This window comes from Staurois parvus, unplaced genomic scaffold (genome assembly GCF_062004578.1).
Source record: "Staurois parvus isolate SC_StPar_1 unplaced genomic scaffold, SC_StPar_1.0 ptg000169l, whole genome shotgun sequence".
In the NCBI taxonomy this organism is placed as follows: Eukaryota; Metazoa; Chordata; class Amphibia; order Anura; family Ranidae; genus Staurois; species Staurois parvus.
In genome coordinates, this window is record NW_028317965.1 from 1,998,798 (window position 1) to 2,142,976 (window position 144,179).

At 43.3% G+C, this 144,179-nt stretch overlaps 2 protein-coding genes across 4 annotated transcripts in view; one reads left to right on the forward strand and one right to left on the reverse strand.

Moving 5' to 3' along the window:
• Nucleotides 1-21,404: 21,404 nt before the first annotated feature.
• Nucleotides 21,405-114,005, forward strand: GTF2A1L (general transcription factor IIA subunit 1 like). Of its 2 annotated transcripts, XM_089676440.1 has the most exons (10): nucleotides 21,405-21,434; nucleotides 25,256-25,357; nucleotides 34,689-34,812; nucleotides 43,374-43,420; nucleotides 46,024-46,117; nucleotides 47,304-47,899; nucleotides 67,505-67,541; nucleotides 81,339-81,562; nucleotides 95,622-95,711; nucleotides 113,898-114,005. In XM_089676440.1, the coding sequence occupies exons 1-10, from the start codon at nucleotides 21,405-21,407 to the stop codon at nucleotides 114,003-114,005; spliced, it is 1,452 nt and encodes a 483-aa protein (XP_089532566.1). The 2 variants fall into 2 exon arrangements, with proteins under 2 accessions (XP_089532566.1, XP_089532565.1); XM_089676439.1 differs by lacking the exon at nucleotides 67,505-67,541 and having other exon boundaries at nucleotides 47,304-47,911; nucleotides 81,329-81,562.
• Nucleotides 114,006-131,147: 17,142 nt separating this feature from the next.
• Nucleotides 131,148-144,179, reverse strand: part of LHCGR (luteinizing hormone/choriogonadotropin receptor) — a 209,596-nt gene continuing 196,564 nt past the window's right edge. For both annotated transcript variants that reach the window (XM_089676442.1, XM_089676441.1), the window contains 2 exons: nucleotides 134,510-134,590; nucleotides 131,148-132,386 (listed from right to left, as the gene is read on the reverse strand). In XM_089676442.1, the coding sequence (XP_089532568.1) occupies nucleotides 131,255-132,386; nucleotides 134,510-134,590 (1,213 nt within the window). In that variant the 3' untranslated portion in view covers nucleotides 131,148-131,254. The remainder of the gene's footprint in view (nucleotides 132,387-134,509; nucleotides 134,591-144,179) is intronic.

Genomic DNA, 144,179 nt, shown 5'->3' on the forward strand with positions numbered 1-144,179 from the left:
GAAATCATGGCATTGATATTGACCAAGACCAAGAAACGTTTGCATACCCTGGCAAAAATCATGAAATCTTGGCATTGATATTGACCAAGACCAACACAAGTTTGCATACCCTGGCAGAAATCATGAAATCTTGGCATTGATATTGACCAAGACCAAGAAACGTTTGCATACCCTGGCAGAAATCATGAAATCTTGGCATTGATATTGACCAAGACCAAGAAACGTTTGCATACCCTGGCAGAAATCATGAAATCTTGGCATTAATATTGACCAAGACCAAGAAACGTTTGCATACCCTGGTAGAAATCATGAAATCTTGGTATTGATATTGACCAAGACCAAGAAATGTTTGCATACCCTGGCAGACATCATGAAATCTTGGCATTGATATTGACCAAGACCAAGAAACGTTTGCACATCCTGGCAGAAATCATGAAATCTTGGCATTGATATTGACCAAGAAACGTTTGCATACCCTGTCAGAAATCATGAAATCTTGGCATTGATATTGACCAAAACCAAGAAACGTTTGCATACCCTGGCAGAAATCATGAAATCTTGGCATTGATATTGACCAAGACCAAGAAATGTTTGCATACCCTGGCAGAAATAATGAAATCTTGGCATTGATATTGACCAAGACCAAGACAAGTTTGCATACCCTGGCAGAAATCATGAAATCTTGGCATTGATATTGACCAAGACCAAGAAACGTTTGCATACCCTGGCAGAAATCATGGAATCTTGGCATTGATATTGACCAAGACCAAGACACGTTTGCATACCCTGGCAGAAATCATGAAATCTTGGCATTAATATTGACCAAGACCAAGAAAGATTTCAGCCACAACTACCAGAAGAATTTTTTGGGATACAAAGAAAAACCAACAGTTAACCTCAGGAGAAATACAGGCTGCTCTGGATATAGATGGAGTGATTGTTTCAAGGACCCCAATACGATAATACTTGAACAACAATGAGCTGCCTCGCACCCACCATCTGGGCACACCTCCCCGTGGATTGGCTGGAGTGTGATAAAAGCCCAGCCTGAGCATTTAATGTCCCACCCTGAGCTATGGAAGGTTCTCAACAGAATCAGGGGGAATCAATGAAATCCTTATACTGTGAAGCTAGAACAGACCAAAGCAACATATCACAGCTGGTTACAGTGCAAGCCTCACTAAATTTACCTAGCATCCTTAGCCTAGGAGGGTGCTACATATTTATTCATTGTAATGGGTCCTGAAATAAATCCCTGTCATCCCTAAAATTATCCCCAAAGTGCTACCCTTACCATAGTTCATTGCTTTGGAACCTGGTCATCAAGTGCATTGTGATTGGCCAAAGCAATGCACCTAACCACAGGTGACAAGCCGAAACAGCTTCCTGACTCACTTGCTGACTCTACAATCCAATGGAGCTGCATATGTACAGTTGAGTTGGCAAACAACATGACCAAAGATGTTGCCATAATGCAGGTACCTGAGGGTAACCTTACGTTAAAAGGCCCCATGCAGTGAACAGATGGCAAGGTCCTCAGGCACAGGGGGTAGGGCTGGGGGTGATTGGTTATTTATGTAGGGACTTCTCTGGCCAAAGGTTAACTTTTCAATGACTGATTATTGGCTAAACATCCTGAAAAAACACTTTCTGCCAGAAAGTACGTTTACTTTAATGTTCCTGAGTCCTTTCTTTAGTTCAAGATGGCACTAGACACCTGTGGTCCAGTAGCAATGACAGTAGGCAATCACTATAGTTTGTTGTCAAGTAATCACTATGACAGTCAAAGTGGTTACAGAGAAAAAGCTGTTAATAAAACTTTTCTTTCTATCTATTCTTGTCAATCTCTCTCCTGTCAGATCAATTTTATCTGTGAAAAAAAGAGACAGCATGTACAGATAGATACCAACAAAACTGCATTTTATAAATATTTGAAACCCATTTTCTCATATAAAGGAAATAAAAAGAGGAGCCCAATCCATCATTTAAAAGTCAAGGTCAATTAGGTAGAACAATTTACAAAATGTTATACCTTCAAAACCCAAGCATACTAAAAAAAAAAATCAGTGTGGGTATCCTTTTTTAATACATGGATAGGAAATGCATCTGCTTACACAGGATATGAACAATGGCATAAAGCAAACAGGAAAACAATGTGAAGCATAATATATAATGCCTGGTTAACAATGTGATGTGTCGTAGATTCTCTAACTGCACTCATTAATTATCCTCATGTCCACTGCCCTTTCCAGCCGCCCAGAGCCTCTAGTAGTCTTGTCCTTTCTCTTGACCCAAGGCAGCAGATATTGACATTGAAAGATGGTGATACATTGGAAGGGCATTACCTTGGAAATTGAGCTTTTAATATTAAGGGTGGAACACATTTGAAATAATATTTTGCTGCTGAGCTGAAAAATTGTTTTTTTTTCAGACTGGTAAGACAAGACATATTGTAAAAACGAGGTTACCGTTTCTTATTTTATATAATTGGGGCTTAGACTATATCAGTGGCGGATTGAGAACTCATGGGGCCCCCGGGCAAAAGGGGATCATGGGGCCCCTGTGTCCTTGCCCACACTCAAAGCACACCCAAAAAAGCCTATAAAAAGGTACCAGGGGTATTTCATGAGGCCCCCTACTGACCCCGGGCCCTTGGGCAGTGCCCTAGTGCTCGAATGGTCAGTCCGCCCCTGGACTATACTGATACCAAGAGGACAATGAGATAACAAGAGTAGCCATGATTAAAATTAGAAAAGGAAGAAACAGCAATGTTTAATGAAGCTAAGAGAACCCGTTTTCACTATAGAAATAGTACCTTATCTTAAACACCAGCTGGACACGTTTTTGTGCACTTTTTTAAATTATATGGAGCACCCTTCTAGGTAGGTTCTAGGTTAGACAGATGTAGTCTTTAGCTCTCCTGTAATCAGTAGAGCTTCTTGTGTTTACTCTGGTCTGCTCTGTGTTTCGTGGGCTGTGAGTTTGACTGCTCACCCCTGTTTTTTGGATGGTTCTGAAAACTGGTGGGTTGGGACAATCAAATCAACAGTATGATTATTTACGTGATCCCAGCCAATCCCTGGGGGAGGGTGCCCAGATGGAGGCTGGGAGTGAGCATAAATGGTCTAAAGCATGGAGATGCTCGTTCTTGTTAGGAGGAGTGGATCCCAGTCTAACGTCCAGCTATGCTTCTTTACTTGTTCATCGAGGTCCTAGCTGTGCTAGACCTACTGTTCTACTGAACATTGCTGGAGCTGACTGAGGGATTTATATATAGGAATCTGGTGTGAAAAGTTCATGGGAGAAATGTCCAGCAGATATTGGAAGCATCCAACTACCCAGAGACATTTTTGAGTACAGACCAATATGTAAGATCCCTGTGACTGTGTGCTGTTGCTATCCCTCCTGTATCAAAGTCAGCTTGAGCCTAAAAATGGACATTTTCGACAGTGTCCTGTGTAGCTCAGCCCATTATTTGCTGCTGCAAGGACTGTGTTAGTAAACTCTCAGAAGGAGAAAGATGTCCTCAAGTTAAAACTCAAAATTTCTGGTGTATCCCATGGTTACCATGCACCCATTCAAGTTCATGTTTTCAATAAAGCTTCAAAAATGATACCGACAGACTAATCATTGAGCCATAAGAGTGACTGAGACGGTGTGCATGGTTGCTAGTGCACTTATTGGAGAAGGAACCTTGGGACCAAATAAACGAAGGTGTGGGGGGGGGGGTGAGCACTACATATAAAAATAAATTAAATAATACAAACTGTTACATTTAACACATTTCTGAGCATTTTATGTAAATTCTGAATTAAGTCTTCTCTAGGTTTGCTGGAGGTCTTGTAGAACACAATGGGCCCCATGACCTTAAAAACAACCAGGCAAAATTAATCATTTTATTCCAGTGGGGGCTACATGTAAAAGTAGACTTATCAGAGCAGCAATTAATTCAAGATCCATTGATGTGAAGTTCTATTAACACATTTTAACTGCATGCGTCACTCCTGTTAGTCTGACAAGATTACTCAATTCTAGATCATCTATATACATTGAAAGGATTACAGTGGTGGACTATATGGCAGATCCTTACTTCCTTTTGTTCTGATGACACTCATGTAGGTATTACAAGCTCTTTTAAAAACTAAAAAGTGGGATGATCTGCTGGTCACTATATCCACTGGACCAGTCTCAGCATTATAATAAGTAAAAAAAACCTGGAGCTTTTCCAAAGAAGACACTGATCAGCCATAACATTATGACCACCCACCGCCACCCCCCTCTGCCAATCCCTCCACTGGCTTCCGATTGCGCAACGGATCAAATTCAAAATCCTAACGCTGACGTACAAAGCTGTCCACCATACTGCCCCGAACTACATCACTGACCTAATATCCAAGTACCGCCCAGCACACACACTCCGCCCCTCACAAGACCTCCTTCTCTCTAGTTCCCTGGTCTCCTCCTCCCATTCCCGCCTCCAGGACTTCTCCAGGGTGTCACCCATCCTCTGGAACTCCCTGCCCAACCCATCAGATTATCAACTACTCTCCTCTCCTTTAGGTGCACCCTGAAAACCCACCTCTTCAGGGAAGCCTACCCCACCCCCTGCTAACTTGCTGACCTCCTCCACTCTTCCTAACACTCCATCCCCCACAGCTATCTCCTCCTGTGCCACCATCCCCTCCCTCCTAGATTGTAAGCTCGAAAGAGCAGGGCCCTCAATCCCCTCATGTTTTGCATTGTATTGGTATTGTTCTGTCACATGTTCTGTCCCCCTTTGTAATGTACAGCGCTGAGCGAACTATTGGCGCTTTATAAATACTGTATAATAATAATAGTAATGGCCACCCACCTAATATTGAATAGGTCCCACTTTTGTTGCACAAACAGCCCTGAACCATTGAGTAATGGACTCCATTAGACCTCTAAAGGTATGCTGTGGTGTCTGGCACCAAGTTGTCAGTAGTAGAGCCTTTAAGTCCAGTAAGTTGCGAGATGGGGTCTCCATGGATCGGAATTCCCATATTGCATCCTGGTGCCATCTCTTCCCCAGGTAAGTGACACACATGTACCCAGCCATCCACATGATGTAAAAGAAAATGTGATTAATCAGACCAGGCCACTGTCTTCCATCGCTCCGTGGGCCAGTTCCGATGCTCACATGCCCATTGTAGGTGCTTTGGGCTGTGGACACGGGTCAGCATGGGCACCCTGACCGGTTTATGGCTACACAGCCCCATACACAACAAACTGTGTTTCACTGTGTATTCTGACACCTATCTATCGGAACCAGGATGAACGTTTTCAGCAATATGAGCTACAGTAGCTTTCTCTCTACTGGATCAGACGAAGACTGGGCCAGCCTTCGCTCCCCACCTATATCAATGAAGTTTGGCTGCCCATGACCCCGTCATCAGTTTGCCATTTTTCCTTTCTTGGTCCACTTTTAGTAGGTCCTGACCATTTCAGATTGGGAACATCCATGAAGAGCTTAAAGTACAACTAAAGGCAAAGCTTTTTTCTTAGTTTTGGATAGAGTGGAGAGGGATTAGAACACTAGTCAGTTTTTATTGCTTTCTGTGTTTCCTTTCACCCCCTCTGTTTGTCCTGTTTACCAGTATCATTGAAAGTCAAAGTCAAAGAAAATCTTAAATTGTGAGTTGTTTCCAGAAAAGTACTAGAGGGGAAACCTTCCAAAGTGGGCACCAGTTATGGTGACCTGGGGGTCCCCAAGGAATTCTTTTAATTTGCAGGGATTTCCTCTTACTTCCTCTTTTGGTTATGGGACAGAAAGTGAAATCTCCCCAATGGGACACAGATGGCGAAAAATACTGACATGGGTTAAAATCTTCCCTTACTCTATCCAAAATGAAAGAAAATGCTGTAGGTTTTGGAGATGCTCTCACCCAGTAGTCTACACATTACAACGTGGCCCTTGTCAAATCTGCTCAAAATCTTACACTTGTCCATTGTTTTCTACTTTCAACCCATCATTTTCAGGAACAACATCTCACTTGCTCCATAATACAGTATATCCAACCCACTTTCAGGTGCCATCGTCACAATATAATCAATGTTATTCACCTTACCTATCGCTGGTCAGGATGTTTTGGCTGGGGATGTCATTAATCTGACCTTAAAAGGTAACTCCACTTTTGTGGGAAAAAATAGCAAATTAAAAAAATGTAATATAGCATATACCATTGAGACACAAGTCATATTGTAATTAAAATGATTAAAATAACCTTTCCTTTTCAATCTGCAGAACTTTATTTTCTGTAAAATGCAATGCAACATAACTGCCTGAAGGCTTTCTGTACACAGATGGTATACAGAACGCCCCCCAGATATGTGACTTCTTGCTTGTGTGATAGACTTACTGATTTTCTCAGAAGTCTGCACTAAGATACAAGTCAGATTTTGAGCATCACCTGCAACAAAAATTTAATTTTTGATGAGATACTCCCAAAGGGAAATCACATCTAAAGGGATGCAGACCCTGCCACTTTCCTCACCCTGCAGGTGCAGCAGCTGAATTCTAATTATAAAAACACCCCCATACAGATTCTTTCTGCACATGGACACAGACGAACAAACAGTTGTTCCTTCAGAATAACAAAAGGTAGAAATCGGCAGCAACGTTTGCTAAAATCCCTGCAATGTACATAGATCACCCCGAGGGGTCTGTCATTGGGTTATAATTCAATTGTATCTTCTGCGTGAACCAAATACACTGCAAGGATTACAATAATGGGATATACCTTTTGTTTTGTTAAAGTTTAAATAAACCGGCAAGCGATGTAATAGTACATGGATACTGTGTCTATGTATCACTTCAGTTGTATCCGACTCTCTGGGTCTATGGGCCAGCTCTCAGGGCACCATATCTGATGCACTTGAAAGCCTTATTCCATAGAATATTCTTACACATTTTTTATGAGGTAGATCCAGCAGCATATTTACCAAAGGCAGACAAGGTATTTGCCTAGGGCAGCAATTTTCGGAGGGCCATACCCCCTGGAAGAAGGACACACGTGGCAGGAACGAGGACCTGGTGAGGCTCTGTCATGGAATCCAAGGAGGCTGTGCGCTGCTGGAGGGTGTAAACTTCCCGCACAAGGATACACAAGGAGGGAAGACACTGGAGAGGTTGAGGTTAGTGCTTGACTAACTCTCTCTGTGGTGGATGGTGGAGAGTGGCGGTGGTGGGGGCCGGGGGGGGGGTTGGTTGGAGAATGGAGGGGCCTTTAGGGTAGGGGGTAGGGATGCTGGCACCCAATTTTAGTGTTGCCTAGGGCAGTTCAAGCACTAAATACACCACTGGATAGATCACCAGGTTTTCCCCCAACCATCCCCAATACTGACGGCAGAATTTGATAGTACATGTGCATAGTCAATAGATGGAAATTTTTGCAGCAGCCAACTAAGCCACCAATATGTTTTTAAAGTGTGGGAAGAAACTGCAGTACCTGATTAAGAAATCACTATCAACACAGGGAGAACATACAAACTCCATGCAGAATGCAATAGTAGGCACCACCAAAACCCATGGCACATCCTTATTCATATACTGACTTAGCTAGAAAGTCATTGCTTTAGCCCACCCCTTCCCCATTCCATGCCTCCCTCTTTGTCCAGCAATTTGGTGAGCAGCTTTATTGACCTGTAATTTATTGGAAGGGACCAGGCAAGCTCTGATGTTACCCAGAAGTGTTGGCGTTTGCCTTTGAGAACATCCTGGTACCTGTTCACTGGGTGGAATATTTTCATTTATTAGGAATGGTTGGTAGAGTAATTTAGGTCTGCCCTGTAGGCTAAACATGTCCAGCACCCCAGAAAGAGGATTTCAAGTATTTACGGCGATCTCAATAACTAAACATGCAGTTAGTGTAAAAACTACCAGCAATCTCCACTAACTTGTATGTCCTGCGCTGATTGACTCCTCCATTGCATTGTGAAAACAGGAGGTTGTCCACTCGGCATGCGCCCCACTCTGAGATTGCTGTGCATTTCCCCAATAAATGCAAAGCATTCTCTGATTGTATGAGTAGGACAGGTGGGGTAATGATATCAGGCTCTCCATCTCCTCCAATCACAAAATGTTTTGCATTCATCAACACCATGCAAAACAATCTTTGAATGGCCTCCATGCCAATTGGCTGACCATCTGTGTTCAGAATGCAGCAGGGCAGCCAGTTGGCACGGGACCCAGACGTTAGTGGAGATCATTGGAATAGGGGTGCCTACTACAGTGATTTCCAGCTTTTAGAGCACATGTGTCAAACACTAGGCTGCATCTGGCCAGCCAGGTCAATCCATGGGGCCCTCGCACCTCTCCTTTATATGCGGCATCCCCCTCATCTCCACCCGCACCTTCACCCAGCAGTCAGTGGCAGAGAGGAGGACAGAACTCCTCTGCCAGATCCTGTGCTTCTCCATGCAGCCTCAGAGAGGTTTGACTCTGCCCCCCACCCAAACCCCTGTCTCACCAGTTGGTAGCAGAAAGGAGGACAGAACTCCATCTACAGAACCTGCACCTCTCTGTGCAGCCGCAGCACCCACTTGTCTCTGCCTCCCCTGGTCTCAGCATTCAGCAGACTCTGGCAGCTTACTCCAACCCTCCTCTGGTCCTCCTCCAGACCCTGCATTTTCTGCTTCCCAGCTTCTTCCCGGCAGCAGCACATGGTGAGTGGGATGCACTGTGATGTGAGGAAGGGAGGGGGAACTCTTGACTTCTGATGGCGGAGGGCTCTTGACACCTGATGTGAGGGAGGTGTGGTGCTCTGGATATGTAGTTTCACAGATAGAACCTGGCCCTCTGAGGGCGACCATAATGCTGATGGGGCTCGTGGAGAAATTGAGTTTGGCACCCCTGTTCTAGAGGGATCCCACAGGTATGGTATATGCATAGTTACATTGGTCCAAGGTGGACCAATGTAACTAAAAATATCCAAACCTAGAATTCCTCATCAAATGAGTCCCTTTAAGCATACATAAAAGAAGCTTGGAGACAACAATCCTTCCAGCTGCAAAAACTTTATCATCAGTGGTGGAATTACCCCAATAGCAGGCATGCAGCTGCTACTATGCATTGGAGTGATTTGGGGGGCAGGCAATAATGCTCCACATGTAGCACCCTCCTAGTTAGGATGCTAGTAGGATAAGGTAAATTTAGCTTTTGGCTCCTCTGTAGCAAGTAGAGCAGAATATGATTGCTTTTTGCTTTTCTGGGTCCTGCTGGTCACAGTCTCCCCCTGTTTCTAGTAGGTTCTAGAATATAGTGGGTTGGGAGAGGCAAACCCTGGGCTGAATATTCATACAGCTTCAGCTAATTCCTGGTCAAGGGGATAACCAGCAGAGGGCTGAGGTGTGTATAAATAGTCTAGGGCCTGGAACTGCCTTAACAGGCTTACCTTACACCCCAACAAAGTTTAATCAGAATTAAACTTCAAAAAGACATTTGATGCCTGATTATTGTGTTAAGAGACTAGGAAACTGCTGTGTGCCTGGCTGCACACACATTCCAATCAGGAATAGAGTTTGGGACAAAAAGCGGAACCCGTGAAGGGTGAGTGCGCTACACAAATAATTATGCGTACTCCTAATGGCAACTGCAAAGTTGGGGCAATAGTTCACTAGGCAGAGCAGAGACATTGAGGTAGGACACCACCACCCAGGGGCATATTTTCCACAAAGGCAAACAAGGCATTTGCCTAGCGTGGCATTTTTCAGGGGGGAAGCACTGCATCCTGCAAGAAGAGACAGAAAGAAGGGACACACGTGACATGGGGACCAGGTGGGTTCCGAGAATAACTGTGGGCTGCTTGATGGTGTTTGCAGAGCCTGACCTTCATTCCTGGGGATGTCCGGAGCTGTGCAAGTGAGTGTCTTTCTCTCTCTTTCCAGGGGGGAGGATGGCTGTTGTATGGGGGGCAATGGTAGTGGAAGGTGGTGTTAGTTGGTGTCAGTTTCTCTTTGCAGGGGCAGAGGGGGGTTGGTGTTGGTCAGTGTCAATCTCTTTCCGTGGGGGGGGGAGAGGGGGGGTGGTGTTGGTCGGTGTCAGGCTCTCTCCATGGGGGTTGGGGGTGTTGGCTGGGTCAGTCTCTATCCGCAGGGGGGGAGGCGGGTTGGTGTTGGTCAGTGTCAATCTCTTTCCGCGGGGGGGAGAGGGGGGGTGGTGTTGGTCGGTGTCAGGCTTTCTCCATGAAGGGGGGGGGGGGGTGTTGGTCGGGTCAGTCTCTATCCGCAGGGGGGGAGGCGGGTTGGTGTTGGTCAGTGTCAATCTCTTTCCGCGAGGGGGAAAGGGGGTGGTGGTGTTGGCTGATGTCAGTCTCTTCCCGCGTGGGGGGATGGGGGTGTTCAGTGTCAGGCTCTCTCCATGGGGTAGAGGGGGTAGGTCAATTTTTGTGTTGGCTAGAAAAAACCTAAATACACCAATGCCACCACCCTCTCATTCATGAATTCACAAAAATGATGACTGTCAGGTTGCGGATTTATTGGGCACTGACTTATCTAAGGACGGTATATTGCTATTAAAAAGTTTACATTATTCTGTAACAAATACTTTGATCATATAAGACTTGAAAAAACGTTTGCTAATGTGTAGTGCAAATAAATTTACATAGAATTTTAGCTGAGGTTGGTAAAAGGCGAGTAAAAAAACGGACATAATAAGTTGTACATTAATAAAGTAAGTCTTTTAGGATTTAGCATTAGTGGCCATTTCAGTACAGATGAAAGACAAGCATTGCCAGACTCGTGTGCATTTGCTGATAACTTAGCAGAGACATACAGTATTAAAAGAAAATGTTTATTAAAAATTCTATATTTAACTCTCTAACAACTCCTGGTAGGGTCAGCATATTTTTCAAATGGAGGTATCAAAAGAGATGAAAGCACTTATACACCCACAACATGATATAAACAACACTAATTAAGAGCTTTCTTTAGAATCATGAAGCTTTCATTAGATAATGAAGGCAATATTGTGGTGTTAAATAGGGAAACATAGGGGAAAAAAAGGCCCTGTGTCCATTAAGCAGTGAAACAATCTAAAAATATTAGACTCCACTTTTTAAGTTGAACTTATGTAGGAAAAAATAAATTGTGAACAGGTAGACTGTGCAGTTCACTTCACATTCAGACATACTGCCTGTGAGCCAGAATGACTGCACATGTGCAGGAGTGATGTTATCCCATACCAGCCAATCAAGATGGCTGAAGACCGGGGGGATTTTAAAATACAAACATGTCATACCTACCTGTTCTCTGCTATGGTTTTGCATCCCCGATCCTCCTCTTCTGGGGTTCCCTGCTGGAGCTTCTTGCTTCTCCTGCCTTCCGAGTAATCCCATAGCATGCCACTTGTAGGCAGGTGCAGTCTGTTAACCCACTGTAGGGGGCACTCTAATGAGGTCTACTCCAGCATGGAGAGGAAGTTAGGGGAAACCTGGTTTCTCTATTGTTTCTTGGGTTATGGAGCAGAATGCTGACTGGCTACACTGCATCCATGATCACTGGCAGCCATCTTGGGTCAGCAGAGTCTTTAACCACTTGACCTCCAGAGGATTTACCCCCCATAATGACCAGGCCTCTTTTTGCTACTCGGCGCTGCACTAATTCAACTGATAATTGCGCGGTCATGCAATGCTGCATCCAAACAAAATTTACGTCCTTTTTTTTCACACAAATAGAGCTTTCTTTCGGTGTAATTTGATCACCTTTTTATTTTTCACGCTATAAACAAAAAAAGGCCAAAAATTTTGAAGAAAAACAATATTTTTTACTTTCAGATATAAAAAATATATAGTAAACTCAAAGTTGGTTATAAATTTAGGCCAAAATGTATTCTGCTACATGTTTTTGGTAAAAAAAAATCCCAATAAGTGTATATTGATTGCTTTGTGTGAAGTTATAGCGTCTACAAACTATGGTATAGATACTGCAATTTACGCCATTTTTCTGCTATACAGCACTGCGCTAGTTTAACGGACAATTGCGCGGTCATGCAATACGGTACATAAATGAAATTTACATCCTTTTTTTCCCCACAAATTGAGCTTTCTTTCGGTGGTATTTGATTGCCTGTACGGTTTTTATTTTTTGCGCTATAAAAAAAAAGGCTGACAATTTTGAGAAAAAAAAAACAATATTTTGGACTTTTTGCTATAAAATATGTCCAGTAAAAAAAAATGCAAAAATCAAATTTAGTCACAAATTTATGCCAAAATGCATTCTGCGACATGTCTTTGCTAAAAAAAAAACCCAATACGTGTCAATTAATTGGTTTACGTGAAAGTTATAGCCGTTACAAATGGCGGGAAAGATACTGGGATTTTTAGTTTTTTTTTTATACTAATAATGGTGGAGATCAGCAAATTATGGCGGTGATCAGGGACATATGGAAGCGACCAGCGACTTATGGCGAGACTGCGGGACTGAGGCGGACATTCTGACATTGGGGGGTACTGACTTGGGGTCACCGACATCCCCAAAAACACTAATACAGTGATCAGTGCGAAAAAAAAACACTGACACTGTACTAATGGCAATGGGGAGGAAGGGGTTAACTTTTTTTTGCAGGGAAGGGTTATAGGAGTGAGGGGAGTGTTTTACTAGGGGGCGGGGGGGGTGTACTGGGCGGGAGAAGGCTGATCGAGAGAGAGAAACTGTTCTTTCTCGATCAGCTCATCCTCGAGCTGACAGGGAAGTGACAGACAGCACAGCTACTGCAGCTGTGCTGTCTGTCACTGTTTGCCGCCGATCGCCGGGAAACAGCCGCTAAGGACCGGCTGTGACCCGGCGACTCACATCTGCGGCGGTGATCGGCGGGACAGATAGGGCGGCGGCGCGCCTCGCGCACGCCCCCTATTTGTTTACAAAATACACATCTTAAAACGTGGTTTTGCCTGCGAGTGCCGCCTTGCTGCCATATATGTACAGTGGCAGGGCGGCAAGTGGTTAAATGTCTCTGCCCCCAGGTTTTGGAGTGCTTTCGTGAAGTGGGTAGAGTAGAGAGTGGGACCCCGTCGTGGCAGGGAAAGGTTCCTGGCGAGAAAGGACAGGCTAGGGATCCGCTATCTTCAAGGAAGCCTTCCGTTTTGGGACCGGACCGTCCAGGTCACACTTCACATTCTGACACAGACACTGTCAGTGCATCTCTTCCTGCTGCATCTCTGCATTGACTGAACTGTGAGTGTTTTCCCCAAGCAGCGTTCTCCCGCTGGGGCGTTTGTATTTGGCATTCTCTTCAATACAAGTTCCAGGTTTTATTGCAACCGCCATACCACAATGCCCCTCTCCATATGCTTGTTATAGGTGGACTCATGTAGGCTCGATCCCAAGCCACATCTATTGACACACACAGTGTGGTTCTGCCCCCCACTCCATCGTTACTGGATTTGATTGACAGTAGCAGGAGCCAATGGCTCCCACAGCTGTCACTGAGCTCAGTGAGGATGAAGAGAGAGAGCAGCGCCACTGTTCTTGGGCACAGGGCTGGATCAAGATTAGGTAAGTATAAAAAGAGGCAGGCAGGAGCTGCACGTAAAAGGTTTTTTACCTTCAAGCGGAGTTCCACTCACCTGTCAAAAAATAAAAGTCAGCAGCTACAAAAACTGTAGCTGCGGACTTTTAAAAATCAGACACTTACCTGTCTCTCAGTCCCGTGGTGTGTCCCCCGCAGCCCGTTTCACCGGTCATCCTGTAGAAGGCCGGCATCTTCAGTGTGGGCACCCAGCTGTGACAGCTTGGGGCTTCACAGCTGGGTACCCACTGCACATGCGCGAGTAGCGCTGCGCTTCGTGAATGGTCCTGTAGTCTTCTGGGACCTGTCATGTGTCCCAAAAGACTACAGGGAGGGAGGGAGGACAACTTCCGCTTCCGGTCGCTTAGGCGATCGGACCGGAAGTGGGAGCGGGTACCTGTTAAATTCGGGTACCCGCTCCCCAAAGGTGCCAATCCTTAATGGGGAGCAGGGGAACAGTCCTTAAAGCGGAACTTCCCTTTTTGGGTGGCGCTACGCTTTAATGCAGAAAATGCATTAAAGCGGAACTTCACCCATAATGGGAAGTTCCACTTTTTGCATCCTCCCCCCTCCACTGCCTCATTTGGCATATTTGTTTTTTGGGGGGGGGGAGCAGGTACCTGATTTTGACATTTCCAGTCAGTTTGCTGCAATGATCTAAAATGCTGGCACCTGCAACCAAAGCCAATTGAAGAATCAGCTCGAGTGAGGACATCTCGGGATCCTTGCACAGGTAAGGGTCCGTATATTGACTTTTAATTTTTGGGGGAGAGACTGGAGCTCCTATTTAAGGTAAAAAACCTCTACAACCACTTTAGGATTCCACATGGACATGATTATGAGTTTGAAAGTTTTGGACAGAGTGGGAAAGGGTTAGAAAGGTTTAATTGCTACCTGTGGTCCCATTGGGTAAATTTGCCCTCTCTGTCCTGGTGACCATTGCTACTGAGAAAGAAAGTGCAAGGAAATAAAAAATTTTAGATGTTGCCAGAGCAAGAGGTGAGGATAAATGGACAAATGTTCCGGAGACAACTTTCTAATAGACTGTATTTGTAAGATAGCATCCGGTGAATGAACACAGAAGCGACGTGTATTACATCATTTCTGGGTTTGGGAGTCAATTTCCCCAGCTGATGTGGCCGAGGAAGAAGCTAATAGAGCACAATCGAGGGTCTAACAGATGCCTGATATCTCAGTAATGAGAACCTGTCATTTAAGAATGCTATCACATAGGGAGCTAGTTTCCCTCTATGTGATAGCAATACATTTAATTGTAAAAAAATAAAATAAAGTTTCTAAAAAAAAAAAAAAAACACAAAAAATTCCCCCACCCCCACGTATATGGGTATAAGAAAATAAACAAATGCAGCAGGTGGGTCCATTTACAAAACAATTACAGTACAAATGTTACATATCACCACAAACGTTTGTAGGGTCAAGTCGCCTTACACATGGGAACTCTCTCCCTGCTCTGTGCACACGGGGCATTTTAATAACGCTGGTAACCATAGCTGTGTAAAGTCACGTTAAAAAATGTACCTAACCAGCAATTGTCAGAGAACAGATCAGCATTGATCATTACAACAGTGCCACCCACCAGTGCCCATTAGTGTCACCCATCAGTGCCGTCAGTCAGTGCCCATCAGTGCTGCCTATCAGTGCAGCATCATCAGTGCAGCATAATCAGTGCTGCCTCATCAGTGCCGCCTATCAGTGATGCCTATCAATGCCCATCAGTGATGCCTATCCGTGCAGCCTCATCATCACACATCAATGAAGTAGAAAAATTACCTGTCTGCAAAATGCTATAATATAAACAAAGAAAAACCTTTTTTTTCAAATTTTTTGCTCTTTTTTGTTTATAGTGCAAAAAAATTAAACACCCAGTGATGGTTAAATACCATCAAAAGAAAGCTCTATCTGTGAGAAAAAAAAAAAAAAAATTTAATATGGGTACACTGTTGCATGACCATGCAATTGTCATTCAAAGTGCGACAGCGCTGAAAACTGAAAATTGGCCTGGGCCCACTAGGAAAGTGGTTAAATTTGTTTTTACATTTCTTAAGTTACTTCCTGGTTTCCATGCCTAGGCAAATACTGTCATACATCCCAGCAGTCTTTAGGAGGGGAGGGTTCTCAGCTCAGCCAATGCCTGAGCTAAGGGCAGATGGATTCCAGGAAGTAAATGCTATGTGAATCATCTATCCTTACTTAAGATGGCCACTACCAGAAATGCCAGGAGGTGTTTTTCAAAATTAATTCTGAGCAAAAAAAAGCACGGAGACATGGATGGATGGGGGAGTCTGCGTTATATTAACAATGAATTAAATAGCATTTTTTGTTTGTGGTGCTCAGATGCAGTGCAGTTCCAGTTTAACCAGCTGAGTTTATTAAAGAGATATTGAGGAGTGTAATGCTTCCCCACTGAGCCATCTTGGGGGTCATCGTCCACCTGTCATGGGCAAGGAGATGTTACATTTACATTAACCTGATCAAGTCCATTTAACAAAAAAGAAAAAAACAAAAACAACAACAACAATATGACAAAAAATATAACAAGATAAAGTATCCCCTGTAACACCTATCAGGTGACAGTAGGATAACTTCACAGATATTTAGCAGCTCACCTGAAGGTTTTTGCTTTGAGAATCTGTTCCAGCAAAGCCCACCATCTCACTAGCACATAAATAAAAGACCTCAGTGATAGAGAAAAAAAAAGTGACAGTATATCTAAAAGTAAAATTGCTTCAGTACAATGCCAGAGTCAGAGAAAAGGCTTTCTCGTGTCTGGAGGACGAGTAGTGGCAGTCATTTATCACAACCTGCCAAACTAGGCCAAATATAATGCACTGGCATCATACAAAAAATATCACTATTGATTCCTCTGTCACTGTTGGCTGCTGATAGATTTGAGGCGTCTCCGTGACCCAGTTATGTAGCTGGAAGGCATTGTTACAAGAGCTGAGCAGCATACAATGGCGTAAAACCCCTTCAGAGCACACGGAATAGAAGATAATACCTTAAAAAGGGCCGGTGGCCATATTGTAAACCGCACACCAGTATTAGCAGAAAAGATGGCCTCCATGTAAGAATCACACAACGCTGATGCAAGGAACGGAAAAAAACCTTCCAGGTACAATTGCAAGAAAAAGTATGTGAACCCCTTGGGATTACGTGGAGTTTTGCATGAATTGGGCATAAAATGTGCTCTGAACGTCAACTAAGTCACAACAATAGAAGAACACAGTCTGCTGAACATAATACTACACAAACATTAGATGTTGCCATGGTTTAATTGCACATAACATGTAAACATTCACAGTGCAGGGAGGAAAAAGTATGTGAACCTTTGGACTTAATAACTGGTTGACTGTCCTTTGGCAGCAATAACCTCAACTAAACATTTCCTGTAGTTGCAGATCAGACCTGCACAACAATCTGGAGTAATTTTGGACCACTCCTCTTCACAAAACTGTTTCAGTGTAGCAATATTCTTGGGATGTCTGGTGTGAATCGCTCTCTTAAGGTCATGCCACAGCATTTCAATCGTGTTGAGGTCAGGACTCTGACTGGGCCACTCCAGAAGGCGTATTCTGTGCTGTTGCAGCCATTGTTTTGTTGAATTACTTGTATGCTTTGGGTCATTGTCCTGTTGCATCACCCATCCTCTGCGGAGCTTCAGTTGGCGGACAGATGGTCGTACGTTTTCCTGCAAAATGTCTTGATAAACTCTGGAGTTCATTTTCCCATCAATGACAACAATCCGTCCAGGCCCTGAGGCAGCAAAGCAGCCCCAAACCATGATGCTCCCTCCGCCATGTTTTACAGTGGGGATGAGGTTTTGATGTTGGTGTGCTGTGCCTTTTTTTCTCCACACATAGTGTTGTGTGTTCTTCCCAAACAACTCAATCTTGGTTTCATCTGTCCACAGTATATTTTGCCAGTAGTGCTGTGGAACATCCAGGTGCTCTTTTGCAAACTTCAAATGTGCTGCAATATTCTTTTTGGACAGCAATGGCTTCCTCCGTGGTGTCCTCCCATCTACTCCATTCTTGTTTAATGTTTTCCTTATTGTAGATGTGTCAACAAAAATGTTAGCATGTGCCAGAGATTTCTGTAGGTCTTTAGCTGACACTCTGGGATTCTTCTTTACCTCATGCAGCATTCTGCGCTGTGTTCTTGCAGTCATTTTTACAGGACGACCACGCCTAGGGAGAGTAGCAACAGTGCTAAACTTTCTCCATTTGTAGACAGTCGGTCTTACCGTGGACACATGAACATCAAAGCTTTTGGAGATACTTTTGTAACCCTTTCCAGCGTCATGCAAGTCAACAATTCTTGATCGTAGGTCTTCTGAGAGCTCTTTTCTGCGAGGCATGGTTCACATCAGACAGTGCTTCTTGAAACCAGTAAACCCAAAACAGGTGTGTGTTTTTTAAGGGCAGGACAGCTGTCAGCAACACATCCAATATCATCACACTGATTGGAGTCAAGGTTGGCTCACTCCTGCCTCCAATTAGCTCTAGGAGAAATCATTAATCTAGGGCCTCACATACTTTTTCCTCCCTGCACTGTGAATGTTTACATGTAATGTGCAATTAAACCATGGCAACATCTAATGTTTGTGTAGTATTATGTTCAGCAGACTGTGTTCTTCTATTGTTGTGACTTAGATGACGTTCAGAGCACATTTTATGCCCAATTCATGCAAAACTCCACGTAATCCCAAGGGGTTCACATACTTTTTCTTGCAACTGTATTAATGAAGAGCGCATCCTTAACGTCCAGATTGGTGGTGCACCGAAATGAAAATTCAGAAATGCTATTTCCTGCTTGTGTGATTGACTCACTGATTTTCCCAGAGGTCTGCACTAAGATACAAATGAGATTTTGGGCATCCCCTGCAACAAAAATGTCATTTTGGTGAGATACTCCCAAAGAGTGATCACATCTAAAGGGATGCAGACCCTGCCACTTTCCTCATTGGAACCCTGCAAGTACAGCAGCTGATTTATAATTATAAAGTCACTCCCATTTAGATTCACTCTACAAACGAACAGCTATATTTTCAGAATAACAAAAGGTAGGAATCTGCAACAAAATTTGTTAAAATCTCTGCAAAGTACGTAGATCAGCCAGAGGGGAGTGTTTTCTTCTCTATAAAAATAGAGCTACTCTTTAACCGCTTCCCAACCGCCCTATTGCAGAACTACTGCTACAGGGTGGTACGGGTGCGCAAAATCATGTATATATACATGATTTTGTATTTCCGGGCAGGGGGTGCGCTTGCATCCTACCCGTGCTGCCATTGGCGGCTACAGCTATTGATCACCGGGTCCCGGATGGAGATTACCCGGCGATTGCTGAGGAACACTGACAGGGGAGAGGTCTGTATGTAAAGAATACAGATTTCTTCCCTGTCAGCACCAGCATGCTGCTTTGTATTGCTCTGCATAGCAGAACAATACAAAGCAGCATGCCTCTCTAGTAACACAGCACACAGTTAACCCTTTGATCGCTCCAGATGTTAACCCCTTCCTGCCCAGTGCCATCAGTATATATAGTGTCAGTGATTTTTAATAGCACTGATCACTGTATTAGTGTCACTGGAGATGTCAGTGGCAGTTAGTCAGTTCCCCCCCCCCCAGTGTCAGAATGCCCGCCGCAGTCCCGCAATAAGTCGCTGATCACCGCCATTACTAGTATAAAATAAAAATTAAAAAATTCCAGTATATATACCATCATTTGTAAACTCTATAACTTTCACGTAAACCAATTAATTTACACATATTGGGATTTTTTTTTTAGCAAAGACATATAGCAGAATACATTTTGGTCTAAATTTATGACGAAATTTGATTTTTAAAATTTTTTTACTGGATATGTTTTATAGCAAAAAGTCAAAAATATTGTTTTTTTTTCAAAATTGTTGGTCTTTTTTTGTTTATAGCGCAAAAAATAAAAATCGCAGAGGTGATCAAATACCACCGAAAAAAAGCTGCATTCGTGGGAAAAAAGAACAACTTTAATTTGGGTCCAGTGTTGCATGACCGCCCAATTGTCAGTTAAAGTAATGCAGCGCCGTATCGGAAAAAAATGACCTGGTCAGGAAGGGGGGTAAATCCTCAGAAGGGCAAGTGGTGAGCTCTGCGTATGATGTCATTGCATAGTCACATTGGCCCAGCTTGACTTTCTAATGATGACACAAGAGAAGAGTGCAGAGATGGAGTGGTGGCTTACACCGGACTTGATGGAGGAGTAACCAAGTTTTAAAAGACAACCCAGCTGTCAAGGTAAGGGCTTGTTAAAACTAGTGGCTGGGGGGCGTTAAAAACACACCGTCGACCCCCCTCTCTTCAGCCCCAAAGGCAGCAGACAGTGGTGGTCACACGCGGTGGTCGTGATGCAGCAAAAACTGTTTGGATATAAAGAGGAAGCACAAGCTCATTTTGCATGCTGGTTCACTGAGAACTATTCAGAGACTATATTTATTAGGGAGGGGCTTGATCTGCACAGAGCTGTACTGGAACGTGGTAAAACGCATGAAAAACGCATCAAAAGGGCACTGGACCCCAGTACAGCAAAAAAAGAAAAAGAAAAAAATAATAATCTGGAGCGCAGACGGAAACGCATCAAAACCGCGTTAAAAAACGTGCATGCAGAAATGCATCCTGAGTGAATCTGGAGTGCTTTTTTTTTCGTGTGAACTAGACCTGATCGGTACACATAAGCGTTCAGGCTATGTTTCTTTGGACGCAGTGCGTCCTATTGAGGTGGGTTTGGACTGCGAGCAAAGTGGGTCACTAGCCACATTTTCTAGAGAAAGGATGAGATTTCCAGCAACATTTGAAAGGAAAAGAAGAAACTGATGTGTGCGATGAATTTGGACTGGACCGGGAGTTCTGCTTATACATTGTGATCGATCACTAATTTACACTGCAGGGGCAGACTGACCATTTGGAAACTCGGGCACTGCCCGAGGGCCCGGGGTCAGTAGGGGGCCCCATGAGATGCCCCTGGTACCTTTTCATAGGCTTTTTTGAGTTTGGGCAAGGACACAGGGACCCCATGATCCCCTTTTGCCCGGGGGCCCCATGAGTTGTCAGTCCGCCCCTGTTACACAGCGAACGTTCGATCCATTCGCTGGATGGAGATTTTTTATTTATGTATTAATGTCATACATATCCATCAAACTTATGTAAAAAAGTACAAAATATAAATAAATAAATAAATACAAAACTCAACACAAAGGAAACTAAAAAGTCTCAACAGTCCCTGGGGGAAAAAAAACTCAAACACAGCCTGAACGGCTCATAAATAAAAGTCCATAACCTGAAAGGAAAATCTAAAGGTATATACAATATCTACAGTACAAGGCCTTTATGGCTGAGACCATATAATTAGGAGCCTTTATGGCTCTGATATAAACATAAACCATATTCAATTTCCATATTAAACCTGCCACTTACGGCCTATATGGCCTAAACTATTTACAATAATAACCTAACAACACTATTACACTGCAGAGGCGGACTGACCATTTGGAAACTCGGGCACTGCCCGAGGGCCCGGGGTCAGTAGGGGGCCCCATGAGATGCCCCTGGTACCTTTTCATAGGCTTTTTTGAGTTTGGGAAAGGACACAGGGACCCCATGATCCCCTTTTGCCCGGGGGCCCCATGAGTTGTCAGTCCGCCCCTGTTACACAGCGAACGTTCGATCCTTTCGCTGGATGGAACACACCCATCTAGAGGGAAGCTGGAGAAGCACCTTGCAGGCAACAGCGGGGTCATGTGACTTCACAGTCACGTGATGCAGGTAGTGAGGAGGAGCAGGTGGGACAGCTTGGCACGGCAGGTGATGGTGGATGGGGTTGAGTCATGGCTCACTCTGGTAATCCCAATCCTGTGGTGAGTACAAATACCATTGTAGCAGTTTAGTCTTTATGGGCTGCTGTATCAAAACTGGAGGGAGCATCCTGGAGCAGTTGCCCACAGCCACCAGATTGCACGGTCGATTTTTTTTTTTTGGCTATAGCTGCCGGCAGCTATCGTTGTGTTCTGCTGGCAAGAAAGGCTCCCTGCTGGCAGAAGAAAAAAATCTCTGCAGGAGGGATTCCCCTGTCAACACTTATGCAGGCCATAGATGGGGAGAAAAACGGCAGATTTTCGGCCGATTAACGAACTATCGGTCGGTCTAAAAAACTTACCTGACCACCAATTATTACGAAAATCGGCCGATTAATGAGTAACCTATAACGGGAAATGATGTCATTTTGTGGCCTTTGTGATCCTTTTTCGGAAAACGATCGTTCGTTTTTGACCATCAATGAGGATAAAGTCGGGCGTTTTTCGAAAATTTTCCAACATCACCGATAATCTGAAAGTCCAAAATACACGAAAAACGGCCGACAAAATCGTCCACTAACGATAAGATAATCGGCTGGTTTTATTTACGGACGAAAAATCGGCCGTTTTTCTCCCCATCTATGGCCTGCATTAGGCTCCATGCACACAAATGTTTTTAGTAAGCTCCTAGAAGATATTCTGAACATTTTTTTCTGCTAATAGCGTTCCCCTATGTGTCCATGCACACTGTTTTATGCTAGAAACTTTTTCAAGCTTCAGCATTTAGGAGCAGAAAAAAATGTTTTTGTAGAATTTGTGGGAGCGTTTTTATGATCGAGCATTTTTATTTTTCTTCATGTACTGTAAAAATGCTGATAAATGGTAATAACTACAAAACGGAAACGCTACTACAAGCCAGCAAAGAAAAAGCGATTATCAGATATTTTCATCCACCGCTAGTGTACATGAAGCCTGACTGTGTTGATGGGGGAATCTAGTGATTTTCTTTCCTTCCACCTGTGGTGAAAGGAAAGAAAACTGTATAATTCATGGCTTGCCTAAAGCCTGGTACACACAATAGAATATCGGATTAACAATCGTTCTTTTTTTTTTTTTTTCTTTTTTTTTTTGCATGCTAATTTTTACATAAAAAATGAATAGGTTGCTATAGTTATGAAAATTCTCGTAAGACAGAATACAACTTCTTGGGATGATGTCATGTATTGTATTGTAATGTATTCTTTCATTTCTGAGCGTGCACTCAAATTTTTTTTTTACGAATACTGTACTGGTTAAATGAAAAATGTTCATTCTTTTATGAGAAAAAAATTGTGTTTTTAACCTTCGGATAATTTTGCATGAACTGTCACGATCGGCTCTTAAAAAAAAAGTGTAGTAATGACCGGATTATCGGACGATCGCTCCAATAACGGGTTTTTTTTTGTCTGATTTTTTTCATTGTGTACTAGGTTTTACGCTCACCATACACCTTACAATCTGTTTCAGGTCTACAAATGCATACAGTTGTGCTAAAAAGTTTGCATACCCTGGCAGAAATTGTGAAATTTTGGCATTGATATTAAAATATGACTGATCATGCCAAAAAATGCTCTTTTTTTGAAGGATGATGATCATATAAAGCCATTTATTATCAAATAGTTGTTTGGCTCCTTTTTAAATCATAATGATAACAGAAATCACCCAAATGGCCCGGATCAAAAGTTTCCCTCCCCTGGAATGTTTGGCCTTGGTACAGACACACAAGCTGACACACACGGGTTAAAATGCCAATTAGAGGTTAATGTCCCACATCTGTGGCTTTTTAAATTGCAATTAGTGTCAGTGTATAAATAGTCAATGAGTTTGTTAGCTCTTACGTGGAAGCACTGACTAGGCACTGAGCCATGGGGATCAGAAAAGAACTGTGAAAAGTCCTGCGTAACAAGGTAATGGAACTTTATAAAGATGGAAAAGGACATAAAAAGATGTCCAAAGCCTTGAATATGCCAGTCATCCCTTCCACTAAGAAGTAGAAAATTCCGGGGCCTCTTGATGCCAAGTAGGAGTGCAGACACACAAGCCAAGAAGGAGTGCATGAAAAATGCATGTTGAGGAACGTTTTTCATGTACTCCCATTTAAAGTGTTACTAAATCCACAACAGTAAAACCAGTCTGTATATGCAGTAAAGCATGCTCACTGTGGAACCTAAGGGGTTAATCCTCTGTAAAAAGGCTGTTTGATCCTGACATTTCAGATCCTCCCATTCTGCTGACAGCACAGAGCTCTAGGAGTTGCTCTGCACATGTTCACTTTGGTGTATTGCTAGTAAGGTGTTGTTTTTTTTTTTTTCTTGGAAGAGTGCATGCGATCAGCACAGGGCCAATCAGAATTTCCAGACAGAGGGTCAGGGGTCCTGCAGTCTCATATGACTGTCAGAGGAGAATGAAAACCCCTCCTACAAGCTTTAAGCTGTGCTCAACTAGACACTGGTAGAAGTCACAAGCTTGTAATATACTGCTGATGAGAAAAGGTATTTAGCAGTTTATATTTGCTAAAATAATTGCATTTCCATGTTCTGTGTACTATGAGAGACCTGATATAGTGAATACAAGGTCCTGGGTTAGTAACATTTTAAGTCTACGGGGTGAAAAACCCTGGATTTTGCCCCAAAGGAGCTCATATACTTTTTCAAACTTTGCCACAATGCTCGAGTGTATTGAGGGCCTGTTGAGAATAATACGTTTCTTCGTCTTGAATTTCGAGAATCACATGTAAAAACACTCAGGCTTGAATGAGGGCTAAAATGGACATTTTAGTAAAATTGCTACTCAACCATGTGTTTTTACTGCCCTCCCAGCCACAAGTGTAAACTAGGTCTAAGCCTGGGTTTACATCAGTGCGGTCAGGTCAATCGCATGTGATTCGCACCGCACCACATTCCTGTACAAATTACATGTGATCTGCATGCGATGCAATTCACAGCGCACCTGCACCAAAAATGTGCAGGACCCTTTTTTTTAGGTCCGCACTAGAATTGGATCGTATGGGTATTCACACCTATGCGATCTGATTCTGCACATCGCACCGCGTTTTGCGGACCGCTTTCGGTGTGTTGTTAACTAAACATACACACCTGCAGCGGTTCGCATGAACGGGGCGCGATTTTGATGCGGTGTGGAATTCGCACTGAAAACGCTGCAAATTCCGCACCGCATCAGTGTGAACCCGGGCTTAAAGTTGATTTTCTTTTCTATCTCAGAAAGTTGGCAGACCCTCTGCTATAAAACCCTCTATAGACCTCATTCACATGAGCGGACTGATCCGTAGACCCATGTGAAAGGCCATTTTCAGACTGCGTTCCGAGTCCAGGGAGATCATACAGCTCCACCAATCACTCATTTCAACAGTGCATCCTATGTGGGTCCTTCCAGTGAACGGATCGGTACACTTGAGTGAATGTGGCCCTAAACGACAAAATAATTGGAATGTCTCTTTACCTTCCTAAATAAAACCACCTGGGTGTTGACTGTGAGCTCTGAATGGATTTCTTAGATATCAGGTGATTTTAATCAGAAAGACTATCAGAAGTTAATTCCATAATTTACAGGGCGGCTCTCATTGGAGGGACTGCATTTATTAACAGCGCTCATCAAAAATGTTTACTTGAAAAGTGCAAGAAGATTTTGCCTTAAATGTCAATCCTCGGATATGTTGATTGCTGTTTATTGAATTGGTAGGACAGTCTGAGCTCACGTTGGAAGGCACATTGCACAGGTATTCGTTTTATCATAAGTTAGCAGAATGCATACAGAGATGGAAAGGGGAGAACTTTCCCAGCAATGATTGACAGCCAATGCCGACTGACCTTTCTGTTCTTGCACAGCCAAAACTCTACAAGTCTATTATCGAAGATGTTATTGAAGGCGTAAGTGAACTTTTTGCTGAAGAAGGTGTTGATGAGCAGGTTCTTAAGGAGCTTCAGAGAGTAAGTGTCACTTTTTAGCTATTTGTTAAATGTTATGCTGTTTATCATGTCCATTCACAGTGATGGGTACGGTAAAGGGAACCCGTGAGCATGAAAAGGTGATCAATTTAAAGTGGTATGATTCTCTGAAAGCAAGCAGTCTAGGGCAGGGGCGGACTGACCATTTGGAAACTCGGGCACTGTCCCGAGGTCAGTAGGTGGCCCCATGAGATTCCCCTGGTACCTTTTTTCATAGGCTTTTTTGAGTTTGGGCAAGGACACAGGGCCCCCATGATCCCCTAATGCCTGGGGGCCCCATGAGTTGTCGGTCCGCCCCTGGTCTAGGGTAACTAAACATACAGTATAAAATAAAAACAGAAAAGATATGAGCGCTGGATAAACAACCAAAGAGCGACTAGCATGAAAGGCAAACACCAGGAGCCTCAAAAGAAAATGGTTCTTTGATACATACAGTATAAAATGTTTTTGGGAAGGCAGCTGCTGGTTGTGTCATGAGGAGGAAGGTGGGAAAGGATAGGGGTAAGGGTGTCCCAGAGACCAAATTGATGCCATCTTGGCATGCCTTATTGTTATTATTTCAGGTACTTATATAGCGCCGTCTATTTACGCAACGCTTTACATATATATTGTACATTCACATCAGTCCCTAACCCTCAAGGGGTGTACAATCTATGGTCCCTAACTCACATTCATACATACACATACTAGGGACAATTTAGACAGGAGCCAATTAACCTACCAGCATGTCTTTGGAGTGTGTGAGGAAACCGGAGTACCTGGAGGAACCCCATGCAGGCACAGGGAGAACATGCAAACTCTGTGCAGGTAGTGCCATAGTTGGGAATCGAACCTACGACCCGAGTACTGCCAGGCGGAAGTGCTTACCATTTAGCCACTGCTCTCCTGATATGCAAGGCAAAAGCGTATGTTCTCAACCTTTTGTCACTCAAGGCACCCTTTAAAATTAAGCAAATCTCAAGGCGCACCATTCTAAAATGTAAAAAAATCCCTAAACTAATAGTTTTAAAACATGCAGAAACATCTACACATGTAGCACGGCTGTAGCACTACCCTCTTAGGAGTTGCTGATGAATTGGGTCCCCTATAGTCCTGCACAGCCAGGAATCACATGTCTTCACACAGGCTTTCATCCAAAGTCAGAAACTTGAGCTTTGGTTTTTGTTGTTTATTGAAGGAATTTTGGACTTGAATAGGGTTAGGGGTGTACAGGATGCCCAAAGGTACTGACACACTGAGGACAACTCCCTGGAACTATTTACAAGCCTTCTCTGCAGCACAGTCTCTGTTGAAGAGCTAGCCAGTGTCTCCTTAATATACCACCCCAGATGAACTTTTCTTCTTCACCCAACAATCTGGAGGTATCCCTGAGCAGGGGATCCAGCTCCTGTCCCTTCAGGGAGGTGAACAGTCACAAGTAGGGGGCTAATCTGGTTTCCCACATAAATCCACAAAGTCAGCGATAAACCATGCATAAAAACATTAACTGCAATGTGCATAATTATACTATAACAAGTCTAGAATGTACTCTAGGAGAATGGCTAGGATCAGTGGTGTATTTAGATTTTGCGCTGCGCTAGGCAACACAAAAATGTTGGGGCCCCCCCCAATGAGAGAGCTAGAGTATTCAATAAGTGTATGTATGTATATATGATTCTCTCTCTCTCTTCCTCTCTCTCTTCCCCGCCCTCTCCCCCTCGCTCTCTCGCTTTCTCTCTCTCGCTCTCTCCCCCTCGCTTTCTCGCTCGCGCACTCTCTCGCTCGCGCTCTCTCTCTGTCACTCACGCGCTCTCTCTCGCGCTCTCTCTCGCGCTCTCTCTCGCGCTCTCTCTCTCTCGCGCTCTCTCTCTCTCGCTCTCTCTCTCTCGCGCTCTCTCTCTCTCGCGCTCGCTCGCGCTCTCTCTCGCGCTCTCGCTCGCGCTCTCTCTCGCTCGCGCTCTCTCTCGCGCTCTCTCTCTCTCGCGCTCTCTCTCTCTCGCGCTCTCTCTCTCTCGCGCTCTCTCTCTCTCGCGCTCTCTCTCTCTCGCGCTCTCTCTCTCGCGCTCGCGCTCGCCCTCTCTCTCGCGCTCGCCCTCTCTCTCGCGCTCGCCCTCTCTCTCTCTCGCTCGCCCTCTCTCTCTCTCGCTCGCCCTCTCTCTCTCTCGCTCGCCCTCTCTCTCTCTCGCTCGCCCTCTCTCTCTCTCGCTCGCCCTCTCTCTCTCGCTCGCCCTCTCTCTCTCTCGCTCGCGCTTTCGCTCGCGCTCTCCCTTGTGCTCCCTCGCTCTCCCTCGCTCTCCCTCGCTCTCCCTCGCTCTCCCTCGCTCTCCCTCGCTCTGGCTCTCTCGCTCTTTCGCTCTGGCTCTCTCGCTCTCTCTCTCCCTCTCTCCCTCTCTCGCTCTCGCGCTCTCGCTCTCTCGCTCTCTCGCTCTCGCTCTCTCGCTCTCTCGCTCTCGCTCTCTCGCTCTCTCGCTCTCTCGCTCTCTCTCGCTCTCTCGCTCTCTCTCGCTCTCTCGCTCTCTCTCGCTCTCTCTCGCTCTCTCTCGCTCTCTCTCGCTCTCTCTCGCTCTCTCTCGCTCTCTCTCGCTCTCTCTCGCTCTCTCTCGCTCTCTCTCGCTCTCTCTCCCTCGCTCTCTCTCTCTCCCTCGCTCTCTCTCTCTCCCTCGCTCTCTCTCTCTCCCTCGCTCTCTCTCTCTCCCTCGCTCTCTCTCTCTCCCTCGCTCTCTCTCTCTCCCTCGCTCTCTCTCGCTCCCTCGCTCTCTCTCGCTCCCTCGCTCTCTCTCTCTCCCTCGCTCTCTCTCTCTCCCTCGCTCTCTCTCCCTCGCTCTCTTCATTTCCCCTCTCTCTTCTCCCCCCCTCTCTCTTCTCCCCCCTCTCTCTTCTCCCCCCTCTCTCTTCTCCCCCCTCTCTCTTCTCCCCCCTCTCTCTCCCCCCCTCTCTCTCTCCCCCCCCTCTCTCTCTACCCCCCCTCTCTCTCTACCCCCCCTCTCTCTACCCCCCCTCTCTCTCTTCCCCCCCTCTCTCTCTTCCCCCCTCTCTCTCTTCCCCCCCTCTCTCTCTTCCCCCCCTCTCTCTCTTCCCCCCCTCTCTCTCTTCCCCCCCTCTCTCTCTTCCCCCCCTCTCTCTCTTCTCCCCCCTCTCCCCTCCCTCTCCCCTCTCCCCTCCCTCTCCCCTCTCCCCTCCCTCTCCCCTCTCTCCCCCCCTCTCTCCCCTCTCTCTCCCCCCTCTCTCTTCACCCCCTCTCTCCCTCTCTCTATTCCCGCCTCCCTCTTCCCCCCTCTTCCCCCCTCTCTCTTGCCCCCTCTCCCCCGCCTCTCTCTCTTGCCCCCTCTCCCCTCCCCCCCTCTCTCTTCCCCCCCCCTCTCTCTTCCCCCCCTCTCTCTTCCCCCCCTCTCTCTTCCCCCCCTCTCTCTTCCCCCCCTCTCTCTTCCCCCCCTCTCTCCCCCCCCTCTCTCTTTAGTTCAGAATCCTTAAATGTGTTCAGTTGCCTTTCTACTGATTTTTGTTTTGTGTTTGACTTGCCTTATCACAATAAACATACTCTAACATCCAGCAGTCTGCGGCCTATTTTCTGTGTACTGGTATAGAGTGGCAGCATGCTCTTTCCACCTGTGCACTCCAAGCTGGCCCAGGAGACTTCCAGATTGCCATTCAGCATCCCAGCTTTACTCCATCCATCATTGGAAGAACACTGGCAGATCCTGCAGGACAGGGGCAAGCTGTGGTGCCTCTTTTCATGATGAGTGATCTTCTTTATCCTGTGAGACTAAAGTCTGCTTTTCAAATTGCACTTAGTGGGCCCTTTCCCTTTTTTTTTCCCTTATCCTTAATTATGTTACTTGCCAGATGAGTGAGGGTATCAGTGCCCACTTGGCGTATCTCACTAAGGGCTCATTCACACTTGACTACTTTCTAACTCTTGCCAAATGCTCCTATAGCATTTGGCAGGCATTTGGGAAGCATTTTTAACGCTCCTCAAACGCTCCCCAAACACCCTACGCGCGTTTTTGAGGCATTTGATTGGCATTTGCCAAGCATTAAAACCGCACCACAAACGCCTATCATGAAATTTAATGGTATTAACGCTCCACAACTGCCCTGCAAACACCTAACAGGCGTTTGCGGAGCATCACCATAGACTTAAATGGGAGGCTTCAACTCCTCCTGACTCCACATGAGGCATCAATTTTGCTGCGACGCTAATGCTTCAGTGTGAACAGCACTGTGTGCTGCTATGTGTAGAATTTTCATAGGCGTTTGAGGAGCATTAAAAACGCTTCCCAAACGCCTAACACCTGCTAACAAAGCAGTGTGAACTTGGCCTAAAAGTGGACTTGCCCAAATAGACACAGCCCCTGTACAGCTGGGATTGTATATTCTGATCTCTTTCAGATTGCCAGTCCACACTTGACTCCTCCCCTCCTGGACATTTTCACCCAGAGAGGTGGGGAGGGATTCATCAGTAGCCGCAGGCAATTGATTCTTCTGAGATGCCTCCCTGACGATGGGCCCAACTTGCTATGAGCACATCTAAAATCTCTATATATTTTAATGCAAGGTTATTTTTTGCTAACTAGTCCTTGCCCTGTGCTCTGAAAAAAGACAATTCCTTTTCTGGAACGTCAAGCTATGTTTAAAAAAAAATTCTTCTGCAGGGAAAAAAGCTGCCTTGACACTTCAATAGCTTTTTACAGCTTCTGTGTGCCAAGAGAATTTTATATTGCAACTGACGTGGATTTCAACAGCTTTTTTTTTTTTTTTTTTTCCTGCTGGGTGAAAATGCGCTAAGTAATGTATTTGATGGCAGGAATCCTTTTGTGAGCACCTGAGCTTATTTAATAAAACAAAATGTAGTAACCCATAGAAACCATTCATCCAATCTTCTTTCATTGCTGTGCATTGAGGAAAGACGGATTCCGCTAGTATGTGGTTTACATCAGAAATGCTCTTTGCTCTGGTTTATTAACGAAACCAGCAGGTGGTGGAGCCTTCAACTACCTATATATAATGCCCTGCTGAGAGGTTGTGAGGCTCATGGGGTTGCCATTTAGAATTGTATCACGACTTGGCAGATATTGCAATCAAATTATGGTTCTCAAAAAGAAATGGTTGCTTGCATTTTTGTATCTTATGGTCCTGCTGTGGGCAAAATGCAAACATACACATGTAAAATCCACATCAAGCATCCATGTCAAGCATCCATGTCAATGCATGATACTTCATTCGCAGGTCTGAATGGGACATGCCCCCCTCCGATCTTCCAAGAATCCTGCAGTGATTTATGTGACTCTGAGTTATCCCCCATCCAGAATGGGTATCTTTTAAAGCTGAACTCAGGGAGCTGTTGGATGTACTGCTGGTTAATTGATGAGGGGATGCACTGAATACCTTCGCTGCCATTGTGCTATAGCTGGGTGTCCATTGAGTCCCTATACCCTTTTAAGGAGGGGTGGGCTCCCTTCAGGCCAGGGGTGTATTTACCACAAGGCATTTGCCTAGGGTGGCATTTTTCGGGGGGGGGGGGGCAGCACTGCCCCTTGGAAGAAGGAACACACATGGCATGGGGGCCTGGTGGGTTCCGAGAGATGTTGTGGGTTTCATGACAGTGTATGCACAGCCCGACTCTCGTTCCAGGGGATGTCTGGAGCTGTGAAGGTGAGTGTCTTTCTCTCTCTTGCCATGGGCATGGTGTGGGGGGCAGTGGTAGTGGAAGGCTTGGGTGGAGGGCAGGGATGCTCTTGGTCAATGTCAGGCTCTTTCTTTGGGGGGGGCACCAATTTTTGTGTTGCCTAGGGCAGCATAAAACTTAAGTACACCACTGCTCCAGGCATACCTGCCCTCAATATATCCATTATTATATATGTGCTCCAACTTTGGAAACTCTCAAAATGTATAGGGTTAGGACTGCAGTACACTGGGGTGCCGTGATGTGGCCTCTGCAGCTTACACATCTATATGCAAATGTATGCAAACTAAACCCCTGCTTTTACATTGAACTGTTTAGACAGGACAATTCGGTTTGTTGCAGGCTGGCTAGTAAGTGAGCTGGGAATTTTTCTTTGCTGGATTTTGGAACAGGTTTAGTGTCTGATTTATAAGGGGGCAGAAGGGGCTCCCCCTCTATAAAATAATAATTTAAAACAATATATAAAAAAAACAAACAAATATATCCTAAAAAAAAAAAAATACTTTGTTTTATTAAATGTATCTTTGGAAGGAATATTGTGCCTGGCATCAACTGTAAATGTTAAAACAGAATTTTAGCAGCTCAAGCAATCCATTCATAGTGTGATTACATACTATTAAGGACGGTAGCCTATGACTGCATATGTGTGCATGCATGACCTCAGAATGGCAATGTGTCATGCATTTTGAAAATGTGTGACATCGAAAATGGCATATGCATATATTCCTGCACTGGAAGATGGACTCTACAGAGGCTATATCCACATGTGGGATGCCTTTAAACAGTGCATGCCTTGCTGCCCTCATGGAAATCCAAATGTACTGCATGCAAAAGAAAAACAGAGGGCGCACGGGCCTAGCGCATTACCTCAAAAAACATTTATTGTATAAAAGAAGTGGCAATATACTCACAAAGGATAACAGTGTCAAGGGCACATCCTATAAAATACAGCTAGGTCCAGTCTCAGTGAATGATATCCATGATGGGATTCCTAGACCTCCAACTGGCTGACACGTTTCGAAGACTGGCTGTGAGGAAGAGGCCAGGAGCGGTGGCCATTTTGGTACCTGATATTATTATTTTCCACGTGGATTACTTTTGATTTATGTACAACTACTTTTAACAAATAAGTACTACACTATATGAGTACCTTTTGGCTCCTGTGGTTGAGCAATCTCCCCCAGATTTAAAGAGGCACGCACCACCGGTACTGTGAGGATGCTGGATTAACCCTTAGGCTGCTCTTCTACTCTTGCACCCAGATGTGACAGATTGTAACCAATACCTGTATACATTAAAGTTCTGGTGAATGCACACCCATCAGAAGTGGCGGATTACCTTGAAAGATACATGCACTACTGCACCTTGGTCACAGGATTGTATCGCATTTAAACTGAAGAAAAACTTCTGTTAAATTATCCTTTTTATTTGTTTTGAAATCGCAATGAATATTAAGGACATATATTCATTTATTTCACTTAATGCACATATTGCACTCATTAGCACTTTATATGTTGTGCACTTATCACTTTATAATTTGAATATATTGTTATATCTATCACGGCGCTGCACTTTTATATATTTTGAAAACGTCAATTAGGATCGTTGCCTATGCCCTATAGTGCTAGCAGCTACCTGGAATAATTGCTTTATATTTGCTTTTTATATGTATGCTCTTACTTGTATATTTTTTTGATATTTAATAATAAACCAGCATATGTCAAATAGACAAGTAAAGGGAGGAGGAGTAAGAGAGCTAATAGGTTGCCCCGCCAATATTTTTCGGTGTCAGACCATATCTATACTAATACATCCAACTAAAAATTTCCATTCTAACAATCTGGTCATCTGGTCCTGCAGGAGAGAGGAACAGCGCACTCAGAGTATAAGACTCCACCAGTGAGAACATAATGCATGAGTATAACATAAACAAATTGGTAAAGCGTCATCTTAGTCTCAAACCAAGGGGAAGAGACAGACAGATCAGGGAATATTCCCCTGCTATTAGGTGCAGAACCGTGTTCCTTTAAACATGCAAAAATGAAGGAGGCTTCGAGGTCTACCCTTATACTTCCACATATAGGTGTCCTTTTATCATGCAGCGGTAAATGACCGCTGCTCAGTTCTCTGGCATTCTCAGAGGAGACAGTTCTCCTCTGAATGCCTTTTTATGAAGCGGTGTAGATCGCTTCTCCTAATGAGGAGAGAAGCGATCTACAAACTCTTTGAAAGCTAGAAAACGACTGCTGTTTCTGTAATCTTGTGAGATTACAGTGAGAGATCAGTCAAACACAGTTTACTAAGCAGCGGTAAATGTCTGCTACCCCTCTCTGCCAATCCCTCCACTGGCTTCCAGTCACCCAACAAATAAAATTCAAAATGCTAACAACAACTTACAAAGCCATCCACAACTCTGCCCCCAGCTACATCACCAACCTGGTCTCAAAATACCAACCAAACCGCTCTCTTCGATCCTCCCAAGACCTTCTGCTCTCTAGTTCCTATGTCACCTCCTCCCATGCTCACCTCCAGGACTTCTCCCAAGCTTCTCCCATCCTATGGAACTACCTACCCCAATCTTTCCGGCTGTCTCCTAATCTATCCACCTTTAGACAATCCCTGAAAACCTTTCTCTTTAAAGAAGCCTATCCTGCTTCTACCCAGTAAACCACCATTTATTTCCTCCATCAGCTCATCCCCCACAGCTATTACCTTTTGTATCACTCAACCCTTCCTCCTAGATTGTAAGCTCTCAGGATCAGGGCCCTCTGTTTCCTCTTGTACCAAATTGTGTTGTAACTGTAATGTCTACCTTCATTTCGTAAAGCGCTGAGCAAACTGTTGGCGCTACATACATCCTGTATAATAATAATAAATTACCACTGCTTAGTTCAGCTCTAGGCTCTGGGCTGGAGAGTCTGGAGGGAGAACACAGATTGCCAGCGAAGGGCTGACATCGCTCCTTCATATACCGGCTGTCTGTGTGCTGAGATGATCAGCGGAGAACATTTTCTTTGCTGATCATCTCGATTTCCTAAACCACTAATGATCTGAGATCAGCAACGATCCTCGGGATTGCCACTGATCTCAGTTTCATATTAAAAGGACACCATAATCTTCAAATATTATGCACAAAAAAGAGAAAAACAAAGAGAAGAGGAAGGAAAGAGAAAAGAAGAAAATTGATCCTCTCATTCCCAGTCCCCAGTCACAGGATATCCCGGTGTCTAGGGGGCCTGAAGATATGCTATCCAAGGATTCCACACCCTTTCAAACCTGGCTTGTTTGTCTTTAAGGATGCTGGTCAATTGTTTCAGTAAGCAGAATTCAAGATATCTTGTGTTTTGACCAGGGCAATGTTAGTCACAGGAGATTTCCATGCTCACGTGAAGGTTATTTTAGCGGTGGGAGGCAATCAAATTTCAATCAAATAAAGTACATGTATTCATTGCATGGAAATTTTTGTTTTTGTAAATATTTCTGGGGATCCATAGCATGCATCATATTCCTAAAGGTGTCTGTGACATAAAAAAAGGTTAAGAACCACAGATCTAGTACAGCAACACTTTTAAAATTACCTTCTGCAATGCCTTATGTGAAAATACATTGTGGTAACAATGAAAGGCACTTTAATATTTTTTTTTTTTACAGTTATGGGAAACGAAAGTTATGCAGTCCAAAGCTACAGAGGGATTCTTCAGAGATCACTGTAACGTACCACAGTTTGTTCTTCAGTTGCCTCAGCATTTACATCAATCTCTTCATACATCAACAGGTTGGATGTTTAATTTGTTTTTCAAATTTCGGGTTTATGAATTAAAAAAAGTGTAAAAATTAGGCTTTGTACATGCATAATCTGTCAAAAATAAAATCTGTGTGGGAAGGTTTAAATGGAAACTGACGCTTTTTGATTTTCAGGGTATGTGCTTGACCATGCATTGTGGTGCACTTGGTGCTTTGCAACATGGGTGCATTGTGGAAGTAAGTTGGGGTCCATTAAAAATGAATGGCACTGCAGCACACCAACACACAAATGATGCACTGCAGCACATTTTGGTAATGCACATGTGTGAATGGGCCCTGATTGCATGAACGTGAAGCTGAGACCTTTCTTGAAGGTAACATCAGTGCTGTGGTAATAGTATGCACCTTAAAATTGTAAAATGAGGGTCTAGCTGTATATTTTTAAGCATACTTTGTTCTAATTAAAGGAATGTTCTCAAACATTCTAAGAAACCCAACAAAAGATTTATGTCAGATTAGAGCACATCTTTTCTGAAAGACACATAGGGCCCTATATAATTGAACTTAAAGAATATGTAAAACCAGCAGTTCATAATCCTGATAAGTGCCTACTGTACCATGTACTTGTATATCAACGGATCCTGTACTCGGGGCCGGTGCTAGACTATTTTGCTCCCAAGGCAAGATCAGCTACTTGGGGCCGCCCCCCCCCCCCCCAAAAAAAGAAACAGTGGAAAATATTAAATTAACAAAACATGCAAAAATAAGTGCCATAAGATGCCACTAGCACCAATATTAACCTCCTTAGCGGTATTCCCGAGTGTAGCTCGGGGTAAAGTCTCTGTACCAAAAGCGGTAACCCCGAGCTACACTCGGGCTTACCATGCGGCGTTGCTCAGGGATTCCCTGCAGCACTTGCCTTGTCCTGCGCTCCCACGATGTGTCCCCTGCAGCGTCCCCGGCCATCTCCGCCGGCCGATGCCGGCTTCCGTGTTCCGGTCCCTGTGACGTCGGGACGTATGGGCGCCGGAACCAGCGGCAAATTTGACATTTTTAAAAAATTTCATTTTTTTAAAAATGATTATTACATAGTAAAACATTGCTGTTTTCAATGCATTTCACATACATTTTGTCCCGAGTGCTTTGTCCTGTGCCCTGCCTGCATTTTGACTGTTCTTTCTGCCTGGAAACTGAGAAATGTCCATGGCGTCCAAAAAGCGTCCCTTTACGTCAAAAGCGGTTTTAGACCAGCTAGAGAACAGCGATAGTAAATCAGAACCACTTGCAGAATTGAGTGATAATGATTCGTGGGGAAATTCGTCATCAGACACTGATAACAATTTTGCGACTTTGCTCAGCGATGTGCAAATTTGCCTCTGTATTTCAAATTTCAGTATTTTTGGTTTGATTATATTATTGAATTAAATTTATTATTATTATATTATTTTTTATGATTATTTATTAAATTATAATTTATGATTTTGTGTTTCAAATTTTATCATACCCGGGATGTTTACTAGACTCTTGTTTGGACAGATTTCAGTGAGTTATTCCTAAAAATTACAGCCTACAATAAAACAACTACATATTTCCATGCAAAATAATGGTACCGCTTTCAGCACAAAAAATCGGAAATAATCATACCGCCAAGGAGGTTAAAGAAAAAAATCAGTGTAATGGATGGACTGTGACTGGCAGTGGCAGGGTGACAGTTGCAGTGAGTGGAGGATGATGGATCCACACTCTGACAGATCCCAGGCTGGCATTCCCCAAGCAATGAGGGGAGATAAAATGCTGTGACAGCAGGCAACTGAACTGAGTGATCCCACACAGTGACAGATCCGACACAACACACCACCACCAACACTGACACAGATCAGAAGGCACTAGAGCACAAGAGCAGGCTGTGGGATCATGATGATGTCATCACTCACGCATGGCACATATGGTAGGTGGCCGGCCGGGTCACACTAACATAGACACGAGACATCAAAGTCAGACATTACCTTCCTCCGCAGGCGCAGCTCCTCTTCAGCTGATGAATGATAAGAGGAGGGCTGGAACTCCAGTGATCAGCAGCCGCCAGCCTGCTTGCAGTAAGGGACTGCGCCTGAGAGGGTCACTGGAAGGAGCAACAGCTCAGCTGCTACACTGACCCCAGACACCCGGCATCTTCCTCTGTCCTTTCTTCCTCCCCTCTGCCGCCCTTCCCCTCAGCTGAAGGATCATTCATGACAAGGTGTCATTCCACAGAGAGAGTGCTAGCTTGTGTGGCGCCCAGGTGCCAGTGCTCCCTAGGCAGCTGCCTAGTTTGCCTAGTGGAAGCACCGGCCCTGCCTGTTCTCTTTGTATTGCTTCCTTTGTGTGAAATCCCTGGTGTTCCTGCCAGTCCCTCTGCTTTCCTATTACAAATTGACTACAGTTTACAGTGCAGCTGCACTCGTTTCCCCAGAGTTTAGTGAATGTGACAAAGCTTCGCCTTGGAATACCCAAGTAGGGGCCAGAAAAAAAACCAGCTTTTTTATTGCACGTGATTGGATGATGGAACTCAACAGAGCTTCACCACATTCACCAACCTCTGGGAAAAAAAAGTGCAAATGCATCTGAAAAGTGCACAATCTGTTTGCCTTTAGTAAATCAACCCCATGGTCTTCTTCCTCAGTTTTTGTAACTAGCCTAGTATATGTTGTTCCTTTCCCTAAGTGATCAACAGCTTCAGTTGCACTGTGGTGAAAAGTTAGACCAATGTCAAGCTTTGATTGGTCTAGAACTGAAAAGAGCCAAATATCCTACATTCCTGAGGATCCTAGATGTGCTGCAAGTAGTGGTAGTGATAAAGGTGAAGAATGCACAAAAGGTTCTTTTAGAACAGGGGTCCCCAAACTTTTTAAACAAAGGGCCAGTTTACTGCCTTTAAGACTTTAGAGGGGCCGCACTGTGACCATCAGGAGTAGAAAATGTCCCAGCATCAGTTGGAGTAAACAGTGCCTAATCCTTGGTGTCATTGGGAGGAATTGTGCCCCATCATTTGTGTAATTTGGCCCCATTGTTGGTGTCATTGGTAGGAGTAGTGCCCCTTCATTGGTGTCATTGATAGGAATAGTGCCCATCATTGGTGTGATTGGGAGGAATTGTGCCTCATCACTGGTGTAATTGGGAGGCACTGTGTCCCATCACTGGCTTCACTGGGAGGAATGGTGCCCCATCATTGGTGTCATTAGGCCCCATTGTTAGTGTCATTGGGAGGAATTGTGCCCCATCATTAGTGCTATTGGGCCCCATCATTAGTGCTATTGGGCCCCATCATTGGTGTCATTGGGAGGAACTATGCCCCATTAATGGTATCGGTAAATAAAATGGTGCCCCAAGGGCCATATAAAAGCAAACAAAGGGCCGCAGTTTGGAGACCACTATTTTAGAAGGATGGTAGGTGGGCAGACTACAACCTGCATAATCTGAGGATGGATTTCTTCATACTGCATCTACAAAAGAAGGTGCTTTACCACAGCCATAGGCATCACTTTAGCTGTCTTAGATGGAGCAATTTTCTTTCTTGAAGCCACGGGTTGCAGGAAAGAAAATTGTTAAATTCCCCCATCTTCACAGTCAGTGTTGATGGGGGAATCCCTCCCATGGAGCCATCATGCTCTCCTGCCGGGAGAACACAGTGATTACTGGTAGTGGATTTAATAGCCACTAGCATTAATTGTATGTAAAATCCGACAGGCTGGGTTTACCCAAGCTGCTTGCTATGGTGGCACTAGGCAGGAAGGAGGGACCAGGAGCCCTAGAAGAGGAGGATTGGGGCTGCTCTGTGCAAAACCACTGCACAGAGCAGGTAAGTACAACATGTTACTATCTGAATATTTTTTTTGTCTTGTTTTTGAAGTGTATCTACCATCATCCCCTGCTGCTGCACTCTATTTCTCTACTTTTCTCCCACTCAAAGTTAATTAAAAATGTGTTTTGTTCTCCAGGCTCTAGGTTACTTCAATACATTTTCTTTTTAATTTCCACTAAGAAAACATTGGCAACATTTACAAAAAATGTATACCTCCTACCCAAAAAACCCTTAAAGCACCTTTTTATATTTTAGAACATTTTAGATTCAGTTTTTTTTTTCCAGTTAGAATCATAAATCGTTAACAGCTGACATTTTTCATAACTCATTGTTAAAAATAATCACCCCCTCCCATTCTCTAGATGTAACTGTAAGAAAAACTGCTGGAATGAAGTTATAGGGTTAGGCTTAATGTCCTGTAATAGTATAAATAATTTTTAAGCAATGCTTTTTAATATCATTCAATAATTCATCAAAGCACATTTTGCTCTTTGTGGAGTCAAAAACAAACTGTGAAAACATTTTTCAGATTTATGGGGTTCATGCAAAGTGCAAAAATGGTTCATATGAACAGCTGTGTTCTTGTAAGATGCAAGTCATTGGAGAAAAAAATCAGAATGTTCAAAGTAAACCATTAATTTGGTTAAGATTTCCTAACTGAAATTCTATCATAACATTGCTTGATAATGAAAAGTATTCATTGTGCATTCAGATTTAATGAAAAGTATTACTTAAAATGTTGGTCTGTGTCCTGGTTTATTTCTGTGCAATGTGTCCAGCTTATGAACTTAAAACACTATCGTAAATTAACTTAAAAGCTCAATCACATGTTTTTTGGTTATGGGATTGGAGGGCAGTGTTCAGTGGCTCCTCATAAATTTTAGATTCTGTGGGAAGTTGTTGAACTAATCAGTTAAGAATAATTTCATAATCTACTATTTTTAAAGCTCAACATTAAGGCTTATCTCTGGTTCTGGCTACTGGTTAGGAATTGAATCTCAGTATCAGATTAATGGACCTTATTGCTGTTATGATAACATTTAGGCCTCATGCACACTTGACCTTTTTTTTTTCTTCCAATGAAAGCCTTTGCTTCAGGGGAGGAAAAAGACAGGATAAAAAATGTGCCTAAAGCCATGTTTTGCGTGCGTGTTCATGCACTTTTGGAGTTAATGCATTCTCTTGGCCAGAATATTGATTGATTCTGCCCAATATAATGAATTTATAAAGAGTAATAAGGGTTAAAATATATAAAGCGAGCGCTCCTTAAATGTAAATGAATAAATAAGCAGCTACAGCACTAGAGGAGATCACAACCGCCTCACGTCTAAATAATAAATATAAAGTGCAGCGCTAAAAATATCAAACCAATAGTTCGTTCTAAAAAGTTCATTCTAAAAAGTTCGTGCAATATTTCAATTGGTATAATGACAACCAGATAGTGGACACAGCTGTGAAAAATCCGTTAGAAATGACAGAAATGCGCACTCACCGACCGCGCATAGGAAATGCGCATATGTGTATTAAAATACGCAGGTGTCGTTTTCCCTCAAGAAGGGGTATCATCTGGGGTTACCAGACCAGCAGACACAACCTTCAGTGCATACTACACCCAGAGGAGGGAGCCTTCACCCGGTTGATTCACCTTGATCCTGAGGAGGTCCTCTGAGTCCAGCAGACCATCGCTTGATGATACCCCTTCTTGAGGGAAAACGACACCTGCGGATTTTAGTAATAAGGGTTGCTATAGGCACCACAGCATAGTAACACAGAACATTAGGGGGTAGTAGAAATGTGGACAATCACACAATATAATTAAAACTAGAAGTTTTTATTACAAAATCAATTCACTTAAAATCATTAAAACTACACAAAACACAGTATACAAAAGTGTGGCCTCCCTTTACCTAAAGCAGAACCACACAGCATCTGAGTACCACAAAACAAAATGCTATTGAATTAATTTCTAATATTCAAAGTAAACTTCCCCATCTATCCATGTCTCCATGCTTTATTTTGCTGAGAAATCACTTTGAAAAACACTGCCCTAGCATTTCTGGCCATGGCCATCTTCAGTAAGTGCAGATGACTCCTGAGATGTATGACATCATTTGCCTAAGCAAGAAACAAGGAAGTAACTGAAGAAAAACGTAAAAGAAAAATCGTTTCAAACGAGTAATTATGATATACGTTCCTATCTATGTACTAATGTTAGCAGAATAAGGATTAAAAATAGTCAATATTGATTGAGAGAGGAAAGTTCCACTTTAATATCCCCGAGGACAAGAACCCTACTGTTGGGTAATGACCTCAAATTGTACATTCAGATGATTCACAAATTGCTGGGGGTGTTTCCACTGTGGATGATACACCTAAACACATTCCGCTTCTTCAGGAGAGGTAGGGGAGCACTTACAACAAACTGGAATTAACAAGGAGACAAAATTAAATGACAAAATATATACAAACCTTTTGCCATTACTAACAAATTTAGCCGTACAAAGGCTCACCATACCAAAGGACGATCCACACACCAAAGAGGGTCATGTAGATGTACAATCTGAGGTCATTACCCAACAGTAGGGTGGGGATATTAAAGGATAAGTTTACCTTCGGGAACATTTTACATGTTCCACCCATTTTTAGGGTGGAACATGTAACCTGTTCCCACTCCTGCTGCAGCTTGGTGATCCGAACCCTTTCTGTGACAGCACTATGGGGAGAAGTTCCCCGTACCAGTTCTGTAAATGAATCCACTACAAGTATCGACACACTTTGCAGATGCCAGCTTGTAGTTTTCAATGAACTAACACGGCACTGTTGAGCACTATGGTAGTTCATTGATTCTTCCTGTCAGTGCGAAACTGTTTGCCTGTACAATGTCACTTTGGGTAGGGGGGCCATGGAACACAGCTCACTTTGGAGAGGTGGGGAGACCCCTGTCTAAGCTCCCCATATCCCTCTTATGTGTAACTCACCCTGTGCCTGTTAGGGGTACAGGGTGATCTGTCCTAATATTGTATGGGCTTTGTCTTAGACTGTGTAGACATGTTTAGGAGATAGGTGGGGTGGGGGTTGTTGATTGTTTAATGTTGTGTGGCTGCATTCCATTGTTCTATTGTTTGTCTGGCTTGGAGCAAACTATTATGGGATGTATGTGTTTGTGTATTAGCTTAGTGTGGGGGTGTCTCCAGCAGCCCTCCCTCCTGATGGGACTCTCTGCTGGTGTGAAGTTTGAATACCTGTGTGTCTCTTGTTACTAAATGTAGATTGCCCCGCCCTGTGTCATTATGCAGGGAGGGGGGATTGTCCCCTGAGTGTATATATCATGTATCTGTGTTCAAATAAACAAGTCTACTCTGGTTTACTTCAAAACTGGTGTCGTCTAGTCTTATATGGTCGGCTGTGGTGTCTGTTGTCGGTGTTCAGACGGGGAAGCGGTATTCTAACGGAAGTACTCAAGCGCAGTCTGGATCGGTTCTGTTACACAATGTTTGCCAGGTTCCTAATAAATAAATAAAAATAGTCAAATGCACATTTTTGTAACTGCAGAAAGATGTGCATTTTCTTTTTAAAGGTGAACTTTTTCTTTTAACCCCTTCCTCCCCAACCAATAGCAGATTGATGGCTGGGCAGGCCTCTCGTCCCTTGGGGTGTACGTCATATGACGACGTTCCACTTACGCCCCCTGGGGGCACACAGTGTGGCAATTGGTAGTGGGCTGTGTCCCTTGGACACAGCACATCTTCAATCAGGGCACAGAGCCAATGAAATTGACTCTTTACCATGTGATCGTCTGTGACCAATCACAGCCGATCACAACTGTAAACAAACAGCAGTAACTCACTGTTACCAGCGTTTCCTCCTCACACAATGATCCTGTTACCAGGACCCCAAACTCGCATGACAAGTGTGACTGGAGCCATATACTCTATAACTTTCACAAAGACTAAATAATATAAACTGATATGGGTTATTTTTACCAAAGAAATGTAGCAATAAAAAAAATTGGCCTAAACTTATGAAGCAAATTTATTTATTTGCAAACTTTTATAACGAAACTAAGAAAACCATGTTTTTCCACTTATATCTCAAAAAATAAAAACCAGTGGTGATTAAATACCACTAAAAGCTCTATTTGTGTGAAAAAAAATTATGAAAATCTTGTTTTGGTACAATGTAGCATAACTGAGTAATTGTTAGTGAAAGTGTGAGAGCGCTGAAAGCTGAAAATTGGCCTGGGCAGGAAGGGGGTAAAAGTGCCCGGTATGGAAGTGGTTAAGTAAATTGAGGCTGTGCTTTTGTATACTATATTTATTATGGGTTTAATTATTTTTAATTTGATTTTTTGGAATAAAAACATTTGTATTTAATTATATTGTGTGATTGTCTTGGCACCAAGAAAATCCCTCTAATGATCCATTAGAATGCATTAACACATTAACGCATTAGTGCATGGACACATAGGCTAACGTGGAGGGACATTTAGAGGCAGAAAAAGCAAACTTCCTAAAAGAGGCTTTTTTGATGCCCAGTGTCTATGAGAGCAAAATAGCATATAATGTACTTGTACATACAATACTTTCAGTATTTCTCAAGTAATCAGAAATAATTATGGAAAAAACTGTCAAATTTTTTTTTTTCTCGTTAAAGGGCCAAGTCAGCCACAATTGATAAAACACCTGTGTATATGTGTTTAAATAAAAAATTTTATTTTTCTACAAATATAATTATTTCTATTTATTTTTCAGTCCTTCAAGGAAATAGAAACATTTCAAATTTTACAGGAACAGACATGGTAGGTGGTATATTGCTGGGCGAAAAATTCTTATTTTCCAAGGTTATGACATGCAACATATTTGGCTGTTCTATAGCTATGTTAAGTATTTGGGACCCTTCCCATCAGTCTCTGTACTTTTACATGGTCTAAAAACTGAAATTTCTATACCAGTTAGGCTTTCATTTGTTGGTCACTCATCTAAATCAACTAGTCCATCTACCACTCTCTCTACAGGTTGAAAGTGCTGCTGTCCAAGGGTGGCTACGCTGGTCCTCCATACATACTGCACAGTGAGTGAATGTAGCCACCCTCAGACAGGAGGTGTGTTACTGACCCCACCACAAAAATAAAGAGAAAACCCTAGAAACAGAAAATTAATCCAGTCACAACATTAAAGGACTATTAAGCTGCAACATATTACATTTTGTTGTTGGTTTTATATACACTTTAAATTCAAAGTCTTGGCACTGCAGGACTACTGCTTGGTCTAGGACTAGGTCATTGTCTGACTCCACTTCTAATGTAATTCCATCAATGATAGATATTATTATTTAATTTTAGTGAAAAAAGATGTCCAGAATCCAAGGCTGCCTCCCCCTTTGGCAGGGCTGGATCTAGGGCGTTGCTAGAGTGGGCTGTGCTTGCCCAGATTTTAGTTGTGCCACCCAGGTCTCTGTGAATGCATCCACTGATCCATGAGCCAGTCTGATACAGACAGTTGAGGTAAGGAGGAACACTGATGGGGACAATCCATGTGAGGGGGCACCCTAATGGGTACAATCCATGTGAGGGGGCACCCTAATGGGTACAATCCATGTGAGGGGGCACCCTAATGGGGATTATCCATGTGAGGGGCACTGTGATGGGGACACCTGATGTAAGGGGGCACCCTAATGGGGATTATCCATTTGAGGGGCACTGTGATGGGGACACCTGATGTAAGGGGGCACTGTGATGATGACACCTGATGGGGAAAACTAATTATATGTAAGGGGGCACTTACATGGGGATAAATGATCATATGTAAGGGGGAACTCTGATGGGTACACTAATGTAAGGGGGTGCTTTGCTGAGGACACCTGATGTAAGGGAGCACTGTGATGATGACACCGGATGGGGAAAACTAATTATATGTAAGGAGGCACTCACATGGGGATAAATGATCATATGTAAGGGGGGACTCTGATGGGTACACTAATGTAAGGGGGTGCTTTGCTGAGGACACCTGATGTAAGGGAGCATTCTGATGGGGACACTGATGTAAGGGGGCACATTGATGGGAACACCAGATGTAAGGAGGTGCTCTGATAGGGATAAATGATCATATGTAAGGGGACATTCTGATGCAGACGCCTTATGTAAGGGGGCACTCTGATGGTGATCAGTAATCATACAGTTTGTAAGAGGAAATCTGGGGATGCCTGATGTAGGGGGGCACTCTGATGGTGATAAGTAATCATACAGTTTTTAAGGGGAAATCTGGGGACACTTGTGTAAGGGGGCACTCTGATGGGGACACCTGATGTAAGGAGGTACTCTGATACTCCTGTTGTAAAGGGGGGGCTTTGATGAGTACTCCTGATGTAAAGGCGGGGCTATGACGAAGACTCTTAATGTAAAGGGAGGCTCTGATAGGGACATCTGATATAAGGAGACACAGGTTCTGTTTAATCATCCTAATCTAATGACAGCCTAATACATACTAGGGTTTCTCAGGTCATGACACTGCATGAGGGATTGTCATTGACTCACACACGGTGTTAACATTATGCCCCCCCGCCCTTTTTTTTACTGCACTTCCAGATAAGATAGATTCAGCCCTGCCCCTTGATGACCTCCAGGTATCTTGTACGATCCAATGGGACTTCCCTATTGTACCACATAATATTATGTCACCCTTGTGATATCATTGACCTACTAGTGAAATGGTATACTACCTAATAAGACAGTATAGTAGGGAAGTTTATGTGGCACAAAGGACACATAGCTGGAAAACAATGGACTCAAATGGGAACAAAAGGGGAGACTTGCTGGTAAAATAGTCAAGCTTGGAAAATAATAATGTTTTTTGCCTTTTACAGTGGTTGACCAAACATGCAATATGTTTTTCTACATTTCACAAATCTGCAGCTTTATAAAGGGGAACATTTTTTTAAACCAGCAACTAGTGGGCATAATTACAAGACCGCTAGATGTGTAGACCTTTAAAGAACATGTGAGATGTGTAGACACCATCCCAACTGACATAAACACGAATTCCCCAATTACACATGTATACTTGTTTATGTAAATGAAGTTGAAAGAACGAGAAGACATCTCACAAAATCCTGGGGGAAACCACAGTGACTGGCTGGAAAGGTCAATTGAATGTTGTTTTCTTAAGATTAGTTGGAAGGACTTTCTGTTGTAGTTTGCTTTTGCTGGTAGACACGAGCATTGTTGCATGTTCATATTGGTGAAATGGAGTGATAATCTGAGCTGAGCTTGTGGTATTGAAGTATTTCATTTCAAAATAAAATGTTCTAAAATTTATCATTCGATTTAGGACACACTTATTTAATATCTGTATTGAAATTTGTTTAATCTGACTAACAGCCATAAACTCATTGATGTTTTTTCAGAATTCATCAGGGTCAAGCACTTCGTTTTCTTTACCCCATGGTATCACATATCCAATCCACCTACCAGCTGGGATGACCGTGCAAACTGCTTCTGGTAAGTTGGTCTTTTAAGATCAACAGCATATTTCATTTACTTGTGGAAAAGCCTACTACCCCCCTTCCCATGTGTGGTAGTATGGTCTGGAATAATTGTGGAAGATCCAGGATAGGTATCTCAGCCATACTGATCCATCACTCTCAAATATGGCTTATATGTATGAAATTACAGCAGGGGCGGACTGACCATTTGTAAACTCGGGCACTGCCCGAGGGCCCGGGGTCAGTAGGGGGCCCCGTGAGATGCCCCTGGTACCTTTTTCATAGGCTTTTTTGAGTTTGGGCAAGGACACAGGGGCCCCATGATCCCCTATTGCCCGGGGGCCCCATGAGTTGTCAGTCCACCCTTGAATTACAGTAATTCATTGTAGCACATCAAGTATGAAAAAAGCTTGTAGATTCATATAATTCTTTGCTTTTTCAGTAGGAACTACACTTCAAAGAGGCAAACCGAAAACCAAATTCAGTATTACTGAGAAAGTAATAGTGGTTTGCCATAGGTGGATGCAGACAACTATAAGAACTAGAGAGAGGATCTAACTAAAATATCTAAAAATGAAAGGCTGTACCGAAAGTAATGCAAAAGTGGGAATACGTTTTTTTGTTAACTTACATAGGTTGTTCAAATATCACATGTGGTAGAGTAATTCTTCCTCTTCTTCATTTTCATAGCAAGTAAATAATGAATTCCAAACAGAAGCAATACGCCACCATTGAGTTCTACTCCCTGACAATTCCTGTCAGTGGTCACAATCGAATATCTTGTCTTCAATGTTGGTTCCCCTTTTTAAACTTCTTCATCCATCTCTGCCCATCTATGTTGTCAACTACATAAACACTCTGTAGCCTTCTGTGGATATCAGACAGCCTGCAAACCTCCATCAAGAACTCAGTAACAACATGTTGCTTCTGCTTGGAATCCAATATTTATCTTCAACGAAAAAGAAGAAGAAGAGGGGTTACTATAGAGGAAGCGTTACTCCACCAACATGTGAAATTTGAACTCCCCATGTAAATTATTACAAATAATATGTTACATGTTACACCCTGAATATAAGTCTAATATGTTAGGAACTTATCCTTTAAACACAAAATTTGTTTAGCACCAGTTTCACATTTATGCAAGATGATGGCAATGACATAGCTTACTGCTAATAAACTTTTGTTTGTGTTCTGTAATCTAGGACAACTTTACAAAGTAACTGTGCCAGTAATGGTAACTCAAGCCCCTGGAGCACCAAGAATTCTTCAGCAGCCGGTTCAGCAGTACTTTCAGCACATCAGCCGTCCTCCCAAACCAGCTGCAAGCACCCAACTGGTTGGGGAGGTTCTAGGTGGGCACAAATGGCAGCAGCCACACGTGACTCAAGCAAACCAGTTTAATGAGGTCATCCGTACACATGAGGGCGAAAACACTTTGGATAATAATTTTGGAAATGCTAATGGAGGACCATTTATTCAGCAGACTGTTGATATGCAGAAGCAGCAACTTGTAAGTAATGTGCTTAATCAGCCATTGAATGGTTTAAAAGAAAATAATTGTAATGATATGCCACCACTGCTGTTTAGTCCCAAGCAGACGGAATTAACCTTGGCTGATAACTCTGAATCTTTGCTGAATAACTTAAACATGGCTCAGACAGTTCAAGGACAGCCAGACAATGACTGCACAAGCCTATTAAAATCACAGGTTGCTGATAATATCGTTGAGCTGATATTGCTGGATGACGAAGATGACAATGGGAATAAAAATCTACCACTGGACAACAACAACACAACCGTACCAGATAAGGTGAGTTGTCTGTCTTGAATGAACAAAGTCAAGTGAGGCTTCGTTTTTTTTATGCTTTTTTATTTTTGCTGCTTTTTTAGTCTGAATGTCAAGCATTGGTTACTTTAAAAAAGAGTCTATGTGGTTGGAAGTATTATTGTTATTATTATTATTATATTACAGGATTTATATAGCGCCAACAGTTTGCGCAGTGTTTTACCAAATGAAGGTAGACATTACAGTTACAATACAATTTGGTACAAGAGGAAACTGAGGTCCCTGCTCCTTAGAGCTTACAATCTAGGAGGAAGGGTTGAGTGATACAAAAGGTAATAGCTGTGGGGGGTGAGCTGATGGAGGAAATAAATGGTGGTTTACTAGGTAGAAGCAAGATAGGTTTCTTTAAAGAGAAAGGCTTGCAGGGATCGTCTAAAGGTGGATAGATTAGGAGACATCCGGACAGATTGGAGTAGGAAGTTCAATAGGATGGGAGAAGCTTGGGAGAAGTCCTGGAGGCGAGCATGGGAGGAGGTAACACAGGTACTAGAGAGCAGAAGGTCTTGGAAGGATCAAAGAGAGCGGTTTGGCTGATATTTTGAGACCAGGTTGGTGATGCAGCTGGGGGCAGAGTTGTGGATGGCTTTGTACATTGTTGTTAGTTTTTTGAATTTTGTTCGTTGGATGAGTGGAAGCCAGTGGAGGGATTGGCAGAGAGAGGTAGCAGACACTGAACGGTTGGTAAGGTGTAAAGTATGGTGTATTGTAGCCTATGTCCTAAGTGCTTCTTGGGTAGAACAATTATTCTACCACTAGGCTTGTGACAGAAAACCTGTGTACTCGGCAATCATTAGTAAAAGGCTTATGGATATCTAAACACAAGCATATCACATGAAACAAGTTCCAATAAAGGGAAAATGCATGGTTTGGCTCAATTTAATTTTAATATTAAAAGGATTGATTGAATTTACTACGCACTATCTTTGTTTAACAAAAAAAAAAATAAACACATGGCCTAGGATAGTTTTTTGGGTAGTGTGTACTGCTGAAATTTCCTTTTCGGCACACTATCTCTTACTGAAACCTCAGACAGAATTGTCACTTCTCTGAATAATTCACCTGTGTGTATACTTCTGCTTGAATGTAATGATTAGTCTTGAACCTTCATCATCTGTTGTTGCTCAGCAATGCAGCACTAGTCTCTAGCTGCAGCACACACTTGCCCTAAGCAGGAATGTTTAAGTAGACTGCTGGACATTCTGCCTGAAACTGATCAATAGATCTGTTTAATGTAAGAAAAATGGAAATTGAAGTACCACACCACTACTGAGAGGTTCAGATACAACTTTATTCCTGTAAGAGTCAGGGGAACATTACAAAAAAAATAATGGATTGTTCTCCCCACTTTTATTGGAATAAAGTTGTATCTGCACCTCTTGGCAGTAGTGGTGTGGCACTTCAATTTCTACTTTTCTTACATTAAACAGATCTATTGATCAGTTTCAGGCTGAATGTCCAGCAGTCTATTTAAATATTCCTGCTTAGGGAAATTTCTGTTTTTCTTACATTACACTACAGGTCAAGGAGACCATCGAGATCCTCCAAGGTATAGAAGCTGCCTGCCCAAGAACCAGATCATTTACACCAACATCAATACTTTAAGATTATTGCAAAAATTATGAGTGTGGCGCTAATTAGTATCTAATAGAACCGTAATACAATATATACTCAATCCCCAAAAAAAATCCAAGATACTCAATACATATACAGTGTCATGCATGTATTCCCTCATGGGGAATATCTCGTGCAAAAACGTGAAAATAAAGTAATATATACTATAATAACATATATACTAATAATAAACAGTGCCACACAAAAAGTGCACAAAGGCATGAACGATAGTTCAAATACGAGAAAAGTCCAAAGTAAATAATAATAATACTGATGATGCTGTGCTTAATGATGAACTTCACACTCCACTCTTCATGCAAAATTATGTGCAGTGTACGTGATTCACACGTGACAATCCTTAACAGCCAAAATGCCCCCTCACCTCCTTCCTTAGACCCCAAGGGGCCAGCACGCTTTCAGGATCACACGATCCTATCAGTATGGATCACTCTCTAGAAAATATCTTCCTCCTCCAGCGTCCACCAATTTAGCAGCCAGCTCCTCCCGGGGTCATAGTAAGACACAAGCAGAGACCCTCCATAGTGCAACCTGTAATTTTATTGGTAATAGGTATAAAAAGTAGATTTCCACTCACAAAACGATGAATCTTCCAGCCTCCTACCACATGCTATGGGTGTACTGCATGGGTAATACACAGGGTGTTCCAATATGGCCCCCACGCCGGAAATGACGTCACCGCGATTACCGGAAGCTCCTCCCCACGTACCGACTAGTTGCGTCACGCCCACTTCGTGACTTCATCAGGTGACCCTGAAGTCATCACGTTGTTATTTCAGTTGCCATTCATTGAACTTTCTGTCTGGAATAAGAACTTTGTATAAAATTACTTTGCCTAATTTGGCCTTTAGCCTGCTATCTCTGATATGGTTTGCTGTTTGCTCTGACCAGCTGTCTGAGGACCACTCTAACATCTGTTTCGCTTGGTAGTCTGCTGTCAGCCTGGTGACACTATGGGGTTGATTTACTAAAACTGGAGAGTGCAAAATCTGGTACAGCTGTGCATAATAGCCAATCAGCTTCTAAGTTCAGCTTTTTCCATTAGTCTTTGGTAAAAAAAAACTTGAATCTGATTGTTTTCTATGCAGAGCTGCACCAAATTTTGCACTCTCCAGTGTTAGTGAAAAAACCCTAGTGGGTCCATCAAAATCTGTGAAATTGATCCATGCAAACATACATTTTCCAGCAGTAGATAAGGAGAAACGTGAAAAGGCTCAAAGAGCTCCTCCTGTTGGCTGGATTTGAGGACCTCCTTGACTAAGCCCCATGGACATGGCAAAATGTGTTGGGGTGTGGCCTGGACAGAGCTGGGCTGAGGGTGCACTTACCATATGACTGTCAGGTGTTGCTGGCATGCTGCATCTGGGGGTTTCTTATCTTTTCATATTGTATGCATTGAGCTCAGATGGGCTCTTCCCCAGACAGCACCCTTAGTGCGAGTCCCTGGACTTGGACACAGGCACATGGCGTGGCACCCCCACTTTTTCTAAGCAGGTTCACAATATTTATATGCAATATTTCTTATTTACTTCACTAAAATAAAAAAGAAAAATGATTTTAAAATTATTTTTTTTTACCCCTGACCATAATAAAGAAAATATATCCGAAAGCACGATATATCCCCTAGAAAATCTAACATTTCCTGAAATATATCCGTTTCACTACAAACAACTGTTGATGATGAATCCAACTCATCTCATTCCCTAATCTTTTCATTATGTGATAGTCGTGGTACTGCCATTTAAATGCAATATACTGTATATATACAGAAGGCTGTGTAAATGTGAGGTTCCAGTTTTGTCTTGAATTCCTCAGCACATATATTGCAGAAAATGTTCCAATCTTTATGAAATGAGTAAATCCCATTAATTCAGTCTTGGTAATTGCCTGTTATCTCTGCTCCCAAATGTAGAAAAGCTGGGTAGCCTGTCATCAATAATATATAGATCCTGAAACCCAACACTTATGGGAGGCAGGTATTCCTATATACAGGCATAAACTTTTTGCTGACGACCTTAGTCCTGTGTGTGAAATCTATATACTGTTTATTGACTGTTTTATAAGCAGGTTGTTGGTTAAAATACTGCACCGACTATGAAACATTGTATATAATTAGGTTCTAAATCCAGCCATCTATCCAGTTCTCCGTCCCTATTGAATAGAATAGGTTTACAGAGAATAAAATTTCATGGGCAGGAGGATTTTAATAAGATCCCATGCAGTAAAGAAAACTAGGCATGTAGTTTTTAAAAGTTTGTATTCTCTATATATTTCATGTGTTTTGATATAGAGAAAACACGCACACACTTACTTTCCCCCACATTGTCATTTGCATACTTAAAAGTGTTACTAAACCCAGGACCTCTGGTCTTCCACAGAAGTACAATTATTTTATTAAATATAAACTGCAAAATACCTTTTCTCTTCAGAAGTTAGAGCAGTCTTGTGACTTCTATCAGTATCCAGCCCACCACTAGCTAAAGTTTGTAGGAGGAGTTTTCTTTCTGCTCTAGGAGGATGTAAATCCCCTGACCCTCTGTCTGGACAGTGCTGATTGGCCTTGTGCTGATCACATGCACTCTACGAAGAAAAAAATCCTTCCTCCCTATCAATAAACACCAAACCGAGCATGTGCATGCCTACGGTTCGGTCTGGAGATAAGAGGTGGTTGCTTGAAAAAGGGGAGGAACAGAGAAGAAATGATCAAACAGCCTTTTTACACAATGCGGAGGATTAACCCCTTAGGTTCCACAGTGAGTATAACAAGCATGCTTTACTGCATATACAGACTGATTTTACTGTTGTGGGTTTAGTAACACTTTAAAACTAACAGATGTATGAATCGACAAATCCGTTCTATACTTGCTTTGCATGTAAACTTATAAACTAATCTGGAAATCCTATTCTCACCTCCCCTGTCCTTCCCTTATCTACAACATCTACAGTCCATAGATGCCCATAATGCAATGGACTTAAAGCGGTAGTATTGTAAACCTCTGAAATGAAAAATGAACAAAGCACATTCTTCTATAGCATGTACTTGCCTCAGCCCAAAGCACTCAGTTTTATTTCTGTCTGCCCATTCCTCTGCTATCTGCATAATGAAGTTCTGACAGTCTATTCCGACAACAGACAATCCTGAGGGATAGAACCAGCCCCCCCCCTCCCCTGGCACACAGCATGTGAAACTGAAGTCCTCTTTCTGTTTGCTCCCCCCATTCCAGTGCCACAATATGGCACCTGCGCAGAAGATTGAAAGGGCTCCGCCTGGCATTTTGGTTCGGCCTTTTACACACATGTGCATACACCCTATACACACTGGATCATGTGCTCAGGGTTGGGGAACGTTTCAGATTTTGATCCTACAAAACCCGAAGATGTGCTGCAGGACTGTCAGGACCTGAAGCCCTGAGGTACATCTGCGCATGTGTTTAATCTTGGAGGGGTGCAGGGGTGGGGTGGAGGTCTCACATTCTCACTTAGAAGTCTCTTCTCCATCTACACCTCCTCCCTGGGCAAACTCATACAATCTCACGGCTTCAACTATCACCTCTATGCTGACGACACCCAAATCTACCTCTCCACCCCTCACCTCACCCCCACTATCTCCGCCCGCATCACTCACCTCCTAAATGACATCTCAGACTGGATGTCGCTACATTTCCTCAAGCTCAACCTCTCCAAAACCGAGCTCCTCATCTTTCCCCCTGCCAACACCCCCCCCATCCTATCCATCATCACCAACAACTCCACTATCACTCCCGCCCCGCAAGCCAAAGTCCTTGGCGTCATTCTTGACGCGAACCTCTCCCTCCAACCGCATGTCAAATCACTCACAAACACATGCAGGCTCCATCTTCGCAACATTGCCAAGATACGCTCCTTCCTCACCCCAGACACCACCAAACTTCTAGTACACTCCCTCATCATCTCACGCCTTGACTACTGCAACTGCCTCCTCACTGGCCTTCCCAAGTGCAGGCTCTCCCCGCTCCAGACCATCCTGAACTCAGCTGCCAGACTCATCCACCTCACCACCCGCTCCACCTCTGCCACCCCCCTCTGCCTCTCCCTCCACTGGCTCCCGATTGCCCAACGCATCAAATTTAAACTCCTAACCCTGAACTACAAAGCCGTTCACAACACTGCCCCTGACTACCTCACCAACCTGATCACCAAGTACCACCCTACCCGTACCCTTCGCTCCTCACAGGACCTCCTTCTATCCTGCTCCCTGGTCTCCTCCTCCCATGCACGACTGCAGGACTTCTCCAGGTCCTCCCCCATCCTCTGGAACTCACTGCCCCAATCCATCAGACTGTCGCCTTCCCTATTCACATTCAGGCGCTCCCTCAAAACCCATCTCTTCAGGGAAGCCTACCCCACCCTCACCTAACGGCCATCCTCCCTCATTCCTCCCACCACTTCATCCCCCTCAGCCACTTCCTACTGTACCTTTACCCCCTCCCTCCTAGATTGTAAGCTCGTAAGAGTAGGGCCCTCTTACCCCTCGTACGTTGTTTGTTGTTGTTTTACTGTGCCATGTATTGTCCCCCCTATTGTACAGCGCTGAGCAAACCCTTTGGCGCTATATAAACTCGTAGTAATAATAATAATAATAATAGAAGTCTTTGCAGCACACTTGATGTTCAAAATTAATTTAAAAAAGTATCCAGTTTAAAGAGAATGAATGGAGAGAAGGCAAGGCACGGGGGCGGACTGACCATTTGGAAACTCGGGCACTCCCCGGGGTCAGTAGGGGGCCCCATGAGATGCCCCTGGTACCTTTTTCATAGGCTTTTTTGAGTTTGGGCAAGGACACAGGGGCCCCATGATCCCCTATTGCCCGGGGGCCCCATGAGTTGTCAGTCCACCCCTGGCAAGGCATGAGGACATTAGGTTTAGGGTGAAGCTCCACATTTAAGCACATTTCTGCTACATATTTCCTTGAATCTACATGCTTAGGACAACTAGCTGTGTGTGAATGATGCCTTATGGCTCAGCGTTTCACAAAATGTTTAATCAACCTGGAATGAGGGCTATATCAGCTGTTAAATAAAGTGTACTCATTATCCTCTGTCTAGAGAACAAGGTTTTCCGTGCGGTTAACCTCGGTGTTCATTTGCTGCAACACAGGGAGGTTGTAACCTCTTTCAGCAAATCTCTCCCGTAACGTCATAATGTTTCTGATGTAGATCATCAGATGAGCTGAGGCATTTGACCCTGATAAAAAAAAAATGTAATTGTAAGGGAAATTGATTTTAATAGCGTATCCTCTCTATGGGTGATGGTATGTTAGCACAAGATGGGGATATGGAAAAGCCTATAGCATGCCTAGTACAGTGCAGCACAGTGGCTAAATGGTTAGCACTCCCGCCTGGCAGTACTCGGGTCATTGGTTCGTATCCCAACCACAGCACCTCCTGCCTGGAGTTTGCATGTTCGCCCTGTGCCTGCGTGAGTTTCCTCCGGGTGCTCCAGTTTCCTCCAACACTCCAAAGACATGCTGGTAGGTGAATTTGATCCTCTCTAAATTGGCCCTAGTATGTGTATGTATCAGGGGTGGACCGACCATTTGGAAACTCGGGCACTGCTTGAGGGCCCGGGGTCAGTTGGGGGCCCCATGAGATGCCCCTGGTACCTTTTTCATAGGCTTTTTTAAGTTTGGGCAGGGACACAGGGGCCCCATGATCCCCTATTGCTCGGGGGCCCCATGAGTTGTCAGTCCGCCCCTGGTATGTATGAATGTAAAGTTAGGGACCTTAGATTGTACACCCCTTGAGGGTTAGGGACCTTAGAATGTATGCTCCTCGGGGGGCGGGGACTAATGTGAATGTACAATATATATGTAAAGTGCTGTGTAAATTGACAGCACTATAGAAGTACCTGAAATAAATAAAAAATAAATAGTATTTCTGGTCTAGTCTAAAATATTCCTTGGTGAGCTCAGTTTGCAGAAGAGTCTTGAGACAATTGATTGGTATGTCCAGAGCTGATTGATCATTACCATCGCACACTCTGCGTGTCGAGATCATACCATCATCTATGAAATTGACCCATATCAGGACATAGCACACTGGTTTACAAAAAGGCCTCCTTCTATTCATGGTGGACCTTCAAATTCATTCTGTAGCTTTAGATGGTTTTTAATGGCCGGAAACATATCCTTGGGCCTGGTTATTAATCATATTTTTAGCTTCACCACCATAATTAGGAATGGTGTGGTGTAGCCCCTTTGGGATACATTTGTTTTTTTTAACAAATTAATGGAGGCTCTCAGGAGCCAATGGGTATGAGTAAAGTTTGGTATGCATGTTGTCCAGGGGCGGACTGACCATTCGAGCTCCTGGGCACTGCCCGGGGTCAGTAGGGGGCCCCATGAAATGCCCCTGGTACCTTCTTTTTTTTTTTTTTTTTTTTTTTATAGGCTTTCTTGGTTTGCTTTGAGTGTGGGCAAGGACACGGGCCCCGTGATCCCCTGTTGCCCGGGGGCCCCATGAGTTATCAGTCCGCTGCTGATGTTGTCAGATATTGACCAAGCAGTATGTTGATAGATAAGTAAACCCATAGTCCTTTACCAAACAGAAAACAGAACTTAAGCAGGATTATCTGATTTCAGAGCTCAACCATCTATAGATGAGTATTAGACACATTTGAGACCGCAGACTGGCTCACCAGGTCCCCTATGTGTCTCTAGTAAACATGTGCGATTCGTTTAGTTAGGAGTCAAAATTGGGACAAAATTTTCATTATTTGAAGAATCAGATGTATCCAAAGTTGGGGGGGTGCTAAAAACGCAACTGAAATGGGTGCATTTAAAGGCCCCTCCCCGCTTTGACTGCAGTTTTTAATGAGCTCTTAAAGTGACAATCTACTTTTTGGTCTGCAAAGACAGAACCGTAAGGGTTCATATACACTTCAGCTGCTAAACTGACGTTCAGGAGCTGTTGAGCGTTTTTTTCAGCAGCCCCTGAACTCTCCCTAATGTTTTCCTATGTGTCCGTGTACACATCGTCGTTTACAGGCAGTTGAGTTTACAGTCGTTTTTTTGAACGCACCAAACTTGCGTTCAGGAGTAGATTTTACCGGCGTTTCAAAGCCAAACACGGTTAATCGCGTTTATAAGCGTTTGCGTTTAGAAGAGTTTTTTTAACTTTTCCATGTCCAAATGCTGTCCAGAGCCTTTTTTCCTCATCAGAAAGGCATGCAAAGTGTTTTCCATGTATTCAAATGGACCCGGCACACCAGCGCAATCAGTTCCAGGTTTCGAGTGAAAGGAAAAAGTAGAACGTGCTGCATTATGCTCATGATGGGATCCATAGTGAATACAACCAGAAAAGACAGGAAATCTCAACACATACTGCTCTCTCTGCTTCTTCTCTCTCTATTCCTCTCCAAATGTTTGAAATAGTTCATTTTTTACTATTTTGCAGTGCATTCTGGGCATTTGGGAGGGTCTCCTGAGGTTATCTTTAAAAAAAAAAAAAAAAAAAAAAGCTTCCAAACCAAACGCGCATAATCGCGGTATACAAACGCGGCTAAACCTTTTTTTAACCTACGTTTTCCAGCAGTCAGTTTCCATTGTTTAGAAGAGTTTTCCAAACGCCCCGTGTACATGAGCCCTAATACAACTGAAATACCATTCAGTCTTAAAGCTGAACTCCAGGCAGATATAAAAGACACATATAAATACAGTTTTGTACTAATAGAAATATCAATCCTTATTCGCATTAAATGAAAGAATAGTAAATACCTGTTTTTTTTTAAATTTGGAATTCGGATCTGGCAGTCCACTGTACACAGGGGCAGACTGACCATTTGGAAACTCGGGCACTGCCCAAGGGCCTGGGGTCAGTAGGGGGCCCCGTGAGATGCCCCTGGTACCTTTTTTCATAGGCATTTTTGAGTTTGGGCAAGGACACAGGGGCCCCATGATCCCCTATTGCCCGGGGGGGCCATGAGTTGTCAGTCCGCCCCTGACTGTACAGCAGAGCTCAGACAAGGGGAATGAAAAGCAGCACATGGCGTGAGTTAGTTGTGCTACAGTGCATGCAGCATTTTCATATAAGGTGAGCTCAGGTCTTCTGCCCTTCTAGACTGTGCAGCAGAGCTGGTTAAATCTCAGGATTGGATGCACAGAAATACAAATCCATAGTCAGATAAAACGGCTCCCCTATATGTATTTCATGAATGTATTTAACTGTTTGCCTGAAGTTCAGCTCCAACAATAATCCCTTCGTATTTGCAACGGGCTGACTAGACAGGGAAATTGATTTTTGATCCGCCATAAATACAGTTTTTATATGATGAAGTTAGTGTATGATTCACTTTGCTCTGTTGTTAGATGCCTAATGCAATATTAAAGCAACTTGAATTTAGCATTTTTATTTATCAAACAAAAAAATCTTTTGCGTCTTCATGTTTGTGTTCTGAGCCATGTGTATTCAATGATTCTGACTTAAACTCTAGCTGACAACTCTCCATGTAAATTGGTTTTTAGAAGCTTTTGAAAAATGAGGCAGTAAAAATATATTGATTTTATTTTTGTTTAGTTTACTGGGGATCTGCAAGAGCCCTTAAGACGCTCTATTCAGCTTTGTTGCTTTGAGACACTGAGTATTATATATATTGGGTAAGACGTATAAGGAACTGATAAAGCTTTGTTTTTTGGGATGCTGTATGGACTATGGTTTCAATTTCAATTAGGCTTTCCTACATTTATTTAGCAAGAAATTCTCAATATACAATAAAAATACAGATAAAACCGCAAAAATGAGTCATCTTCAAATTCTTTGTGTTTTTTTTTTTTTTATGTATATTTGTCTTTGCAGATAGAGAAATAGAAGCTGGAATGTTTTCTGGGCTGTCTGCTTTTTTTCAATATGAAAAGAGAAGTATGGCCAAAGCTTTTTTAGCCGTACTTGTGGGTTACAGAAGTACAATTACTTTTGTCCTCCTGTGAACCAGGATCACTTTATACTGGGCTTTTGCCCTTTATCAGCTGACCAATTAAGCAGCTCCAGGTTGGGGAAACATCCCGACAATATTGTCGGGTCCATCCCGCTGTCTGATTGACCGCTTACTCCACCTTTCAGTTCATGGCTGAGATCCAGAGCTAGCCGCTCCTGCCTCCTCACTAGCCAGGCACTCCAATGAGCTCTGAAGGGGCAGAACAGAGGGCAGTGACTGAGAATCACCACTTTCCATTTAGAGTAAACAGAGAACTGAGCGATCGGTGGTCATATGATCACTCAGTTCTCTGGCTTAGAGTATAGAGGTGAGTATGCAGGTTTATTTATTTATTTTGTTTAAATCCCATACTTCTCCTGATCATCGCCATACCTCATACCAAAGTTCTGACCACTGCGATACCCCATACCAGCGTCTGGCATTTTAGGGTCTCTACTGATCAATTTTCAGATTTATATCCCATAGTTTGCAGACTCTGTAACTTTCGCACAGACTAAATAATATACACTGTTTTGGGTTATTTTTACACAAAAATGTAGCAGAATACATTTTGGCCTAAATTTAAAAAGAAATATTATTAATTTGCAAACTTTTATAACAAAAACTAAGTAAAATTGTGTTTCTAAATTTTCAGTATTTTTTCATAAGAAAAAAATAAACCCAGTGGTGAATAAATACCACCAAAAGAAAGCTCTACCTGTCTCCCAAAAAATGCTAAAAATTAATAATTGAGTAATTGTCACTCAGTGTGACCGTGCTGAAAGCTGAAAATTGGCCTGGACTGGATGGGAGTGAAAGTGTTTGGACTTGAAGTGGTTTAATATTTTGATAATTATCAAAGGTGGTTATTAAAATTTTTAATTTAAGATTTTTAAATGCATTTGTGCTGTACCCAGGACAAATCTGAACCTTTGGTACAAGTTATCATTTATTGAATGCAGCCTACCTGGTGTGACACTCTTCTGGCTCTTTCACATGGGCGATCAAAGCACAGTAAAAACAGGAAGTTGAACCATGATTTGGCCACCCACACAAAGTCTAACATTACAGATGTATGGGGCTGTAGGCATGCCACGAATGTAAGCTCAGTACAAATCACTGATTGTGTCTGCTGTAAATGAATTGCATGGAGAGGTGGGAGCCTCTTGTCCCTTGGACTTGTTAAAATATGATGATAAGACAGTGTGTGCAATATTGAGAATCAACAGCAGATACGTCCTGTATTTATGAGTCCATAGGAGAGCGGTCTGAGAGGAATTAATTGCTTGGAGGGGAACCTTAATTGAGTCGGTGGAGTCAGTGGATTATAAAAACCAGGCTGAGATTCTTTACACTTAAGGCTTTGTGACCCGCAAGGGTCGAATTTGGAAGGTGAGGAGGCATTTTGGCTAAATCCAGGGGAGGCACATCAGAGTGTCACTAGGAGCACGTTTGCAGCATGGAGTGAAGTTGTGAATCACTGTGTACTGAACACTTATTATTTGCACAGTTTGGTATCACATGTTATTTGGACTGTTTTTTTATTTATTTTATTTAATTGGATACACCTGTCACTTTGCACAGAACAAGTGTTACTACTTCATTATATATTTCACTTGGTTTTGTTGACCACTAGGCTTAATAGGAGTGAGAATTGGCACTAGTTATTCATAAATGGTTTTTGTATAATTTATGTGTATGTGAGCACTTATCCATTATTGTTGTCACGATATTTATTATTATTTAGAAGGGATTTTATGTATTAATTGTTTTTTATATACTGTATAAGCTGAGCGCTTCATCACAATATATATTTTTTGTTATTTGCACGAATGTAATGCTTTGCATCGCGCCCCTGAAATTTTAACTTGTCTTGCAGAGTTTGACAGGCAGCAATGCCTGTAAAATTCACCAGTTGAGGTCAATCAGAATACCTTTGTAACCCAACTGAAGTTTATTGAGCTGTGTGTGGATGGTACTAATTCAGTACATGACCATACTGGCCCGATGGACTGGGGTCTAAAAGAGGTATATCATTGCATAAAGAGGTGCTTGAAACACTTCTTCCATAACCCCCTTCTCACAACCTCCTGAGCTGCTGGGCTTCAATGCTGGACATGTGATTGAGTTCCTGTCCCACTGTCTCCCAATCAGAAGCCATGACTGAGAGCTGTCAGAGACACAATTGGCGTGCTCTCAGCACACAAACTCAGATTGCTGTGGGCACATACGTGTGGCGACTAGGTGTTAAAGCCTGCTTTTCCTACCACTGGATATATGCATTATGTGTGTCATAGTCAGGGTCAGAGACCAACAGAGAAGCTTCCACCAACCAGCAGGATAGGCATACAAGCAGCTCGCCCTTGCAGAGGGGTTTACCTGAGGTGCAGAGTCTCAGCACTATCTGGTATTCACCAGAGCTCCTGATGGTGGAGATGGGTTTTGCTGCATGTTAGTACCAGATCGCGGTCCTCAGACTTGCCCCACCATGAGGTGAGCAAGCCAGGGTTCAGTAGCAGATACAGCAGGTAGGGATCGAGCAGAAGTGTAGTCAGTAAACAAGCCAAAGGTCTGTAACAAGTGGTTTCAGGTTGGGATTAAGCAGAAGCATAGTTGAGGAACAAGTCAAAAGGTCAGTAACAAGTGGTTTCAGGTTGGGATCATCAGAAGCGTAGTTGAGGAACAAGTCAAAAGTCAGTAACAAGTGGTTGCAAAGGTACGGGTGGCAGCAGGAGAGACTAGCGCACGTTTTTGGCTGGAGAAATCACAATAATCTGGCAAACAGGAAGTGCAGAGACATGGCTGAAATCAGCAAGCTCATGCTTCCCAACAAATAAAGGTGAAAGCAGGATCATTCAAGGAACTGCACAGGGAGCTGTTTACCATTCCAGGTGGCTCAGCAGAAGAAACATTGTCAGACACAGTGGAGGTCCTAGGTTTGGACTCAGGCCCTGACTACGTGGCTGGAAAGAGTTTAAGGCAGGCTCAGACAAAGTGTTAGCTCCATGTCTATATTCTGTATTTTGAAAAGAATATATAGCAAAATATCTTAATTTTTAAAAGTGATTGTTGTCTTGAGGTTTCTGCGAGACTCCCTTGTGGCTTGGTAATTAAGTAGTAAGAAGTAAGTTTTTTAAGGGTAGACGTTTTGCAACAATGTATACTGTGAGTACACATGGGTCTTATTTAACAATACCCCTGTAAGCTGCACCCAATATGTAGTGCAAAGTAGGCATTTGTAGCTGCAGGTCTTCTCTCAGTGCTGTATCCCCAGGTCTGCAACTCTGTATGGACTCACATTCCACAGTTAGCCTGAAGGAACTAACCACCAGCTAAGGAAAGTCATTTTGTACACCAAGGAAGTGTTATTCTGTAGATGAGAGGAAATATTCCTCTGGTTACTAACGTCCACTCTTTGTAAACCACCCCACTTCCATTTGTACAATCCAGTAGTGCTATGGGTGATATATCTCAGTTATGCTGCTGATTTACAGGAGATGGTAAAATGCTACTTTAGACAAGGTTAACACAAGTAAGCACTTTTGGCTGAAGCGCGTTCGAGGTCCCGAGGGTGGGGACTGTCATGGTTTCTGTTGACTACAAATAAATGGAAATCTGTGTGACGTACTTGGTGTGCCAAGAGTTCCTTTCCTCTCTTCAAGGTTAATATGCTGCTGGCATGTAAAAGTTGAAAGGTGTTTGCGATTTAAATTTTATTTAATACATGGTTTCCTGTGATTGGCCAAGGTGGAGATTATGACGCCATTTGCTGTACTGTGCATGGTCAATCACAGGAAGCTTTGTAGTCATTGATAAAAATTCAAGACTTCTTATTAATGGCAGAGAAGCAGTCAAGCCCGACTCAATTTTGTTCTGCCAGCATGGGAAGTCTTTCAAATACTACCAGAACACAGTGCTGCATACTGTAGCATGATATAGTGGTCACAGCAGCCACATCAGTTAGTAACGGAAATAGTTTGGTCCAGCTGACCCAAAGAAACTATCTCTTCTTTCATAAAAATACAAAATTTGTCCAAGGACAGGTCAGTGAACCTCAACCTGAGTGATCGCATTGTAGCCCACTAAGTTCTTCCTGTTCTTGTAAAGTCATGTTATGAAGAAAATAATGCAGAATTTTGATCTGCAATACATCCAGGTGGTTTTCAATTAGTATTGAAACTTCATTTTTCTTTGCAACCCCATGTAGCGGAGGACCAGTCTCAAGACTTCCATCTGCAACTTGGGTTTTCCAAAGATTCAGTTTCCTTTCATATTGAAGTTTCTTGTCACTTGAAGTCAAAATATTTTCTCCAGGGCTTTGCAGAGTCTCGTTTAACTGGTTCATGTGCTGAAAAATGTCAGCTAAATAGGCAAGTTTCTGCAGCTATTCTTCATCTTCAAAATCTGCCCTACTACTTTCTTGAATTCTTCTTTCAGCTCAAACACTCTATTGAGAACTCACCCTCTGTAAAACCACCTGATTTCTCTATGTACCAAGAGATCTAGGTGTTCTTTGTTCGTGTTTCCAAGATTCTTGAGTGAACTGGTCTTTGTCTAAAAAAAAGTTAGTTTTTGAGGAACATCATTCAGAACCTTGTTTTCCATTTCCGCTCCAAAAGTTTTTAAAAAGTTTCTTGCACATAAAACATTCACGTGTTTTCTTGTTGCATGTTACTGTTTTTATTCCTATTTTCTGTCTTTAAAGCAGACTCTGCAACAAAAGCATGGTCACTATCAATGCTATCTATTTTACGCTTACATTTCCTCCATAAGCTTGCCCTTAAAAGGAGGAGAAGGGCTTTGCCTGATTATAAAAATGTTTTGCTAGTAAATGGGGCTTAGGGTGAGGTGGAATCCCTGTAGGTGGAACTCCAAAGGACAGTGGGGTCATTGCCTGCATTCCAACACTATAAGGAATGCAATAAATAGTGTAAGAAAGCAATCAGTGTGGCTACAGTAGAAGATACACATATCAGAGGAGAGTAAAAAGAATCCCAAGAAATTTTTAAATATGTTAATAGTAAAAAAAGTGAGATCAGAACATATTGGCCCCCTACAGGATGATGCAGGGAAGCTGGTTACAAATGAAAAGGAGAAGGCAACTGTACTAAATACACTCTTCTCAGTTTTTACAAAGGAAAAGGAGGGGTATAGTATTAAAGACTGTATCATTAGTAACACATCACAGAATGTACCATAGTGACTAACAGAAGACAGTGTTCGAAAAGACTAGAAAATATCAACTAAAATAAATCACCAGGAAGGCTTACACCCGAGAGTCATCAAAGAACTCCGTCAGGTTATAGCCAGACCGCTACTCCTAATTTCTATGGACATCATACTGGCAGGAATAGTACCAGCTGATTGGTGAAGGGCCAACATGGTACCAATATTCAAAAAAGGGCAGAGACCTATACCTGGGAACTACAGACCAGTCAGTCTAACATCAATACTATGTAAACTGATTGAGGAGATGGTAAGGGACAAGAATTTGCTGAAGAACAAAAGTATAATTAGTAGTAATCAGCATGGATTTATGAAAGGTCGTTCTTGCCAAACCAATCTGTTAACATTCTATGAGGAAGTAAGTGGTCATCTAGACAAAGGAAGGGCGGTGGATGTGGTGTATCTGGATTTTGCAAAAGCATTGGATACAGTTCAACATAAAATTTAATTTACAATCTAAGATCTATAAGCATGGACCACAGGGTTTGTTCATGGATAGAAAACTGGTTACAGGGGTGTGTCCAACAGATGGTGATAAATAGCGAGTACTTGAATTGGATTGAAGTGGTAAGTGGAGTACCACAAGATTCTGTCCTGGGGCCAATTCTGTTTAATTTTTTCATAAATGATATAGAGGTAGGTTTAAAGAGCTCAATCTCATTGTTTGCTGATGATACTAAGCTAAGTAGGGCAATCATTTCACAACAACACATAGCAACTTTACAAGAAGGCCTCATTAAAATAATGGGGTAGGCAAATAAGGTTTAATGTTGAAAAATGTAAAGTGATGAACTTGGGGACTAAAAATGCAAATGCATATTACTCGCTAGGGAAGAACCTCTAGGGGAATCCAGGATGGAAAAGAATCTGGGGGTTCTAGTAGATGACAGGCTTCGCAATGGCATGCAATGCTAAGCTGAAGCAAACAAAATATTAGCGTGCATTAAAAAGGGAATATACTCAAGAGCTAAAACTATAATTCTGCCACTTTACAAAACTCTGGTTTGGCCACATCTGGAGTATGCTGTCCAGTTCTGGTCATCAATCCTCAGGAGGGAGGTGCAGGAACTGGAGAGAATCCTGAGAAGGGCAACAAAGTTAATAAGGGAACTGGAGAACCTCAGTTATGAGGAACGATTACAAACACTAAACTAATTCTCCCTGGAGAAGAGATGCTTGAGAGGGGATTTGATAGCGATATACAAGTATCTTAATTGTGATTCTAGTATAGGGAATAAACTATTCAGGGTTTGTAAGAAGAAACATGGCCACTCAATGAAATTGAAAGAGAAATGGTTTTACCTTAAACTGTGCGACGGGTTTTTTACTGTAGGGCGGTAAAGATGTGGAACTCACTTCCACAATTGGTGGTGTCAGCAGGAAGCATTGATAGTTTTAAAAAACTCTTGGACAGGTATCTTGATGAACACCATATACAGCGATACGGGCAATGTTTTTGACATGAACACACACCCACAGAGGTTGAACTGGATGGACTAGTGTCTTTATTTAACTATGTAACTTATTTCAATGTCAGTTCATCATCTGGACGTACATGAAGTGCTGTGACAAGTGTTTCATAACTTTCTTGTAAACCACTAAGTAATAGTGCTGAGACATGAAAATCTTTTATTTCTTCTACTATACCTCTTAGGCGTTCAACCATTTTCCAGGGTATGCCTCATGTAAGCCTGCATATTCTGACCTTTCATCAGATTTTTTTGATATAGCTTTCTAATAAACTACAGATTATTGCTAAGATTAGGTCTTTGATATACCTTTTGTAATCCTTCCCACCTTTCTTTAGCAGATTCAAACTTACATATTTGCATGATTTGAGCATCTTCTATGCTAAGAGAGATTGTGCTCTGAGCTTTCTGAGCTTTTCTGGCTATATCCACTCATCTGAAGAGTGCTCTGGCTTGGCTTCATTTATACATTTCCTCATAGCTTCTCTTAATATCAACATTTTCATCTTGAATTTCCAAGTCTGGTATTTCTGGTTTGTCAGATTTGCAAATTTAAAGCATTGTTGCAGCTGTGTTACTAGACATTTTCTTACAATTACAGTATCTTCTTTCTATTGCTGTATCCTGCACTTAGCAGCTGTAGCAGGCTATACCTGGGCGTCTGGGCCCGGAAACTGTTAGAGATTCTGTATATAGTCCTACAGAACAGACAGTGCACAGTCCACATGGTTTGTCTGCTGCTTCTCTGCAAACAGGAAACAGAAATGTTAGCATAGGAAAAGACATAGAGTTTAACAATAGATGTAGCTAAAAACGTAGAAACACTGCTACTGGTTGAAGAATATATCTCTACAGAACACTGACACTAATGTAGTTGTACAAAAATACATTAACATTGTATTTCAAGACTTTTTTTGTCACTTGGTTTCTCCCCTAGGTTGAGGGTTGCTGCTGTTTTCTACTGCCACCACTGGTTGTCAATAGCACTCAGGGCAACAGTCATCGGGAGATGATAATCTTGTGCTACTGAGCATTTATTTCCTCTCTGGCAACTAATTTGTGGTTCATAGTCATTGGTGATTGTTGTGGGTGGATGTAATTGTTTGGAGAGTGGCCTGCTGAACTCTCTTCCCCTGGGCTTGGGAGGTGTGTGCAATGGTTTGAGTTGAGTAGGCCATAGTTTGTATGGGGTCTAGGACTGAATTCCTCAACCTGCCCTGCCAGTTGAGGAGGGTACAACACCCAAAGTGGAAGAGCCAGTGGATGTAAGTCCTGCTGGAGGGTAATTGGATTCTGCTTCAGAGGCTCCTGGCACTCCCTTAGACAGAGAAGTCTGGCACCCTGATGCTCGAGGAGACCTGTACCCTATCTCTCCCTCTCTGTGGATTGGAGCAATACAACTTGATAAAGTGACTGGTGCGCATCATTGTCATGACCATTTCCACTGCAACTATGGATCCAAGCTAGGGTAATGTCAACCATATCCTTGCATTGAGGCATGTTTTCCTACACATAGTAAAGGTAGGAATTTTTTGGTGTCCAATATCTTACTAGTGCACAGAACATTGTGATTCTTCTACACTAGCCTTATCAAAATTGTATGTAGATAGTGGCCTAGGATGCTTCTTTTCTTCTATCTTCTCCTCACAAAATGCCACCTTGGATCATGAGCAATGTTTGTAAAACACAGATGCCAATAAAATATAAGACAGAATAGTATACTACTGTAAATACCTGAATGACAACATCACAAATAACACTAACGTTGCATTGGTGCTCAGTGTAAAATTGAAGCAATAAAAACTGGCTTAGACTCAACGCCATCACATATTCTACATATAGTATATAAACAATTGTTAAAGTGTGTGTCAAGTGTCTGTCATAGTGAGCCCTTGTAGATCACCAACTCAGGGTTCCCCAGAACGTGGAGTCTAAGCCCCAGCCTGCTTGTTCACCAGGGTCCTTGATGGTGGGGATGGACTTACAGCAAGCTGGAACCAGGTTACAGCCCCCAGGTACACCCAGCAGACCACTCGCATGAGCAGAGTACAACAGCAGAAGACAACAGGAGCTCCAGTAGACAAGCTGCAGTCAGGATGGGAGGCAAACAAGCACAGATTTTGGACGAAGCTGGGGTCAGTACACGGGTAGTCAGACACATAATACACAAGTAGCAAATGAACGGGATGTGGGCTAGACTGAGCATTTCTTATATAGGCAAGCAAACTAGGAGGCGGGCCAAGAGGTGATGCAAGAGAAGGAAATAAAACCCACAGAATAGCAGGCAATGCCCATAGGTGAACACAGCCAAATCCACACACGTTAAAGGAATTGGGATAGGAAATGCACTGCAGCAAGGACATAAGAATACACAGGCAAGAAACTGCAGGCTAACCTGTGACAGTGATTGGAAACGCTCCAGTGACAACCCACAATACCTAACCATAAAGCTTATGATATTCAAAAAGTGTAGAAGAAACATGTAACAATACCTAAAATTCACATATATTGGCCAATCGATAAAAACAACTGGACAAAACCTTCTTGTAAATCCACAATAGAGTGGCATCTCATGGCACAGTACTACTGTTTTCAACTCCTAACAAGTTTGGGCAGCTTCTGGTAATATAATTCACATCACATTTCAAAGTTGAAACTGTCATGGCAGACGGCTATTAATCGATTGATAAGGTGCTTCAAATCTTTTTAAAAACCTTGCTGCAATGTGGTACTAGAGTAGTCCTGCTGTCCCATGTTGCTGGTTCAATGGCTCCTCTCAACCTGCACTGCCCTGCTTGATGACGTCAAAACCTGAGTACCAGAAGGAAGATCTCAATGTGCCAGGCACTATACCTTAACATACCCTCTCAGCAAAAGAAAGTCAGTATTGTTTGGATACAGGGGCAGACTGACCATGTGGAAACTCGGGCACTGCCCGAGGGCCCGGGGTCAGTAGGGGGGACCCATGAGATGCCCCTGGTACCCTTTTTCATGTTTTTTTTTGAGTTTGGGCAAGGACACAGGGGCCCCATGATCCACTATTGCCCGGGGGCCCCATGAGTTGTCAGTCCGCCCCTGGTTGGATATACAGTATACCCGTCTGCTGGAATGGTGAATCCAGGTGAAACCCCTGAGAACATTTTGTTTTCCAACTAAAACTGAAAATATTTTGTATACAGAATCTTCAGCAGACAGAGCTTGTTGTGCACAGTAACAGAAAATATTGCAACCTGTATTAAAAAGGCGGTATACCAACTAGATAGGCGGCGCCAACATAGAACATTAGAAACTAGCATGGGGAGGGGGGGGGGGGTGTAATCGGGATGTACAAATCATATATACAATCCCAACAGCCTAGCAGAAAAATAAACATGTCGGGAGATAAATATTATGCATAAACATTATAGAGGGGTAGTATACTTGAATACTTCTATTGCAGAATTACTAAACAAAACGGGTGGTTACCCCTAAAGAAGGGAATGTGCACTATCTTCCATTAAATTGCTCATGAGTAGGAAGCGAGAGCTTGGCCGTAATGTAGAGAAAGGTAGGGTCTCAACAGGTACACCCTACAAGAGAGCAGTACTAGGGTTGTGTTGGGATCATGACCCCCAAAATGATTCCCCTTTGCCATCTTTGAGAGCAAACAGGTGAATCTTTTTTTCTTCCAAGCTGCCGCTATCCACTTCCTAGCATCGATCATGCAGTGTGTGAGTGTCAGGAATCGGGGTATGACCAGAGGGGTGTGGACTGACACAGGGAAACGCAGGCTTCAGATATGTTATAAACAATATAATTTATTAAGACTAACAATGCAAAATGCAGTGCAAAACTAAACCTAAACACAGTGCAAACAAACCAAACCACCCACAGATAACAATACATACAAGGCAAGGGTCATCAGGCAGGCTGGGTCAGTAGCAAACGGGCAAACGGAGTACCAGGAACAGGCGGGAGAGTGGTCGGGGTCACAAGCTGGGTTCAGTAACTCACGGGCAGCGCGGTGCAGAGGGTCAGGCAGAGAATGGTCAGGGTCACAAGCGAGGGATCAAACAGGAGAAGTCAGCAGAGGTCAGGATCAGGCAGGGTCGGCAACAAGTCAGACAGGAACAGGAATACAGGATACAAGATACAGGGGCCCATGGAAAAACACACACCACGGCCCTGACTGTGAGTCTGGCCATTCCTTAAATACAACCCCCTGCAATCAGCTTCAGGTGTTTGGCTGATTGCAGGGGTGAGTCTCTGATTGCAGAGAGCACCCGCTGGCCAGCCCTGGTACTGCAGCCCACAAGGCAGGGAAGTCCCACCATTATTGGCAAGTCCATTCCTGACAGTGAGAAACCCCTGGGTACCTCTGGGAATGTGAAGGTTCTGCAGAGCCCCAACTGAGAAACCCTTCTATAGATTTTATTTATGATTTGCTTTAGACCCCTATAACACAGTACAACATTTCAACACTAATTTCTACTCAAGGCCCCCTTTTGGTCCTAGGCTGGAATCAAACTTTTGCATCAAAATGCTCTTCATTGTGTTGCTTCCTTTTTTTATCTCCTTTTTACTTTTACAGCCTGTCTAACTAACACAATAAAAATTTAATGTTTTATAGCTTGTTTTTTTTCAATCCTGTAAATGATCATTATCGTTTCCAATTTCCCTTTTATTGCTTTTGTAGGTGAAGGGGGGAGCAATTTTCTTATTTCTGATGAATGATTATGTGTCCATATAAAACCTTGTTATTTAAATTTTTAATCTGGGCTGCTTTTTGGCTGTGGCCTCATGCAGCTTTAGAGATGTATTTTATTCTTATATGTACATGTATCTAGTAAAAGGTCTGTTTTTACAGTGGCCTCAACCTTACTCACTCAAAGAACTTTTTTGTGTTTTTTTCATACTTTGATGGTGATGCCAGGAAAAATTGAGCAATTATTTTTTTGAGTAAAATATAATAAAATGCAGATCTGATCTGTGTTCATGTAATCTGTTGGAATCTACAGATGTCTGGCTGCTTTAAAAGAACATCTTGCTAAGATGCTGCACTGTAGTATATTTCAAACAGGCCATGGCTTTTTTTTAAAGTTGATAATTTTATGAGGGTGAATCAATAATTGCGTGCACTCTTATTTCCTGGAACAACAGCAGAGAACAAACAGTTATCATTTTTCAACATAATTCCTTTGCTTTTCTATGCACTTGTTCCAGAGTTGCTCAAGCTTGTATTGTGTAAATACCCTCAGAAAACATGTTTTTAGTTTGTCCCTTAGCTATCAATGCATTGCTTTTTGCACATGTTGGTCTGTGGCAAATCGACGGCCTTATAAGGCATCTTTAAAGTGGTTGTAAACCCTTCCATATACCCAGTGAAATGACTGGCCTCAGGTGATACACAGAGATGAAGCAAATCCTTCTACATAAGTTGTACCTATTTATCTGCAGTCTCTTTCCTCTTCATTCTTTTAAAGTGACAAATTTATAAAGCTTGTCTGAGAGTTCAGAAAACAGGGGTTGGAGAGCTCAAATTACACACTGCAGAGTACAGTAAGGAGAGCTTGTGACGATTGTGTGCCATAGAGGCATGGACGCTGTACATGACAGCCATCTTGTTAGGTCTCAGCCATGTTCTTGCCTGTCCTCCCTCCTCTTTTTTCAATGGAATGCATAGCTATACGTTGAATGGAGGTCAAAGGATCTCTTATCCTAAATAAAACACAGATCAGCTCCAGGGCTGTAAACCGCTAATTAGTCTGGGTCTGCTTGAAAACCACTTTCTTCTGCCCCAACGTAAAACAATAACTCAGTCAGTCATGACCTGTTGGGCCATTAGGGCTAGAGCATGCCATAAAACGTACATTCCACATGAGTCATTTTTCATACAATTCTAAAAACTTCAGCAGGAACTGGGCACATTAATATGAAGTATATATTTGGATAGATCATTTTAATATGAGTCACACAAGACCTTACATCACTATATTAGTACCTACAAGAGAGAAGAAGCAGTCTTTCATCCTGGGTGACCAAGGGTACGCTATTTTTGATGTTTTTGCGTTTGGAATAGAATTCTAAATATTAATCTGCCAGTTGCTAAGATGCTACCTGTACCTATTGAAGGTTATTGACCTTAGTATGAAATTGCAAGGGATTTGGTCATAACCTTGGTTACCGCCTAACACCCATTCCCGAACTGGATGATTGGTCATTTGTTCTCAGGAGACACCCCTTTGATATGATAGAAAAAGACTGACAGCCTGGAGAAAGACAGCTCTCGTTTAACATCTATCAGAAAACATCTGCAGACTTGAGAGCCAAGGCAAACTTTTTGTTCGGACAATTGGATTCTGCTCAAACCAAGGACAGTGCAAGTATTCTGCCTTCTGAACTCCTTTGTTTTATTTTTCTGTTGATTTATTGTTCTCTTTATATCTTTGTTACATCTTTTTCTGTAAATATTTTAATTGAACCATTTTGACCTTTTTAGTAATCCTATTTTCTGAAAAGTGTTGAACTGTTTCTAAAGCTTTTAATGCAAACTAAGAATCCCTGTCTCTTGAAGAGTGCTACTGTATGTAATAATCCTCTGAATATCTCTGTCTGTGGTGACTGTGTGTATTACAGACGCTTATACTAATATAGTGTTACTGCTAAGATTTGTGAGTTTCCTCCTTCTCTGTAAAAAGGTGGTGGTGGCAGTGTGAAGGGTTAAGTGCGTAATTAACCTGATCCAGTAACAATCGCTCTCAGGCTGCTGACACATAGATTGTAGTTCCGCGAGCTGGAAAATCTTTGTGCAGGGCGCAGCTGAGAGTGGCATTGTTATGCAAGTGATAGCGTGGTGGGAGATTGGCTGGTCCTTCAGTCACGAGTTGGTGAGAAGGGCTGGGGTCGGGTGCCACGTTCCATCACAGAGCTCTTAGAGCCATTTGAAGGAAAGGAATACATCCCCCTCCACACAGCTCACAGGAACAGAGCAGAGGCTGTCCATCTGCTGGAGGTCCCTCCCCTGTCCCCATTTTCCGCTTGGTGTCAGGGAAACACGTCAGAAACGTTTCATGCAGATAGCACAGGAACGAAGCAGTGGACATAAATGACACAGTGCTCTTAACTGGAACAAGTACACACTGTAGAGGGATATGCTTTGTTCATATTTCATGTCTGGGGTTTACAACCACTTTAAGTGGACACCCTATGCTTTGGTAAAACCCAGTCACCCTATTGATGAGAGCTTTTGATGGATTTAGGCTCCGGGTACACCTTTAGACCTCAAACAATGAATCGCTGTTTGCTTTTCTTGTTTGTTGAAAATGGAGAGTGATGAGGCCATGTTTTTTGTGCAACAGCAGCAAAGGAAACTGAGTGAAGAAGGTTCCAGAAACAATAAAGTGACAACAATGATGTCATCTCTCGATATGAACATGCAGAAATCAGAGCAGCCAACCTAAAGATGATTATAGAAAAAGTGTGGATAATTCATTACTTGCCCTCATACATAAATTTGAGGGACAGATTCATACACATTATGCTTATGTTTGTGGATATGATTGCTCTGTTTGCTTTTGTGATCAACTAAGATCAGTTGAGCTAGTAGGAAAATCTACTACTGGTAGATTGGGAATCCTTCCCCAGTTTAAGCTGAAGTTTAGGTATGGTCATTTGTACAGTTACATTGGTCTAGTTGGACCAAGGTAAGTATGTATGTGCCATGTCTGTGGGATCCCCGTGAAAGCTGGAACTCAATGTAGTAGGTGTTGTTCTCCAGTGATCTCCACTAGCTTCCAGGTCTTATGACGAGGTCTTATTTCCTGTTGTGAGAACAGGAAATGGCTCATTCGGCATACATGCCATTCAGGGAACACTTTACATTTTCTTAATGAATGCAAAATGTTCTCTGATTGGATGAGGTGGAGAAATGGTGTAGTGATGTAATGATCTTCACTTCATTCAGTTATTGAGAAAATGTAACCTTGTCCCTGAATGGTGCCCATGCTGAGAAGCACACAGCCTTCCGTGTTCAGTAAGCAGCAGGGCAGCTTTTTGGCGCAGAACCAGCAGCGTATTTACCATGAGGTCAACATGGCGTTTGCCTTGGGTGGCAATTTTCAGGGGGGTGGCACCCCCCCCTGGAAGAAGTGGCAGAGATGGGGTCCTGGTGAGAAAGCTGTGTGCTGCTGGAGGGTGCAGGGCTAGCTGGCTGCTTCTTGTGCAGGTTAGTTCTTTTAATCGGGTGTTGGAGGTGGTGGCTGGTGATACCTGGACCCTATTGAGGTTACACAGGCAATCTAACTCCTCCAGGACGGCACATCAATACGTGCCATTGCCAGAAGGTTTGCTGTGTCTCCCAGCACAGTATCATGAACACTGAGGAGATTCCAGAAGACAGGCAGTTACTCTAGGAGAGCTGGACAGGGCTGTAGAAAGTCCTTAACCCATCAGTAGGATGGGTATCTGCTCCTTTGTGCAAGGAGGAACAGAATGAGCACTGCCAGAGCCCTGCAAAATGACCTCCAGCAGGCCACTGGTGTGAATGTCTCTGACCAAATAATCAGAAACAGACTTCATGAGGGTGGCCTGAGGGCCAGACGTCCTCTAGTGGGCCCTGTGCTCACTGCCCGGCCCCACAGAGCTCCATTGGCATTTGCCATTGAACACCAGAATTGGTAGGTCCGCTACTGGCACCCTGTGGTTTTCACAAAGGACATCAGGTTCACCCTGAGTACATGTGAGAGATGTGAAAGGGTCTAGAGGAGCCATGGAAAATGTTATGCTGCCTGTAACATCATTCAGCATGACCGTTTGAGTGGTGGGTCAGTTATGGTCTGGGGAGGCATATCCATGGAGGGACGCACAGACCTCTACAAGCTAGGCAATAGCACCCTGACTGCCATTAGGTATCGGGATGAAATCCTTGGACCCTTTGTCAGACCCTACACTGGTGCAGTGGGTCCTGGGTTCCTCCTGGTGAATGACAATGCCCGGCCTCATATGACAAGAGTATGCAGGCAGCTCCTGGAGCATGAAGGAATTGATATATTTGAATATATATATATATATATATATATATATATACACTATATTGCCAAACGTATTGGGACACCTGCCTTTATACGCACATGAACTTTAATGGAATCCCAGTTTTAGTCTGTAGGGTTCAATATTTAGTTGGCCCACTCTTTGCAGCTATAACAGCTTCAACTCTTCTGGGGAGGCTGCCCACAAGGTTTAGGAGGGAATCTATGGGAATGTTTGACCATTCTTCCAGAAGCGCATTTGTGAGGACAGGCACTGATGTCAGACGAGAAGGCCTGGCTCACAGTCTCCACTCTAATTCATCCCAAAGGTGTTCTGTCAGGTTGAGGTCAGGGCTCTTTGCAGGCCAGTCAAGTTCCTCCACCCCAAACTCGCTCATCCATGTCTTTATGGACCTTGCTTTGCGCACTGGTACACAGTCATGTTGGAACCGTAAGGGGCCATCCTCAAACTGATCCCACAAAGTTGGGAGCATGAAATTGTCCAAAATGTCTTGGTATGCTGACGCCTTAAGAGTTCACTTCACTGGAACTAAGGGGCCAAGGCCAATCCCTAAAAAACAACCCCACACAGTAATCTCCCTCCACCAAACTTTACACTTGGCACAATGCAGTCAGGCAAGTACTGTTCTCCTGGCAACTGCCAAACCCAGACACGTCTGATAAAGGGTTCAATAGGAACAGCTGTTGAAATTGACCTAAATCTCATGATGTGAATTTTTGAGTGTAAATTATTTTTCAGTACATGCAGCTAGAGAGACCAGGGGAGGCTTGCTGTAAAGCTTTTTACTGCTTGTTGAGAACATATAAATATTGTATTGTCCATATTTTGGGCATGTGTGCATTTTTAGCATGAAGAAGACCGTAAATACCAACTGTGCGAAAATTGTTGAGACAGTCCAACATCTTGGACCTCAGTCCCTATAATGCTCAATAAGGTATTCATTACAGTGATTAAGGGCCATGAGTGGGCAGTTTTTTTTTCTTCTTTTTTTTTTTTTTCCCAAAAAGATTTTTATTTGGAAAGCAAGGTAGAACAAACATCGTACATGACCAAAAGTCACACAATGAGGAACGAATATCTTGGTAACATAACAGATAAGCAGTAGGAACGTATAAATGCACTTTAAAGGTTGTAAATGAAACCACGCCTCTGCGGGGAAGAATTCTAAATGTGGGTTAGAGGTATAGGTGTCTCAAGATGAAGAAAGGGTGGACCCCTTAATTGTTTAGCGGTGGGTTGGGGGGATGTGCCCAGGGCTCATGGGTGGGAGTTTCATCTTACGAATCTCTTAGGGCAAAGAGACAGTGGGGGTGAGCCGTGGGCGGTCTATAACAGAGAGCCAATTCCACGATTAGAGCAGCCATAATAGGCCATAAAGACACAGTCTGGGAAGTGTATACTATTAGAAAAAAGGGAGAGAAAAAAAAGACACGGGGAGAAGGGAAGAATTTGCACCTTGTAGGTTCCAGGCAGAGGGAAAGCCGTTTATGGTGGTGAAAGGTCAGGGCGGGGTGTAGGACTGGGCCAAGGTGAACCTTTTGGTCCGAAGTAGCAGTGGGTATGTGTATGGTAAGGGATGGGGTGAGGTTAAGGGGGGAAAAGGGATGCCGGGGAGGGAAAAAGAGGAAAAAAGAAAGGGGGAGGATTAAGGGGGGAAGGGGACCTGGAGATGGGGAAAAGGTAAAATGGAAGGGTAGGGAAGGTGGGGGGGTGACTCTTGCTCCTCCCGATGCTGTGGACAGCTATCGTCTGGGTAACCCTTCAGTGAGTTAGGGGGATTAAGGGATTCTGTGTGGGGGAAAGTGGCCAAGGGCCGGGGTTCTCCTCTGACTTTGTAGGAGGCCCAGTGAGGGGCAGTTCTTGCTTAATTAGAGGTAGCTGTCTGGGATGGCCAATTTGGTAAGCGTACACAGAGATGGACGCGGTTCAACCATTTTGCTCCAACCCTCCATTTTGTTAAGCATTCTCCATGTTGTTCCATGATCCCCCCTCTCTCTTTGTTCATTTACAGTGACATGTGGCCTGAGTGATAAGTGTCACAGGAGGCCAGAGCACAGCAGGAAGCTCTGAGCTATAAAACCCCCAAGGGAGCTGGGGCCTCCCTGTCTAAGAACCTGTGCAATTTGGCACCTCGTAAAAGGATAATCCAAATCTTCCCCTGAATTCAAAGACATTCCAGAGGCGTAAGAAATTAGATAACACTTTTAAAATCCATTTTTCCCCTGTGTCTCATATCTTGGAATTTGAGAGACTTACATAAAAACCAGGCATATCTTCAGATTGGCCACGAGAAGACAGGCATATCTTCAGATTGGCCACGAGAAGACAAACAGTTTGATATATCACTCTCCTTGCCTGTAATATATAGGAAAGCAGAAAACTACATCTCTTGAAACATTCAAGTCTGTATTTTATATTTCATATCTAACCGTTCCGCAGATGCGTCTGCATATCAATATACCCGCGGGTGGAATGTTACTTGTGCCTAGGAAACGTTGAGCCAAAATATAAGCTAAGAGGGATTTTGGTTCTAGCTTGGGTTTCCGCCCAAACAATCCCTCCCCAAATGAGGCACTGGTCCTTGGCTTTAGAGAAACCCCCTGCTGGGGAACTACAAAATAGGCTGTCAGGCCTAAGAGTGGAAGTTGAAGAATTATCCCTTTTAACATCAGAACCAACTTGGGAGTCGGTGCCCTTTTGCTCTGAAACTTGATCTGCTTAACCCAGGACTTTTGGCAAGTACTCTACCTCTCTAAACTTCTTTCTATTACCTTTTGCTGTGTTATTGCTCTCTGTATATTTATATATATATTGGTTACATCTCTTTTCTGTAAATATTTTTATTGCACCCTTTTGACCTTTTAGTAATAAATCCTACTTTCTGAAAGTGTTGAACTGTTTCTACAGTTCTTTATTGCAACTTCAGAATTCCTGCCTCTAAAAGAGCGCTACTGTGGGTGTTTAACCCTCTGTATAACGTGTCTGCGGTGACCGTGCTATACAGACGATTATCTCAACCATCATAGTGGTATTGCTGATTTTGCCGAGTTTCCTCTTTCTCTGTACAAAAAGGAGGTGGTGGCAGTGTAAAGGGTTAATTGCATAATTAACCTGATCCAGTAACAATCGCACTCAGGCTGCCGGTATATCGATTTGTGGTCCATTAGCTGGAAAATCGTCGTGCAGGGGGCAGCTGGGCGTGGCATTGTTAGGCATGTGACATCGCGGTTTTAGATTGGCTAGTCCTTTGGTGACTGGGGTCTGACGTGCGATCGTCACAGGTAGAGTTTGGGTAGGACCTCCCGGTCACTCAGACTGGGGGCAAGGGTTAACTGTATTCCAGAGACTGGGACTGGTAAATATGAGTTGACTCTCCTGTTTCCTGGTTCACCAGGAGAAATTCTGGCAGAGGTTTAAGACTTCTACACTCTTATCCAAAACAAACATAAAAAAATATTTTTAAGTAAGTTAAGAGAAGTATAGTCAAAGCTTGTTTGGTCATATGTCAATGACCATCGGAGTGCCCATACTTTTTCTGTCTTTTGACTCAGAATCAGCCGACAATGAGCTAAAAGCCCATTGTCTGATGCCACAGGGCTAGTTCAGGCTCTGGAAGGATCCCAACACTAGTGTCAGGATCCACCCAGCTGCCTGACTGACAGCTGGCTCAGCCTCTCAGTGTGCTGCTGAGATCCTAGGCCAGCGGCTTCCACCCCCTGCCCAACCTGATGCTCCACTGACAGTCACTGCTCTCTGCTCAGAGCGGACTGAAAACTGAGTGATCAGCGGTCATTGATTAGTTCTGGGACTTAGAGCCAGCAGGGAACAGCTGCTGCATCAGATTGAAGCTGCAGCAGGGAGTTGAGTATGTATGTATGTTTTATTTTTTATTTTTTTTAATTCAGCCACACTTCTCTTTTAATCAGATGTTTTATATTACTCTTGAACTCTGATTCTGTGCTATGCAGCCTCTCTTTCAGAACTATAGAGATTGCCGCTTGAAATCAGTGAACACTAATGCATGTGTGCCTTTTTGGACTTGGGGACATTCCTAAATTATAGATATTCACAAAATGTAAAGAGCAACAGGGGCAATAGACAGTGGTGTATTTTGGTTTTGTGCTGCCCTAGGGAAGACTAATATGACCCCCCCCCCCCATCTAAATTTGTCGCATGACTTGTAACAAGTCCAAAAGCACATCCCCTGCCCCACACATCCACAGCCTGCACACATGTACACCTTGTACATGCCCCCAGTGCGCATAGTCACATTTAACTTGTACAACTATGCCCACATTCACATACACCTTGTATACTTTGCACCCCCCCCCATGACCACAGTTACATGCACCTTGTACATTGACCTTCCCACTATCCCAATAGTCAAATTCACCTTTTAAATCCTGGCCCTAAAGTGCCTACACTCTCACTTTATATATCCCCCAGTGCCCATTCACAGACATCTTGTACTCCCCCCACTGCTTACACTTTTATATACCTTGTACATCCCTGTCTCTCCCTCCACTGCCCACTCACATACACCTTGTACATCCCCCCTTCTCTGTACCTATACTAACATATATCTTGTAACCCCCCCCTCCCCCCCCAGTGCCTGCACTCCCATGCACCTTGTACACCCCTCACTGCTCATGCTCACATATAAGTCCCCGGTCACACTGGATGTGAATTGGCATGCGATTAGCATGTCATTCGACTTGCAAATCGCATGCCAAGTAGCGATTACAGCAATCATATCGGTGCGGTTCCGAATTGGTTGGGGCCGCACCATTTTCTAAAGTAGTACATGCACTACGTTTAGTGCGATTTGCATAGACATCTGTCAGATGTCTTGCAAATTGCACCTAAAATCAGCATGATATCCGACTTTGAAATTGTGCGACTTCACTGTAATTCACACGATTTCAAATTTGGGTTCGGTGTGACCGGAGTGTAACTTATAAAGCCCCCCAGTGGCGACAGTCACATACACCTTGTACACCTCCCACTGCTCATACTCACATATAACTTGTAAAGCCCCCCAGTGGCGACAGTCACATACACCTTGTACACCCCCCACTGCTCATACTCACATATAACTTGTAACGTCCCCCAGTGTCCACAGTCACATACACCTTGTACACCCCCCAGTGTTCACACTCCCATTCAATCCCTTACTTATGGATGAGGTGGGGGTGGATTATACAGTGGGAATGGGACCACAGCGGTGCCGGCCATCCTCAGGGGAGATGGAGCTTGGCTGTGACAGTTGTGCAGCCCAGGGGAGCCAGTGGAGTTGCAGGAAAATCAACTCAGGAGCCATTGAGCTGCCCTGATCTGAAGACCGCTCACACCTATGTGTCCCTTCTTGAGGTGGAGGGGTGGTGCCGCCCCCCCTGAAAGATGCCACCCTAGGCAAATGCCCTGTTAGCCTCACAGTAGATACCCTGGCAATAGGACTCTCTTGGTACCAACAAGGACACATCAATTTAATAGTTAAAATCTCATATTTTTATTACAAGAAAATATATTATTGCATTAAAACACAATTATTAAAAAATCCCTCCGAATAGGCTACAATTCTACCAATGGTGCTGTTTCACACCAACAAGCTGTTGTTCCATGATAAAGGTGAGTCCGTAGTCAACCAATCTCAACAAGTTTCATGGTTTCCAGCTTTTCAGGAGTATAGTGAGGAAATGCAGTTCTATATCAAAACAAAAAATTTTGAAAATACTACAAAATATTACCAATAAACATAATAAATGATAACAGTGCAAGATAACCATACACCTATACTGTAAATGGTAGCTGTCTTGGCACTTCCCGCAGGACACTAGGTGGCGCTATAAGGCCAGAACACAGGAGGTGCCAAGGAAATCGGGTTCCATGATATCATTGTCATGTTTATTGGTATTATTTTGTACATTTTTTGTGTTTTGCTATAGAACTACATTCCCTCACTATACTCAAGAAGAAGCGGGAAACTGTGAAAAATGGAGTTTTGTTGAGCACAGACTCACGTTTATCCTGGAATAACAGCTTGTTGGTGTGAGAGAGCACCATTGGTAGGATTGTAATGCAGCCTGTTCAGAGGGATTTTTTTTAAATTGGGTTTTTAATACAATAATATATTTTCTTGTAATAAAAGTATGAGATTTTAACTATTAATTTGATGTTGTGTCCTTGTTGGTACCAAGAAAGTCCTATTGCTCCTGTTGCTCTTTACATTTTGAGAACTTGTAATTAGGATGCAGGTACCATTATTTTGGGCTAATACCCATTCGCATTGAGCACTTGTCATTTGAATTTTTATGGCTATTATCAACCACCATCAGCTATAAGAGTTCAGTGACTAGGGCAGCCATAGGAACATTCTCTAGACTAGTACAGGTTTAATATAAGGGGCCCATCTTAAAAGGTTAAAATGTTTAACTTGTATAAAGATAAAAAAAAATCCCAAAACGTGTGATTAAAGTGATATTTTAGCAAAAGAAAAGTCGTAGTCTTTGCGCCTGGAGAAAAGAGGTGTAACTTTCATATACAGAAAGGGTTATTCGTGGAATTGTGTTCTACAGGAGCTGTTTTTGACTCAAGAAATTGCATGTTTCTAAATACACACACTATAGCTGGCTATTACTTTTAAGAAATAACACTGTAGAGCAGGGGTGGACTGACCATTTGGAAACTCGGGCACTGCCTGAGGGCCCGGGGTCAGTAGGGGGCCCCATGTGATACCCCTGGTACCTTTTTTATAGGCTTTTTGAGTCTGGGCAAGGACACAGGGGCCCCATGATCCCCTATTGCCCGGGGGCCCCATGTGTTGTCAGTCCGCCCCTACTGTAGAGTATCCGCTTTCTTTTGGAGATCATCAAGTTTTTTTTTTTTTTTTTTGTTTTTGTTTTTTAATCTTTTTAAAGCAAATTGAATCTCACTTTATTAAGTTTTTTTTTTTTTTTTTCCTTGCTTTGGATCAGCTACAGGTTTAGAGTTCTTATGAAAAGTTTACTTGAATTCCGTGGATGTCTTTTTCATCTTGAATACAGAATTGAAGGAATGAGCATATTGCTGTTTTCTCTTCTAGGTACCTACAGTGGAGAACCTGCTCTCTCCCAGAGACATAATTCAGCTTGATGGAGCAGGGGATACGTCCTCTGATGAAGAGCTTGGAACTGTCAGGGACGTTGATGAAAATGAGTTTCTTGGCATTATTGACACGGAAGATCTTAAAGCTCTGGAAGAGGAAGATTCTGGCTCAAATGACTCCACTAGCAATAGCAGTGATGATGAGGATCCCGAGATTGACATAATTGAAGAGGTAGATTCCTTTTTATCTTTTTTTTTTTTTTTTTTTTTAGCAATATAACATTGTAGATCATTGATAACTGTGACTATTCAGCTCCAGTCTTTGTGACTTGATTTTTTTTTTTTTTTTCATTCTCTGAACATATAGCTGATGAAATAAGTCAAACCTAGAAACTTGCCACATACTATTCCACAAAGTTGCCTTCTTTTATGGTAAATTTTATATACTCTTTGCATATTCAATAGATAAACTAAACCTGTACAGCAGGAAGCTTGGCATAGCAGCAGATCTACCACACAGAAGTATATCAGTAGTTGGGGCTAGGTAGAAAATAAACTGGGAATATTCATTGGTAGGTATATTTATATCTCTTAGAAAACTACTAATTTAGCAGTTTCCAAACTTTTAATAGTAATGTAGCTTATGCAAAATCATTCCAACCAAGGACTGGACAAAAGTTTATTGGAAACCCAAAGCGCACACCCTTCAATGGGAGTCAAAAACAGTAATGCATATGAAGGGTAGACGTGTGATGTGAAATATTCAACAAATCCAAAGTAAATTCTAATTAAACAAATGATCCGAATTAGAATATGAATTTGAATTAAAAAATTAGTTTGAATTTGAAAATTAAGTTGAATTTGAAATGGAAACATATTGCAATAAATACAGTAAGGTATAAAAGTAAAATAAAATGATGATTCTTATTTAGGATGCTTTATAGAATAGAATAAAAAAGAATATGATAGACTAGAATGGAATAAAACGATAGAATGTAATAGAATAGAAAATAAAGGAATAGAAAGAAAATAATAGAATAAAGCAAAATAGAACATAAAAGAATGGAATAAAAAGAATAGCATACAATAAAATAGCAAGGAATAGAATAGAAAATAAGGGAATAAAAAGACAATAGAATAAAACCGAACAAAAGAAAAATAGAAAATAAAAGAATAGAATAGTTTAGAATAGAATAAAATAGAACGAATATATAGCTGTCTTAACAAAATTTGAATTTCAAATTTTTGAAATTCAAATTTTGTATTTGGATTTTGAATTTTGAATTGACTTGAAAATAAGGATTATGTGAAACAAACCCGAATATCGAAACAAATTGTGAAAAGGAATAAATCTAACATAACGAATAAAATGAAACAAAATTATTACGGTAACTTAATGAACGAATACAAAATGAAACAAGTGTTTCCGTTGTGCACATCTCTAATGAAGGGAGGATCACACAGTTCAGGAGTACAGACAATGGGGATTCTTTATTTCCCAATCTAATCTCAGATTGCAAACTCTTTCCCTCATCACTAAACGTACAGTAAAAATATCACACACAAAAACTTGGCGCAAGAGACTGTTAAATGGTAAAGTATGAAATCAGATAGGTTGTTTCAAACATATTTTCCAATATAATAAAAAATGACACACAGAAATCCCAGAAACCAATCAGCCAATATATCTAGAATATATAGAAGTAGCAGATTCCAAGGATGAACCATGAGATGGATCCAAAACATAGGTGAAGCGCTACCTTCTTGAGGGCCACTGGATTTTGCTGGGTCCTCCAAAGCTCTGCACAACCATGCATCAGCACTGAGCAAACTGTTGGCGCTATATAAATATTGTATAATAATAATAATTTTCAACACTTTCTCTTTTAGAGTCAGTAAAACAGTTCTTGAGCTTGGTTTTGTTGTTTTTTATTAGGGGTTAACAACTTGGATGTGGTCTAGGGGTATATGGAATGCCCAAGGAACTGTAAAACTTTAGATGACAACTTCTTTACAAAAAAAAGTGGAACAAAAATCAGCAACAGTCTTAATAAGTAGCACTGTGTCCCCTTTGTGCACCTCCTCAGACCCCATATGAAACTCTCCTCATCCACTCGGCTGTCCTGAGGGTATCCCTGCGGAAGAGATTCCAAGATCTACCATGGAGTAGTCCCAGATGAGAACTACAGTAGTTGGGTATTGCACCTGACCACCCTCTCCCTTCTGTGGCCCAGAAGGTGTAGAAGTACTCACATTGTCCTTTCCTGCAGCTTAGTGGGTTGCAGCTGCTTTTAGGCCTTAGGATGGGCTGGCTCCTTCCCTGCTGACAGGTTGTCCTCTCTAAAAGACAGTAGGGCAGTGGAGATCCTTCTGTCTGCTCCAGCCTGTTGGTAGGCCCCCCTCTCTGGGGCCCCCTCCCAGGCTCCACACTCCAGCACCTTCCTTCACTCCATCTTCCACCTTACTCTAACTCTCCTGCTGCTCAGGCTCTCTTACATTTAAGAGTTGCTTTTAGCCACCATGTCTGTCCTCCTGCCTGGGGATTGACTAAGTTCCCTTAAACATGCAAATACAGGACTTCTTCGATTCTAGAAAGTCCTCTAGTTTCTAGAAGGGTGGGAGGGCTCCAAAAACCCTGACCTGTACAGCCCTCAGTCTGGCCTGAGGTAACCTCACTATCTCACTCCCAGGCTGACTCATCCCAGGCTTCTAGCAATCCTCTGACTCACCGTAAAAATCCTAGCTGATACTGGAGGGCGCTACACGGAAAGTCATAAATAGAAAACCGGGTCTAAAATTGACATAATTTTTGTATTTTGCAAATAATATATCATTCAGAAATCCATGCTATTAGTCGTCCAGATCTGACACAGTAAAACAGTTGTAGTGCTACTCCCTAAGGAGCCGCTGAGTTTTGGGTCCCCCTATAGCTGCACAGCTAGGCAACACACATTTTTCCAACTACCATTTAGACTCAGTTACTAGTCCATGGGCTTTTTTTTTTTTTTTTTTTTCATTTGGGTTAAACAACTTGGATAGGATCTAGGGGTATATGGGATGCCTAACTTGACTTTAAACAATAACTCTGAGGACAAACTTCTAATTTTCTGTACAAAACAGGATGGATCCTGGACTCTACTCCCTACGGAGTGGCTTCTGTCTCTTAATGGATCAGTTACAAAGTCTCTTTGAGGAGCTCTTAGTTCCCTTGGATGGATCTCTTTAGACCCCAGCAGGAAACTACCCAACCACCTGCCTGCCTTGAAGAGTATCCCAGAACAAGGGATTCCAGAACAGTCCTGTCCCAGGGAACACTTGCTGGGTATTACACCTGACAGCCCTCTCCCTTGTAGGCCCTGGAGGTGTAGAGATACTCCCGCAGTTCCTTTGTATCCTGCGGTTTGCAAAAGACTGCTTGTTCAGGCCTTTTAGCTGTGCTAGTCTTCTTTGCTGAACAGGGTACCCTCTGGATAGAACTTGAGGTGCAGTTCCCTCTGTCAAACTCCTTTTCTTTCTTCCTTCTCAACTCGAGCCTGGAGGCAGAGCCCCCCTTCCCTGGGGTCCCCTCCCAGGCCCCAACACTCCATCTTCCACCTGATCAACAGACTCACCTTCTGGACAGGCTCTCTCATATGTATGGGCCTGCCTTCCCACTACCAGGCCCCCTGACTGGGATTGGTCAAACTCCCATGAATAGGCAGAATTTTGTCTCTGCCTACTAGCTTCTAGAATCTTCTGAAAGACTCCAGAACCAAAGGGAGGTACCAGAGACCTGACCTATAGAGCCCTCCAGCCTGACCTAAAGTAACCCAACCAGATATGCTCACTTCAATACTGTAAGCCAAACTAAATTCAACTCTCTAGTAGCCCTAGACGGCGTTACACAGTGTTTCTCAGCCAGGGCTCTAAAGGTCAATTTCTCCACTGACCACTAATCTTGGAGGACACCAACATTTTTTACTGTCATCTTTGTTGACCCAATAATTTCTAGTAAAGTATTATTTTACAATCTCTATCATCCCTTCGCACTTGTGTTTGCAGTGATTTTATCTAACCAGGTGTGCCAGAGGGGCTGAGGTTGTTCTTGGGGTTGAGGCGTGGAATAGGGAACCCAAAATTACCAGCTGCTCTTGCAGGGGTGGCGCTACACAAGCATGTGCAACAAAAATGTTTTTTTTTCCTTGCATGTGATTAGGTATTCTTTGCAAAGTCAAACTTTTTACCTTATTTACTAAGCTCTGGAGCAACTCCACAGTTTGTAAAGTGCACAGACTATTTGCCTTTAGTAAATCGACCGCATTGTGTGTATAAATTGTTGCAATTGAGCAGTATAAAATTCAGTCTTTCACTACTAAGTGGAGATTCACTCTCTCAATCAACATTGACTATTTTAATTCTTATGCTGCTGGCATTAGTAACATGAAAAGTATATTATATTTGCTTGATTTTAATTTTTTTATTTCTTTACATTTCTTTAGTTATTTCCTGACTTCCATGCCTAGGCAAATGAAATCATACATCCCAGGTGCCTTTAGGAGGGGAGGATGGGTTTTCTCAGCTAAATACACCCTCCTGCATGCATGCCTGAACTAAGGGCAGATGGATTTCAGGACTAAATGCTACATGAATCATCTGCCCTTATTGAAAATGGTCACAGCCAGAAATGCTATGCTGTGTTTTTCAAAGTGATTTCTCAGCAAAAGAAAGCATGGGGACATGGATGGATGAGTTTACTTTGAATATAGAAATAAATTAAATTGTATTTTATGTTTGTTGCTCAGATGCAGTGTATTTCCACTCAGTGGCATCCTGAGGCAGGTGCGGGGGGTGCACGCCGCACCGGGTGACACCTACCGCACGGGGTGACACCGGACCCACTCCAACAAAAAGGTAAGTTGTAAAGGAAGCCGATGATCCCCGCAGGATGGATCCGATCCATCCTGCGGGGATTGTTGGCTTTCTTTACAACTTACCTTTTTGTGGAGCGGGTCCGGTGTCATCCCGCATAGGTTGCATGCCAACGATCCCCGCAGGATGGATCAGATCTGCGGATTGGGGAGCATAAAGGATCGGACTCCGATCCATTATGCTCAATCCGCAAATCAGATCCATCCTGCGGGGATTGTCGGCTTTCTTTACAACTTTTTGTGGAGCGGGTCCAGTGTCACCCCGTATAGGTTGCATGCCAACGATCCCTGCAGGATGGATCAGATCTGCGGATTGGGGAGCATAAAGGATCGGACTCCGATCCATTATGCTCAATCCGCAGATCAGATCCATCCTGCGGGGATTGACGGCTTTCTTTACAACTTTTTGTGGAGCGGGTCCAGTGTCACCCCGGATAGGTTGCATGCCAACGATCCCCGCAGGATAGATCAGATCTGCGGATTGGGGAGCATAATGGATCGGACTCCGATCCATTATGCTCAATCCGCAGATCAGATCCATCCTGCGGGGATTGTCGGGTTCCTTTACAACTTACCTTTTCGTGGAGCGGGTCCGGTGTCACCCCATATAGGTTGCATGCCAACGATCCCCCCCAGGATGGATCTGACCTGCAGATTGGGGAGCATAAAGGATCGGACTCCGATCCATTATGCTCACTCCGCAGATCTGATCCATTTTGCGAGGATCGTCGAAGGGGGTGTCACCAAGTGTTATCACACCGGGTGACACCAACCCTAGGGACACCCCTGGTTCCACTTTAAGTTTTTTCCCTTGTGCCCAGAAATCGTGATTAGATGTCAGTCAAGGATGCTGTCATTTAGGACTTGCACATGTAGGCACTTGCATTCATCAGTATGTACAAGCAGTTTGAGAACTGTACAATAGATACACGATGTCTAGTTTGTTTAGAAATTGGAAGGAATGGGTGAAATTAAATAAAGCTGACATTGCTAAAACACTTTGCATTTTGATATGGGATGAACAGTATGTAATTATGACTGTCTGGCTCCCTCTATAAGCCTTGGGGCAATGATTGTGTTATACAATATATTTTTATTACAAAGCTGTCAAATTGAAGGCATACCTTGGTGCTTTTTCTTCCCATTGATTCTTTTTTTCCCATCGTGCTGACACATCTTGAGGAATCAATTAATGTTATCGATTTAATTGTGCTAGATAAATCAAGGTAATATTGGACACAATTGTCTCGGGCAGCTTCAAATGTGTTTAGTGTGTCTCTTCAAGGCATCTAAATCTACGTTTCTGCTTTAAGCTGTCACATAACTTAAATTACGCGTTTCCTTTAGCAAAATTAATGAATTCATTGTGCAGACATAGGATTAGTTTCCAGAAAACCGCAGCAAATTGATGGAGCAAACAATTGACCTTTGTAGTCTATTACACATAATAAAGTTATAGACTTCTTTGAGGCGGTTTTAGGAGTCTTTTTTTAAAGGAAAACTTCACCTTTAAAAAAAAAAATTATGAACGCACATCTTTTTTGAAAGTAAAAAAATGTGCATGTATTATTTTTTTATTAGGATCCTGTAAAGCAGAGATGCTCAACATCTGCTAAATGGCAGAGCGTTTGTGTGTAAGCCGTGTACCGGGGTGGGCTCCCCAGGATACAGTGAAGTCACGAATGAGGAAAGCAAACCCAACACCAGGTTTTGCCACAACAGAATTTTACTTAGATGTGGCAAATAAACAAACCACAAATGCTGGAAACATACAATAAATTTACATACACCCAGCCCAAAAGCTGAGACCCTTGTGCTGCACAGCACGGCGCTGTTGGAGATACAACAGCATGTACTATATATAGTATTGTGTGTTAATATCACTTGACCAGTAGATGGCACTGTACACTAAGGTTACCAGTTGTGCATATGTGTAAAACTTGTTGGTTCTCTCTCTTCCTCTCTCTCTCTCAAAGCAAGATGTCTGCTATCACTGTCTGCTGAAATGTGCTCTGTATGTTTGTAACTTAAGCCACACAAGTAAAACAGAATTCTGCCTCATCACAAGCTACCAGTGTCTTCTCTAACACATAACCAACAGGCGCCTTCTGATGGATGACGGTAGAAAGTGAAGTAATTTACCTACTGGCGGGCACAACTAAGCTGCTACAGCTTACCTGTTATTACCCTAAAAGAGCAGGAATCGGTGTATGGGTGTATGGTATGGGCTAGCCTGCGGTGCAGCACAACAGCTTACAATCTTACACAAATCTACAGTATTCCCCCTCCCATAACTGGTCCTGTAGCACGCGCCTGAGTATTCCTTCTGAGCAAAACGCCAGTCTGGCTTGAGTTTGTGGGATTTTATCAGCTCTCCAATGTGAAATGTCACTTTAAGTTGTGGAGTCCTTCCAATAATCAGTAACAACACTTGTGGCCTGACACAAACAGAGACCCTAACTAACTAACTATATACCTGTCCCAGTCTCTGGAGGCGCCAACACTGAAATGAGGTGCGTGCACGATCTTACTGACCCGAGTCTGCCTTGTATCCGCTGGTGACTCAGAACAGAACAAATGTCTCTCCAACAAGCATGAGATCTCATCAGCCTTCCTGGCAGTGATCTTCCTTTCTCTGAACAGGATCAGCATCTTGAACACCATCAGCTTCACTAGTTGCAGTTCTCACACCTGGATGCCAACGGATTCTATGCTCACATGGCTCTTTTCCTTCACCATCATCAAAACATGGCTGCAGTCTCTCTTCCTGTTCACTGAGCTCCCATGTGTAAAACCCCACCCCTTCCTGAATATTGAAATATCTATGCAGTCTGAGGCTATGTTAGAAAAACAGTGACATCTTTGGCTAAATCGCAGAATGTCAGTAAAACATTTCAAAACATTTAATTCACAATGAGAGCTGTTTCCCCATCTCACATGTGCGTGTTGCTGCATTTGTAAATAGATAGTGAGCAGAGGCAGACTGACAGCTCATGGGGCCCCTGTGTCCTTGCCCAAACTCAAAAAATCCTATGAAAAAGGTACCAGGGGCATCTCATGGGGCCCCCCTACTGACCCTGGGCCCTCGGGCAGTGCCCGAGTTTCCAAATGGTCAGTCCGCCCCTGATAGTGAGGTATATTAAATTGACTTGTTTTAAACATTACATTTCTTCAGTTGCTTCCTGGTTTCTGGCCTGGGCAAAAATTGTCATACATTCCAGGAATCTTCATGGGAGGAGGGGCTTTTTCAGCTAAGCACACTCTCCTGCCTGCAAGCCCGAGCTAAGGGTAGATGGATTCTAGGAAGAAGTAAATGCTACATGAACAATCTGCCCTTACTCAAGATGGCTGCAGCTAGAAATGCTAGGAGGTGTTTTCTCAGCAAAATAAAGCATGAAGACGTGGATGGATGGGGGAGTTTGCTTTGAATATTAAAAATTAATAGTGTTTTTAGTTTGTGGTACTCGGATACACACACATATAGACACATACAGTTTGTGTGCTGATATAGTTTAAAGTTTGTGATGTTGCAAAGTGGCTAAGTGGTTAGCACTCCCGCCTAACAGTACTGGGGTTGTTGGTTTGAATCCCAACCACGCACTACCTGCATGGAGTTTGCATGTTCTCCCTGTGCCTGTGTGGATTTCCTCCCTTACTCCAAAGACATGCTGGTAGGTTAATTGACTCTAGTATGTGTATGTATGAATGTGACTATTGGGACCTTAGATTGTAAGCTCCTTGAGGGTTAGGGACAGATTTGAATGTACAATATCTGTGTACAGGGCTGCGTGAATTGATGGGTGCTTTATAAGTACCTAAAATTAAAATATTTTAAATTAAAGGCAACAAAAATCTAGTTTTTTTTTATGTAGCTCAATAAATCCATTTCAGATTAGGTTTTAGTTCTGTGATGGCTAACTGGATCAAGTTCTGGGAAATATTGTAATGTCTTGTGCTTTGACCCACCCATATGTACCTTACCCTTGCTGGTTATAAATTGGTTTGAGCAGCTGCCAAAGCTTTATTAATTGGCATTTAGAATTGTACCACCCTTTATTAGCACCTAAGGGTGGCCAGGTGTGCACCCATGTTCTTACCGCACCTATAGGCCTATGGGCACCTTGTAGTAGGAGCATACAGGTGTAAGAGAACAAAGCTGAGAATTTGGCACTGCAACACAACATTAAGGGAAAGCTGAGAAAACACGACTACCATTTGGAGCACTTAAAGTAGACCATTCAGTCATTTTATAGGCCTGTTTGCTTATAGAAATTCTATTCATATCACAATATACAGCAAAAGTAAGGACCAGCTGTACCTTAGGCCTGGGTTCACACTATGAATCGCCTATGAATCACACAGGAATATGCACTGCATTCCTGTGCAATTCACATGCTATTCAGTGCGGTGCAACCTGAACCCGTTCATTTGCATGGGCTTAGATTGCACCACACCAAAGTAGTGCATACTTTAGGAAACGCACTGCAAGCGGATTGCATGGTAATTTTGTGTCATGCAATCCAATGCAAGCAAACACAATGCATTTGCAGCCTACATTTCGGGTGTCATTAACATTGCACTGACACCCACTGCTGATCGCAAGGGCAGTGCGTTTGGAATGTGGTGCGGGAAACGAGCAGGGATCACGGGTTTCCCACACTGCATGCCACAATGAAATAAAATGGCTCAGAATTTCACATTTTTTATTTTGAATGAACATTTTCCTCCTGCAGCCACTAAATGCCTGCAGGAGGGAGAGGAGAATGGGCTTTTTAGCAGTTGCATGAAATTGGCTAAGGTTGGTTCCTGTATATGCCACCCCTGCTGCTCCTCCTGTCCAAGTGTAAAACAGAATGTGATGGTAGTTGTAGTTTTCCCATTCACAGAACTATGTGAATAAATGATGCAGCCAGGCGAACGAAGCCTTTTTTAAAATTGTGAGTTCTGGGAGAAGATCCCTGGATTGCTGTCACTAGAGGCGGTGGATCACATTGCTGCAGTGGGAACATGTTACATGTTCCACCCTAAAAATGGGTGGAACATGTAACATCTTCCCAAAGGTGATCCTTTAAATGTTTAGTTACTAGATATGCAGCATTAGTTCAGATCTGTAAATATAATATTGTTTGTGCAAAATGTTATTTATTTTTGTATTCATGCAGCCAGGGGTGGACTGACCATTTGGAAACTCGGGCACTGCCCGAGGGCCTGGGGTCAGTAGGGGGCCCCATGAGATGCCCCTGGTACCTTTTTCATAGGCTTTTTTGAGTTTGGGCAAAGACACAGGGGCCCCATGATCCCCTATTGCCCGGGGGCCCCATGAGTTGTCGGTCCGCCCCTGCATGCAGCTCTCCTGTTCAAAGTTTATAATACCATTTGTAGCAGTCCCCACCCCAGAGGGTCCTGTAGTGGAAAACTCTATAATTGTTAAACATAAATGCACACAGCACACACTAGGGCCATTTCAACTAGCAGTATGCTTCTGGGCCGTGGCAGGACTCTAATCCACATATATGAGAAAAATAAAAGGGGGAATGCTACGACACCCTGTAAAAATCCATTGGTGTGCAGCACCTAAAGTGTCGCTACTTGTGCGATGTAATGCTCTTTTAGTTACGCTCCTAAGTAAATTTAATCTTTGGGGCTTCTGTTGTAATCATGGGGGCAGTGGTTGTTTGCTCTTGTCTGTTGAGGACTTCACAAGCTGAGAGTTTGATTGCTTTCCCCTGCCTCTGGAAGATGTTTCTGGAGCTTAGGGAGGGAGAATTCAAATGACCAGCCTCAATGTTGAGCAGGGCCTAGCCAAGCCCTGTGGAGTTATGCCCTGATGATGGCTGGGATACTGTTAAATAGTCTGAAGCCCTGAGGAGGTCTGTCTGTCGGTCTGTCTGTGTCTTTATCCCCTCTTGAGATAGAGAGAAAGGGGCTGATTGCCCCTGGAGCCCTTTGGACTGGATACTGGACTACTTTAGAAAAAGCTGCACCTATAGACTAGAGCCTCCTTGCTGTGATGCACCTCAGTTCATAGTACCCAGCCGTCAACCTCTGGACTCTTCCAATCAGCCTTTACCTTTTCTCAAACCTACTTCATGGTCCCCAGTCGCGAACCTGTGGACTGTTCCAGTCTGCCTTTACCTTTTCTCAAACCTACTTCATGGTTCCCTGCTGTAGATTGTTCCAGTCTAACTGTACTTGAGCTGATGACCAACCTCTGATGCTGATGTATGATGAATGGAAAGTAAGAGCCTCGCTGTTGATGCCTGAGTGGGATGGTGTGGGAGTGTGCTTTATGCCTGTGGGGAAATGGCTGCTGGAATGCAAACCACGAGACAGGAAGTAAACTCCGGGTGACTCATGTCTGGTAATACTTTCCATTCATCATACATCAGCATCAGACGTTGGTCATCAGCTCTGAGGAAAGGGATTCGTCCCAGAAACGCGTCAGCCATTTGACCGCACTGACAGTGAGAACACCTTGCCTGCCATTGTGGCCATTGTCATTTTTCTATGCTTTTTAGATACATGCTTTGTCTGTGAGTATGTTTTTATTATTTCACTCCTACAATAAACCTTGGATAATGCACTAGGTGTGTGCGCCACCTGTTTTCTCTCTATCCAGTGGCTGATTTCCCCGTCTGCACCCCTGCAGCATTTCCTTTGGTTGTCGCTGTCCTGGTACCCTTGGCTTCCCTTTTGGCTGTGCATATCCTGAGGCGCTGGAGAGTACATACGATATCCGGACAGTTGCTGTGTGCCTGGCTGCCTCTGCACTGGTTTGGGAAAGAACCTCCTAATTTATAGCGGCCCCATTGAGGGTAGTTCTACACAAATCTGTGTATGTTTGCAATGAGGACACTGGACACTCCTTCACTCCCTCCCAGCTCCTGCACCCTCACACTAACAGGTACATGGTCTAGGAGTTTTGCACTGGAGTGGGCAGAGCCTCATGGGGAACTGAGAGACTAATTCCTTATCAGATCCACTTTATTTTTGCAGCGCACAGCAATGGGCTCATCCGTAACCGCTGTTCAGTCCAAGAGCAGCGTTTGAATCCTCCCATCAGGCTCTGCCCACCCTGTGATTTGGCCTATATTTGGGTGACAACATCACCTGTATCGCCATTTTCATTTACATTTTGGCCAGGAAGCTCCCGGCTGACAGCTAAATGAGCTGGGGATACTGTATTGTGCGGGAAGCCGTCACATTCATGACCACTTCCCAGCACATGTACTGTTCTCTCTAAATACTGGTGTACCTTTGTTTCTATATCAAGAAAAGTCAATTCTTTAAGACTTTGTTGCTGCTGTAGCGACAGGTTCTTAAAGTGGCGGTAGTTAGAACTACCTGAATTTGCCATATGCGAGAAGGAGGTATTGCCTTTTATTCTTCTCTTCCTCTCCTGAGATACTGATGTTATGTTGCACCATGGGACAAATAGATTCCTTACACTACAAATCCCAGTAGGCACTGTGCAGTAGGAGTGGAGAGATGATTTTTATTAAACTGCCCAGGAAAGTTCTTCCTTTTGGTACTGACAGCGTTAGAGAGAGCACTTCTGTCTGAATATTCACCTGCCAGCAGGAGACCACATCAGCAGAGACCTGAGCAAGAGACTGGAAGTGAGGACACCCGGGGAAGCACGGCACCACCCATATCACAGCACCTGCACTGCTGCCGCAGGGAGACTGGGGAATCCACTCACCCTCTGCTTTAAATCTCTGACCACCGGAGGCCTTGGAAGGGGACCCTCTGTTCTACAGTGAGCGGTCACAGCAGTATCCCAGGGACCGGTGAGAGGGCTGTTCACCCTCTACTGCTGCTGCTATCAGGGACTGAACCACTGAGAGCAGGGCATCAAGTGTACCCAATCTATACTGCACCCATACTGCTCTCTATACTGCACTTATACCACAAACCTAGACTGCACCTATACCACATTATACTGAACCTTTACTGCATCTGAACCACATCTACCTATACAGTACCTATACTGCATGCAGGTTAACTGAGACAGTTAAGTGCACCAGCACTCTTAAAGGGCCCCAATGCTAGGCGGCAGAAGAACAACTCACAGGACTATCCCTCCAATAATTATTATTCCGCAAGTTCTCTTTGTTCCCTTGCCCCCCCCCCATCTTGATTTTCTTTTGGACAATACAGTAGTAAGCATTACTACTGCTCACTGCTGCACTTGAGGTGGCCTTGCTACTGTTTATGCTGATCTGGATGTCAAATGTCATCTTATGCCTAGTACTTAGTCCTTACTGTTAATCACTTTGTATGCTAAATTGTGTTATTACCATTGTTAATCCACTTTATACTTGCCTAGTTACCAACCATATTGGGTGACAATATAGTATAGTGTGTCTTTCCCACAGCTGTTCGCAGATAACCATGGTGAGTCTTCCGCAGAAAATTGTAATAGGACCCAAACGTGTGAACACGTCATGCAGATTAAAGCCTATAGTAGGAAACAAATCCTGTTTCAGACAGCATTCTGCTTCTGCTGGTTTTGATTAAAAAAAATTTAAAGGTTTAATAGCATCTCAAGCAATCTTCTATATGTGGACAGAAATCTAAAAGTCAATTTCTGAGGCTAAATTTCTTTAAATTCTGGGAGAGGTGTTAATATTTGCCTAGAGATTATTTTTAATTGCATTCATCGTTTTAAGGCAGCCTTTCTCAACTATTTATCCTGTGGAAACCCTGTGGTTCCTCCAGTGGTTAGTAGGGGTTCCTTGAGCAATAAACAACTTCTACAGCTCAGATGAATAACCCCTGGCAGCAATAATCTTTTTACCTATCTTTAAGGGGGGGATTCTTCCAATGACCATGCCACAAATGTAAGGAGCATTCCAACTGATGTACAGTCAGCTGTAGATAGAGTCATTATTCACAAGGGTTCCCTGAACCTGGAATGTTAATTCAAAGGTTCCTCCATGTTAAAAAAAAAATTGAGAGAGGATGGTTTACAGTATATCTAAATACAGAACTTTTTTAGTTTTGAATTGAATAAGGCAGGGTTAAAACCTGTGACAATTATTTTTAATCTTCCTTCGCTTCTTATTTTGAGACACAACAGGAAGTGAGAGGAGATTTCTCCAAATTAAGGGAAATACTCTCCTAAGTAGTTGCCACTGGAATAAAAGTTCTCTTTCACTCTTGATCAAGAGACAACTCAAAACAACTTCAGTTCCAGTGACAATGGCCACCAGGACAAATAGAGGAAGGATAAAGCTCCCCAGTGGGGACTTAGACAGCCATGGAAAGAAAAAATCTGACGGGGGTTCTAACCTTTCCCGACTCTAGCTAACATGGGAAAAAAAACAGCTTTAGATACATTTCCATTCCATTGTTAAATACTTGCTCTTTCTTTTTGGACAGGATCCATTAAACTCTGGAGATGATGTGAGCGAGCAAGAAGTTCCGGATTTGTTTGACACAGACAATGTAATAGTGTGCCAGTATGACAAGGTATTCAGCATTTTACCCTTCAACCTTTGCCTTTCTTAATGCAGGTATAGAAATATTCTTTGACCAATGTAACTATGTATACACCTTACCTGGCTGATGCCCCAGAAGCTGTAAATTACTGAAGTAGATGCCGTTACATCCAATGATCATCACTAGTTACTGGGTCACTTGCTCAGTGGCTGGCCTACTGCGTTCTGAACACCAGAGGTTGGCCACTCAGCACTGACACCATTCAGAAAATGCTTTGCATTCTCCAAATGCAAAACGTTCTCTGATTGGACTAGGTGGAGAGGTGTGTGGTGACATCATGCTCCCTCTTCCGAGTTGTGAAAATTAAAATAATGTGTCGGATGAAGTCCCCCTTTAAGAATTCTGTTTTATATTTGTTCTGCTCTCTAAATGCATATAAGGAGGAACATGTAGTGGTTTTGTGCATCATTTTTTTTTCTTTATTATGGTGGTCAAGCCTGCTGAAGCACACCCCTATTCACACAGCACACAGAAACAGAGCTGAAACTATCAATCACTGGCTGTGTACTGGAGCTCCCTCCCCTGTCACCTTTTTACCTCTTGGTGTCAGGAAAACTTGACAGAAGAGGCTCATGCTGATAAGAGGAACAAAGCAGTGGACAGAAATGGCACTTGGTGCTCTGGATAGAGACAAGCACGTACTATACTGGAATATGCTTTTGCTCATATTTCATGTCTGAGGTTTACAACCGCTTTAATGCTTATATTGTTACACATTTTCCTGTTTAAAAAAATGCTATTCTTTTTAATAGGTCTGCTTTCATTTAAATCAATGTTCTCCAAATTGTGGCCCGTGGGTCGGATACTGCCTTTTTGACAGCCTCTATCCAGCCCTTGGGGCACTATTCCTCCCAATAACACCAACAATGGGGCATTATTCGCCCCAATAATACCAACTATATAGAATTATTCTTCCCACTAATACCAACAATGCAGAACTGTTCCTCCCACTGATACCAACAGTGGGCCACTATTCCTTTCAATGATACAATTGATCTAGAACAATTCTTCTCAATGATACCAATAATCTAGAACAATTCCTTCCAATGATACCAATGATCTAGAACAATTCTCAATGATACCAATAATCTAGAACAATTCCTCTCAATGATACTAATAATCTAGAACAATTCCTTCCAATGATACCAATGATGGAACACTGTTCCTCCCACTGATACCAACAGTGGGCCATTATTCCTCCCACTGACACCAACAATGGGTTACCATCCCTCCCACTGTTATTGATGATGAGGCACTATTTCTCCTCCTACTGACCACTTGTGCTATGCAAGTTTTCTACGGCCACTGGACCGCCATGCCTAATACATTGTTTATTTCAACTGATACTGGGACATTTTCTACCTTACTGGCCGCTGTCCAGCTCCTCTAACAACTGACCATTTGTTTGAAAAGTTTGGATTTAGATCACACCAGCAAGGTTAATCTAAAGACACTTCCAGCTGCGGCATTGTCACTCACTCCTGTTTACTCTTGAGTTGCATCACAAGCAGCTATGACAATGCTCAGTGCGCTGGCATATTCTTGTGGGCAGGACCAGCAGTATGGTACCCAACACAAAGAAGCAGAACAGTCAGAGTCTTGGGAGGTTCACAGGACCAGCGCTACCACCAAGCAAACTTGGCAGCTGCCTAGGGTGCAGCCATGGCCCCTGGTTTCCCTATTTTCCACCATGGCTGGCTCTAGGGGGGTGCTGGGGTGGGCTTTGCCCCCCACAGATTTTGGTTGCGCCCCCCCCGACTTCTCTTTCCATGGACACTGTGCTTGGTGGCTGTGTGCCTTCCCCCATTGCTGCACACATGGCTAGGACAAGGGGAGAACAGCCTGGAGCAGAGAAGCGTCCAAGGGAGAAATGACAGGAGAGAGGCGGGAGGTGCGTGTGCTGTGCTTTCCCCCTCCTGTTATTGGAATGATCCTCCATAAAGCCCATAAAGCAGATGACACAGAATCGCTCTTACATCGACATGTTCAGTGTTTGATTCATTCCTTGGCTCCCTGCTGCTGGGAGATGAGCAGTCAGCGGAGGAGATAGGGGGCTGGGTAATCAAACTGTGTACGAGCGATCCTGTGTCATCTGTTGTATGAAGGGTCGCTCTACTGGCAGAAGTGAGAGCACAACCCGCACCTCTACCTGTTTCCCACTGTAAGTTTGGGGGTGGGGCTTACAAGCCAGGGTAACTGTACACAATGAAAGGTGGGGGGAGGGGTAATTAATTTGTGCTGTGGTAAGAGGTTTCTGCAGGAGGAGGGATGGGGGCTATTTGTGCTGGGAATGGTAATGGGGATGATAGGGGGGGGGGGGGAATTTGTGCTAGGACAGAGAATGGAGGGATATGTGTTAGAAGTAGGTGGGTTGTTGGGGGGGATTTTATACTGGGATGGGGAATTTGGCTAGAGGAGGAATTTGGGGGAATTTGTTCTAGGTGGGGGGATTGAAGGAAGAGAATTGATGCTGGGACAGGGGATGTTGGGGATTTGTACTAGGAGACAGGATTGGGGGATTTGTGTTAGGAGAGCGGATTGGGGGAAATTTGTGCTAGGAGGGGGGGTGGGGGGTGATCTGTGCTGTGCTAGGAGCAGGGATTGGGGTGGAGGGGTAGTGCTAGGAGGGGGGTTTGGGGGATTGTGCTAGGCTGGGGTATTTTAGGGGAATTTGGGCTAGGAGAGGGAATTTGGGGAGAATTTGTGTTAGGAGGGAGGATTTGAGGGGAAAATTGTGCTAGGAAGGGGGATTTGGGTGGGGAGGCAGGATTTTTGCTGGGAGGGGTAATTTGGGGGGTTGTGCTAGGTGGAGGGATTTATGGGGATTTGTGCTAGGAGATGGGATTTGGGGGAGAGGATTTGTGCTAGGGTGGAAAATGTGAGGGAAAGAGTATGTATACTAGGAGAGTTAAGTAGAACTTCAGATGAAGTTTTAATTTTACTTTGGTGGTGGTGTTGGGGCAGGGGGAGGGTTGGGGGTTTTGCATCCTAGGCAAGACGCCTAGGATGCAAAATATTCTAGCACTGGCCCTGGAGATTTGCAGTATTGTGAACAGTACAGGTGGTGAGGTGTCTTCCTACTCCGGCCCTTATTGTCCTGGCTGTATTACTTTGTCCCTGCCAGAAGGTGTTCCTCTCCCTCCACCATCCACTTGCAAAACATGTGCCAAACCCGGTGAGACACTGCGATTTATTGGTACTGCCCTCTACTAAGTTTGCCCCCGAAGATCACTGGAAGTGCAGCATACAATTAGACAGCTGCTCCTTCTATGACACCTACCAAGGCTGCAGGGCAACATCTTCCCCTTAGGTCTCCACTCCATCCCTGAGCAGCAAGGCGCCATTTGTTGGGTGGAGAAAAACTACACCTACCAACATTTTGCTGTAGACACCACAGTAAAACCGATGTTCAACTTACGCTGCAGTGTACACAAAGGGGTTGATTTACTAAAACTGGAGAGTGCAACATCTGGTGCAGCTCTACATAGAAACCAATCTGCCTCCAGGTTTTATTGTCAAAGCTTAATTGAACAAGCTGATTGGCTAACATGTGCAGCTGAACCAGAGTGCTCCAGTTTTAGTAAGTCTCCACCAAAGAGTCTATACTACAGCATATGCACAACATAGGGACGGAAATAATGTACAAAGCAAGGGCCCTTTCACGTGGCTGTCTTGTTTATATCCACCCACCATAGAAATACACTGCTCAAAAAAAATTAAAGGAACATTTTAATCAGAGTATAGTATCAAGTCAATTAAACTCCTGGGATATTGATCTGGTCATTTAACTAGCAGATGAGGTTGTTAATCAGTTTCAGCTACTTTGGTGTTAATGAAATTAGGTGCACTAGATGGGCAACAATGAGACGACCCCCAAAACAGGAATGGTTTTACAGGTGGAGGCCACTGACATTTTTTTCCCTACTCATCTTTTTTGACTGTTTTTCACTAGTTTTGCATTTGGCTAGGGTCAGTGTCACTACTTGTAGCATGAGATGATACCTGGACCCTACAGAGTTTGTACAGGCAGTCCAACTCCTCCAGGATGGCACGTATTGAGCACTGCCAGAGCGCTACATAATGACCTCCAGCAGGCCACTGGTGGAATGTCTCTGACCAAACAATCAGAAACAGACTTCATGAGGGTGTCTTGAAGGCGCGACGTTCTCTAGTAGGCCCTGTGCTCACTGCCGGGCACCATAGAGCTTGATTGGCATTTGCCATTGAACACCAGGATAGGCAGGTCTGGCTCTGGTGCCCTGTGCTTTTCACAGATGAGAGCAGGTTCACCCTGAGCACATGTGACAGATGTGAAAGGGTCTGGAGAAGCCGTGGAGAACGTTATGTTGCTCATAACATTGATCAGCATGACCGTTTTGGTGATGGGTCAGTAATGCACTGGGGAGGCATATCCATGGAGGGACGCACAGACCTCTACAGGCTAGACAATGGCACCCTGACTGCCAGTATGTATCAGGATGAAATCCTTGAACCCATTGTCAGACCCTACGCTGGTGCAGTAGGTCCTGGGTTCCTCCTGGTGCACAACAATTCCCGGCCCGAGAGTATACAGGCAGTTCCTGGAGGATGAAGGAATTGATACCATTGGATGGCCCCCACGCTTGCCTGACCTAAATCCAATATCATGTTTTGGACCATCTGACGCTGCCAGGTTGCTCTTCAGACTATCCAGGAGCTCAGTGATGCCCTGGTACAGATCTGGTAGGAAATGCCCCAGGACACCATCCGTCATCTCATTAGGAGCATGCCTCGACGTTGTCAGCCATGCATACAGGCATGTGGGGGCCATACAAACTACTGAGTACCATTTTGAGTTGGTGCAATGAAATTTCAGCAAAATGGACTAGTCTGCTGCATATTTTTTTCACTTAGATTTTCGGGGTGTCTTTGAATTCAGTCCTCTGTAGGTCGATCATTTTCATTTCCATCAAACAATGGGGCATCCTTACGTTCCTAACACATTACCCCGTCCATATCAGTAGAGATATCCAGCATGATATTTTTCCCCATTGAGATCTGATGGGTTTTCAAAGTGTTCCTTTAATTTTTTTTGAGCAGTGTACAGTACATTGCATTGTATCTAGATGTGTATAAACAAAAAACTGACAGTTGGAATGCTTGTCTGAAAGGGTGTTTAACATGACACTAATCAATATCCTTGTTTCCCAAAAAAATTCAAAAAATAATGCCCTGTAATCTGTTTTCTAAAAAAATTCTTTCTTACTCTGTTTTTCTGCTTCTTTGTAATGTCCTCTTTAAGCTCCCAAACCTCTCCTTTTCCCCTTTGTTTGGAACAAGCAGTGCACATTAGTTGCGGTCATGAGCACTGCTCTATGCACACTACAAATCCCATAGTCCATCTTGGGCGTAAGCAAAAGAGAGTGGCTATGTTACTACATACAGTGAGGCCATGGGGAACGAACATGGCCACCCTCTATCAGGAAGTCAGATCACAGCAAGAATTTAGAGGAGGAAAGCAACAGAGAGGACTTTTTTTGTGTTAAAATGGTTCTAAAGCCTCAAGGTTTCTGTTACTGTAATGAATTCTATGCATAAAGGTAAAAAAAACTGTGTGCAACTCTCCTTTATACTTACCTGAGCCCCATCACGATCCAGTGCTGTGCATGAGAGCTGTGCCTCTCCTGGCTTTTTCCCTCCTCCCTGGGCAGATCGATGGCAGCGAGAGCCATTGGCTCTTGCTCCTGTCAATCAACTCCAAGGAAGAGGGAGCAGAAGGCTGGGCTGAATCTCGCTGTCTGTGTCAATGGACGTAGCAGCAGGACTCGGGAGCAAGTCCACACGAGTGCCCCCATGGTAATCGGCTTCCTATTGGGGGCACCAGAAATAGAGGAGGAGCCAAGATTGCTGGTGGGGACCCTAGAAGAGGAGGATAGGGGCCACTCTATGCAATTCTGTTGCACAGAGCAGGTAAGTATAGACATATTTGTTATTTTTATATATATATATATATATATATATATATATATATATATATATATATATATACATAGTTACACAGTTGTTCTGGCTGAAAAAAATACAAAAGTCCATCCAGTTCAACCATTAAAAAAAAAAAAAAAAAAGGTAATCCTACACTCACAGTTGATCCAGAGGATCCCCCGAGAGGCAATCGGATATTCCCTGGATCAACTTTACCTATAAATGTTAGTGTCCAGTTAAATTCTGTGTATCCAAGAAAGAATCCAGGACTTTTTTTGAAGCAATCCACTGAGCTGGCCAGAACCAACTCTTGAGGGAGTCTATTCCACATTTTCACGGCTCTCGCTGTAAAGAAACCTTTCCGTGTTTTAGAGATTACATTTCTTTTCCTCCAGACGTAAAGAGTGCCCCCTTGTCCTCTGTGATGACCTCAGGGTGAATAACTCTACACTGAGTTCACTATATGAACCACTGATGTATTTATACATGGAGATCATATCCCCCCTTATGTATTATACATGGAGATCATATCCCCCCTTATGTATTATACATGGAGATCATATCCCCCCCTTATGTATTATACATGGAGATCATATCCCCCCTTATGTATTATACATGGAGATCATATCCCCCCCTTATGTATTATACATGGTGATCATATCCCCCCCTTATGTATTATACATGGAGATCATATCCCCCCTTATGTATTATACATGGAGATCATATCCCCCCTTATGTATTATACATGGAGATCATATCCCCCCTTATGTATTATACATGGAGATCATATCCCCCCTTATGTATTATACTTGTTGATCATATCCCCCCTTATGTATTATACATGGTGATCATATCCCCCTTATGTATTATACATGGTGATCATACCCCCCCTTATGTATTATACATGGAGATCATATCCCCCTTATGTATTATACATGGAGATCATATCCCCCCTTATGTATTATACATGGAGATCATATCCCCCTTATGTATTATACATGGAGATCATATCCCCCCTTATGTATTATACATGGAGATCATATCCCCCCCTTATGTATTATACATGGAGATCATATCCCCCCCTTATGTATTATACATGGAGATCATATCCCCCCTTATGTATTATACATGGAGATCATATCCCCCTTATGTATTATACATGGTGATCATACCCCCCTTATGTATTATACATGGAGATCATATCCCCCCCTTATGTATTATACATGGAGATCATATCCCCCCCTTATGTATTATACATGGAGATCATATCCCCCCCTTATGTATTATACATGGTGATCATATCCCCCCTTATGTATTATACATGGTGATCATATTCCCCCTTATGTATTATACATGGAGATCATATCCCCCCCCTTATGTATTATACATGGAGATCATATCCTCCCTTATGTATTATACACAGAGATCATATCCCCCTTATGTATTATACATGTTGGTCATATCCCCCCTTAATCTCCTCTTCTCAAGAGAATAAATTCAGTTCCTCTAATCTTTCCTCATAGCTGAGCTCCTCCATGCCTCTTATCAGTTGGGTTGCCCTTCTCTGTACTTTCTCCAGTTCCCCAATGTTCTTTTTGTGAATTGGTGCCCAAAATTGAACTGCATATTCCAGATGAGGTCTTACTAATGATTTGTACCGGGGTAATATGATATCTCTCTTTCTGGAGTCTATACCTCTTTTAATACAAGAGAGGATTTTGCTCGCTTTAGAAACCGCAGCTTAGCATTGCATGCTATTATTACGCTTGTGATCTACAGAACTCCCAGATCCTTCTCCACCATTGATTCCCCCAGTTGTACCCCCCCCCCAGTAAGTATGATGCATGCATATTCTTAGCCCCAAGTGGAGAACCTTACATTTATCAACATTAAACCTCATTTGCCACATAGTTGCCCAATTACACAGAGCATTGAGGTCGACTTGTAGTTGGAGACATCCTGTAAGGACATTATTCCACTACACAGCTTGGGGTCATCTGCAAAGACCATATATATAATATTTTAATTTCCTATACAACCACTTTAAGAATACATAGTATTTTCAGTAGTGTCACTTTAAGGGAAAGCTATATTTTTTTGTAAAAAAAAAACAAAAATGTAATCTCATTTTACTTTCAGTGCATTACAAAACTAAGTATTCTTTTCATGAGTTTAGTACTACTTGAACATCACCAAAGCCCTGAAAATGGGGGTTCCTGGACACGAAATAGCAAAGCACACTGACATGAAGGAACCAGGAGAGACTTCTTTATGTATTAGAAGCTGCATTTTTACCACTTTAGTATCACTTTAAGCTCTCTTTAAGTTTCTGAATAACAAACAATATGCACTCAGATTTGTTCCACATATGATGTATTATTTATTAAAATGTAAAACAGCTCTTCTGATTTATTTCAACACTTACAGCGTTAGATACCAGAAGTATCTCTAGGGGTACACAAACCACCATCTGAGAATTCCTGCATAACATATTTTTTAAGTAGTTCGCTGATGATATCTCAAGCTCAGCTGTTTTCGCATAAACCAGCAATGATGACAAACAAATAGATAACATGTCAGGGTAGGTTTTCAGCTTTGAGGAGAACATTCAACCTAGATGTCTATTTCTGAGGTTTTAATTGCTCCCGGCAAACAGTAAATAAAATAAATAAAATAATCTTATTGGAGCTGTTTTGTCTGCCAAAAGATCTGTATTTCTGTCCCTCCAGTCCTGGGATTTACACAGCTCTGCCACACAGCACAGTCCATTCTGGCAGGACAAGAGACCTCTGCTGCAATTTAAAGGTTAGGATCACCTTTGGAACATGTTCCATGTTCCACCCATATTTTGGCCGCATCATTCATTCAGAGTTCTGTGTATAAATGAACTTCATCTGCAGTCAGCTGCCGTGGCCTGCCACTTATAGTTCTCAGTGAACCAATGAGCGCTCTCGTAGTTCATTGATTCTTCCTGAAATTCAGAAACTGCCTGCCAATATCGGGTGCTAGCAGACAGTGCACTGAGAGTTTGCAGGAACCTGGCATTGCCCCCCGGGTACAATGCTTTGCATGTGTAAAAAAAAAAAGAAAAAAGTAATAAATGCACATTTTTGTAACTGCAAAATATTCTCCCATAAAAAAGTATGGATCTGGTTCAACACCTTGATCCACAAAAAGGATTTTCTAAACCATGTATCAAAAAATGAAGAATTATGAAGAAAGTTTTCTGTACCGACATATCTTTGACTGTCAATTCATTTTTTTATTGATTAAAAGCAAGTTCACATTGGACATATAAACACACTCATCAAAAAGTATCAAGGGTCACGTCTAAAGATCAATTGGATATCTTTGATCAAAGTGATACATATATATGATTGTCATATCTTCATACTTAACCAATTAAATACCAATCAAAGCTGAGAGCTCTCAGAACAAAGGGACAGCCATAGAGCACAGATAGGGATAGACAGAGTTCGATTTTTGTAACTGCAAAATCATATGTGTTCTGTCCTTGCTGTGTGCAGCTCAACACGCAGCTAAACCCTCCTATTCTGCAATATGCCCGACGTAATGCAATCTTGAAGCTTTATTAACAAAAATGGTGGGGTGAGACTATACTAAAACAGATGAGAAATGCATGCACTAAAAGTTTAAAACATACAAAAACACAATGAAATAACTAGGCTACAGATGGCAATAAGTAGAGATGAGCGAATTATTCAAAAATTTGACTCGCCGAATTCGCGGAATAAATTCGATTCGAGGCGAATATAACTTATAAAAAGGGTGTTTCTAGGCTTCAGAGAGCCTTTCTATTAGTGCAGAACACTGTACCTTTAATTTAAATGCCCTTGGAGTCTGCTGGGGAAGAGAAATAATACTGTCAGTCAGTATGACATGCAGATGAGTGCCGTCGATCTTAGAATCACCGCACACTTCACTCATTTGGGCAGTCACGGGGCCAAAACCAGAGTGTGGAGCCACAGTGTGGCGGTGGAGGCAGCAGCAATGGGAGGCCATACAGCACCCTATGACAAAATGGAACCCACCAGCAGTGTGAGGAGACCTGAAAGTGGCACATGGCAGAGTGTGGCGATGGAGACAGCAGCAATGGGAGGCCGTACAGGGACCCATGACACACTCTGGACCTGGCAGCAGCATGAGGAGGCGGTACAGGGGCCCATGACAGATTACGGGCCTGGCAGCAGCAGCGGGCGGGCGGTGGATGCAGCAGTATTCGGAAGCCAAACACAGGCCTAGGTTAAAAAGCGGAAGCCGTCAGCAGCGTGAGCAGATGACAGAGACACATGGCGCAGGGTGGCGGTGGATGCAGCAGTATTCGGAAGCCAAACACAGGCCTCGGTTAAAAAGCGGAAGCCGTCAGCAGCGTGAGCAGACGACAGAGGCACATGGCGCAGGGTGGCGGTGGAGGCAGCAGCAATGGAAGGCCATACAGCACCCTATCACAAAATGGAACCCACCAGCAGTGTAAGGAGACCTGAAAGTGGCACATGGCGCAGAGTGGCGGTGGAGGCAGCAGTATTCGGAAGCCATACACAGGCCTAGGTTAAAAAGCGGAAGCCGTCAGCAGCGTGAGCAGACGACAGAGACACATGGCGCAGAGTGGCGGTGGATGCAGCAGTATTCGGAAGCCAAACACAGGCCTCGGTTAAAAAGCGGAAGCCGTCAGCAGCGTGAGCAGACGACAGGCACATGGCGCAGGGTGGTGGTGGAGGCAGCAGCAATGGGAGGCCATACAGCACCCTATGACAAAATGGAACCCACCAGCAGTGTGAGGAGACCTGAAAGTGGCACATGGCAGAGTGTGGCGATGGAGACAGCAGCAATGGGAGGCCGTACAGGGACCCATGACACACTCTGGACCTGGCAGCAGCATGAGGAGGCGGTACAGGGGCCCATGACAGATTACGGGCCTGGCAGCAGCATGAGGAGTCGGTACGGGGGCCCATGGCAGATTACGGGCCTGGCAGCAGCATGAGGAGGCGGTACAGGGGCCCATGGCAGAGTGGCGGAGCGTAAGCAGCTAAAATTGAAGGCCATACAGAGGCCTATGTTAAAAAGTCCCCCCAGCAGCAGCGTGGGGAGACGACTAATAGTCTCGACTATCAAGAGTCCAATGGCAGAGTGGCGGAGCAGAAGCAGCTTCAATTGAAGGCCATACACAGGCCTAGGTTTAAAAGCCCCTCACAGTTAATTCCAATAAATAACTCTACTCCTCCGTGCAATCTACTTACGAGACCCTGGGCAGGTCTGGGTCCAATTTGTGGTAGAGACTGGTTTTGTTCAGCCATGCTTGAGCGAGTAATAACAGGTCTGTGCTGCCCTTTGGTGTCTGGCTTAATGCGCACAACACTGAACGTCCCAGCGTTTGTCAACGATTTGCCGTTAAGTGATGCAAACCCGCTGAACCACGTTCATGAGGAGCCGGTACAGGGGGCCATGAATCAGTATGGACCTGGCAGCAGCGTGAGCAGACGACAGAGGCACATGGCGCAGGGTGGCGGTGTAGGCAGCATTATTCTGAAGCCATACACAGGCCTAGGTTAAAAAGCGGAAGCCGTCAGCAGCGTGAGCAGACAACAGAGACACATGGCGCAGGGTGGCGGTGGATGCAGCAGTATTCGGAAGCCAAACACAGGCCTCGGTTAAAAAGCGGAAGCCGTCAGCAGCGTGAGCAGACGACAGAGGCACATGGCGCAGGGTGGCGGTGGAGGCAGCAGCAATGGAAGGCCATACAGCACCCTATCACAAAATGGAACCCACCAACAGTGTAAGGAGACCTGAAAGTGGCACATGGCAGAGTCTGGCGATGAAGTCAGCAGCAATGGGAGGCCGTACAGGGACCCATGACACACTCTGGACCTGGCAGCAGCAAGAGGAGGCGGTACAGGGGCCCATGGCAGAGTGGCGAAGCGTAAGCAGCTTAAATTGAAGGCCATACAGAGGCCTATGTTAAAAATAATAACATGTTTGGGGCATGATTCATGGTGGATTTAGTCAGTTGTGTCAGGAACTGGTGGTTTGAAATCCAGACTAATCCACGCCTGATTCATTTTCACAAACGTGAGTCTCTCCACACTTTGGGTGGACAGTCGTGTCCTCCGCGGAGTTACAATACCTCCTGCCGCACTAAACACGCGCTCCGATGCCACGCTACTGGCCGGGCATGACAGCCTTTCAAGGGCAAATTCAGCTAGTTGGGGCCAAAGGTCAAGTTTCGTTGCCCAGTAGTCAAGGGGATTGTCTACCTCGGTTGGCAGGGTGCTGTCCAAGTAGGCCCGAGCCTGTTGTTTGAGGTCCTGCTCCAGGTCTACCTGATGCTGCTGCTGCTGCAGCTGGTTAGTAGTTTCCTCACTGCGCTGGTGAAGAAAGCTACTCATCATCGACTGCAGACTGAGGCAGCCGCTGCTGGTGGAGCTGCCACTGCTCCTACCACCCCACCCCTCCCCTCCCCTGCTGCCATGGCAGCGGAACGCGAGCGCACAGGGCCCACAGTGTCTGAGGATGGACGTTGGCGCAGAAAGGCAGAGACCAACTGACTACATAGCTGGTTTTTATAGTACTTTATTTTGGCCTCCCTCTCAGCAGGTGTGAAAAAGGCCACCATTTTTGAACGGTAGCGAGGGTCCAACAAGGTGGACAGCCAAAAGTCATCCCTCTGTCTGATGGTTATTATTCGGCTGTCACTACGCAAGCAACCGAGCATGCTATGGGCCATTTGTGCCAAGGAATGCGAGGGACTCCCTGCCTCCATCTCCACAGCATACTGCCACGGTGCGTCTGGGTCCTCTGTCTCCTCCTCTACCAGATGCTCCTGCTCCTCCACTCCTGTCCGCTGAGTGGAAAAACCACCCATTTCACTCAATAATTCCTGAGCACCAATGTCCTCCTCTACCTCCTCCTCTTCTTCCTGTCCTGCCCCCACAGGGGTCATGTGGCGTTGAGATCTGTGCGCCACGTCTACCGCACCCTGACCAGCCATTGTTAACAGCATTTGTTCCAGGACGTGCAACAGAGGAATGACGTCGTTCATCCCATAGTCCTGCCGACTCACGAATAGCGTGGCCTCCTCAAAGGGCCTGAGCAAGCGGCAGGTGTCACGCATGAGCTGCCAATGGCTGACATCTAAGTTACACAGGGGAGTACCTTTATCCGCTTGTAACATCAGGAAATCGGTGATGGCCTTTCGCTGTTCGTAAAGGCGGTCTAACATATGTAGGGTTGAATTCCACCTTGTTGCAACGTCGCAGATCAGGCGATGCTGTGGAATTCCGTTCTGCCGCTGCAGCTCAAGGAGGGTGTGCTTTGCGGTGTAGGAATGGCTGAAATGCATGCAAAGTTTACGTGACATTTTAAGGATGTCTTGCAGTGGGATGGTGGATTTTAGGAACCGCTTGACAACCAGATTGAACACGTGAGCCATGCATGGCGCATGGCACAACCTTCCTTGACGCAGAGCAGACACCATGTTCTTTCCGTTGTCGGTCAACATGGTTCCGATTTTCAGTTTGCGCGGAGACAGCCATCTGTCGATTTCTCTGTTCATTACACTCAGAAGTTCCTCCCCTGTGTGACTACGTTCGCCAAGGCATACCAGGTGCAGCACAGCGTGACACCGTTGCGCCCTGCACATGTGATATGCCGGTCGGGTAATGGGACTTGGCACGGGGGTGGCGGCTGAGGACACGGCGGAAGAAGAGGTGGTAGAGGCGGACATCTTTGCTGGACCAAGGACGTGCAAACGTGGAGGCAAAAGCGGCGTGACCTGTCCAAGTTGCTGGTGCGGCTGTGCCGGCACCACGTTCACCCATTGGGCCGTAAATGACATGTACTGTCCCTGACCGTAGTTACAGCTCCACACGTCGGCGCTGCCGTGCACTTTGGCAGAGACCGACATGCTCAAAGACTGGCCCACCATCTCTTCTACATGTGAATGCAGGGCTGGCACTGCCTTTTTGGCGAAGAAATGCCGGCTTGGCACTCTCCACCGCGGCTCGGCACAAGCCATCATTTCTCGGAAAGGTGCTGAGTCCACCACTTGGAAAGTGAGGGACTGCAGCACCAGCAACTTGGACAGGAGGACGTTCAGCTTCTGCACCATCGGGTGCGTGCTCGCAAACTGTTGTCTCTTGGAAACGGATTCCAAGAAAGACTGCTGACGGAATCCGTGAAGAGGAGTAGCAGGAGAAGGAGCATCTGAACGAGCGGAAGATGCCAACGAGCGACAACTCCCCTCAGCAGAGGTGTTGGAGCCTTGACTGGCTGATAGAGGGCGATTGACGTCGGGTGACGGAGCAAGTAACGGAGCGGGTGATGGAGCGGGGGCTGGGGCAGGCAGAACAGCCGTATCTTTATCACGGTTTTCCCAGGCCACCGAATGGCGACGCTGCATATGCTGACGCAACGCTGTAGTCCCAACATGGGCCCCCTGGCCACGCTTGACTTTCTGGCCACATAGTCGACATACGGCTACGTTTACTTCCTCGGGCGGCTTGACGAAAAATTGCCACACCGCCGAGTAGGAAACTTTGCCCCCACTACTCCTCACTGGCTGACTGCTACTTCCTCCGTGCACACCGGCACCACTACTGGCCGTGGTGGTAGGCTGCAGTGGAGCTGGTGCTCTACTCCGTGGCCGTTTGGCTCCACTGATCCACTGACACTGCTGCGACCCTGCTGCCTCCTGGGCAACCCACCGACTGTTTTGCTCGCTGGCAAGCTGGCACCCTCTTCTGATGATGCGGAAGCAATAGCCTGATGACGACGAGGCTGCCAAGTGCGATCAGCCTCATCATCATCAATTAGGGTCTCCGCGTCACTACTAGCCCCCTCGGCTGCGTGTGGGTCAGGAGACAGACCTGTCTCTAGACCGGCTACCGAGCCACTCTCCTCGCCAGTACTTCTTCGCCTGGCTGCTGAAGAGGCGGATGTCTCCCCCCGTTCCTGACCGCACTCTGTTAGCTCTTCCTCATTGTACAGTGGGGCTGAGCCCACAGCATGCGATACTTCGCTTGGTGAGGGAACACCAAAGGACAGGGGCAGGTAGAGGACACGTGATTTCAGTGGGCTTGCTCCCGGGCCATGCCAACTAACGGTTGTGTCTGACGTACCCACCGACCATTGGCTGTAGGTGTCAGAGGTGACCTGGGAAGAGGAAGACGACCGAGTCAACCAATCGATGACGGCAGGGTTGTCGGTGGAGCCACGACCGCTGGATGACACCGGGAGCACTGGACTCTGGCTGCGACTAGTGCTGCCTCGACCCCTTCCTCTGCTGCCACGTCTGCTCGCTCCTGAAACATTGCCTCCTCTGCCACTCCTCTGCGTGTTGTCTGACATACTCTTTAATTCAATAGTGGTTGTGAAGCAGAAAGTAACGATTCTGTGTCCCTGAGTAACAATTCTGTGTCCCCGAGTAACGATTCTGTGTCCCCGAGTAACGATTCTGTGTCCCCGAGTAACGATTCTGTGTCCCCGAGTAACGATTCTGTGTCCCCGAGTAACGATTCTGTGTCCCTGAGTAACGATTCTGTGGCCCTGAGTAACGATTCTGTGGCCCTAAAGTCTCTGTGGCCCTAACTCTGTCCCTAATACAGACAGGTCTGTCTCTCTTGAATGACCGGAGGCTAATGGAGAATTCTAAGATGGCCGCGATTTATAGCTCCACCATTACACAGTGCTGGCTGCTGATTGGCTAATGCGATCACATGTCATGAATGAATGCATTATGGGTCAGCGCGCCTTGTCTGCGCGCCTTCCCAGAGATCCCCGCTCCGTCGCCACACATGTCGCCGCCATTTTTGGGAAAATTCGATTCGTGCATCCGAAGTTTGCTAATTTTCGGATTCGGCGCGAATCGAATTTTTCCTAATCTTCGAAACGAATTCCACTTCGCCATGTTCGATTCGCTCATCTCTAGCAATAAGTCCTTGCTCACCGGCGATGCTGCCTATAGAGGATGTAGGTTTAGTCCACCAATATGTGCTGCAGGAATGATGGCTGGTTTGCTCTCCATAAGTTTTTTAATATGGAGTCTGAGCTCTTGGGATGCACCTGTTTCCATTTCTCTGAATGAGAGGTGATGAGAGCTCTTATTAAAGCTTAATAGTCTCTAGCTTCTGTAAAACAGTACATCTATTCAGGGCTCCATTTAGACTGAGCTCTGTGGTACAAGGACTCCAAGAAAATGGTAATAGGGGTCATTTAATATGCGCCGCTGTCAAAATGTGGGAAGAAAAACCTGACTGAGCATGTATGTCACAAAAGTGACATCTGTCCAGTTCTGCTCTGATTCAGCAGGGGATCTGCTCATGGATCCGCTACTTAAATGCAGCATATGTGGCCCATGTGAAATGACCCTTGGGGTTGATTTACTAAAACGAGAGTAAAAAAATGGGTGCAGCTCTGCATAGAAACCAATCAGCTTCCCGGTTTTATTGTCAAAGCTTAAGTGAACAAGTTAGAAGCTGATTGGCTCCCATGCACAGCTGCACTTGATTTTGCACTCTCCAGCTTTAATAAGTCAACCCCTTAGTATCATCCTCTTGTAGTCCCTGTCTCCTGGGAGCTTACAAGGTGCTCTGGAGTTTCAAACTGTGCATAGTTTCATATTAGTCCAAAATACCTTGAGGCACGTTACAACTATTACAGAAGTATCCCATGTATTTTATATCATAGATTCTAAATTGCACAAATATAGTCTAAGGTCTCATTCATGTGCAAGCTGCAGCAAGGTCCAGCTGGATTTACAAGTAGATGTAGATAGTCGCACCCGCTCAGCTTAAACAAAGCAATGAAAGCCTGGCAATGGCTGCAGCTGTCAGCGGGTGTTCGGAGGTAATTGCACGTGGGCTGGTTATCTACGTTTAGGAACAGGTGATCACTTTGGTAACCAAATATACTGAATGAGGAAAGAACAAAGAGAGGGCGCACAGGCCTAGTGCATTACCATAAAAATGTTTAATAAGAAATAAAAAATAGGTGTTGTACTTAAATGAGAATAAAGTCAAGGCATGTCATAAAAGAGCAGCTGGGTCAACACCACGCTGAGTAACAGTCCGCAATGGGGAGTGTAGACATCCACTAGGCCAGTGTTTCTCAACTCCAGTCCTCATGGACCCCCAACAGGTCATGTTTTCAGGATTTCCCTCAGATGAAACAGCTGTGGTAATTACTAAGGCAGTGAAACTGATCAAATCACCTGTGCAAAATACTGGAAATCCTGAAAACATGACCTGTTGGGGGTCCATGAGGACTGGAGTTGAGAAACACTGCACTAGGCTGACGTTTTTCGAGGACTTGCCTCTTCCTCAGAGCCAACTGACCAAATGTCTGCTCCCTCTTTTATATGCTCACTACTAGTTGAACCAAAGGTCACATGGTCCGTCCTGGACACTCCCCTACGCAGGTGGAGGAGTCACAGGGGCAAGCATGCTGCTGGTTCCTGGCTGCTTCAAGTCCATCCCCACCATCAGGGGCCCTAGTGAAGGGCAGCCTGGGACTTAGACCCACGGTCTGTGGGTGGTGGTTGTCGTCAGTCAGTGCGTGACCCTGCCTGTCCGTTCCACAGCTCCTGCCCTGACATGAGTGAGTTGGTGGGTAAAGGAGGTGGGGGACAAAGCAGAGAGTTAAGGGTAGAGAAGAGCCGACGAGGACTGGATGACAAGTTATTAATAAGAGGGACAAGGTAGGTTTGTTTGGCAGCATGGAGGGAGGAATGGTATTTTAGGATTTATTTATAGGGTGAAGTCCTGCAGGGATTTGGTGTTACGTCAGTCATTGAAAAGCATGACAACGTTTCTTGAGATTTCTGGTGTTGTCAATTTGCCAGGGTTGTAACAGTCGGGGCCTGATTCTTCGTGTAGTTAGAGGAGCAAGTGTGTCCAGTGAGGATGAAAGGTAACTGCTATAGACAGAGGTGACCAGGTTAGGACAGGGAAGGGGAGAGATTTTGTCATAGTTCTACTGTATTACTTTATTACAGTAAGGAAGTCGCCTAACCTGGTTCTACTGTCTGGCAGGCTTGCCTGGTTTGGCTTGACCGTTACAAATCGTTAAGCAGATGAAGCTGTCCATGTAAAGATATTTACGGTAGTTATATGCCTGAAGTTTGATTTTAAGAACCATTGCCTAGCAACAAATATCTTATTAACATATGTTTCATTTTTTCAGATACACCGAAGTAAGAATAAGTGGAAGTTCTACTTAAAGGATGGAGTTATGTGCTTCGGAGGGAAGGATTATATTTTTTCTAAAGCAATCGGGGAGGCCGAATGGTGAAATAAATGCCATTTTTGCCTGAACCCGCTCTATCCCACAAGTGTTATTTACTTTGATAAGGATTTCAGTTTGAAAAAAAATATTCAGTTTCAGAGGATTAAACTGTAATTCAACTTTCCTGCCGAATATCATTTTGTAAAGTGGGATAGAGAAATAGAAAACTTTGTAAATGGCATTCATTACTATTTATGTTGTTTTTTTGAATGCAAAGTTCTTTAAAATAATCATTGTGATTGGTGGGCAGAGTATTGGGTTTCAACTGCATTTTTGTTACCATATATGTTGACAATAGAATGATTATATAGATGCAGTATGATGTGTCTTCAGTGTGTACATGTCCGTGGAACTGCGCCTTCCTGCATTCCTAATGCATGCAGTAGAATGGGTGTACCACCCTGTGTCCATTCTCAGCCCCCTTTGCACCGGTTGTCCATGGTAGCCATAAAATGTCGACTACATGTTGGTCAATTGCTTGCTTTTTTTTAGCAAATAGGAGGTTAATTGTATATGCCTAGTGTGCTTTCTGTGTCAGTTGTGGGCAGATGCGGTTGAGAGTGGACAGTTGGAGCGTTTGTGACATCAGTAGCTGTCAGAGTAGAACTGAATTTGAGCCTTGCTGGTTGCTAGCCTCTGATCTGGGGATTGTGTGTGGTGGAGAGGTGCTCTTACTACCGCTGCACCCTGGGCGGCTGCCCCTCCTGCCCACCCCTTGTCCTGGCCCTGCATCATCCTCCGTATAAATGCAGTGTGGTCAGGGTCTGGACAAGGGGGGATGGGGGAACTGGAGGGGCCCCTGCCCTGGGTACAGTGTCATGAGAAGGGGGGTGCTGAAAGCTTGTTAACGCCCCCATTATCAAGCTACCTGAATGACAGGAGTGAGTTGTTACTCCTGTCATTCAGGCAGCAGAAAAATGGGGCCGTGATAACTGCTGGATGGAAGAGTTTTCTCTCTCCTCTTCCCAGCAGCAACCTAATGTGTTCAGGAGAGTGCAGGCAGGGTAGGCACCTGCTGAGAAAACGCCTCAGGGCAGACTTCCCTCCTTGTCTTCCCTTGTCATGCATATTAAATTACCAAAGAGAGAAGAAAACGAAGCGGCCTTCATTCATGGACACGTGGCACCTTCCCCATGGACACTGGATGACCTTGTCCCTGCAACAGAGCTGGTATACATTTCTATTGCTGCCCATGGCCCCTGAGTAGCTTTTGAGCTACATGACATCAGGCATCCTCCAGCCTCTTTCTTAGCAGTCTGGGGGTCATGGACAACCCTTTAAATTTCATTTTGCAGGCTGCAGAGCTACATGGGGTAATTTCATGCACCTGCAGTTGGCCATGCCTACCCTATGTCCATATACTCCTAAGAGCCCTCAACACGGTGTTAGTGAGGCTGACTGTGGACGTGCGGGCAAATCAGTGATAAAAAACTGACTGCACTGCCACCCTGTAATCCTTTTCAAAGGAGGTTGAATTCCTTACTGGTGCCCCGGCTCAAAGCTTCTACAAGCAATCCGTATGAAACAGTCAAGAAAGTGATGTAGGGGTAAAGAACCAGAAACAAACAGCTGATGCATTTCACACTATGCAAGCCTTAGTCATGACATTGTATCTTCAAAGAAGATTGCATTTTAACCTTCCGAGTTGTTGACGCTTTTGACTGTGTCAGAGTGTGGGCACCTCATCCCACGTAAAGCTGGCCATATACTAGTTCATTTATGAATGCACATTCGTAGGAACATTCATACAAAATTCTGAGTACGTTCAATGGCTTGATGAATGACACTCGAAGGTACTTTAAAATTCAATTTGCTTTTAACTTTCGATTACAGAATTAATGGACGTAGCCAAACAAAAACCACATACCCCATTCATTTGAGAAAACTTTTCCATCTTGCTCTTTTGAATTTTCTGTTGCTGTGGTTGAAAACCAATGTTGATCTGACCCAACTATAAATTAGAAAATTGAACAAAGGTTCTTGAAACAAAACATTTAGAACTAAATTTACTAGTGTATGGCCAGCCTAACATTGATGCTGTAATTATGTGGCTGTGATCTGGAAGGGTGTGCCTTCATCAGGCATAGAGTGCCTTAAGGATTTCTCCCACTGGTGGCTGGAAGCAGGAATGCTAAACCTTAAAAGCCACATGGTAATTGCAATAAATATTTTGTTTGGTCCAGTACGTAAGGGTTTTTTTTAGTATGACTGGAGTTCAGCCAGAACTGCACTAGTGAGGTCACCAAACTGACTATGATGTCAGCAGGGGTGCCTAGGTCACACTGGATATGATGTTAGTCATTTTAGTGCTCTGCTGCATAATATCAGATTAACCAAAAAGCTGCAAATTATTTATTTTTATATTTTCACAATGTCTGTACATTCTAAGCACTATATAAGTTACAAAAAAAATAAATTCTCTGCATTGAAAAAAAAACTGCATTTATGGTTTTAATTTATTCAGTTCCTCAGGATTACAAATGAATTATTTTCACTTTATCTCTATTGAGTTTGTTTTGCTTCTTATTTAACTATAGAAGAGAACAGAGGTCTGCAGTGTCGCAGTGTAGGCAGACTACTTGGAATCTGTTAAAAATTTCTCAAGGCTTGAAATCTGCCTGACCTACTTTTCTTCTTATTAGTGAATAAAAAACACATTATCCATATGCAACCTCTACTTACACAACTGATCTTCTCTGCCGCAATGTTGCATAGTACCATTGCTCTAAATCTCCAAAGAAAATGGTAGATAATGGCCATGGAGATGCTTAAGGTATTGCACACATTATAATGTTCTTGTTGTTATAACTAGGCATTAATGTAGTTATAGTCTCCAGGTTGGTTGTTTGCCTTGTAATGATAGGCTCACGTGTTGTGGATGCAGTTTCATGGCTGATCATTTCCTATACGTTCATGCATTCATCCATCTAACTTGTCCTTATTCACTAGTAGGACAAGGCAAGTTCCTGTTCTAGGTCACACATCATCCGGTCAATGCCTCCCCATTTTCTCTGTGTTGCATCACAGATTTAACAGTATGTGATAGAAACACATCTTTTCCCTTCATGGTGCTGACTGTGTCTGTGTCAGATCTAATTACTGTGTAGCTCTCACCTGCATCAGCTTTAGACTGAGAATCTCAGGGATTGTGGGATATGTAGTTTGTTCACAGAAAGTGAGATAACTTAGACTACAGAGAGAGGTCATACATTAACCTGTGCAGTGCCATGCCTCGTGTTTGAACACAAAAACTTCTGACACAGCAATTTGAAGGTTTACTCTACTATAGGCTGTGTGTACAGGCTAACAAATGACACCATGAAGCTACATGATCAATGCATGTCTTATGCAGAAAAACACAAGGTGCATGTAGAGAGGTTTGCAATGCCTTTACTGCACAAATCTATAGCTCTAGATTATATAGAGGTGTGCTGATAATACTTGTCATCGCTAATCTCAAACAGGTCTCTCCAGCTTGTCTCTAATACAGCCAGTAGTGCTGTATTAGAAACTGGTTCCATACTAAAGGAACCAGTGACTTAAAGTGGAGCTCCACCCAAAAGGGGAAGTTCCGCTTTAAGGACTGCTCCCCATTAAGGATTGGCACCATGGGGGAGCGGATACCCGAATTTGACAGGTACCCGCTCCCATTTCCGGTAGGCAATCGGAAATGGAAGGTGTCCTCCCTCCCTGTAGTCTTTTGAGGTCCCAGAAGACTACAGGACCATTCATGAAGCGCAGCCCTACTCGCGCATGCACAGTGGGTACACAGCTGTGATGCCGAAAGCTATCACAGCCGGGTGCCCACACTGAAGATGCTGGCGCCTGGAATACAGGACGGACAGTGAAACGGGCTGCGGGGGACACACCACGGGACCGAGGAACAGGTAAGTGGCTGTTTTTTAAAAGTCAGCAGCTACAGTTTTTGTAGCTGCTGACTTTTTTTTTTGTGCCAGGTGAGTGGAACTCCGCTTTCAGCTGGCCATACATGGGTCGAATTCCGAAAATATTTTTCTTTAGAAAATCTTTTCTAATAATTTTCATTCTAATTTTATACCATTAGTGGGCCACAAAAACAGCCGATTTTTGTGTGACCATCGAATTTGAGTGATCTAGCATGTTGGAAATTTTTGAAAAACAAACAAATTGATGGGAGAATCGAGCGAGAAATATAACCGAAAAAGAAATGAGCATGAGCTGTGACCTGGAAAGAAAAGAAAATTCTTGACCAAAAAAAATATTTTCTGTAGTGAGGTGAAATTGAAGGCTAGTTTGGTCGAATTTCAAAATCAATGGTGACACCATTGGATTAGAAAACACACAAAAGTTCAGATTTTCTAAAGAAAATTTGTTCGGAACTCAACCCATTTATGGCCTACATTAAAGTTGTCTTTCTAAATATGTGTTTGTCTTCTTTGTATTATTTGTAAATTTAGCTTGAGGCTATACTATTACATGTCGAAAGTAGTAAAACAGATCTGTGTATTTTTGTTGGAGTTTGCGTTTGGATCGCAAAATGCAAGCTGACATTTTAGTTGGCAGTTATGTTCAATAAAGAAGTAATTTGAAAATGTAAAAGATTATTATTTTTGTCCTGTCATATATATACTATGAATATCCATTTCAATATCGGCCACTTCCACCCCCTTCCTGCCCAGGCCAATTTTCAGCTTTTATTGCTGCCGCACTTGCACAGTCATGCAGCGCTGTACCTAAATGAAGCTTTTTTATAATTTTTTTCCACACAAATAGAGCTTTCTTTTGGTGGTATTTAATCACCAGTGGTATTTTTTGCTAAATAAACAAAAAAAAGACTGAAAAGTTTGAAAAAAAACCCACATTTTTCTTTGCTTCTGGTATAAAATTTTGCAAATCAATAATTGTTGTCCAGGAATTTAGGACAAAATGAATTCTGCTATATTTCTTTGAATATAATCCAAATTAGTGTTTATTGTTTAGTCTGTAGGAAAGTTATAGAGTCCACAAACTATGGTATATATCTGAAATCGATCAATCCTGGTTTTTACATATTGTCACCAGTGCGGTACAGTGTCATATAACTGGTGTGGCGGTGATCAGGTACACGGATCAATGACAGTATGGAAAAAAAATTATTTTTTTTTCCTTTTTATTACATTTTTTCCTTTTTTTTTTTTTTTTTAAGCACCTTGTTACCAGATCCATAGTAATCTTGTACTGCTCTGGGGAGGTTGCTTATACCAGTGAATTTCACTGGTATAGGCAACCATTTTTACTGAATGAAATTAATTCAGTTATTGTGATTAGTGGTGATTGGCCCTGTCTATACCATGTGATCACTGTGACCAATCACAGCTAGGAAAACAACTGTTTACAATTGTCATGTGATCTGCTGTGATTGGTCACAACAAACGCGTGGTACTGGAAACAGGCCTGTACAGTGGTCTGTCATTGGCTGTGTCTGTTGGACACAGCTACTAACAGATGGTGCCCACAGCACGGCTGTGTTCTGGGAGTCCTTGTACTGTCTGTATACTGTTTGTAGCTAGTGCTACATACAATTTATACAGCACTGAAATCGTAGTAATGGAAGTAGTACTTTTGGGACTGATTGGCCCAAGGAAACTATTTAAAGTAACAAACAACCCAGAGGTAAGCCGGCCATAGACAGTTTGAATCTCGGCTGGTTCAGCAGGTACTGGCCAAGATTCAAACCATGTATGCGCAGGCTGAATGTATGCAAGTTGATCAAACCAGCCTGTCAGATTTTACATGTTAATATTGCAAAATGAAAAAAAAAAGGCAACAGAAGAAAAGGGCTCCGCGGGAGGGATTCCCCCATCAGCACTGACTGTTTTGATGGGGGAATCGAGCAGTTTTATTTTCTGCAACCACAGGTTGCAGGAAAGAAAACCACTCCATCTATGGCAGGCTTTAGACTGTAAATGCACATTGAATCTTATGGGTAGATCTTTGGCCCCTTTCACACGGGGCAGAGCTGTCCGTGGATCCGCTTGCTCAGCGGGGGATCTCTCCGCTGATCCTCCCTGAGCAAGCGAATGACAGGTCTGTGTCCACTCCCCTGCTGCAGAGTGGACACGGACACAGACCGCTGTCCTCTATAGGCGGTTGGATGGAAACTGATCACTTGTCCCTTTTCCATCCAACTGCAAAGGTGTATTTACCACAAGGCAAACAAGGCATTTGCCTAGGGTGGCTTTTTTCAGGGGGGGCAGCACTTCCCCTTGGAAGAGGGGACGGAAGAAGGGACACAAGTGGTAAGGGGAGCTGGTGGGTTCCAAGAGAGACTGCGGGATTCGTGAGGGTGTATGCACTACCCCATTCTTGTAGAAAGGCGAGTGTCTTTCTCTGTCTCGCCATGGCGGATGGTGGCCTGTGTATGGGGGGCAGTGGCAGTGCAAGGCTCTCTTTGGAGGGGGGGGCACGGGTGTTGTTGGTCAATGTCAAGTTATCTCTCTGGGGGGGGGGGGCAGGAGTGTATGGGGGGGGTGTTTAGGTTTTCTGCTGCCTGGGGCAGCCTAAATACACCACTGTCCAACTGCCATCCCATCTGATCTGATGGACGGAAGAGGATGAGTTCCCCATCGATCTTTTATTGGCGCATTGGATTGGATATTGGTGGGTGTAAATGGACACATTCGTTCACACCCGCCGCTCCATAGAGGAGAATAGAGGTTCTGATCGGGTCCGCCTGAAAATCGGCCAGGCCGACCCGATCGGAACGTCCATGCGAAAGGAGTTTTCGTTAAAAAGAATGGCCTGGTGACTGGTTCTCTTTAAATCAGAATGATCAATTTATACTAGGTTTTATCTGCAAGTGATGATTGAAATCTTAGCTCCCCTTCCACAGGGTGGGTGCAAGTTGAGAAGGTGTAATCAGTTATTTCCCCGGAGAAGGAAGATCAGAAGGAGCAGTCCAGCTTGGCCTAGAAAACCTAATTTCCGTCCTTCTTGCCTTCCTTTATCTTTAACTGAATCTCTGGCAGTTGATTTGAGCTAATCTCCCAACCAATCGGTCAGGTACTCAACTTGCCACTTTTAAAGCGCATCAATGCTTCTCTACAAATTTCTAGCTAGATATGCTGTACTTTTTGCTGATAATCAGCAAAGTGCAGATACAGGAGAAGTAAGTGGACTTTTGAATAACATCTGAGTGTAAAATCTCCTGCTTTTTACACTTTAATACATTTAAACCCTAAACAAATTGCAGAGGCCTTTCTTTAAATACTTGATAAACAACTAGAATTTTATTTGCAGCTTTACACTTTTTTGGATCCTATTTCGTGTAGCATTGAATGCCTTATTTAAAGCGGTATTAACCAATTCAATGCCGGGCAATTTTACACCTTCCTGCCCAGGCCATTTTTCACGTTTCAGCGCTCTTACACTTTGAATGACAATTGCGCGGTCATACAACATTGTACCCAAACTAAAATTTTATCATTTTCTTCACACAACTAGAGCTTTCTTTTGGTGGTATTTAATCACCGCTGGGGTTTTTATTTTTTGCTAAATTAACAAAAAAAGACTAAAAATTTTGAAAAAAAAAAGTTTTTCTTTGTTTCTGTTATAAAAGTTTGCAAATAAATAATTGTTCTTCATAAATTTAGGCCGAGATGTATTCTGCTACATGTCTGGTGAAAATAACCCAAATTAGGATGTATTTTTTAGTTTGTAGGAAAGTTATAGAGTTTACAAACTATGGTATAGATCTGAATATCGATCAATCCTGAAGTACTGACAGCCAATCTAATTTCTTGAGGTCCAAGAATGTCAGAACAGTACAGATATCCCCAAATGTCAGAACAGTACAGATATCCCCCAAATGTCAGGACAGTACAGATATCCCCCAGATGTCAGGACAGTACAGATATCCCCCAAATGTCAGAACAGTACAGATATCCCCCAAATGTCAGGACAGTACAGATATCCCCCAAATGTCAGGACAGTACAGATATCCCCCAAATGTCAGGACAGTACAGATATCCCCCAAATGTCAGAACAGTACAGATATCCCCCAAATGACCCCTTTTTGTAAAGTAGACAGTCCGACGTACTTCATAAGAGGCATGGCGAGTTTTTTGAAGTTGTATTTTTTTGTCATAATTTTTCGGAAAATGAAAAAAATTAGTTTCACTATTTTTTTTTTACATATTGTCACCAGTGCAGTACAGCGTCATCATATAACTGTCATGGCGGTGATCGGGGAAACTGGTGACAGTATGGAAATTTTTATATATATATATATATATATATATATATATATATATAAAATATATATATATATTTTTTTAATTTCTTTTATTATTTTTTATTACATTTTTTTTTCTTTTTTTTAAGTTTTTGTTTTCATATTTCACTATGACCAAAGTAGTACAATGTTACCAAAGTAACATTTTACTACTTTGAGGAAGTGATCAGTATTTTTTTTTACACAATTTGCTTATAGCAAAGAATTACTTTGCTATAAGCAAGCATTTACCTGAATGACATCGATTCATTCAGGGTTTTTTTTTTTTTGTGCTTAGCTGTGATTTGGCCACAGCTAATCACATGACATGTGCATGTGATTAGCTGTGACCATTCACAGCTAGGCAGTAGTTTACAATGGATGGCATGAATGACGCCATCCATTGTATACAACTGTCATGTGACCTGCTGTGATTGGTCACAGCAGGTCACATGGTACCGGCAACGGGGGCCGATACTCAGATCTGTCATCAGCCGTGTCCGAGGTACACAGCCGGTGACAGATCGCGCCGCTCTGCAGGAGCACAATCTGCGCATGTGCGGGAGGACGCCATATGGCATCCACCCGGAACGCTGATGACATTTGCCCGCAATTCGGCCATAGGGTGGGCGGCAAATGGTTAACCGCAAATTCAAAAATGTATTATGTTGCCACTTACCAATCATTAGATGTGGTGACAGCATTAGTTTTCTTTTTTTTTTTTTAGGCTTTCTCTCCTCTGCTTTCACCTGGTGATCTGGCCAGTAACGCACCTCCTGTATTAGAACGCTACCACTCTGGATGAAGGAGCACAAGGAGCACCTTTGTACAGCATCATTGTCAGTCTGGGGGGAGGGGAATTTTAGGTGTACTAACAGATTTAGATACACTAACAAACTGAAGCCAAATTCCAGCTCACACTTTAGGCCTCGTGTACACAGGACATTAAAAAAAACCCAAAAAACTCTACTAGAAGCTGTCCTCCTGGCAGCAGCGTTTTTGCAGCAAAAATGTCTAATGCTTGTAAAAGTTTCTAAAGTTTTTACAAGTGTTTAGGCGCATTTACAAGCATCAAGGCGTTAGGTGTTAATTCATTTAATTGGTCAGAACGATAATTTATTCTGGCCATTGAAATTAATTAACACTTAACCACTTCAATTCTGGACACTTTCACCCCCTTCCTGTCCAGACCAATTTTCAGCTTTCAGTGCTATCACACTTTGAATGACAATTGCGCAGTCATGCAACACTGTACCCATATTAATTTTTTAGCATTTGTTTGAGACAGATGAAATTTTATTTTGGTGGTATTTATTCACCACTGGGATTTTTTTTTTTGCTATATAAATGAAAACATTTTGAAGAAAAAGTGTTTTTCTTATAAAATTTTGCAAATAATCTTCATAAATCTTGGCCAAAATGTATTCATCTATATTTTTAGTAAAAAAAAAAACCCCAAATTAGTTTAACAAAAAATTATATTTTTTCTAATTTTTTTTCTTTTTTAACATACTGTCGCCCTAGCAGTACAGTGTCACCATAGTGACAGTGTACTACTTGTGGGGGGTGATGAAGATTTTCTATTTTTTACACCCATAAAGGCTATGAAAGCAATCATTTCTCCTTCTCTCTGGTTGCAATCTTGCAGCCATTGAGAAATACTGTGAGAGCTGTGATTGGTCACAACTTGTCACATGGTACAAGACTGTTGTGAATAGCCTTGTACCATGTGACCTCTGTGACAGGGGCGGACTGACAACTCATGGTGCCCCCGGGCAATAGGGGATCATGGGGCCCCTGTGTCCTTGCCCAAACTCAAAAAAGGCTGTGAAAAAGGTACCAGGGGCATCTCATGGGGCCCCTTACTGACCCCAGGCCCTCGGGCAGTGCCCGAGTTTCTAAATGGTCAGTCCGCCCCCGGCTCTGTGATCATTCACAGATTTCACATGTAATCAATGATGTAATCTTGTTTACTACTATTCATGTGATTACTGATTGGCCAGTCACTGATCACATGATCGGGACCTCACACAGAGGTCCAGTACAGCAGTCGGTGTTCCCGGATCGTGGTGCAGCGTGCTCCCAGGGAGGGCACACAGGCAGGGAATGTGGGGGCCATTTATAAATGGTGACCCGTTTCGGCACTGCTCCCGTCCAGCCGTTTATGTACATGGGCCGGACGGGAAGTGGTTAAGCGCTAAACACACCTAACATTACGACGTGTCAAGCATTTCTTCTGCCAAAACGCTGCTGCTCTTGCACGCCTTTTTTTTTTTTCTGCTGGTAAACGCTACTGCTACTAAAAGCTTCTAAAAGTCTATATGCATAGACACATAGGATAACATGGAGCGCCATTTGGAAGCAGTAAAAAGAAAATGCCTGACACCCCTGAAAGTGGCTGCAAAAATGCCCTGTGTGCATGAGGCCTTATAATCAGTTTGTTTTCCTTTTTGGATAAAAGTTTTACATTAGTAAATAAAAGTTGATCTTTATCATCTATGTCGGTGTTAAATGGTTTGTCTCATCCATATAAACTGATACTTTCTGCTGGAGAGATTGTGCTTTTGAAACACAATAGACTTGCTGGCTGGATCACCAGTTGAAAATAGAAGAAAGAGAGCCTAAAAAAATAAAACTACTATCACATCTAAGAACTGGTAAGCCGCAATATAATAAATGTTTGCTTTTGGCTTCTAAGGCCCCATGAACACTGGGTGTTTTTAACCACTTCCTGTCCGGACACTTTTACCCCCTTCCTGTCCAGGGCAATTTTCAGCTTTCAGCGCTATCACACTTTGAATGACAATTGCGCGGTCATGCAACACTGTACCCATATTAATTTATTACCATTTTATTCAGACAGATCACGCTTTATTTTGGTGGTATTTATTCACCGCTAGGATTTTTATTTTTTTTTGCTATGTAAATGAAATAGTCCAAAAATTTGGAAAAAAATGTTTTTCTTATACAATTTTGCAAATAAATAATATTTCATCATAAATCTTGGCTAAACTTTATTCCGTTATCTTTTTAGTAAAAAAAAAAAAAAAAAGCCAAATTAGTTTATAACCAAAAATTATAATTTTTAAACATTTTTTTTTTTTTTGCTTTATATTTGTTTTTGTTTTTTTTTTGTTTTACATACTGTCACCCTAGCAGTACAGTGTCACCATGGTCACCCATACAGGATGTAAAAAAAATTATTTGTCTTTCTCTCTGTCTGCATTCTTGCAGCCATTGAGAACTACTGAGTGAGCTGTGATTGGTCACAGCTTGTCACATGGTACAAGGCTCTTGTGAATAGCCATGTACCATGTGACCTCTGTGATCATTCACAGATTTCACAGGTAGTAAGCAATGATGTCAGAAGTGACATCTTGCTTACTACTTTGCATGTGATCACTGATTGGCCAATCAGTGATCACATGATCGGGACCTCGTACAGAGGTCCCGTCTGATGATCGGTGTTTCACTGTGTCAGGAGGACACAGCGAGCACCGGATTGCGGTGCTGTGCACTCCCTGGGAGCGCGCACAAGCAGGGGGCGGGGAGGTCATTTATAAACGGCCACCCGACCTTGCACTGCCACCGTCCAGCCATTTATATACAACAGCCGGACGGGAGGTGGTTAAAGCTGCTGTTTTTGGTGTTTTTTTTTTTTTCCTACAGCCAGTAAACTCCTCAGCATGTTATCCTATATGCCAATCAGGGGCGGACTGACCATTTGGAAACTCGGGCAGTGCCCGAGGGCCCGGGGTCAGTATGGGGCCCCATGAGATGCCCCGGTACCTTTTTCATAGGCTTTTTTTGCGTTTGGGCAAGGACACAGGGGCCCCATGATCCCCTATTGCCCGGGGGCCCCATGAGTTGTCAGTCCGCCCCTGATGCCAATGCATGTAGTCTTTAATCAGAGTTTTTTGGCAGGGGTATTTTCTGTCTGGAAAAGAACCCTAGAACTAGTGGGTTTGAAGAGGTGTTTTTTTTTAGCTGTAAAAACAATCAAAAACGCTGGTGTGAGCGTTTTTTGAGGCAAAATTTTTTGGGGGGCTAAAAAATGCTAAAAAAACACTAACGTGGCTAAACGCTAATGCAAAAACGTTAGAAAAAAGCATAAAAACTTGCGCTTTTAATGTGAATTTATACAGCTAACGCAACCAACATTTTTAAAATGCCCAGCATGCATGAGGCCCAATACTGCTTTAAAGCACCCCTGAGGCTGATCTGCAAATTAAAATAGAGCAACTCTTTTTGTAAAGAATAAAATAAATATTACTTTGTTGTCAACATTACTTTGTTGATGAGTAATAGTCTCCCGAAATCTGTGAGTGTGATTTACTGGGTCAGATAACCTATGGTTGGTCGCTAAATATTTGACACACAGAAACCTGCTTTATTTAGATGTTTGAAATGAAAGATACGACTAGTGTGGCAATTAAAAAAAAAAAAAAAAAAAAAAAACAACAAAAAACAACTTTTCGCACAAGTAGTTTCCCAAAAAAATCCCAAGTGTGACTTTTCGCAAAAAGCCTTACAATCTACATCAAATATATAGTGATAAAGAAAATGAGACTATCATTATTTGGCCCAGTAGCATTTTTCAAGTTCTGCTCCAAGAAGATGATGGCACAAGACGGTTACACACTCTACTATGCATCAAATAAAATATATGCCCTGAGTACATGTGCCAAAATAAGGTGGGACGTGCAACAATCAGCTTCGTTTATCAGGCTCACTATATCCCCCAAAATGTTCACTGGTACCTTCCGCCAACCTCTTGTCTTTACTGTGTACTGTAGTGACATGGAGGTCAACAGAAGAACCCACTGAGTGCCGCATGGAGCACAGTACATTGGCACTCCTCAAAAAGTTTTGGTTGACCGACCGCTTTCTAGAGATGGTTCTTCCTTAGTAGAGTGGTGTTTGCCTGCGTGACCATCAGGAGAGGTAAGTACGTATGTATGTACATATTTTTTTTTTTTCAGGGTGCTCTTTTCTCAATTTTGGAGATCGGTGACCATGACGCTAATTACATTATCTTACTAGACATTTGTTTCTTACAGTGCTTTCATAAGACTTGGTGATTCTGGCTTTTAGGGTCATTTATGTTTTGTGCATTGCAGTAACAAGTGCTAAAACGCATGGCTTACCACAACATATGTCAATACCCCTGTTCCATGTATGGTTTGTTGTGGTGTCATTCATTGTGAATGGGACCCCAATGGACCCCATTCATTGTGAATGGGACCCCAATTGTACAGTAGAGCCCAAGGTACAGCAGGGCACCACAACACATATGACATGCATTACGGTGTGCTGCATCTTAAAAAAGGTGTTTTTCATTGCTTGTAGTGCATAGGCAGCTCATTCATTCAAGGATTCAAACAATGTATTGTCGTTATGCAATCGCAAATCATACAATGAAATTCAGGTGTAGCGCTATAAAGATTGAGCTGTCTTAATAGAACATGTTAAAGCAGAACTAAACTGTATCTGAGCACCACAAAATGAAAACGTGATTTCACTTATTTTTAATATTCAGCGCAAACTCACCTATCCATCCATCTATGTCTCAATGCTTTATTTTGTTGAGAAATCACCCCCTAGCATTTCTAGCTGTGGCCATCTTGAGTAAGGGCGAATAATTCATGTGGCATTTACTCCTTGGAATCCATCTGCCTTTAGTTCAGGAATGCAGGCAGGAGGATGTGCTTAGCTCATAAAGCCACTTCTTACCTCCTTCTTATGAAATAAAAAGCTCATTGTAGTGTTGTAGGGGCTGGTGGTTATTATCTGAAGCTGCCAATTACCCAAGCTCCAGTCCATACACTCAGACAGCCCTAGACTGACTTATTGAAGCCTTTTTTTGCAATTTACTGCTTGAGGAACAGGAGAGAGGGGGTTAGTGCAATCTTCTTCTTCTGTGCTAATGGGTAATAAACAGTTTAAGGTCTCACAGCTGAAGACCATGGGGCGAGTCTTTTTGACATCGGGTTACCTTGCACTGATCCATAACTGCTGGTATCCAGTGCAGTTTCTAGAACACTACACAGTCACAGGGATTAGTTTAGGGTCATTACTCACAAATCCCCAGGCAGGGGAGGACTGACAACTCATGGGGCCCCCGGGCAATAGGGGATCATGGGGCCCCTGTGTCCTTGCCCAAACTCAAAAAAGCCTATGAAAAAGGTACCAGAGGCATCTCATGGAGCCCCCTACTGACCGCGGGCCCTCGGGCAGTGCCCGAGTTTCCAAATGGTCAGTCCGCCCCTGTCCCCAGGACAGCTGCCACCTTTCAGCTTCCTTCGGACTTGGTCCAGTGAGTTGGATGGTACCTCTCCAGACCAGGTCCCTGCAAACAGCTTCTAGCAAAGCCCATCAAGGCCCTCAGCTGTGACACTGTTGAGGCCTCCAGAACAGCTGTACAGTCTATGAGCGCAACTTCACTGGCTCTTTTAACTGTTTCCTCTCTGCCCTATAGCAGAAATACTGCTACAGGGCGGCACGGGTGCGCAAAATCATGTGTATATATATATATGTGATTATGCATTTCTGGGTAGGGGGGTGCGTATGATCCACGCGCCCACCCTACCCATGCCACCATTCGCGGCCGTGGCTCTCACCCACCGGCGCACGGTGATTACTAAGCATCTCTGACGGGGAGGAAGACTGTTTTGTTTACTAGCAGTCTTCCTCCCTGTCAGCTTGGGCACACTGCTCCGGATGGCTGTGCTCAGCACAGCCATCCAAAGCAGTTTGATTACAGTGACACACACAAACACGGCCCTCCTAGTAAAACACTCCCTACACATGGTTAACCCTTTGATCGCCCCTCATATTAACCCCTTTATGCTCAGTGCCATTAATACAGTGTCAGAGCTTTTTTTTTTTTTTAGCACTGATCACTGTATTTGTGTCACTGGGGATGTCAGTGACACCAAGTCAGTTCCCCCCCAGTGTCAGAATGTCTGCCGCAGTCCTGCTAAAAGTCGCTGATCACCGCCATTACTAGTAGAAAAAAAAAATCCCAGTATCTATACGCCATTTTTAAATGCTATAACTTTCACGTAAACCAAATTATTTACACGTATTGGGATTTTTTTTTAGCAAAGACATGGAGAAGAATACATTTTGCCATAAGTTTATGATGAAATTTGATTTTTTAAATTTTTTTACTGGACATGTTTAATAGCAAAAAGTAAACAATATTGTTTTTTTTTCTCAAAATTGTCGGTCATTTTCTTTTTATAGTGCAAAATATTAAAAATGCACAGGTGATCAAATACCCCCGAAAAAGAGGACACAAATTTAATTTGGGTGCAGCGTTGCATGACTGCACACTTGTCAAAGTAACGCAGCGTCGTAATGCAAAAAATGGCCTGGCCAAGAAGGGGGATAAATCTTCAGGAGAGTAAGCGGTTAACCATCCTGAGGAAAAGGAACCTTGCTCTCCAGTTTTTCAGAATATCACCATTCCAGCCCCCTTCTAGACACACTTCTCCAGGGATTGGCTGGAACCTGATAAATATTCAGACTGGTTGTTTTGACTTTCCTGTCCTAATTTCTGGGAGCTTCTTCCAGAGGCAGGGGAAAGCAATCAAATTCTCAGTCTTTGATCACCCTGAGCAGACCAGGCTCCCTTGATTACAGAAGGAGCCAACAAATAAATATACCTGGCATCCTGTGCTAGGAGGGTGCTACAACCGAACCGGATATCGTATGTACTCTCCAGCGTCTCAGGATATGCACAGCCAAAAGGGAAGCCAAGGGTACCAGGACAGCGACAACCAAAGGAAATGCTTCAGGGGTGCATCCCTCCTCAGACGGGAAAATCAGCCACTGGATAGAGAGAAAACAGGTGGCGCACACACCTAGTGCATTATCCAAGGTTTATTGTAGGAGTGAAAGAATAATAAAAACATACTCACAGACGAAGCATGTATCTAAAAAGCATAGAAAAATGACGATGGCCACAACGGCAGGCAAGGTGTTCTCACTGTCAGTGCGGTCAAATGGCTGACGCGTTTCGGGGACGAAGCCCTTTCCTCAGAGCTAATAAAATGAATATTACTCGTGAGCCAAAATGTGATATTCTCCCTGTGCAATAAACTTATAAGAATATAAAATAAAACAACTATTACATAAAATTGTGGTGCATCAACACTCAACACATACTCATTATCTGTGTAAAAATCAAAATATATTTTTTGATATTTTGACCTTTCCTTAGAGCTGATGACCAGCCTCTGATGCAGATGTATGATGAATGGAAAGTAGGAGCATCAACAGCAGCAAGGCTCCTACTTTCCATTCATCATACATCTGCATCAGAGGCTGGTCATCAGCTCTGAGGAAAGGGATTCGTCCCCGAAACGCGTCAGCCATTTGACCGCACTGACAGTGAGAACACCTTGCCTGCAGTTGTGGCCATTGTCATTTTTCTATGCTTTTTAGATACATGCTTCGTCTGTGAGTACGTTTTTATTATTCTTTCACTCCTACAATAAACCTTGGATAATGCACTAGGTGTGTGCGCCACCTGTTTTCTCTCTAGGAGGGTGCTACACCATGAAGACTCTTGGTCTAGGCCAGAAACCAGGGTTTCTGAAAAAATGTAACAAAAAAAAAAGTTTAAAATAAGTAAATATAATATACCTTCCTATCTATTTACCAATGCCAGCAGCATAAGTATTAAAAACAGTTAATGTTGATTAAGAAAGTTTAGTTTTGCTTTAACACACGCCATAATGTTTGTTAACACATGTGTTGAAGCACTACAAAGGAATGTGTAAGTGTGAATGGACCCTAGTTGTTGAATGTGTTTTTTTTTTTTTTTTTTTTGTCATAGCATTTTCCATTCATCAGCTGTCTGGTCTTTTTCAAATAATTCATACAAAAAAAAAATACAATTAAAACAGAAGTTTTGTAACCGCTTCATATATACATCCACTGGATTTACATATTTACAATGAGTCCTCTGTGAGGAATACCATGTGCAGCTTTAAATGTGACAAACAAGTCAACGTTTTTAAATGCCTATACATGCTGGTTTGTCGTTTACATTCAAGTATTGGCAGTCAAACGTCGTAAGATGAACATCAGCCCGGGAAGGCTTCTTTGGTCCAGTGTACAGGCTGTCCGTTTTACAGTTTGAGGTGTAGGCAGTAAAGTTGTTGACCCTGTAGAGTTCCGCCTGAGCCTTGCAACATCCAAACTTACTCATCAGCAGAAAGAAATCCCTTCGAAAGGCCTTGGTGAAAATAGCATATAGAAATGGGTTTGCACAGGAGTTCACAGGGTAAAACAAAACTAACAAAATTTTGGAATTAGTCACAGTTATAAGTGGAACTTTGAAGGCTGCAGAAATAGCAAAGAACGATATGGGTGCCATGCATGTAAAATCCGTGAAGATGAGCACTGCCATCTTTTTGGCTATTTTTGTGTCTTTATTGGTTGGCGTTAGCTCTGGATTTTGCACAGCGATGTAAATTTTGATGTAACAGGCACAAATGATGATAAAGGCCAAGACGTTGAGCACCAAAATGAGTATAATATATGCTTGAGAAAGGGGTGTTTCTATATCCATCGGTAAGCAAATGCTGACCTTGATGTAATTGCTGACCCCAACGAGTGGTAAAAGGGCGATCAGCAAAGAAAAAATCCAGCCCCCCAGCATAATCAGGATGGCGTGGCGCAGCCGCAGCTTTCGGTCCAGTTGCATTGCATAGGTTATGGTGTGCCATCTTTCCAGGGTGATCACAGTCAATGTATAGACAGACAACTCACTGGAAAACACAGTGAAGAATCCTGCCGCACTGCATCCGCTGCCTGTTTGCCAGTCAATAGCATGGTTATAATACTGATTTTTGGTCTTGGAGTCCACTGCTGCAATCAGAAGTAAGTAAATTCCCATGCAGAAGTCCGCAAAGGACAGGTTGCACATGAGGAACCGGGGAACCGTAAGTTTGTAATGGCTTGTCAGAAGGACAAACAGAACCACAGCATTGCCTGCGATGGCAAGTATACTAATGAACCAGATCAGTACTCGAAGAAAGTCATATCCCATGATGTCTTCACAAGGGTTGAATGCGTCTGGCTCTGGAGTGCATCTCAGTGTTCTAGGATGACACAGATATTCATAGTCTGGGGCTGGGTCAATGCTGCAAGAAAGGGTACACTCTGTGAAGTTTAGTTAAAATAATGAATTATATCAAATTATATTATATCAATTATACTCCAAAGATATGCTGGTAGGTTAATTGGCTCCTGTCTAAATTGGCCCTAGTATGTGTATGTATGAATGTGAGTTAGGGACCTTAGATTGTACACCCCTTGAGGGTTAGGGGCTATGTGAATGTATAATATATATGTAAAGAGCTGCGTAAATTCACGGCGCTATATAAGTACCTGAAATAAAATAAATAAATATCATCAACAATCTAGAATGTAGCACTGCAAATTCTTGCAGCATAATTAAAATGTATGACTGTAGTTGTCTTAACATTCTATAACACAATTTTTAATTTAATGTATTTTTCGAAAATGTTTTGCATTCTGTTTAATGGCATTATTTACTAAAGTGACCTTGTGATTATTTTCCATCAGGCCATGCCATCAGAATGGCACTCCCTTCAAACACATCCTTTGTTGAAGTCCGCTGCAAAACCAAAACCCTTCCGGGAGATCAACAGTCCTGGAAGATTTGGTTTCCCTGTAGATTTCAGTGGTGGATTTCTCTTGAATGGAGTGTTTTTCTGGTGGCATGGGCAGCAGGATAGGCAATTATTCAGTCTCTTCTTTTGCAAGTATGCCTGTTTTGAATTTATAGCGACCGTGTCACTTTAAGATATCTCTGGGTCTAATAAGAAAGCCCAGCACTGCCTCTGCCCTTGTTGACTGCTTCTGTAGACTGGAGTACCTTTCTAGTGGCGTTAGCAGTGGGATAGGTAATTATTTAGTCCTTTATTATGCCTGTTTTTTACTATAGTGACTGCCTCAATTTAATATTTCTCTGGGTCTAATAAGCCCAGTACTGTCTCTGCCCTTTAGGCGGGGGGGGGGGGGGGGGGTCCCTCTCCTGTCTTACTCAGCTTGTGTGTAATATAAGCAAGCCCAGCACTGTCTCTGCCCTTTAGGCAGGGCGTTTGCGGAGCGGTAACACCACTCAAACTGCATTATAGGCGTTTGTGGGGCGTTATTAACGCTCGGCAAACGCCTAGCAACCACCGCTAAACCGCGCACGCGGCGTTTGCCAAGCATTTGCCGAGCGTTAAAAAACGCTCCGCAAACGCCGGACCAACGCTTGCCAAATGCTATAGGGGCGTTTGGCAAGCGTTGGCAAAACAGCCAAGTGTGAACGAGCCCTAATATAAGCAAGCCCAGTACTGTCTCTGCCCTTTAGGCGGGGGCGTGTCCCTCCCCTGTCTTATTCAGCTGTGTGTGTAAACTGATAATGTCCTGATATTCAAGTCTACTAGCAGCGTGCACTATATAGCTAAAGGTTTGTAGACACCTGACCATCACACTCTAATGAGCTTGTTGGACATTCCATTCCAAAAAAGGGATATTAATATGGAGTGGACCACCCTTTGTGGCTAGAACAGCTTTTTCTATTATTGGAAGGTTTCCCAAAAGATTTTGGACCTTCCTCAAACCACCACAAGCTTGAAAGTGCACAATTGTCTAAAATGTCTTTATATGATGCAGGATTACCAGGACCCTTCAGTGGAAACGCCTAAACTCAGTAATTGTGATAGGTGTCCACTTACTTTTGGCGGTATTGGGTTATGTGGTTCTGCTTCTGCAGGATTCATTTACGGTGGTGTTCTTGCTGCCCCTCTAAGATCCACGGTGGATCGCTTTGAAGAGAGAGAGGTTGGTAGGTGGCTGGGAGGTGATATGTTATCTGAAGAGCCCACACATTGCACATGTTTGTAGGGTAGTTGCAGTGTGGCCCCATTCACTTGAATGCTTTGGCATTGGTACTGCCCACCGAACGTGATGGGTATCATTTTTGCTATGGCTGTAGCATGTGTACCTCGGCCAGGGGTGTTAAAAGCCCATTTTGTATGAAAGAACCCTTTGTACACACCTACACAAATAAAGTTGGTAATAAGCTATTACACTTTTTCCAGATGGAAAGAGTGACACCACTATTTGGCCTTGTAATGTACCATTCGCCATTGGAGCCCAAAGACATAAAAGAAACCAATATGTGATTCAGTTTGAAAATCGGTATTGGTATAGTTACTCTTTAAAATTATGATGGCTTTTTAATACCTACCTGGTGTCGTTGGCTAGCTTCCGCGGAGTCATATCACATTGGCTTGTCAGGTTTCCAAAATTGTATAGAGGGGAATTCAACCTTAGAAAAAAAAATGAACCGTTTTAATCTCATTTAATCTTTGTGGGGACTATTTATAAAAGCAACGGGAAGAAAAAAAAAAATCTATTTTTATGGCGCAGTTGTCCTTCAGTGAATAATCATGTTCCCAATTTAATTTTCCTAACAACCCTCAGTGGCCACTATAGGCGCTAGAATAATTTTTTTATGAAGAGACACCATATGATTTTATACTGTCATTTCATCATTAAAAATGAAAATAAAGATAACATTTTTATCACCGCTATCACCCCAGTAAACACCTCAATGAAAATGCTCAGCACAGGATACTTTAAAATCATAAGCTTTTAATGAAAGTATTGCACTTATACACAAATAAATTTAATTCAGCCTTGGGAACACAAAAGTTTCTAACAGACAAGATGGCCGTGATCTGTAACACGATGACATCATGCGTTGTAGCTCCACCCAATACATTTCATCATTAAAAGATGTTAGGGGCGTGGCCATCATCATATATTGCATATTCAATAGCCCACAAGCGGAAACGCCGTCACAGGGATTAAGTGCGCTCCAATCTCCGGCAATGGTAACCCAGTGCCTGCGGTCCAATCACCGGACGTTGAAATCAAACAACTGCGCTCCAGTAACAGGAAGAAATAATCACATCATGAAGTAATCACAACTCTACGTACCGGAAATAAAACCTTAAGTAGAGTTACCGTTTTCGGCAACTGGAGCGAACTTAACTCCTGTGATGGCGTTTCCGCTTGGGGGCTATTTAATACGCGATGTACAGCACGTCGATGGCCACACCCCTGACAACATCTTTTAATGAAGAAAAATGTTTGGTGGAGCTATGGCGCATGACGTCATTGCGTTATGGATCACAGCCATCTCGTTGGTTAGAAACACTTGTGTTCCCAAGGCTCAACTTCATTTATTGTGTGTAGGTGCAATACTTTCATTAAAGGTTATGATTTTAAAGTACTATGCAATGAAGCGGTTTTGCTCTTCCTTCTACATGTGCAATGAGAGTGTCCCCTGTCTTGGTATTTTAATAAATATCCATACTGAGGAGCATACTGCAGTGGAAAGTGACCAGTGAAGTGATTCTATGGAGACCTCCCTATGTATCTTACGCACTTTTGACTACTTGCTTTGGTGGTCATCAGGGGCGGACTGACAACTCATGGGGCCCCCGGGCAATAGGGGATCATGGGGCCCCTGTGTCCTTGCCCAAACTCAAAAAAGCCTATGAAAAAGGTACTAGGGGCATCTCATGGGGCCCCCTACTGACCCCGGGCCCTCGGGCAGTGCCCGAGTTTCCAAATGGTCAGTCTGCCCCTGGTGGTCATGCTGTTCTGGTAAGAGGCTATGTGTGTGGAAGGTGGAAGAACTCTCCTTTGCAAGCACTTTTATTTTCTCTGGCACTGTGTGTTTGTGAATTCTAGCTATTATCTGGACTCTTTTGCATGAAAAATATTGTTATATTTCTGAACATACATTTTTGGGTTCTTTTTGTAAATTAGAGCTGCATTTATTTTCAATATTATAGTTATTTATACCAAACTGCATACAACTGTTCCAGACTTTTTAGCAATAATCAGTGCAGTGTATGTAAATGAATGGAAACCATGGCTTCTCTGGAGTTGGGCTTGGGACCCAATGAGAGAGAATAACCATACAGGTACAGGCAAAATGTGTCACACAGAGGGGCGGACTGACCATTTGGAAACTCGGGCACTGCCTGAGGGCCCGGGGTCAGTAGGGGGCCCCATGAGATGCCCCTGGTACCTTTGTCATAGACTTTTTTGAGTTTGGGCAAGGACACAGGGGCCCCATGATCCCCTATTGCCCCGGGGACCCCATGAGTTGTCAATCCGCCCCTGGTCACACATGTAGGTCTATGGAAATTCTGGGATGTTCTGTGCACAGAAACGTTGCCATGGTAGCAAGGAAAGCAATTTCACATTCTTAACCATTTTAGGGCCATGTCAGATAGGTTATTTTATTTTATAGCAGTGACTTCCCATTGCTAGAGATCACAAATGCCAGAAATTACCAGTGATTTGTAACTATCTATGCAATCATTACAGTCAATGGTGATTTGTCACTAACAAGCAATCTTTCGCAGCTACAGATTAAACTTGTGCCACAACCTTATGTTTGCTGCTACAGATCCTTGTTCCTCGGCAATTTGTAGTTAGCCCATAAAGGTGAGATCAAAGCTTCTCGCCGACATGTACCACTGCATGAACTCAACGGCTCAGTACCCAAGCCACATATCACTGTAAAATTCATAAGTTACCAATTCCATAAAAATTAACTATGGTCTCCTAGTACGAAATCACTTAAAAGAAAAAAAAAAGAAAAAAAAAAATGATGGTTTTTGAATACACTGCCTTGTCTGACATGGTCCTTTAGAATATCTGAATTGGCTGTAGACTGAACTCACAAAAGGATCCATGTTTGATAGGCCATTTTTGTAAAATGCATTAAAATAAATGAGTTCATTAACCAATTCAATACCGTGTAATTTTACACCTTCCTGCCCAGGCCATTTTTCAGGTTTCAGCGCTCTCACACTTTGAATGACAATTGCGCGGTCATACAATATTGTACCCAAACTAAAATTTTATAATTTTCTTCACACAACTAGAGCTTTCTTTTGGTGGTATTTAATCATCGCTGGGGTTTTTATTTTTTGCTAAATTAACAAAAAAGACCGAAAATTTTGAAAAAAACCCACGTTTTTCTTTGTTTCTGTTATAAACGTTTGCAAATAAATAATTGTTCTTCATAAATTTAGGCCGAGATGTATTCTGCTACATGTCTTTGGTGAAAATAACCCAAATTAGGATGTATTTTTTAGTTTGTAGGAAAGTTATAGAGTTCACAAACTATGGTATAGATCTGAATATTGATCAGTCCTGAAGTACTGACAGCCAATCTAATTTCTTGAGGTCCAAGAATGTCAGAACAGTACAGATATCCCCAAATGACCCCTTTTTGCAGAGTAGACAGTAAGAGGCATGGCGAGTTTTTTGAAGTTGTATTTTTTTTGTCATAATTTTTCGGAAAATGAAAGAATAAAACAAATTATTTTCACTATTTGTTTTTACATACTGTCACCAGTGCAGTACAGCATCATCATATAACTGGCATGGCGGTGATCAGGGACACTGACTGGTGACAGTGTGAAAAAAAAAAAATATTTTTTTTTTTAAATTTTTTTTTATTTTAAATTTTTTATTAAATTTATTTTCTTTTTGTTAAGATTTTTTTTCATATTTCACTATGTCCAAAGTAGTACAATGTTACCATAGTAACATTGTACTACTTTGGGGAAGTGATCAATATATATTTTTTTTTTTTTACACAATTTGCTTATAGCAAAGAATTACTTTGCTATAAGCAAGCATTTACCTGAATGACATCGATTCATTCTGGTTTTTTTTTTTTTTGTGCTTAGCTGTGATTTGGCCACAGCTAATCACATGACATGTGCATGTGATTAGCTGTGACCATTCACAGCTAGACACTAGTATACAATGGATGGCATGAATGAAGCCATCCATTGTATACAACTGTCATGTGACCTGCTGTGATTGGTCACAGCAGGTCACATGGTACCGGCAACGGGGTCGGTACTCAGATCTGTCATCGGCTGTGTCCGAGGTACACAGCCGGTGACAGATCATGCCGCTGCGCAGCTCTGCAAGTGCGCGAACTGCGCATGTGCTGGAGGACACCATATGGCGGCCTCCCAGAAAGGTAATGCATTTTTGGGGACGCCATTTGGCCATAGGCCGGGCGTCAAATGGTTAAAAAAAACAAATAGTGAGTTTTTCTTTAATTCTTAAAGTGATGTTAAATCCTCAATTTTTAAGCAATTTTAGCAGGCAATTGAATCCCTTAATGAGCATGCAGCTTCTTTATCTTTTAACTGCTTGCCGACCGCGCACGGTAGTTTCACTGCTACAGTGCTGGCTGAAACCGCAAAAAAAAAAAAAGATAGTTTTGAAAAAATTGCATGTCTGACATGGCCCTTTAGAATATCTGAATTGGCTGCAGACTGAAATGACAAAGGGATCCATGTATGATAGACCATTTTTGTAAAATACATAAATAAAATAAAGAAAAAAGTGAGTTTTCCTTTCATTCTTAAAGTGATGTGAAACCCTAAATTTTAAGCAGTTTTAGCAGGAAATTGAATCCCTTAATAAATATGCAGCTTCTTTATTTCTTAACTGCTTGCTGGCCGCGCACGGTAGTTTTACTGCTACAGTGTTGGCTGGCTGTGCAGAATCATGTATATACAGGCGATTGTTTATTTCCAGAAAGGAAGCGCACATGAGTCTGGGACCCGCCGATCAGCAGGGCGGATGACAGGAGAAAGATCTGTGTTTTGTCTCCCTGGAAAGCAGAGAATAAAAACTGTCACACCCCAAGTAAAAACAGCGTACAGATAATACTTGCTAGGCACACAGTTAACCCTTTGATTGCCCCAGAGAGTAACCCCTTCCTGCCCAGTGCCATTAGTAGTGTCAGTGCATATTATTAGCACTGATCGCTGCATTAGTGTCACTGGTAATGTTAGTGTCAGATTGCTTGCTGTATTATCACAGTCCCGCTATAAGTCGCCTATAGGCGCCATTAGTAGTTTTAAAGAAAAAAAATTCCAGCATATATACTGTCATTTGTAGACTCTATAACTGTCACGCAAACTAAGCAGTATATACTGATTGGGATTTTTTTTTTTTCATAAGAAATGTAGCAGAATACATTTTGGCCTAAATTTATGAAGACATTTAATTTCATTTTTTCATTGGATATGTTTTATTGCAAAAAAGTAAAAAATAATATATTTTTAAACAAATTTTCAATAGTTTTTTTCCGTTTAAAGCACAAAAAATTAAAAACCCAAATGTTTCATCAAATACCACCAAAAGAAAGCTCCATTTGTGTGAAAACAAGGTATAAATTGAATTTGTGTACAGTGTTGCATAACTGCGCGATTGTTAGCTAAAGTAACGCAGTGCCATATAGCAAACAATGGCCTGGTCGTGGAGAAGCCAGCTTTCAGCTGCTGCAGAGAGAGCCATACAGGGGATTGGTTCCAGTAATTGCACCCCTGCCGTGCCAATCATCCTCCCTGCCCACATCCCATTCACCCAGCTGCCTGGGCTCCCCCTGCTGTCTTGGGCCCCGGACTGGAGGACCGGTGGTACCCCTAGCTGCCTGGGCTCCCCCTGCTGTCTTGGGCCCCGTACAGGAGGACCGGTGGTACCCCCAGCTGCCTGGGCTCCCCCTGGTGTCTTGGGCCCCGGACAGGAGGACCGGTGGTACCCCTAGCTGCCTGGGCTCCCCCTGCTGTCTTGGTCCCCGTACAGGAGGACCGGTGGTACCCCTAGCTGCCTGGGCTGCCCCTGCTGTCTTGGGCCCCGGACAGGAGGACTGGTGGTACCCCTAGCTGCCTGGGCTGCCCCTGCTGTCTTGGTCCCCATACAGGAGGACCGGTGGTACCCCTAGCTGCCTGGGCTACCCCTGCTGTCTTGGGCCCCATACAGGAGGACCGATGGTACCCCCTTATCCACAGTCCTGATTTCAAGTACTGTGGTAAGAATTTTAACAAATAGTTTACTGGGGAATGATAATTTTATTGTGAGCAATTTGATGAGCTAGAAAACTGGGTTTAAAAATATTTTACTCCATTCAAATATATGAAAAACCGCATTAATCCAATTATGTATTGAGCATTTATATGTATTTTTACACACAAACAACATAAATATCTCCTAATATTTGCCTCCTGTAATTCCCCCATAACACAGCCAGATTAAGACTAGGAGAGGTATCAGGGTTAGGCAATCAAGCTCCAATGCATTGCACAGTGTTGTCAGTTTAACAATGGGAGGCTTCTGATTGGAGGAAGAGAGAGAGACCTGCTGATTTTCTCTGCTATTCCTTCACTGTCCAATCACAGGCTGTGGCACATCCTAGGCCAACCAGTATTGCTGACTGCAGTGTAGTCTGTAGGGAAGTCACAGACCTGGCTGTGTTGTCCGGCAGGGGACTGACACCAACCTAAATCTTTAATACACCTATGAAGATCTGCCAAATCTGAGAATCACACAATTTAAAACTCCAGGAAACCATGATTTCTGAATTGCATAATTCTCTGAAGATCAGACAAATCATTATGAATACATTTAAAAGAATTAAAAAAAAAAAGATTGAAATTCACAGATTCACCTGGCTTCCAAACCAAATCACTTCTGTAACGGTAGGTCTGGAATTTGGCTCTAAATGTGTTTTTGATGTCCAGTAATTAGTTGCATTATGTGGAATAAAATAAAATGCAGAGTAATATTTAAGTAATTTGGAATTAATGAATTATCAGCTCCTAACAGATTGGTAAAACCGCCATTTATTTTATCACTGCAATTATCACATTGTTGGTAATAATCTCATTATGTATTTGTCCGGGAAAGCTTACATCGCACTGGAGCTGCATTGGCTGAGTTGGCTTCCAGTTTTAATCCATTATTTATGCAGTTCTGGATTGCAAATAGTAATCAGCTAAACATCATTAACATATTAAAAGCTGCTTCTATAAACCTGCATTCAGGAAGATTAATAGGAAGCCTCGTGACGGTATGGTGTTACTAATTTAACAATGTGTTTGCAATATGTGCGCATCATTGTGGGGTTTTTTTTTGACCATGTCTTCTCTGTTCAAGGAAAACTCATAAAACGCAGATCAGCCAGGATGCCGCAGTATTTAAAGCTCATCTCTGAGCAAGTAGGTTCCCCTTTCCCCCACCCTTTGGGAGAGAGACCCATTTCAGTTTTTTCTTTTTTACTTACCTAATCTCCAAAAAAGAAAAATATCCTTAAAGTCATTGTAAGCCTCAGGCTCCGTTCAGACCTATACAGTTTGCTTTTTGGCCATTTTGCAGTGCTTTTCGCAGTTTGTTTTGCGTTTTTAGCGCATTTCGCGTTTTGTTCAGTTCTTTATTTTTTTTTTAACCACATGCCGCCCAGCCACTGTATAAATACGGCGGCAGGGCGGCACGGCTGGGCAAAAGCACGTTTTAAAACGTGTGTTTTGTAAACAGGTAGGGGGCGCGTGCGAGGCGCGCCGCCGCCCTACCTGTCCCGCCGATCACAGCCGCGGATGTCAGTCGCCGGTGTCACAGCCGGTCGTTACCAGCTATGTCCCGGCGATCGGTGGCAATCGCTGACAGAGAGCACAGCTGCAGTAGCTGTGCTTTCTGTCAGTTCCCTGACAGCTCCAGGACACGCTGAACGGGACAGAAGAGTTTCTCTCTCCCGATCAACAGTGTTCCCTGCAGTACACACCCCCCGCCCCCTAGTAAAACACTCCCCTCACACAGTTAACCCTTTCCCTGAAAAATAAAGTTAACCCCTTCCTCCCCAGTGCAGTTAGTACAGTGTCAGTGTTTTTTTTTTTGTACTGATCACTGTATTGGTGTCACTGGGGATGTCAGTGACCCCAAGTCAGTACCCCCCAATGTCAGAATGTCAGCCGCAGTCTCGCCATAAGTCGCTGACCGCCACCATAAGTCACTGATTGCCGCCATAAGTCATTGACCGCTGCCATTATTAGTATAAAAAAAACCTAATAATCCCAGTATCTTTCCCGCCATTTGTAAACGCTATAACTTTCACGTAAACCAATTAATTTACACGTATTGGGTTTTTTTTTTTAGCAGAGACATGTCGCAGAATGCATTTTGGCAGAAATTTATGACTAAATTTGATTTTTTAATTTTTTTTCTACTGGACATGTTTTATAGCAAAAGTCCAAAATATTGTTTTTTTTTCCTCAAAATTGTCAGTCTTTTTTTTTATAGCGCAAAAAATAAAAACCGCACAGGCGATCAAATACCACCGAAAGAAAGCTCAATTTGTGGGAAAAAAAGGATGTAAATTTCATTTATGTACCGTATTGCATGACCGCGCAATTGTCCGTTAAACTAACGCAGCGCTGTATAGCAAAAAAATGGCATAAATTGCAGTATCTATACCATAGTTTGTAGACTCTATAACTTTCACACAAAGCAATCAATATACACTTATTGGGATTTTTTTTACCAAAAACATGGAGCAGAATACATTTTGGCCTAATTGTATAACCAACTTTGAGTTTACTATATATTTTGTATAGCTGAAAGTAAAAAATATTGTTTTTCTTCAAAATTTTTGGCCTTTTTTTGTTTATAGCGTGAAAAATAAAAAGCGCACAGGTGATCAAATACCACCGAAAGAAAGCTCTATTTATGTGAAAAAAAGGACGTAAATTTCGTTTGGGTGCAGAATTGTATGACTGCGCAATTATCAGTTGAATTAGTGCAGCGCCGAGTAGTAAAAAGAGGCGTGGTCATTAAGGGGGGTAAATCCTCTGGAGCTCAAGTGGTTAAGTGGAATTTTTTTTGCTGCTGGGCAGAATGAAAAATGCCAAACTCAGCAAAAATGAACTACCGTGCATTTCAGCAGCTTCTCCATTGAAATCTAAGGCAAATAGACTGTGCGCTTTGCAAGAACGGTTGTTCCAGAGCTTAGTAAGGTTCCATTCACACCTACGCAGTGTGAGCTGGGGATAGGCAGCCGGGATATATGCTTCCTGGGGTAAGCAGTCTTTCAGCCTGGGTTCACATATGTGCTGTGCGGTACATTGCATGTGATTCGCACAGGAACCACACCGCATTCCTGTGCGAATCACATGTGATTTGTGTGCGGTGCGATCAGAGCCATATAAACCCTCAGAGCTCTCCTCACTGAGCTCTGCAGAGTGTAATTTCAGCTCCCCACCCACTGCTTTCTGAACTCTCAGACAAGCTTCATAAATTCAGCGCTTTGAACAGATATAGAGGAGAGCAGGCTGCAGCTAAACAGATACAACTTATGTATCACCCAGGGTCAGCATTTTATTGGGTATATGTAAGGGTTTACAACCACTTTAAGGGCTTGTTCAAATGGGTGCCCTGTGGTTATTAAAAGCAGGCAGTTGAACCATGGTTTTACCGCCCACCTAAACACAAAAATGCAGCTTCTCAGGGCTGTGTACATGACACTGTAAAAAAGAGGCGCAAGTGTATTGGTTAAGCTGGATGGACTTGTGTCTTTTTTACACCAGACTATGGGGTTTATTTACTAAAACTGGTTCACTCAGAGTCTCATGCACTTCTGCATGGAAACCAATCAGCTTCCAGGTTTTATTGCTAAAGCTTAATTGAACAAGCTGAGGTTAGAAGCTGATTGGCTCCCATACACAGCTGCACCAGATTCTGAGTGAACTAGTTTTAGTAAATCTCCTTCTATGTGTCACATTCATCGGGTAGTAATGCTGCCAAAAAAAACCCAATTAAAATGAATGGGCCCACAACATGTGCATGCGGTTGAGGCGTAGTGGGTCAAAATTTTGAGAGTAAAACAATCGGTGCGGAGGTGACATACTGCCTCCTCGCTGTCTATCAGATATATAGTCTCCTCTTTTCGGGGGAGGGGGGCAGTAATAATAGTTACACATGTAAGTGTCCCCTTAAAGACCGAATGAGATCACCACGCACCTCCAGGATCT

Bases quoted from the DNA above. Each gene is read 5' to 3' on its own strand.
- GTF2A1L (XM_089676440.1), top strand. From the start codon at position 21,405: ATGGCTCACTCTGGTAATCCCAATCCTGTG. The intron at 43,421-46,023 runs GTAGGTGGTATA...ATGTTTTTTCAG, and splicing joins ATTTTACAGGAACAGACATG to AATTCATCAGGGTCAAGCAC. The intron at 47,900-67,504 runs GTACCAGATAAG...ACAGAATAGCAG, and splicing joins TGGACAACAACAACACAACC to GCAATGCCCATAGGTGAACA.